Consider the following 108,700-nt stretch of genomic DNA (forward strand, 5'->3'; position numbering starts at 1 on the left):
CAGCTCGCTTTCACCATGGCAACCCAGAAGCTGACAGTAGTTCTGTAGTGTCCTTGTATAAGTCCAGAGAAATGTAAACACGAGCTGCTCACCATAGCAACCCAGCAATGTTTGTAGTCAGCAGAAATTCAACAGAGCAAGTCAGTCTCAGTTATCTCAGCGTTTTGAAGTGACCATCCTCAGGAAAAACATACCCTAGGGGTATATAACACAAGTGTGATTATCAAGATTTCATAAGGACCAACAATTACGAGAACATGAAACTGTTTAAAAAGCAGACAACTCTACCTTGCATTTTGTGTAGTGAATTGAGAAGCACTCAGCTTTTGGGCGCACCTATTTTAAAAATGTTTGAGTCACGTGTCTGTAGGGCAGAACACACAGCAGTCCCTCGTTTTCCATTGAAGTGTGAGTCTATCTTTAAGTTCATTCATTTGACTTCCAATAGGTGGACATTTGACATGTGTATGATGAGGACGGATATGAAATTGTGATTTTCTTTCTCACTGGTATCTCTTTAACCACATCTCTGAGGAAGGTGGCTGCTTGATCGGGCCTGTAAATCAGTGTGTGGAATTGTATGTTCCAGGAGGTAGATCATGGTGTCCAGTGAGGACTCAGCAGTCGATGTTGAAGATTTCTTGCAAACTGTCACCATACACCTATTCCATCTGACATCAGAATTCTCCTGAGTCATTTGGCATTAACACTGCAATAGTAGGTTGGGTGTCCAGCAATGAGGAAAAATGGAGGAAGGAGACAGTATGTTTGTGTGTGTCAAGGCAAATCATTCTTCCACAGTTTAAGCAAAACAAAAGACTTTGTCATGGACTCAAAAGTAGGTTAGAGTACACATCCAGTTTTTACCAATCATGTTAGGCTGGAGACGGTTGAGAACTACCATTTCCTCAACAATTGTATCATTAACTTGCTGTATAGGTCCATCCGTAATCATCATCCAGAGCAGAGCAACAATTCTATTGGTCAGAAAGAGATGACAGCATATTAACATCACTCATTTGTTTTATCTGTCATCACCAGTACCTGGTGCATTGTCATTCTGTGGATTATCATCAGAATTCGATAAACTTTGCTGTAAAAAAAGATTAAATGCAGTGAATATTTCAACACCCACCAGAAATGCAATTTCAGTCTGAAATGCAATTCATCACCATCCTCAAATTAAGGAGAGCACACAATCTCTTTCCCCTCTATAATCTAAGCAGTTGCTGAAGGTGGTTACCAGCATTTTTAATGTTATCATTTTCAATAACACTCCTTACGTTAAATTTTATCAAGAGGCGGTGCAAGTAAACTGCATTCTAATCCATTGCTCTATTGTTTCAGCTTATGAACTAATTTAATTGTCTTCATATAATATTTGACAGGCTCATAATAAATCCAGACTACCTCTATTTCTGTCCAAGGTGATAGCTGACAACAAAGGACCATGACGACAGTTTTTGTGACCTGCTACTTACATCATGCTAGTCTGTCTTAAGACTCAGCTTCGACTGAGAGGTGCACAGATGCAGTAGCTTGTCATCGCACAAGACCACAGAGAAGGTTCCGGGATAAAAGTGAGACACAGCCCAGCGGAGCCATCGTTAGAGTAGTGTGAAATGGAATATTAAGGCTTTAACCCATTGGGGCTTCAGAGAGGACGGGCCTAGCTGAGGTAAGTTACTCTCATATCTCTTTTTTCCTTTAACTTGAGAATAGTGGGTATGATTGCAAGTCCAGTTTTTGGCTGTGGGTGTCAGATATGGGATAGTGGGAACTCTTCCAGCCTCACAGATGGCCACAGCTATGCCAGCTGCATTGAGCTACAGATCGTTAGAGACCGAGGTAGGAAACTGGAATTGTAGCTCGATGAGGGGGTGATCGGTAGGAGTTAAATGAAGGTAGTCATACCGGGACCACTGGAGACAGATATGTGGGTGACTGACAGGAGAGGGAAGGATGTGAGTCAGGTAGTGTGCTGCAAACTTGAGTTATTTTGGGGAGAGGGGAATGATCTACCTGGGGGAAGCAACAGCAGCCGTGCCTCTGGTGCTGAATCTGACCCTGTGGCTCAGAAGGATAGGGAACAGAAGAGGATGACAGAAGCGATAGGGGAATTTGTCGTTAGGGGGATAGATAGGTACTCTGTGGGTGCAAAAGAGAAACATGGATGTTGGTTTGCTTCCCTGGTTTGTTATGTTTTTCAATGTGTCTACAATATCCTGAAATGGGAATCTGAGCAGCCAGAGGTCATGGTACATGTTGATACCAAAGACAAAGGAAGGAAGAGGGAGGAGGTCCTGAAAACAGAATACAGGGAGTGAGGAAGGATGTTGAGAAGTAGGACCTCTAAGGTAGTAATCAAAGGATTGCTGCCTGTGCCATGTGACTGTGAGTATAAGAATAGAATGAGGTAGCAGATAAATGAATGGCTGAAGGATTTGAGCGGGGGGGGGGGGGGAGATGTGATCAGGGATTCCAATTTCTAATCACTGGAACCACTTCTGGGACAGCTGTGACCTGTACAAAAAGCATGGGTTGCACCTGAATCTTAGGGGAGGGGCAATACCTTGTTCGGGATGTTTGCTAATGCTATTAGGTAGGGTTTAAACTAGATCTGCAGGGCATTGGGGAAAAGAAGTGAAGAGGCAGAGAACAAGTAGAGACAACTTGTAGGGAGTTTATGATAAAGGATGTATAGATAATGCAGCAAAGATGCACTCAGCCTGATGGCTTGAGATGTGTCTATTTTAACAAGGGAGATAAACTTAGAGCGAGGATCAATACGTGGAACAATGACATTGTGGCCATTACAGAGACTTAGATGACTCAGGGGCAGGAATGGGTGCTAAGTGTGCCAGGCTTTAGATGTTTCAAAAAGGACATTGAGGCAAAAGAGGTGGGAGTGTGGCATTGCTTATCAGGGATAGTGCCACAGCTGTAGAAAACAAGGACATCATGGAGGGATTATATACTGAGTGTGGTAGAAGTCAGAAACAGGAAGGGCCCAATAACTACTGGGTGTTTTTCATAGAGCCCCCCCCCCCCCCACAATATAACAGGGACATCAAGGAACAGGTATGGAGGCAGATTCTGGATCGGTGCTCTAATAATAGGTTTGTTGTGGTGGGAGATTTTAACTTTCCTAATATTGACTGGCATCTCCTTAGATCCAGGGTTTAGATGGAGTGGAGTTTGTAGGCTATGTTCAGGAAGGTTTCCTGATGCAATGTATAGATAAGCCAACTGGAGGAGAGGCTGTACTTGACTTGGTATTAGGAATTGATCCTGACCAGGTGTCAGATCTCTCAGTGGGCGAATATTTTGGAGGTAGTCATCACAACATTTACCATAGCACAGACAAGAGAAAATCTGCAGATGCTGGAAATCCGAGTAACACACACAAAATGCTGGAGGAACTCAGCAGGTCAGGCTGCATCTATGGAAAAAAATACAGCTGACATTCTGGCCAAACCCCTTTGGCAGGACTGGAGAATAAAATCTGAGGAGTAGATTTAAAAGGTGAGGGAATAAGAGGAAGAAACACCAGGTGATAGGTGCAAGCCAAAGGGGGCAGCATGAAGTAAAGATCTGGGAAGTTGATTGGTGAAAGTGACAGAAGGCAATGGAAGAAAGAAAAAGACGGGGGCACCAGAGAGAGGCGATGGGTGGGCAGAGATAAGATAAGGGAAGGAACAGGGGGCAGGAACCGGCGAGGGAGGAGGTGTGGATAGGGGCATTATTGGAAGTTTGAGAAATCGACGCTCATGCCATCAGTTTGGAGGCTACCCAAACAGAATATAAGGGGTTGTTCCTCCAACCTAAATGTGGCCTTATCATGATAGTGGACAGTCCATGGATGGAAATATCAGAATGGGAATGGGACATAGAATTAAATGGGTGGCCACTGGGAGATCCTGCTTGTTATAGCAGACGGAGCTTAGATGTTTGGCAAAGATTGGGGTAGAGAGAAGTATGATACTATTAGGCAGGAATGGGAACATAAATTGGGAGCAGATGTTCTCTGTGAACTTCACACTGGAATCTGGCAAATGTACAGGGAATATTTGTATGCTGTTTTGCATAGGCATGCTCCATTGAGACAGGAAAAGGACAGTAGAGTAAAAGCAACATGGTGTACAAAGGATGTGGAAAATCTAGTTAAGAAGACAAGAAAAGCTCACGAAAGGTTCAACAAAATAGGTACTGATAGAGTTCTAGAAAGTTACAAGGTTGCCAGGAAGGAGTATAAGAATGAAATTAGGAGAGCTAGAAGGGGCCATGAGGAGGCCTTGGTGAGCAGAATTAAGTAAAAGCCCAATACATTCTACAAGTATGTGAAAACCAAGAGGATGTGAGAATAGGACCAGTCAGTTGTGATAATGGAAATGTGTGCATGGAGTCATAGGAGATACTTAGTGAATATTTTGCTTCAGTATTCAGCAGGGAATGGGACATTGAAAATTGTGGGGATGACTTACAGTGGACTGAAACACTTGAGCATATAAACAATAGGACAATAAAAGCTGGAGCTTTTAAAAAGCATAAAGTGAGAGGTCAATGGGACTAGATGAGATATAACCCAGGCTACTGTGCGATGCGAGGGAAGATGTTGCTGAGCCTGTGGGGATGATCTTTGGGACTATTTGAGAAAATCAATTGGGACAGGAGAAATACCGGTGGATTGGAGGATCCCCTTGTTCAATAAAGAGAGAAGAGATAACCTATGAAATTGTAGACCAGTGAGTCTTTCTTCACTGGTCGCTAACTTGTTGGAGAAGATCAGCAGAGGATTTGGAGAGTCATAATCTGATTAGGGTTATTTCAGCCTGGCTTTTCAAGGGCAGATCATGCCTTACAAGCCCTATTGATACTTCTAGGATGTAACAAAACACACTGATAAAGGTAGAGCTGCGGATATAGTGTATATGGATTTCAGTAAGGCATTGGATACGTTTTCCCATGCGAAATTCATTGAGAAAGTCAGGAGGTGTGGGATCCAAGGAGACCTTGCTTTGTGAATCCAGAACTGGCTTGCCCAAGTAAGGCAAAGAGTAGATGGTTCATCCTCTGCATGGAGGACACTGACCAGTGGTGTTCTGTAGGGATCTGCTCTCGGACCACCCCACCCACCCTACTCTTTGTGAATTTTATAAGCGACCTGAGGGAAGAAGTACATTAGTGGGTTAGTAAGTTTGCTGATCACACAAGGTTAGAGGTGTTGTCGATAGTCTGGAGGCTTGTCAGAGATTACAGCGTGACATCAATAGCACGTAGAACTGGCCTGAGAAGCAGCAGATGGAGTTCAAGCCAGGTAAGTGTGAAGTGGTTCATTTTGGCAGGTCAAATTTGAAGGCAGAATATAGCATTAAAGGTAAGACTCTTGGCAGAGTGGAGGATCAGAGAGATTTTGGGTCCATGTCCATAGGATAGTCAAAGCTGCTGTGCAGGTTTTCAGTGTTGTTAAGATGGTGTATGATGGGTTGGCATTCATCAGCTGTGCGACTGAGTTCAAGAACTGCGAGGTAATGTTACAGCTATATAAGACCTTGGTCAGAAACCACTTCGAGTACTGTGATCAGTTATGGTCACCCCATTACAGGAAGAAAGTGAACACTATAGAAAGAGAGCAGAGGAGATTTACGATGATGTTGTCTGGATTGGAGAGTGTGCGTTATGAGAATACATTAAGTGAGCTTGGCTTTTTCTCCTTGCAGCGACAGAGTATAAGAGCTAACCTAATAGAGGTATTTAATGTGATGAGAGGCATTGAGTGTGTGGATATCCATTGGCTTTTTCCTCCCCGGGTTGAAATGTCTAACAGGAGAGGGCAGAGTTTTAAGGTGCTTGGAAGAGGGGATGTCAGGGATATTACATAGAGAGTGGTGAATGTGTGGAATGCACTGCTGGCAACAGTGGTGGAAGCAGATACAATAGGGTCTTTTACGAGACTCTTAGGTAGGCACGTGGAGCTTAGAAAAACAGAGGGCTTTGTGGTGGGGTAATTCTAGGCAGTTTCTCGAGTAGGTTACATGGTCAGCAAGCATTGTGGGCAGAAGGGCCTGTAAGGTGCTGTAGATTCTATGTTCTATGTCACGCATCTCTGAATGGAAGTACATTCACCATCATACTGCCCATGTTTTTCGAATCTTATTTACAAAGGCTACAGTATTTTACTACTCTAAAGCATCTATGCTAATCCTTCAGTAACTGTTTAACAGTGACTCCTGCTAAAGCAAAAGTCATCCAAGTCTTGAACCATTGGACCTAAACTCATATTGTTGCAAAGTTTTCCCACCTGATTCGGGTACACCAACCAAAACGCTTTTCGAAACATGTTACCATGCTGACGAGTTGGGAACGGACAGCATGTCTATTCCTAGTAGCTGGTGCTGCAGAATTCCAACATGGTTAATGAAGGGTTAGCACAGGGAAAGGAAGTTGTATTGGTATTGCAGTTGATCACATAAAATCACAATATAGAAGGACACTATAGAGATAAGATTAGATTGAAGAAATTGGAACCATTTTCCTTAAGTAAGACAAAGTTAGCTCTGCAAAGTTGATAGGAGACAATTTATTGTATTGTGTCATGACAGTTGAAATTGAATAACCAACGTTGCAACAGCTACTAATGCCAGGACATGACATTTAGAATTTCCTCCTCTTCCATCGACAAGGGTCTGTGTCTCCACAGTATCGTTTTAAATAGTAGATTCCAGATCCCACCATCTGCTGGGTGAGATCTTTATCTCTCCTATAATACTTCTGCCAAAGACTGTCAAGAAAGCAATGGCTTGGTAGTTGAGCAGTAAAACAAAATACAATAGATTGAAATGTTCAGGAACATTCTTTTGCCCACTGGTAATATCAACAAACTGGAAACCAAAGCGATAGGTCATCAATCGTGAAGAATTTGCATGCTCTTTCCTCGCAATGAAGGGTGTAGTAAAGTGTTTATTGTAAAATGTTGCATCAGATGATGCTAAAATCTCAAGGAGGAATGCAGTTTCAGACAGGTAAATATTTTTCATTCATTCTACCTTGGGATTAACAGAAGGAAGGATGGGAGTGGCCATAACCCACAGCACCTCCATTAAATTAGAAAGCTAAACAAACAATCTGGTATGAATGAATGCATTGATATTCAATAAATATATGTGAGGGAGGAGCTGTGGCCAGAAATAAAAAAGCAGAATTATACAGCAGCAAAATTTGTCATACCATAGATCGACATGTCTCACTTTCAACCCACCTGAAGAACATTAGGCTAGTGCGGAGTATCGTGGAATATTCCGTGATCTTTATCCTGTGTACTTAAAGTTAATGTGATATACCTGACAAGTTCCTCCTAATTTGCTTCTTCCCACTTACATGGAGAACTGCTACTCTTGGCATCTTTTGGATGTGTCGGAACCTGAACAATTCACTGCAAGCAGCTCGACCTTTGATCTATCCCGGGCCACCAGACAATGTTGTGAAGTAACACTTTTATTTTGGCCATGACAAGATGACCCTTTTTTTTGGAGGCGCAGCCACAGTCAAATCATCACTGAAGGCCTCAAGCATCATAGAGGGAAAATAAAATTAAGGCAGCAACAAATGGAGCAGCCAATGTGTGAGGGTACCAGTGTTAGATTGGTAATGATTTTAGCATATCAGGCTTTGCCGAGGTACTTAACTAATAACTTTTTTCTTATTTGTTCTTCATACCTTGTTTGTTAGAACATAGAACAGTTAGAATGGTTCTAGGGTCTGTGCTTTGTTCTTTGTGTGACCTGTGATCATTCTGGGAGACCTGCAGCCATTTGCATAACCACATCTGCAGAATGTGTACTGAGCTGCATCTCCTCAGGAAACATGCTAAGGAACTGGAGCTGCAGCTCAGCGAGCTTTGGCACACATGGCAAGCTAAAGAGGCGTATATAGAAGCTACAGCGAGGTGGTCACCCCTAATTACAGGAGGTAGGAAAATGGGTGACTGTCAGAGAAGGAAAGGAAATGGCTAGCCAGTACAGATACATATGGAGCTTTTTCCATTAGTAATGTATAGAAAATAGAAGTAGGAAAAATGAGGAGGTCCTAAAAATGGATTCTATAGCACTCAGTAGTACGCTGTAACGGATGACCTCCAGCACAATAATCTTTGGACTGTTGACTGTGCCACACACTAGTGAGCGCAAGAAAAGGATACTTTAGCAGATGAAAGCGTAGTTGAGATAATGGTGCAGGGTGCAGGGCTTTATTGGTTTGGATCAGTGAGATCTGGGGAATTTATGCCATTGATTAAGGAACAGGTTACAGCTGAACCTGACAGGAACCAGTATCCTTGAAGGCCTGTTTGCTAGATCTGTTGGGGAGAGTTCAAACTAATTTGGCAGGTGGGATACACTACTGTTCTATGACTGAAGATAGAGCAAATCCTTTATAAGCAGAGGCAGTGTGAAGTGAGCCAGTCAGGAAGGACAGGCAGATGATAGGGCAAAACTGCAGTCAGTTGGATGAGTTGCAGTGCAAAAGGGGGACAAAATTGAAAAGTGTGTTGAATGCAAGACTGGATGGGTTATATTTTGAATGTATGCAGTATCTGGAATAAAGTACAGAATCCTCTAGTGCCGTTAGATATTGGGAGGTGTGGTGTTGTGAGCATCACTGAGTCCTGGCTGAAAGAAGTTTCTAGTTGGGAGCCTAACATCCAAGAATACACATTGTATTGAAAGGACTAGCATGTAGTCAGAGGTGTGGCATAGGTCTGTAGGTAAAAAAATTAAAGCAAATCCTTAGAAAGAGGTGACTTTTGATCACACTGTCTGGAATCCTTGTAGGTAGAATTATGATACTGCAAGGGTAAAAATACTCTGATGGAATTAAATACAAGGCTCTGAACAGTAGCCAGGATATGCACTACAAAATACAAAGGGAGAAAGAAAATCCATGTCAAAATGGCTATATTACGATAGTCATGGGGAATTCCAATATGCAGGTAGATTGGTAAAATCAGGTTGGTGATACATTCCAAGAGAGAATTAGTAGTGGAATGCCTGCAAGATGGCTTTTTGGAGTAGCTTGTATTTGTGCTCACTAAGGGATAAGTTATTCTGGTTTGGACTTTGTGTAATGAACAGGGTTTGATTAGAGACAGTAAGTTAAAGGAACAGGTAGGAGGTAGTGATCATAATATGACAGAATCCACTCTGCACTTTGACAGGGAGAACTAAAGTCAGAATTACTGTCAAGTAAAGGGAATTACAGAGGCAAGAAAGATAGACTGGCCAACTTTGATTGAAAGGGGCAACTAAGCAGAGGAAAACCAGTGGATGATGTGTACTTAGATTTTCAGAAGGCCTTTGACAAGATGCAACACAAGGGGCTGCTTAAAAAGGCAAGAGCCCATGTTATGAAAGGAACTATACTAGCATGGAATAGACATTGGTGATTGCCAGTAGACAAAGTAGGAATAAATGGAGTCATTTATGATTGGCTGCTGGGAACTAATGTTATTTTGCAGCATTAATTATTCGGACTGCTTCTTTTTATGATCTCCGTCCATGATTTTGATCATGGAATTGATGGCCTTAGGCCAAGTTTGTGGACAACACGAAGGTAAACGGAGGGCAGTAGTGTTGACAAAGCAGAGAAGATGCAAAGGACTTGGACAGATTAATAGATTAGTCAAAGAAGTGGCAAATGGAACATACTGGTGTGAATCGCATGGCAATGGACTTTGGCAAAAGTGATCAAAGAATAGATTATGTTCTAAACAGGGAGAAAAGTCAACTATCAGAGGTGCAAATGACTTGCAAGTCCCTGTGAAGGATTACCTAATATTTGGAAATTGAGTCAGTTATGAGAAAGACAAGTGCAATGTTAGCATTCATTTTGAGAGGACTAGAATATAAAAACAAAGATGTAATTATGAGTCTTCATAAAATACTGGTGACGCCTCACTGGGTGTTAAGAAAGAATGTGCTGACATTGGAGAGGTTTTGGAGGAGGTTCATGAGAATGATTCTGGGAATTAAAGGCTTGTCATTTGAGGAACAATTGGTACCTGTGTGCCTTTATTCACTGGAATATAGAAGAATGAAGGGGATCTCATCAAAACATATTGAAAGTTGAAACACATGGATAAAGTAGATCTGGAAAAGATGTTAAGTATGGTGGAGCAGTCTAGGAGAAGACAGTAGAGCCTCAGAGGAAAGCAACATCCATGTATAACAGAGAATGGGAGCAATTTCTTTAGCCAGAGGGTGGTGCATGTGTGGGATTCACCTCCACAGGGACTGTAGAGGCCAGATTTTTCAAGTAAGAGGTTGGTAATTTCTTGAATATTCAGGGTTGAAAGGGTTACAGGAAAAGGCAGGAGAATGGGGTTGAGAGGGAAATTGTTCAGCCTTGAAGAAATGGTGAAATATACTCAATGGGCCGAATGGCCGTAATCTGCTTCTATGTCTTATGGCATGGAACTCGGCCAATGCCTTAAATTGTAGAACAACTCTCAATCGCTTTTATGTGTAATTTTACAACAACTCTGAATCCCCACACGTCAATTTTCAGCCTGGCTCTGTTAAAATGGGGGAATTGGAGTTTCTGCGCACATTCCAGCCAATTTTGGGTGGTCATGTAGACCTGAGACAATGAGGGGTCTTCACTAATTTTCATTTGGTTGATCTCTGCCATGGAGTAGAACACACTTCTGTAGATTGAAAATGGGCAGTCGTGATTGATGATCAGAAACAAAAGTAAACACCCTCACATAAGGATACTATTTGATATCTGATATCTGTCAATCTGTGCATAATTTTTCTCTGCAGCAGCAAAGAAATGTGATACAAATCCAATGGGCCGTTCACTTCCATCACTCATAACAAGTGGCATGACGGCACCTATACTATATGGTGAAACGTCACAGTTAAGATTCACTGCATGATGTGGATCATAATGTGCAAGTACAGTGTCTGATGACACCATTTCGAGTCTCTGTTGAAAGCCATCTAACACTGCTTTGTCAGTAGTAATGAGTTCAAAGGGTGGAGCACAGTTGCCAGGTTTGGCAGAAACCTGTTAAAGTAATTGACAGATCCTTAAAGTACCACAGCTGCAAGACGTGCTTTGACCTTGGGACATACAGCACTGCTTGAATTTTCTCAGTGCATTTGCCTAATCCCTGCGCCTTGATGGGGTGACCGTAGTAAATGATGCTTGTTACATTGTGCTCTGAGCCCATGATCTTCAAGTCTTTTTAGCACTGTCATGAGATTCTGGAGAAGCTTCCTGTCATATTTACTGGTAACAACTATATCACCCAGATAACATTGATTTCCTGGAGTCTTGGAGCACCTGGTCTTTTGCTTTATGGGTCAATGCAGATGCTTCTTCAAAAAATAACCCTTTGTGAGTGTTTATAGTGAGAAACACTTTGGACTCTTCTTCCATCTGCACCTTTAGGAAGGCTTCAGTTCTGTCCACTTTGCTGAAGTCTAGAAAGGTTTGCAATGACGTACTCTATTCTGGGTAAAGTGTATTGATCTATTTTCAGTACTGAGTTGATGTGCCTTTAAAATCTTCACAGGTCCTTCTTGGCTATTAGGACCACTGACATTGCCCATGGACCCCAGACAACCTGGGAAAGAATTCCTTCAGCCACCATGTGACCTAGCTCGCTGACACCTTTATCACAGATGGTATAAGGAATCAGACAGGATTTACAAAACTTGTATGAGGCATTTTCATTTAACAGTACTTTGCCATTGTTATGTTCGAGTTTTCCAATGCCAACCTTGAACTCTGCTGTGGCATCATCCAGTACCTTTCTTTCTTCACGTTCAATTTACTCTTTTCCTGTGGATGTGTTGCTGAGATGGTAGAAGGATCTCCAATGATGTTGTACTTGCCTCAGCTAATCACATCCTCACAATTTTACCATAAGGCCATAAGATTTAGGAGCAGAAATAGGCCATTTGGCCCATTGAGTCTGCTCCGCCATTCATTCATGGACTGACCACTTCATCCAGTCATCCCCACTCCCCTGTCTTCATTCCATACCCTTTGATGCCCTGGCTAATTGCCATTCTCTTCTAATTGTCATTGCTCTTCTATCATTGACAGAAATTACACAAAAGAATGAAATGCAATGCAACCCACTTACTTAAATACATAAATCCAGTCTAAAATTCAAATAATAAATTTAGCATTATGTTGGATAATATTGATTCGTGATCGACATTTGCGCAGAGCAAATTTGAAATATATATATATATTTTTTTGGACTTCATTGGCATCGAATGAACCCTGCCAATTCTGAAAAGCATAGCAATCAATAAACTCAAAATGAACACGTATAAACAACATAAAGCCATTCCCTAAAGTGTTCAAAGTCTTGTGCAATAACTTCTTCCATTTCAAGTCATAGCATCACAATCTAAAGTCTGCCCTTAAAACAGTGGCATGAATTCTGGAAGAATTCAGCCAATTCAAGCAGCATCTGTGTCAGGAAATTTTTACAACCTTGGACACTGTCGCGTATCCTGGTTGCTCTTAGTGCTTATGGTTTTCCTTTGTTCTCTAGAGTGTTTATTGAAGATCAGATAACTGTTACTTCAAATCAAAGGCCCCCTTCTGCACTTGGGCCATCCATGAACTTCTATCAGAAAGACCTGACCTTCAAAATGAACTAAACAGAGAGTGATCTTCTGATATCGGCCCTGACTTTAGTTCATCAGGTGGAGGAGAAGTTGAAGTCAATGGAGCTGGGTTGGCAGACTGTCTACCTCAGTGCAGCACCACTCTAAAGGAGGCAAGACCAGTTCAAGCTGGAAGAACAGGTGTCAGCACTTGCAACGACGGTTCAGCAACTCACAAAAGACGGCATAATTAGGTGATGGCTACTATTGATCTCACAGTACCGGCAGCAGCCCCATTCTCCTCAATTGCTGTCTCACCAGCCTCAGCCACTAATGCCCCAATTTCATTGGGTGCTTCTGCACTGAGCATTCTTCCACCAGGCATATACTCTAGTGATCATGGTGGTTACAGGAAGACTTAGGTTCCAAGCATATTGATTTGGCTCAGTGATGATGCACTTAATCGGGCTTACATAGAGAATCTGTTGGATGGATTTACTCAGCTTGTTCAACGACCAATGAGAATAAGGTCATCCTGCAGCCCAGTCTTTGCATCAATTTGTAGCCCAATTCAATAGAGCGTTTGACCTTCCAGCACAGGGGTTAGGAGGCTGCCCAATGACTCCTGCACCTGTGCCAAAGGAGATGGTCAGTAAAAGACTAGACTAGGGAACAAAGTTTCACACCCATGAGGTTGAGACCAAGTAGAACAAGAGATCTCTCATCAGTGCTTTTGAACACAGAGGTCCAGCATGAGATCGCAGATCCTGAAGATCAGGGCAGCCTAGATGAACTGGGTCATGTTAATGTATTTCACCTCCTGCTGAAGTGAAAAGTAAGTAGCAACTTGGTCCAGAAGAAAGTGTTGACATTCCCAAGGTCTTCAGTATGAAAAAGGCCACCACCCTGTCTGCTCAGCAGCCGTACAACACCATTGACCATGGTCCCAGTCCTCCTAGGGGCTGGCTTTATTTCATCTCTCCTCCTGAAATGCTGGTCACAGAAAAGTGCAACAGGGAAATAGAGGCCTTCTGATGTATCAGTCCACCTACCTCAACAATGGGAGGACTTCATTTTGTGAGAAACATGGATGGCAAGCTCTGTCCTTGCATTGAGTATTTGCTCCTCAACAGCATCATGGTGAAGAAGCCTTACCTACTTCCGCTGCAGAGAACAACCATATTGTCAAAAATAAATCTACAAAATGTTTACAACTTGATTTGCATCCAAAAAGTTTACGGGTGGAAATAGCACTCAACATGCCCATTAGCTTCTCTCTGTACCTCATGATGCCTTTTGTTCTGGCTGAAGACCTTGCTGCTTTTCTGACCTTGGTCAAAGTTTATTGCGGGACAGGTTGAATCAGTTTGTTTTCTGAATTTGGGCAATATTCTTATCTATTTCTGCTCTCACCAGGAACGTGTCCAGTATAACCACAATGTTCTTAGACTGTTCCTCGAGAAGCAGCCTTTTGTCAAGCCTGAAAAATGTGAATCCCACGAAGAGCAGGCCTACATCTGTCTCCTAGAGTTCAAATGGCAGCAACAGTACCAATGCCAATTCTTCTCTCCCACCAGCGATTTCACTGAAGGCAAAGCCAGCCCAGAGCCCATCCTTCCCTGAACAGCGAGAGGTGCTCTGGTGATTTGGGTAATTGAAACAGAGGTGAAGGCTGCCCAACATTCGGATCCAGGTCCTGCTGGGTTATCTCCCAATGAGTTGTTTATTCCCTGCCACAGACTGTTGGATTGTGGCCACCCTTCCGTCCGATTGGCACCTGGCAATTCACCAGATGCTGGGATTTATAAATAGATGATTTATATGATGTCTGACTATGACCCAATCTGTTCGTGACTTTGTCTTTTCCTGCTCCTTTTGTGCCCAGATTAAAGCGAGATCTCAGCAGCCTACTGGGGTGCCCAGCTCATTGCCCATGCCACACTGCCTCGGTCCCATATAATGGTGGATTTCATTAGTATTCCTCCATCAGATAGGACCACAACGATTCTGATAGTTATGGACCACTTCTCTGAAGCAGTTGTTTTCATTGCTTTCCCGTAGCTCTTGTCGACTTGTGAGACTGCCAGCTAGACATTTGGTTCAGCACATTTTCAGAATGCATGGCTTTCCTCAGGATACAGTGACTGCTCAAGGGTCACAGTTCATGTCGCATCCTTAGAAGGCTTATTGTTGTCTTTTGAGAGCTACAGCCAGCTTGTCATCAGGATTTTTACCCCAAATTTTATTGCCAGACTGAGAAAGTGAATTGGGAGCTGGAGGTTACCATGCTTGTCCCTTCCAACTCTACAAACTGGAGCTTCAACTAATTTGGGCAGAAATTGTGTCCAGTCTGCTTCCATTGGCATGCTCCCCTTTAAATGCCAAAGAGGATTCCAACCATTACTTTTCACTGACCAAGAGATTGACCTGGGAGTCACTACTATTGAACTGTTGCTCCAATGATTCAAGTGCACTGAGAAATAAGTCAGGCCTATCTGGTGCGCACCCAAAAACAATATGCCTGGTGGGGTGATCGGTTCTGATGACAAGGTAAAAAGTTTGGCTGGTGTCCAGAGGTCCTCCATTAAGAGTAGAGAGCTGCACTTTAGTTCAACACTACGTTGGACCATTTGTAGTGGACAAGGCTATCAACATAGTCATCTATAGTTTGCACAAAGTATCCAAAGTTTGTTTAAAATGAGAGAAAGTCAACATAATTTGAGAGGAACATGTACATTTTAAAAACAAAAGATATGAACAAATGTAAAAAAAATCATTGTATTTCAGTCAGGGGGTGAATCTGTGGAATAGCTAGAGTGAGAATTTGAAAACATGCAGCACACTTAACAAGTTTAAAAATTATGTAAAAATAATTTAATGAATAAATATAAAATACATAATTTGCAATGAATGGGAGTAATGTAAATAAATGATATTTGGAATTATATTTTAGTGTTGAAAGATTATGAATTTTTTGTTTTTTTTGTGAAGATGTATAAGTAAGAGGGGTAGGGGTAAGAAGCTGCAGCTTCAGCCTACATACTTTTGGTCTGTTTTAAAGAATATCTATGATTTTGTTGTTTTATGAAATCATCATTGAGAATGATGTTTTTTGTTATGTTTGTATTGACAAAATAAAATTACATTCATTCATTCATTCATTCACTACTATCGTAGAACATAGAACATAGAATAGTACAGCACATTACAGGCCCTTTGGCCCACAATGTTTTGCCGACCCTCAAACCCTGCCTCCCATATAACCCCCCCATCTTAAATTCCTCCATATACCTGTCTAGCAGTCTCTTAAACTTCACTAGTGTATCTGCCTCCATCACTGACTCAGACAGTGCATTCCACACACCAACCACTCTGAGTGAAAACATTCCTCTAATATCCCCCTTAACTTCCCTCCCCTTACCTTGAAGCCATGTCCTCTTTTGAGCAGTGGTGCCCTGGGGAAGAGTTGCTGGCTGTCCACTCTGCCTATTCCTCTTAATATCTTGTACACCTCTATCATGTCTCCTCTCATCCTCCTTCTCTCCAAAGAGTAAAGCCCTAGCTCCCTTAATCTCTGATCATAATCCATACTCTCTAAACCAGGCAGCATCCTGATAAATCTCCTCTGTACCCTTTCCAATGCTTCCACATCCTTCCTATAGTGAGGTGACCAGAACTGGACACAGTCCTCCAAGTGTGGCCTAACCAGAGTTTTATAGAGCTGCATCATTATATCGCATCTCTTAAACTCTATCCCTCGATTTATGACAGCTAACACCCCATAAGCTTTCTTAACTACCCTATCTACCTGTGAGGCAACTTTCAGGGATCTATGGACATGTACCCCCAGATCCCTCTGCTCCTCCACACTACCAAGTATCCTGCCATTTACTTTGTATTCTGCCTTGGAGTTTGTCCTTCCAAAGTGTACCACCTCACACTTCTCTGGGTGGAACTCCATCTGCCACTTCTCAGCCCACTTCTGCATCCTATAAATGTCTCTCTGCAATCTTCGACAATCCACCACACTATCTACAACATCACCAACCTTTGTGCCATCTGCAAACTTGCCAACCCACCCTTCTACACCCACATCCAGGTTGTTAATAAAAATCACAAGAAGTAGAGGTCCCAGAACAGATCCTTCAGATCCTTGTGGGACACCACTAGTCACAACCCTCCAATCTGAATGTACTCCCTCCTCCACAACCCTCTGCCTTCTGCAGGCAAGCTAATTCTGAATCCACCTGGCCAAAATTCCCTGGATCCCATACCTTCTGACTTTCTGAATATGCCTACCATGTGGAACCTTGTCAAATGCCTTACTAAAATCCATGTAGATCACATCCACTGCACTACCCTCATCTATATGCCTGGTCACCTCCTCAAAGAACTCTGTCAGGCTTGTTAGGCATGATCTGCCCTTCACAAAGCCATGCTGACTGTCCCTGGTCAGACCATGATTCTCTAAATGTCCATAGATCCTATCTCTAAGAATCTTTTCCAACAGCTTTCCCACCACTGACGTAAGGCTAACTGGTCTATAATTACCTGGACTATCCCTACTACCTGTTTTGAACAAGGGGACAACATTCGTCTTCCCCCAATTGTCCAGTACTATTCCCGTGAACAATGAGGACACAAAGATCTTAGCCAGAAGTTCAGCAATCTCTTCCATCACCTCGTGGAGCAGCCTGGGGTATATTCCGTCAGGCCCCGGGTACTTATCCATCCTAATGTATTTTAACAACTCCAACACCTCTTCTCCCTTAATATCAACATTCTCCAGAACATCAACCTCACTCATATTGTCCTCACCATCATCAAGTTCCTTCTCAGTGGTGAATACCAAAGAGAAGTATTCATTGAGGACCTCCCTCAGTTCCACAGCCTCCAGGCATATCTTCCCACTTTAATCTCTAATCAGTCCTACCTTCACCCCTGTCATCCTTTTGTTCTTCACATAATTGAAGAACGCCTTGGTGTTTTATTTTACCTTACTCACCAAGGCCTTCTCATGCCCCCTTCTTGCTCTTCTCAGCCCCTTCTTAAGCTCCTTTCTTGCTACCCTATATTCCTCAATAGACCCATCTGATCCTTGCTTCCTAAACCTCATGTATGCTGCCTTCTTCCACCTGACTAGATTTTCCACTTCACTTGTCATCCATGGTTCCTTCACCCTACCATTCTTTAGCTTCCTCACCGGGAAAAAATTATCCCTATCATCCTGCAAGAGATCCTTAAACATCGACCACATGTCTATAGTACATTTCCCTGCAAAAACATCATCCCAATTCACACCTGCAAGTTCTAGCCTTAGCCTCATAATTTGCCTTTCCCCAATTAAAAATCTTCCTGTCCTCTCTGATTCTATCCTTTTCCATGATAATGCTAAAGGTCAGGGAGCGGTGATCTCTGTCCCCCAGATGCTCACCCACTAACAGATCTGTGACCTGACCCGGTTCATTACCTAATACTAGATCTAGTATGGCATTACCCCTAGTTGGTCTGTCAATGTACTGTGACAGGAATCCATCCTGGACACACTTAACAAACTCACTCTGCCCCATCTAAACCTTTGCAACTAATCAAGTGCCAATCAATATTAGGGAAGTTAAAGTCACCCATGATAACAACCCTGTTATGTTTGCACCTTTCCAAAATCTGCCTCCCAATCTGTACCTTGGTACCTCTGCTGCTACCAGGGGGCCTATAGAATACCCCCAGTAGAGTAACTGCTCCCTTCCTATATGAATCATCATACATGAAGATTCCCTGGAATTCCAGGTTTCCTAGCAGAAGCTGGGGATGATCTTGCCACACCTGCAACAGAAACACCCCTCCCATCCCCTCTCTCCAAACTCCTTCCCACTTGCTGATGGATCTCTACTCTATTTTGTGCATGGCATTCTGGTACCTCTCTGGATAAGTGGCAGGGGACATGGCACAAAGGAACATTCTGGTGTTCTGACTGGACATATCCTTGAGAAATCACTCTTCTGGCACTTCCAATAGGGAAAGGCCTTTGATGCCTTAGGGGCTGTGCCTACAAAGGCAATGAAGGTAGGTATAGAGCTGGCACCCCTATGGACACTGCCACGAAGTCCGGGTGTTCTCGCAGGTGGGCAGCTGATAGAAGACGGCAACTGCATACTTTGCAGCCAATTAGGGCTTCCTGCCAGATGAATTTAACTTGCTTCCATTTGTTCCAATCTTCTCCAGTCTTGATTGAAGCACACCGACGACAATGCTCACAGCAAGGAGTGGTTGATGATAGGGGCAAAATTTCAGTCGATGGGATTAGTTGCAACGTAAAAGATGGATAGAATCTATTAGGCTGAAAAGGGGACTGAAGATATGATATCTGGAGGTCAGTAGTATATGGAACAAGGTTGAAGAACGTGTTGCTCAGTTACAGATAGGTAAGAATGATGTAGTAGGCATCACTGAAACGTGGCTATGAGAAGTTATAGCTGGGATCTTAATATCCAAGGATATACATTATACTGAAAGGACGGCAGAAAATCAGATGGGATGTTGGCGTGGCTCTATTGGTAAAAAATGAAATGAAATTATTAGAAAGAGGAGACAGATGGTCAGGAGGTGTTTAATCTCTGTCAATAGGGCTAAAGAACTGCAGGGGTAAATAGACCCTAATGGGAGTTCTATACAGACCTCTAAATAATAGTAAGGATGTGGTCTACAAGTTACAATGGAGATAGAAAATGCATGCCAAAAGGACAATGTTACAACAGTCGCGGGGGATTTCAATATGCACGTAGGTTGGTAAAATGCGGATGGTGCAAGTGGGGAAATTTCTAGAATGCTTGCAAAATTACTTTACAGAGAAGCTCTTAGCTCAGTCCTCCAGGGGATCAGAAATTCCAGTTAAATTTTGTGCAATGAACTGGAATTAATTAGACAGCTTAAGGCAAAAGTCCCCTTAGGGGAAAGTTTTCATAATATGATTGAATTCACTGTAAAATCTGAGAAGTCAGATCTGACTCTAAAGTCAGAGGCATCATATTGCAATGGAATACACAAAATTAGAGAAGCATGGGAGAGCAGTTGGCCTGAATTGTTAGAAAAGAACATGGGCAGGGATGGCGGCAGAGCAGCAATGGCTGGAATTTCTGGAAGCAATTTGAAAAGCACAGGGTATATACATTCCAAAAAGGAAGAGCTACTCTGAAGGTAAGATGACACAACCGTAGTTAACAGATGATGCCAAAGCCAAAATAAAAGCCAAAGAGTGAGCATATAAGACAACAAAAATGAGTGGGAAGTTAGTGGATTTGAAAGTTTTTATAATTTAACAGAAGACAACTAAAAATTATTAAGAAGATAAAGATGTAATACCAATGTCAGCCAGTCAATGATGTTAAAGAGGATATCAAAAGTTCCTTCAGATATATAAAGTGCAAAAGAGAGGTGGAGCAGATACTGAACCTCTGGAAAACAATGCTGGAGAGGTAGTAATGGGGGACAAGGAAGTGGCAACAAACTGAATAAGTATTATCTATCAGTCATCAATGTGGAAGACAAGAGCAGTGTGGTGGAAGTTTGAGGAGTCAGTTGTCATGAAGTGCATGAAGGTACCATTGTAGAAAGAAAATTCTTGGGAAACTGAAAGGTCTGAAGGTAGATAAGCCACCTGTAAAAGATGGTCCACACCCCAGATTTCTGAAGCAGGTGGCTGAAGCGACTGTAGAGGCATTATTAATGATCTTTTAAGAATCAATAAATTCTGGAATGGTTCTGGAAGACTGGAAATTTGCAAAAGTCACTCTACTCTTCAAGGAGGGAGAGAGACAGAAAAAAAGATATTATAGGTCAGTTAGTCTGACGTCAGTGGTTGGAAAGATGTTAGAATTGATAAGCTTGCAGTTTTGGCGTGCTTGGAGGCACATGATAAAATAAATCACAGATAACATGGTTTCCTCAAGGGATAATCTTCCCTGTAAAATCTTTTTTAATTCATTGAAGAAATAACAAGTATGATAGACAAAGGAGAATTGGTTGATGTTGTGTACTAGGATTCTCAGAAGGCCTTTGACAAGGTGAAACACATGAAACTACTTAACAAGTTACAAGGCATTGTAGGAAAGATACTAGCATGGATTAAGCAGTGGCTGGATGGTAGGGGACAAAGAGTGAGATTAAAGGTAACATTTTACTGGTGAGCTTTCGGTGTCTAGTAGTGTTCCACAGGATTCTATGTTGGGACCAATTCTTTATATATAATATGTAAATGATTTGGATGTTAAAATTGATGGTTCTATTGCAAAGATTTCAGATGAGATGAAGATAGGTGCAGAGGCAGGTAGTCTTAAGGAAATATGGAGGCTACAGGAGGACATATAGATCAGGAGAATGGGCAAAGAAGTGACAAATGAAATGCGGTGTTGAGAAGTGTATTGTCGTGCACTTTGGTAGAAGAAATAAAATGGTTGATAATTTTCTAAATGATGAGAAAATACAAAACCCTGAGGCACAATGGGATTTAGGAGTCCTTGTTTAGAATTACATAAAGTTAATTTGCTGGTTGCGTCTGTGGTGAGGAAGGCAAATGCGATGCTTGCACTTATTTCAAGAGGACTAGAATTTCAAAGCAAGCATGCAATGTTGAGACATTATAAAGCACTGGTGAGGCCTCACTTGGAGTATTGTATGCAGTTTTGGTCCCCTTCTCTTACAAAGGATATGATGAAATTGGAGAGTGTTCAAAGGAGTTTCAGGAAAAACTATTCCAGGATTAAACAGTATGTCATATGAAGAGTGTCTGATGACTCTGGATCTGTATTCACTGGAAGTTAGAAGAATGAGCGGTGACTTCACTGAAGCACATCGAATAGTGAAAGGCCTTGATAAAGAGGATGTGGAAAAGATGTTTCCTATGGTGGGAGTTTCCAAGACCAGAGGACACAGTCTCAATTTAGAGGGGCATCCTTTAGAACAAGGATGAGGAAATTCTTTAGTGAGAGAGTGTCAAATCTGTGGAGGCCAAGTCTTTATATATATTTAATTCAGAGGGTGATCAATTCTTCATTGGTCAAGGCATGAAGGAACATGTGGGGGGAGGGGGTTGGCTGGAGCCAGGAGATTGGGGCTGAGAGGAAAAACGGATCTGCCATGATGAAATGGCGGTGCAGACTCGATGGGCCAAATGGCCTAAGTCTGCTCCTGTTTTATGTTACTACGGCCTATCATCTATTTAGCAACTAGCAATACAACCAACCCTGAAGTGATAAAACTAATGAAACTCATAACATTTGTGAAACTAAGACATATTCTTAATTAAGCAAAATTAACCAGTGGGGAAAAAAATTGCACCCGGCTGTCTCTAACTGGCTGCACCCAAAAACTACAAAAGAAAAGGCATGAATACCTAACCAAATCTTAGCTATTACCATGCCTCCACCCATGTGACTTAGCTGCCACTATAAATATAATAAATGGGCAACACAAAATCCAAAGCAGATACAGTGAGTACCACAATGACAAAAAAAAAAGATTTAAAATACAAATAAGAAGACAAGAGGAGTGTTCTATCTTGCAGTTTAGGCTAATGAAAATTCAAGACAGTTACATATATAGATTAAGAGTACAAGGCTGTCTAGGGAGAGAGTTGATACCATTAGAGATGGGCAGGGCCACCAATGTTTCGATCCGCTAGAGATGAGCGCAATTTTAATGTATTTTTCATCTCAATATTTACTGAAAGGAAATTATGGCTGTTCAGAAAATATCAGGGAACAAGTGTTACAGGATTATACCTCACTGACGTCGTAAATCTACCTTAGAGCTTCAGTTTGTTGGAAGTTAGAAATGAATCTACAGAAGCCCATAAAAATACATATATTTATTACACTATTGGCGACTGGCCAAGATCTAAAACCTGGAAGATTACTGATGTTATTATCTTATTCAAGGAGTGGTGGAAAGACAAGCTATAGAAATACAAAATGGCCACCTAAACTCACTGCTGGGAAAGTTATTGGGGGGAGGGGAAATTCTGAGTGACAAAATTTATCAATACTTGCAGAGCTGCAGTCTGATAAGGAAGATTCAATGTTGCTCTGTGAGAGAGAAGTTGTGTTTGATGTGTTTTTTGACCAGTAGTCAACAGGATTAATGAAGGTATGGCAGTGGAGGTTGCCTCTAGGAACATTTTAAAGGTCTTCATCAAGATCCCACATGACAGGAGCTTTATGTCTCATGGAATCCACGAAAGTCCAATTAGATAGTCAAAATTACTTCGGCTGTAGAAAGGAAAGAGTGGTGGTTTAAAGTTGTTTTCTGGCATGGAGAGAAGTTACTCAAGGCCTGCCACAAAACTTTGTGTTTAAGCCCTTGTGAGACGTCATTTGTATGAGCTATTTGGATGTGAATTAGTCACACTTCGGTAGCAAGCATAAAAATACACTGACATAGGGGGTGTTCTTGATAGTGAAGAAGATTAACACTGAGTTAACACAGAGATTTTTGATCAGTTAAGGAAGTGGGATGAAATGGGCAAATTGATTTCGATTGCAGAAAGTGTGTGGTGATGTACTTAGGATCATCAATCCGGTATGGCTATGAATGGCTGGACACTCTAGGGTGTAAGGGGATGGGGGAACCTGGGAAGACAGTGTTGAAAGTGCCATCACTGAAAGACAAGGTTTCAAAAGGTTGACCATCAATCAGGCATTGAGTATAGAGTTAGGGCGTTATTTGCTGCTGCATGAGTTGTTGTTGAGACTACAAGTGGAGTATTATGCCCAGGAAAGATGTGGTTAAACAGGAAAGAGTGTAGAGGAGTTACAAAGATGCTGTCAGTACTGTACTAGAAAACCTGAGGTTTCGGGAGAGGCTGGCCAGGATATGGCTTCATACCATAAAACATATGAGAATGAGAATGTAATTATGAAAGGCACAGAGAAAGTGAATGGTAACATTCTTTTTTCTCTAAGATACGGGGTCCAAATCTAAATGGCATAGAATTAGGTTCATAAGAGAAAGATTTAATGCAAATTTAAGAAGTGATTTCAGGAAGAATGCAATTAGTACATGGAACGAGCTGCCAGATGAAGTGGTAAATGCAGGTACAAGTATCATTTAAGAAGCATTTAGATAGGTACATGGATGAGTGTAGCTGGTAGCAATGTGGGACGAATGCTGGAAATCAGAACAAGCTAAATGGACAGCTTTGTAGGTTCTATTCCTGCTGCATTTCACCATCACTTTAATTGTTAGAGATGTTACTCACTAGCTTGCAACTTCTCATAACTACTTGCAGTTTTCAGCAACTTTGTAACCCCCTTCCCAACACTGCAAGTTTAGTGAATCATCAGCAACTCGCAACCCCGCTTCCAGAATATCTGTGCAGTATAGAGTATTTCAGTATATTTTTGCAGGTCTCAAGTTTCAGGTCAATATTCAATCAATCATGTTAGAACTATAATGTCCTGAATGTGCGTGAACCTTCAGAAATGGAATGAAAATCAGCACCAATTTAGTTATCACTGTTTCTAATAAAGTGAAAATTATTGTTCTGAGGAAGCAATATATGTAATGCAAAAACATAAAATCATGATAAATTGTAAAAAGGATAATGCAAAAAAACTAATAAAGAGATAGTACTCATGTGGACATGGACTGGTCAGAAGTCTGATGGTGGAATGGGAGAAACTATTTATAAATCATTGAGTCACAAACAAGAGAAAATCTACAGATGCTGGAAATCCAAGCAACACACAAAATGCTGGAGGATATCAGCAGGCAGCATCTATGGAAAAGAGTGCAGTCAACATTTCGGGCTGAGCCCCTTCATCAGGACTGGAAAAAAAGGATGAGGAGTCAGAGTAAGAATGTGGGGGGAGGGCAGGAAGAACCACAAGGAGGTAAGTGAAACTGGGAGTGAGAGGAGGGGTGACAAAGAGCAGGGAGGTTGTTTGGTTAGGGTTGGAGAAGGGGAAATATCCAAGGAGAGGACAGAAGGACATGGAAGAAAGAAAGGGGAAGGAGCACCAGCGGGAGGTGATAGGCAGTTCAGGAGATAATGTGAGAGAGGAATATAGGAATGGGGAAAGGTGGGGGTCACTATGAGAAATCAATGTTCTTTCCATCAGTTTGGTGGCTATCAAGACAGAATAGAAGATGTTGCTCATTCAACATGAGTGTGGCCTCATCACCACAGTAGAGGAAATTATGGACTGACATGTTGTAATGGGAAAGAGAAGTGGAATTAAAATGGTTGGCCACTGGGTGATCCCATTTTTTTCTCTGGCAGATGGAGCCAAGTCGCTTGGTGAAGCAGTCTCCAAATCTGCGTCGGATCTCACCGATATACATCAGACCACACTTTCCCAGACACCTCCCCTTTTACTACCATTCACTACCATTCCAAACCCCAAACAGTCCTTTCAAGTGAGGTGACATTTCACCTGTGAGTCTGTATAAAGTTATCAACTGTATCCGGTGCTCCCTAAATGGTCTCTTGTATATCGGTGAGACCTGACGCACATACAACAGATTAAAACAGGATTTCCCAGTGGCTACCCATTTTATTTCCACTTCCCATTACCATTGTGTCATATCCGTCCATGGCTTCCTCTACTACCGTGGAGGCCACACTCGGGTTGGAAGAGCAACGCCTGAAAATCCGTGTGGGTAGCCTCCACCTGCTGGCATGAACATCGATTTCTTCAACTTCTGCTAATGCTTCCACCCCCACCAATCCCCATTCCTATTTCCGTCTCCCACCACTCACATTGCCTCCCTATCACCTCCCTTTGGTGCTTCTCTCCCTTTTCTTTCCTCCATGGCCTTGTGTCCTCTCCAATCAGATTCCCCCTTCTCTAACACTGTATCTCTTTCACCAATCAGCATTCCTTGTCTTTACTCCTCCCCCACCCCCGGTTTCACATATCACTTTGTGGTTCTTCACCAACATCCTACCCCTTGACTCTGACTCCTCATCTTTTTTTTCTGGTCCAGATGAAGGGTTTTGGCCCAATACATTGACTGTTCCTCCAGCATTTTGTGAATGTTGCATGAGTCGTTGAGTGTCAACTTTCAGTTCTGGTATTTCCTCATTGCTGGTAGTAAAGTGAAGAGCACCTGTTATAGACAGTGAGGGAGATGCCGCCAGCTTCTGTCAACATCTCATGAAAATGTGTTTGATGGTAGAGGTGGCTGCGTCTGTTATAGAGTTCGCTGACTCTATAATGCTGTGCTGTCTCTTCCGATCTTGTGCATGGGGCCACAATACCTTGCTTCTCACTTTTTGACAGATCACTACATCAGCAGTTGCTTTCAGTGCAGTGTCCTTTATTAGCATTAGAAATAGAATGAACAATAAAATTAAGAACAGTGCAATTTGGAAGGACAGATATAATGTCATGAGCTGGGTTAGAAATTTAATTTGGTGGAATTCCTGGGTAGATCAATCAGCATCTGTGGAGAGAGAAACTTCAGATCTATGACCTTTCCTCACTAATGCAGCTGATGCATTTGCAGCAGTTCTCATGGCCTGGTTAAAAGCTGTAATATGTCCGCAGCAGGGAGAAGGGAGGACTGGAAATTTGAATGTCTGTGAAACAGTGAGGCGATGGTTGCTATGCCGATTAGTCCTGGTGGTCATTAGGAGAACAATAATACCAATAAAAGAGCTGTCATTGTCGTGAAATTCACGGCTATAATCAGGTGAAGCTGTCCAATACATGTTGATGGAGAAGGAAAATCATCGAGACAAATTCGCGCATTTGTGAGAAATGGTAGGAATTGCCCCTTTAATGGAAATAGAAATGAATTACATTAATTTGTGCAATTTTAATTAAGCCAAATTGACATTCTGGTCAGAAGGTGGGAATTGTTTCTCAACCTTGCTTTGCAAATCAATGCAACATGACAAATCAGTTTCAGGATTCACTCTGCGGAACACGTAGTGTTTAATGCCCTTCCAAAACAAGTTGCATGGGTTTCAGGTGCAGCTACCGAGGTGTAGCTAACAATTGCCACGACGCTGGGAAGCAGATAGTGATGGCTGAAGGTCAATTCTCCAACTGGAAACTTGTTGTCCCTAATAGTCCGTGTTAGGACATCTGCTGTTCATTAGTTTCGTAAACAGTTAATTTTATACAGAAGGCAAAGTTTGTGGTACAAACGCCTTGAATAAGAATGCTTCAAGTACAGTTATCTCCATTCACATTACACACTCTCAACATCTGTCTTCAGAATGTATTGTTGACAATTCAGTAAGAGGAAGTGTAGTAAAGAATTTCACTTCCCGTTTGTATCTCACATGTTGTTCAAAGACAAGGACCAGTTACAGTTGAAAACATGGAATCTGAAAATATTTATCAAAATGTCAAAGAACTCATTGAATGCCAAAAGATAAGAGCGGGCGGCAAAAGAGAATCTTTGAAGCCAGGTAAATACTATTGTTGCTATTTCAGTGCTACTTCTAAATTACTGAGCAGGAAATCAGTAACTACTTCAGATATAATAAAGGGCGAGAGTATATATGGTCAGGAGAACCTCTCAAAAAGCTGAGCTGATTTTAGTGGTAATAGGGAAATGAATCTTGATTGTGTTACAAAGGCAGTTGATACTAACATAACCTGAAATGGGATGGATATCCCAGAGAAGACTAGCATTCTTCCTTTATGACCAGAGATATGTGGAGAAATTGAAGTAAAACTATTGAAAGCAAAATTGAGAGAAGTGAGAAAATTGAAGGGCCAATGATATGAGATGATAGAATGTCAACTATTTTTGTATCAGCCTTGTCTGAGAGAATTTGGGTAGGACCCATAGCTTACAATATCTGCATTCCCTGCCTGGGGTAGCTTTTGCCACCTTCTACAACATTCTGAATCAGAAGATGAATTGGAGAGTAGCCAATCAAACACTTTGAACAAAATGTAGTGAAGGTAAAGTAATGAATCCACTGATTACTGGGCTGAAAGCTTAACTTGTAGAAAGGTTATAGGAAAGTTGAGATGTTTCAGGAACAGAACTTAATGAGAATTAAACCGATCGGTCCATTGAATGTGCTTCACCATTCGATCATGGTTGAATTATTTTTGTCTAAATGTTCCATTCACCTGCTATCTCCTATAACCTAAGACAATCTTACTTTCAAGAATTATCAATCTCTGTTTTAAATATTCCCAAGGATTGGTCTCCCCAGCTGTCTGTAGTAATTGGACCATCTCTGGTTAAATAAATTTTTCCACCTCTCTGTTCTAAAGGGATCCTTAGATTTTAAGATTCTATCCTCTGGACCTAGACTCTCCCACTATCGAAATCATGCTCTTCTGTAAATATGAATGTCATGCACCCATTCCGTTGCCTGTAGAATTTTATGTCTAACATACAAAAAGGAACAAGTTGTACACTGTGGAGTTAGTTGTTGAACAGTCAACATTTCGGCTCTTCCGACATCTGCTTGAGGAAAGATTTAGATTCCCCATCCTGCTCTCAATGATGACTTTCACTTAGATTTTGCAGAGTGTCGAGCCCGGCCAGTGGAGCCTGACCGAAGAAATCTCTCCCTCAGGGTTATCTGTACGCTCCTGGGTGTCTGCATCTTGCTGTCCATTGTGGTTGTCGTTATTACAGTTATGCTGAGTAAGTTGCGCTGCGATGCAGTAAAATTTGTCATTAGCTTCTCAGTGCAAATTATCACTGAAGTAATACAAACCACTTTGTATATTTACAAAGTGGTTTGTATTACTTCAGTAGTTAGTAAAATGCAGCGCCGTTGTTATGTATCAAATTTGCTTGGTAAAGGGATACCTCGAATTAAGTTCCATGCATCAGTCAGATACTTTTTTTGCAATATTTGCGTATCTTTTTATACTTCCATCTGTGGGATTTTCAGCAGATTAGTGGGACAGGACTAATGTAATTTCATTGCAGTTCCAGTAGTTAAAGGCTCAATGCATCAAAATAATTTGGAAGAACTGGGTTTGTTGAAGCAGAAGTTTGTGAGTATTCATAAATTGCACAATCACCCCTTCTCCCCACCCATGCTACTTTCTGTGGTGTGCAGTTAGAGTCTGTCGAAAACCTAATGTGCTTAAAAATTCCCCGCAACTGGGAGAAGAAATATTGCCTCTAAACAAGGAAGTGGTCTGGCAGGACCCCAGAAGCTGCAGAGCTGGATGCCTCACACAGGAAATGTAGAAAAAGTTCAAAAGCATCGTGAACTCAGGATAGGTGAGTAGTGATACACAGCCACCACATCCTACATCTCTCCTTCTCTCTATATGTCTGTCTGTCTATCTATCTACAGTACTGTGCAGAAGCCCCAGGTACTCTAGAGTTTTTTATACATTTTATTAGAGATTTCTTTTCTCTTCTGCATTGTTGTGTCAGTAGGACAGGGCAAATATTTTATTTCCAAGCATCCTTTTTTCAAAAAAATTAAACGCTGTAGAGAAGTTTTAATATATTTTATTAAAGTAAGTAACATAATGTTTAAGGCTTCAGTTTTCAAATGATGATTTGATTACTTTGTTGTTCTCAGTATCTTGTGCAGTGCATGATTGAACAGAGATAATAAACATGTGCTAATGATGACATGATGCGTTGCATGAAGTAAACTGATTAACCAAAACAGAAACCGGTGTAGAAGGTATCAAACTGGGAGAAGGACAAAAGGTACGGCAGATGTGAAAGTTTAACTTTCAAATAATCAATTCTTACACCATGGCAAAAGTAGCATAGCAACAAGACAAAAGGTGGTCATCCTGCATCAGCAAATTATCTCCCAAGCCTAAATTTCATAGCAGAGAAAATTTCACGATGTGCTATCCAATTCTCTATTGAAGAATCTGACATTGAATCGGAAAGGCCACAGTGACTGGTACACAAGGAAGAAGGTATTCTGATCCTCATATTTGCTTGAGATCTTGTTAGGACAGTGAAGTAGGCCAGTGGCAGATAAGTCAGAATGGAAATGATAGGAGTACACATAGTAACAAAGCTGGGTTGCTTCTGCTGAAGGAATGTCTTCTGCTTCTTAACATAGACATTTAACAAACAGTTTTCCTGAAGAAGGGAGACTACTGTGTAAACACAACATGCTGTAAGCTATATTGGAAGATGACCAATTGAATCGGTGGTCATCCTGGTAGAGCTGTGTGGATTGCTGAATGGTGAGAAGGGAATAGGTGAAAGCATTCATTGCATCTTCTGTAGTTACATTTTTAAAATGGTGCTGGGAAAGGAGGAGTGACTTACTGAGCAATAAGTGTGTCTAGGCAGCCACAAGGCCTACTTCTGCTCCTACATCTTATGGTCTTATACATTTTTGAAAGCACAAAGCTAGTATGTGCCTGTCAGTATAATGAAAGAGGTAACATATAAAGGGAAGTGTAGTTTTCAAAAGATATTGAGGCTCTGGTTAAAAAAAAAGATGCATAGTGGGTATAGGCAAGTAGGAACAAATCAGATGCTTATGGATCATAAGAAATGCATGAGAACATTTAAGAACTAAATCATGAAAGTGGCATGAAGTTGCATTAATGGATGGGATGACATAGAATCCAAAGGGATTCCACAGATATGAAAAGTGCAATAGTATTCCAAGTGACAAAATTGCTCCTCTAGAAGATCAGAATGTAATCTATGTGTGCACCCAGAAGAGATTGGGGGGGGGGGGGGGGAGGTCTTAAATCTTTTTTTACATCTGTATTTAGTCATGAGACTGGCAGTCTATAGAAGTAAACTGGTTTAAACTTCATGAATATTATGTAGATTAGAGGAAGTGGAAGTGTTGTCTGTCTTGGAGGTGTTGCTTGATCTTGCAAATCAGAATGGATAAATGCCCAGTACCTTACAAAATATTCTGACGCACCCTGGGGGAGGCAAATACAGAGATTGTTTGGTCCCTAACAGAGATAGTAAATCATCCTTAGTGCAGGAGGGTGAATGGACCACCAATGTTGTTCAGCTGTTTAGGAAAAGTTCTAAAAATAAACCAGGAGATTTTAGGACAGTGATATCAATAATGGGAAAGTTATGGAAAGGTATTTTGAGGGGTTGGATATAAGGATGTTTGGCTAGAGATAGACTGACTAAGAATAGTCAGAATGGCTTTGTGCATGGTAGGCCATGTCCAAGCCATTTTATAGAGCTTTTCAGGGAGTTTACCAGGAATTTGCTAAATTGAATGTATCTACATGGACTTTAGCAAGGGGTTCAACAAGGTCCAGCTTGGGAGCTTTCAAGAAGGTTCAAGTGCTTGGCATTCTAGATTAGTTAGTAAATTGGTTTAGACTTTAACTTTGTGGAATACACCAGGGACAGGGACTGGTCGTAGATGGTTACCTATCTGAATGGTATCATCAGACTAATTGAGTGCTGCAGGGATCATTGCTGGGTCCATTGTTGGTTGTCATCTATGTCAACGATATGGATAATAAAGTCATTAACTGGATCAGCAAATATGCCGATGATGCCAGGATTGGGGGTGTAGTGAACAGCAAGGAAATGATTGTTGCTTGCAGCACGATCTGTACCAGCGGAAAATTGAATGAAAAATGACAGATGGGATTTAATACAGAGAAGTGTGAGGTGTTGCACTTTTGTTGGTCCAACCAGGGTAAATCTTACACAGTGAATGGCAGGGCATTGAGGACTGTGATAAAACCATGGAATCTGAGAACATAGGACCATAATTCATTGGATGCAGAGTTGCAGGTGGATGGGGTCATAAAGAAAGCTTTTGTCACACTAGTGTGGCTTCCGCCAGTCATGGTCGACCATGGGTACTGCGCCTCTGGTAGTCACTGAAGTGAAGCTAAGGTGGTTTCTCCAGAGCAGAGTTGATATGGAGATCTGTCTGTTGCCCATGTAGTGAGATGCCCCTCTCCATGCAGATGACAGATCCAAAGAAACGATGAAAGTTGAATCAGTTTGGTGCCAGCAGCATTGTAGGAGTTGTTGTGCCAGTGCTGGGTACAGCAATCAGCCGCCCTTGGGACTCCAACTCTAGATTTTCCCTCGGGGTTTACTCCCAAACTCTTTCCCATGAGTGGGTATAACCACAAGGCAGCAGAGGTTTGAAATCGGAGTTTTCCCTTTCCGAGATGAGCTTCCATCCATGGTTAATCAGCCCCATCTGCCCGGCGCAACTGGTTTTAAAGCACCAGTGGTCTGCCTTTGCCCCTTCTCCTGTCAGTGATAACAGCTCTGCCAAGCATAAGAACTATGCCACACGTGAAGGCTAGGAGTTGGACTTGGTTGTCAGAGGCTGTTTGAGACACACACCATGAAGAGCATTTGCTTAGCAGTGGGAGCTCATCCCCACTACCACCCTTCAGCTACGACTACCTTTGGAGCCAGTCACACTGTTTCTTTATAAATAAAAGTATCAAGTACACAAGATGAGATGTTATATTGAAGTTGCATAAAACATGGTTGAGGCCTAAATTGGAGAATTTTGTGCAGTTTTAGACATTTCCCTACAGGAGAGATGAAAATAAATTTGAAAGAATACAGGTATAATTTAAAAGTATGTTGCCGGGTCTGGAGGACCTGAATTATATGGTCAGATTGACTGCACTGGTAACCATAATTCATTGGAATCTAGAAGACTGAGTGGATATTTGATAGATGTATACATAATTATGAGGGCTATAAATAGGATAAATGCTAGCAGGATTTTTTCCACTGAGGTTGGGTAGGGCTGCAACTGGATGTCATGGGTTAAGGGTGGAAGATGAACAACTTACAGGGAGCATGAGGGGAAACCTCTTTACTCAGAGTGTCGTGAGAGAGTAAACGGAGCAACCAGTGCAAGTGGTGCACATGAGCTCGACTTCAATGTTTAAGAGAAGTTTGGATCGGTACCTGGATGGTTGCAGAATGGGAGGTGTGGTCTTCGTGCAAGTTGATGGGATTAGGCAATTTACATGGCTCGGCAGGACTAGAGGAGCTGTTTCTATGACTCTAGGACTATATGCTTTCATTATACAATAAACTTCATACTCTTTCTATAGTTTACCCGGCTAATAAGCCATGAGGTTTGGGCATGATCAAGACAAATGACATTTACATGTTGGAACATCACCGAATCATGGCTGAAAGATGGCTGTAGTTGGGAACTGAATGCGCAAGATTAAACTTTGTATTGGAGGGATAGGAAGGTAGGCAGAGGGGGACGTGCAGTCTGCTGATAAAGAATGACGTCAAATCAGTAGAAAATGTGATACAGGATCAGAAGATATTGAATCCTTGTGGGTTGAGTTAAGAAACTGCCTCCCAACAGTGGCTGGGAGATGGACAACAGGAAATCGAAATGGCATGTCAAAAGGGTAAAGTTATGATAGTCATGGGAAATGTTAACATCAGAATCAGAATCACGTTTATCATCACCGGCATGTGACATGGAGTTTATTAACTTAGCAGCAGCAGTTCAATGCAATACATAATCTAACAGAGAATAATAATAATAATAAATAAACAAATACATCAATTACATATATTGAATCTATTAAAAAACGTGCAAAAACAGAAATACTGTACATTGAAAAAAACTGAGGTAGTGTCTAAAGATTCAAAGTCCATTTAGGAAACAGACGGCAGAGGGGATGAAGCTGTTCCTGAATTGCTTAGTGCCTTCGGGCTTCTGTATTTCCTACATGATTTTAACAGTGAGGAAACGGCATGCCCTGGGTGCTGCAGGTCCTTAATAATGGATGTTGCCTTTCTGAGACACTGCTTGCTAAAGATATCCTGGGTACTTTGTAAACTAGTACTCAAGATGGAGCTGACTATATTTACAACCTTCTGCAGCTTCTTTCGGTCCTGTGCAGTAGCGTCCCCCCCGGCCCCCACCAATACCAGTCAGTGATGTAACCTTGTTAGAATGCTCTCCACAGTGTTTCTTGACATGCGGTATCTCTTCAAACTCCTAATAAGGTATAGCTACTGTCTTGCCTTCTTTATAGCTACATCAATATGTTGGTACAGGTTAGATCCTCTGAGATCTTGACACCCAAGAACCTGAAGATGCTCACTCTCTCGATTTCTGATCCCTCTATGAGGATTGGTATGTGCTCTTTTGTCTTAACCTTCCTGAAGTCCACAATCAGCTCTTTCGTCTTACTGACGTTGAGTGCCAGGTTGTTGCTGCAGCATCACTCCACTAGTTGGCACATCTGACAACTGTACTCTCTCCCGTCATCACCTGAGATTCTACCAGCAATGGTTGTATCATCAGCAAATTTATAGATGGTACTTGAGCTATGCCTAGCCACACAGTCATGGGTATATAGAGAGTAGATCAGTGGGCTAAGCACACACCTCTGAGGTGTTGATTATCAGTGAGGAGGATTTATTATCACAAATCTGCAAAGATTGTGGTCTTCCAGTTAGGAAGTTGAGGATCCAATTGCAGAAGGAGGTACAGAGGCCCAGGTCCTGAAACTTCTCTTTCAAGATTGTAGGAATGATGGTATTAAGTGCTGAGCTATAGTCGATGAACAGCATCCCAACATAGGTACAGGCCAATTGGGAAAATCAAGTTGATAATGGATTTCAAGAGAGTGAGTTTGTTGAATGTCTAAGAGAATGTTTTTTAGAGCAGTTTGTTATTGAGCCAACCAGGAGTTCAGCTATATTGGATTGGGTGTTAGGTAATGAACTGGAGGCAATTAGGGAACCTACAGTAAAAGAACCCTTAGGAACCAATAATCACAATGTGATGGTGTTCAACTTGAAATTTAGGCAGAAAGTGAAGTCTGATGTAGTAGTACTTTAGTCGAGTAAGGGAAAATACATTGGTATGATAGAAAAGTTGGCCAAAGTAAATTGGAAGTACTGTAGCTGCTAGCAGGGATGTCTGCAGAGCAGCAAAGGTGTGCTTTTCTGGGAAAAATGAGGAAGGTGCGGGACATGTGTATTCCAAAAATGAAGAAATACTCAGATGGTAAAATAGTACTACCATGGCTGACAGTGGAAGTCAAAACTAACATAAGAACAAGATGCATTGGCCTTAATCAATTGTGGGATTGAGTTTGAGAGCTGAGAGGTATTGCTACAGCTATATAGGATTCTGGTCAGACCCCACTTGAAGTACTGTGCTCAGTTCTGGTCAGCTGACTACAGGAAGGATGTGGAAACTATAGAAAGGGTACAGAGGAGATTTACAAGAATTTTACCTGGATAGGGGAGCATGCCTTATGAGAATAGTTTGAATGTACTTGGCCTTTTCTCCTTGGAGCAGTGAAGGATGAGAGGTGACCTGACAGATGTGTATAAGATGATGAGAGGCATTGATCATGTGGATAGTCAGAGACTTTTTCACAAGGCCGAAATGGCTAACACAAGAGGGCACAGTATTAAAGCGCTTGGAAGAGAGATGCCAGGGGTAAGTTTTTTACGCAGAGAGTGGTGATTGCATGGGCTGCCAGCACCGGTGGAGGAGATGGATACAATAAGGTCTTTTAAGAGACTCCTGGACAGGTACATGGAGCTTAGGTAAATAGAGGGTGATGGGTAACCCTAGGTAATTTCTAAATTATGTACATGTTTGGCAGAGCATTGTGGGCCAAAGGGCCTGTATTGTGCTGTAGGTTTTCTATGTTTTTATGGTTCTAACAAAAGAGAGGGCATACAACAAATCACAAATTAGTAGGAAGATAAAGGATTGGAAAATTTTAAAAATCGACTAAGAGAATCATCAGAAGGGAAAAGATGATCTTTGAAAACAAGCTAGGAAATAAATTTAAAGTGGATAATAAAAGCTTTCTCAAGTGTGTAAAAATAAAAGAGTGATGAAAGTGGATATAGGACCACTGGAAAATGAGGCAGGAGAAATAATAACTGGGGACAAGGAGATGGCTGCTAAACTAAATGAGTATTTGCATCAGTCTTCACTTTGGAAAACACTAGGATTGTGCAAGATGTTGTACTGTGTGAAGGAAGAGAAGTGGGTGCAGTTATTTTTACAAGGGAGGAGGTGCTCAGAAAGCTAAGAGACTGAAAAGTACATAAGACAACCGGAGTAGATGAACTGCAACCTATGGTTCTGAAAGAGGTAGCTTAAGAGATTGTGTCGGCATTAGAAATGCTCTTTGAAAAATCGTTGGACTCTGGCATGGTGTCAGAGAACTGGAAAATTGCAAATGTCACTCCACTCTTTAAGAATGGAGGAAGGCAGGAGAAGGGAAATTATAGACCAGGTAGCCTGACCTCAGTGGTTGGCAAAATGTTAGAATCAATGTTTAAGGACAAGATGATTGAGTACTTGGTGACATGGGACTAGATATGACAAAGTCAGCATGGTTTCCTTCAGGGAAAATCCTGCCTGATGAACTTGTTGGAATTCTTTGGGGAGGTTACAAGTAGGATTGATAAAGGGGATGCAGTGGATGTTGAATATTTGGACTTTCAGAAGGCCTTTGACAAGATGCCACACTTGAGGCTGCTTACCATTTAAGAGCCCATGGTGTTATAGGGGAGTTGCTAACATGGTTAGAGCATTGGCTGACTAAAAGAAGGCAGCTATTGGGAATAAAAGGATCCTTGTCTGATTGACTGCCAGTGACTAGTAGTGTTCTGCAGGGATTGGTGTTGGGATAACTTTTTATGCTCTATATAGATGATGGGATAGATGGCTTTGTTGCTAAGTTTGCAGATGATACAGAGATTGGTGGAGGAACAGGCAGTGTTGAAGAAACAGGTACAATGCAGAAGGACTTAGATGGATTAGGAGAATGGGTAAGAGAATGGCAAATTAAATATAATGTTGGAAAATTCATAGTCATGCACTTTGGTAGTAGAAATAAATTTGCGGACTGTTTTCTAAACAGGGAGACAATCGAAAAATCTGAGATGCAAAGGGACTTGGGACTGCTTGTGCAGAACACCCTCAAAGTTAACTTGCATGTTGAATCGGTGATGAGGAAGGCAAATGCCATGTTAGCATTCATTTCAACAGGTCTAGAGTACAAGTTCAGGGATGTGATACTGAGGCTTTATAAGGCACTGGTGAAGCCTCAACTTGAATATTGTGTACAGTTTTGGGCTCCTCATCTTAGAAGAGATGTGCTGGTATTGCATAGGGTCCAGAGGAGTATCACAAGGATGATTCCAGGATTGAAATGATTATCATAGGAGGAACGTTTGATTGCTCTGGGTCTGTACTCGCTGGAATTTAGAAGGATAAGGGGGATTCATTGAAACCTTTCGAACGTTGAGAGGTCTAGACAGAGTATATGTGTAATGGATGTTTCCCAACATGGTAGAGTCCAGGACAAAAGGGCACAGCCTCAGGATAGAAGGGCATCCATTCAAAATGGAGATGCAGAGAAATTTCTTTTGCTAGAGGGTGTTTAATTTGTGGTATTTGTTGCCAAGTGCAGGTGTGGAGTCTAGGCTATTGGGCTTATTTAAGGCAGAGATTAATTGGTCCTTAATTAGACATGACATCAAAGGTTATGTGGGAAGGCTGGAAAATGGGGTTCAGGAGGAGAAAAATAAGGATCGGCCATGATTGAATGGCGGAGCAGACTTGATGGGCCAAATGGCTTAATTTGGCTCCTATGTCTTATGGTCTTACATTAGTATATACTGCGGGTGTCTTCAGGATGAGCTTATGGTATCATCTGGGAGAACAGAACTTATTGTCTTTGAATAACATTTGATACACAACAAAGAAATCAGTTCCTAGATTGGATCCAGCATTCACCACTACTTATGAAAATTCTGCCTTGTCACAATGTGAAATATTCCTTCAGCAACTGTGCTCGCATTCTATTCCATGTTGTGTACCGTTAGTGCATTGTGTGTGCCATCATGATGTATGGAATGCAGTAACAGTCATTTAATTTGCTTAGACATGCAGGAGATTGTTTTTTATTATTTTGTGTACTGCAGCTTTAACAGACTGCAAATATGAAAGTGAATCAGTTTGAACTTTTTGATTTATTGTATGTCTGATAAAGAAGAATAATACAGGAGGAAGGTGAGCTGGCGAATCCAAGCTGCTTCTATCAGAAAAGCACCAACCAGCCGAATCCAATTACACGATACCCGCCATACCACTTGTAAAAACATATTAGTGTAATGGTTAAGAGGTTTCAAGTCTCCTGCCACTCCAAAAGTTTCAGATGCTGAGTTCCAGACCTGACCTCGGAATTACAATGTTTACCTAAACCTCCAGTTTTTCATGCTAATACATTAAGCTCACCCATTTGGCTTGTGAAAATTGGTCTGATTTGCACTTCTGATGTTCCTGGTGAATTTATACACTCGAGCAATTCTGCACTCCGTTTTCTCTGCTCCAAACAGCAGATTACATACCTTCAGGTAAATCGTTTTGCAGGACTTGCAATAGTTCTTTGAATCTACTCTTAAATATTTTCATTTCTATTTATCTTGTATGTAATACCAGTGAACTGAGATATATGCAAAGCCATAGCAATGGTCATTCTAATGCTCTCACTCCACGACAACCCTCATACTCTTGTATACTTTAGCTGGCAAATAAGAGCATGAGGATTGGGCGCGATCAAGACCAATGATATTTATATTAGTTTATCCTGCGAGTTTCTTCAGGATCTGCTTATGGATTCATCGGGGTAGGGAAAAAAAAAACTTATTGTCCATGAATAGCCTGTGATACACAATTAAAAAAAAACTGGTTGACCATTGAATTCTTCTATACGATATTTTATTATGCAAACTTTCATGCACTGGATGTGGAGCCTCAGCAACCCCAACAAGCTATGTAAGAGTATATCTATAAAGTTGTGATTTTTTTTCCACAAACATAATTCTCAATCATCAGAGTGTCTCTGCCATGTAGAAGCAGGCTTTCCAATGCATCATGCCTGCACTTTGGCACAATAGCCTTTATAAACAAAAGCACTGAGCATAGGAAATTGGCTGTTAAGTTGAAGTTGTATAAGGTTGAGGCCCAAGTTGGAGCATAGTGTGAAGTTTACATACAAGAAGTAAATAAATTTCAAAGAGAAACGGAGAAAATTAACAAAGATGTTGCTGTGTCTGGAGGACCTGAGTTGTATGTAAAGGTTGAATAGGTTGGGAACGTTTATGATTGTGGAGAGATTTGCTAGAGGTACACAAAATCATGGGATGTACAGTATAGATATGGTAAATGTAAACAGGTTTTTTCCACTGAGGCTGGGTGAGATTACAACCAGATGTCATGCATTAAGGGTGAAAGGTGAAAAGCTTAAATGAAGAATGAAAGGGGAAACTTCTTCACTCAGAGGGTAGTGAGAGTGTAGAATGATCTGCCAGCACAAGTGGTGCATGCAAGCTAGATTTCAACACTTAAGAGAAGTTTGGATAGATAGATGGATGGTAGGTGTAGCAAGGGGTATGGTCTCAATGCAGTTTGATAGATCTAGGCAGATTACATATTCCATATGCCCTGGATGGGCTGAAGGCTCTTTTTCAGCACTGTCCTTTTCTAAAACTCTATGGGATTTATTCTACTTTCTTTACTCCACAGCCTGTGAACTCCTTGTTACTATGTATGACATCATCCCATCACACGCACTGGAAAAAGCACACCGAGCCAATGCTGCACAGTCAACATTATTTCTCTCTATTGCTGTACGTCACAACCTCCACACTTTACCACTTGCTGCCACTTGCACTCGGCACAACATCCCACTTCCCTGCTTTGAGAAAATATTTCCCATCGTTTGATGAAACCCTGCTGGTGTGTTATTTAACCCCTATATCAGAAATCTAACATCAGGCAGCAATCAGCATCATGACGTCACCTTCATTTCGCTTAAGAATATCATCACCAACTTGTTGCCATTCCTTCCTACCGTGTGACCTTGCTATCACAAATCAACCTTGTGAAGGGTCTGTCTCCCGATATTACTCTTAATCCATTCTCATTTTGCACTCTGTGTGCTCTTATTCTTTTGAGATACAAATCCTTTAGGAGTATGCTTCCGATCGACACATGTTGCAAACTTTGCAAACTGCAGGGAAGAGAAAATTGTGTATGCTGTTTAGAGTCTAGTGAACTGAAATTTATTTCTTGCAGTCAACAATTTTCATAAATTAACTCATGTGATTGGGTGGTCAGAGCTATGATAATTCATGGTATAACATAATTTGGTGCAATTAATGTGTGTGATTCATGTAATTTCTAGAATGGATGCTGAAGCCATCTCCCTTCATTGAATAGGACTTCTTGTTCAAAATGCAGAAAGCGTCCATATGGACTGTACATTTGGTGGGCACTGCTATTGCATTCAGTGTTGTCAAATGGAAATAATTTTTGTCTTTAAACTGGGCAAAAGAAAATGAGAGAAGTAAAATCTACTTCCTCTTACCCACATCCTCCTGGGAAAGAAACCGATTTCTAGAAAAAACAGCATAGTCCTGTTTTGTTATTTTAAGTCTTGTTTTCACAGTGCAATGTCACAAGCATCCAAGAGCTGAGCAATGTTAATTTGCTGTGCGCTCTGCATGACATAAATTCCATTTCTAGAATGGATCCAACTTCCACCATTCTTTATGAAAATCCTGCCCCTGCACAATATGAAATATTCCTACAGCAGCTGTGCTCTCATTCTGTCCAGTGTTGTGTACTGTGAGTGCATTGTGTATGCCCTCATGATGTATGGAGTGCAGTAACAGTCAGTTTAATTTGCTTAGAAATGAAGAAAATTGATTATATTATTTTGTGTACTGCAGCTTCAAAACCTTACCAGTGACTCAGCACATTCATGTTGCTTTATTGTATGTCTGAGAAAAAAAAGAATAATGCAGGAGAAGGTCAGCCGGTCAATCCAATCTGATCCCATCAGAGAATCACCAACCAATTGAATCCTAATTACTACATGAACACTGTACCTCTTGCAAAAATAATCAGAATATTTGTTAAGTGGGTTCAATTCCCCTGCCACTCTGAAAGTTTCAGATGGTGAGTAATAGGCCAAACCTCAGCATCACAATGTTTCCCTAATTTCCCACTATATCCCACAAGTTATATTAATCTCACCCACTCGGCATGTGAAAATAGGACCGATGATCTCTTCTGATACTCCTCATGATTTCTTACAGTCGGGCAACTATCCACTCTGTTTACCCTGTTCCATAAAGCAGCTTATATAACATTCAGAGAGATCATTAAAAAGGAATCCACTCTGAACTATTTTCAATTTTAATTACGCTGCACAGAAAATTAGTGAACTGCAACTTAAGCAAACCCAAAGTAATGGACAGCTTAATTATCTCATTCTAGGACAACCTTCATAACCTTGTATACTTTACCCGGTTAACAATGTCATGAGGATTGGGCGTGATTAAGACAAATGATTTTTATATGAGTATATCGTGCATGTGCCTTCAGGATGTGTTTATGGATTCATCAGGGGAAAAAACTACTTATTTCCCTTGAATAGCCATGATACACAATTAAACAATGCTCAACCATTGAGTTCTTCCAGAAGATATTTTATTATGCAAATGTTCATACACTTGATTTATATGTGAAGCCTCAGCAACCCCAACAAGCGATGTGAGAGTATGGATATCAATATGTGAATTTTCTTCTAAAAACACAATTCTAAGCCATCAAAGATTCTTTGCCATACAGAAGCAGGCCTTTCAATGCATCATGCCTATACTTTGGCACAATAGCCTTCATAAATAAAAATATTGAGAACAGAAAATTGGCTGCTAAATTGAAGTTGTATAAGACAAGGTTGACACCTAATTTGGAGCATTGCGTTCAGTTTTAATCACATACCTACAGAAGAGACGTAAAGAAATTTCAACGAGAACAGAGAAAATTGACAAAAATGTTGCCGTGTCTGGAGGACCTGAGTTGTATGGAAAGATTGAATAGTTAGGAATGTCATTTCTTGGAATGTTTATGATTGAGGAGAGATTTCCTAGAGGTACTCAAAATCATGAGATGTATAGATATGATAAATGTAAGCATGCTTTTCCACTGAGGTTGGGTGGGGCTACAAGCAGATGTCATACGTTAAGAGTGAAAGGTGAAAAGTTGAAATTAAGAATGGAAGGGGAAACTACTTCGCTCAGAGGGTTGTGAGAGTGTAGAACGACCTGGTAAGGGAAGTGGTGCATGCAAGCTGGACCTGAACGTTTCAGAGAAGTTTGGACTGGTACATGGCTGGTTGGGGCAGGTAGGCTCTGGTCCCAGAATAGGTCAATTAAGCAGATTTTTTTTTTTGTAATTTATTTATATTTTTATTGAAGTTCATCATCAAACAAACATTTCCATAAGATGTATTTCAGACATTGTACATATATATCATATAATTATATATATCACAAATCTCCACAAAGTATTTACCTGAGGTATACACTTATAGAAAAGAGTGGAAATAAAAAACAAGCAAAAAGGAAAGAACTATGTACAAGTAGGGAGTGATCTTTTTTTTTACAACATATTCATTGATTTGTGAGAATAAAATCAGGTCTTTGAGGCGTTATGTAGTTAAACCATTCTTTCCAGTATGAATCAAATTGTTCCAGCTTTTGATTAACAGATGCTGTTAACTTCTCCATTTTGTAAATGTCCATTGTAATTTCCATCCATGCATTTAAAGTTGGGCTCTCCTGTGATAAGCAATTCCTAGTAAGAGTCTTTTTACCAACCACCAACAGTATATTCATTAAATATTTATCTCTTTTCAACCATTCTTGAGGTATATATCCAAAATATATGGTCTTACTCTCTAAGGGTATTTCACATTTAAAGATGTCTTGTAGGGCATTGTGTATCCCCCTCCAATAGTTTTTGATAACAGGGCAGTCCCAAAAAATATGATAATGATTTGCATTTTGATTTCCACAATTTCTCCAGCAAACAGGGAGGTCACTATCATAAGGGGATTTCTGAGAGGGTGTAATAAAATATCTTATCAAGTTTTTCCATCCAACTCCCTCCATTTCTGTGAACTGGTACACTTGGCACTCCCTAGATGGGCTGAAGAGTCTTTTTCGGTGTTGTACTTTTCTATGACTCTGTGGCATAATTCTGCAGGCAAGAATTTAGCAAATTAAGTTCTCTCATGTGACTAGGCTGTTCTGAGCTATGATCATTCATGGTATAATAGAATTTGGTGCAATTAATCTCGTTTCTAAAATGGACGCAGAAGGCATCGCCCTATATTGGGCAGAACTTCTCGTACATAATGCAGCACACATCTACATGGACTGTGCGCCCACAATTCATTTGGTGGGCACTGCAATTGCATTCAGTGTTATAAACCAGAAATAAGTCTTGTTTTTAAACTGGGTGAAACAGAATTGGAGAAGTAATATCTACTACCTCTTACTCACTTTCTCCAGGGAAAGAACAGATTTCTACAAAAGAGCACAGAGATATTTTAAGTTTTAAGTTAGAAGCATGTGCAAGCTGACCAAAGTTAATTTCCATTGCGCTCTGCATTACATAAATACCCTTTCTAGAATGGACCCAACATCCACCACTCTTTATGAAAATACTTCCTTCTCACAGTCTGGATTATTCCTGCAGCAACTCTGCTCTCATTCTATTCAATATTGTATACTGTGAGTGCACTGAGTGTGCCCTCGTGATGGGTGGGGTGCACTAAAAGTCAGTTTAATTTGTTTAGAAATGCAGGTAACTGTTTTTATTATTTTGTGTACTGCAGCTTCACATATAAAAGTAAATCAACATGAACACGTTGATTTATTGCATGTCTGAGAAAGAAGAATAATGCGGGAGGAGGATAGCTGGCCAATCCGGGTGACTCCCATTTGAAAAGTGCCAACCTATCGAATCCTAATTACAAGATACACGCCATACCACTTGTAAAAATTATCAAAGTGTTGGTTAAGTGGGTTCAATTCCCCTGCCACTCCAAAAGTTTCAGATTTTGTGTTCTTGGCATCACAATGTTATCCTAATCTCCCATTTTATCCCACAAATTACATTAAACTCACCCACCTGCTTGTGAATATGGGCCCAATTTACTCTTCTGATACTGCTTGTGAATTTATACATTCAGGCAACTTTCCACTCTGATTTCCCTGCTCCATATAACAGCATATATAACCTTCAGAGAGATCATTCTGCAGGACTTGGAATATTCACGTGAATCCACTCTCAAATATTTTCATTTCTATCTATCTTTCGTGCAAAATTAGTCTGCTGAGTGGACAGCTTAGTGCTGTTTTTCTAGAAGAGCCTTCATACTGTTGTATACTTTACCCGGCTAATAAGGCCGTCAGGTTTGGGCATGATCAAGGCAATTGATGTTTATATTAGTATAACCTGTTGAGTGTCTTCAGGATGTGCTTATGGATTAATTAGGGGGAGAAAACCCTTATTATCCTCAAATAGCCAGTCATACACAATTTTTTAAATAATCTGGTTGACTGTTGAGTTCTTCACAAGATATTTTACTAATGCAAATTTACATGCAGTGGATGTATATGTGGAGCCTCTGCACAACGAATTATGTACAGTATGTGTATTAAGATGTGATTCTTTTTCTAAACTCATAATTTTAAATCTTCAGGGAGTCCTTGCATCGCAGGGGCAGAGCTTTCACCATATCATACCTATACTTCTGGCACATTAGCCTTCATAAATAAATATATTCAGTACAGAAGATTGACTGCTCAGTTGAAATTGTATGAGACAAGGCTGAGGCCTAATTTGCAGTACTGTGTGCAGTTCTGGTCACCCACTACAGAGAGATGTAAATAAACTGGAAAGAGAACAGGGAAAGTTAATAAAGATGTTACTGCATCTGAAGGACTTGAGTCTTATGGAAAGATTGAATCAGTTAGGAAACATCTTTCTTGGAAAATAGAAAATTGAAGAGAGATTTACTAGAGGTACACAAAATCAGAAGAGGTTAATATAAGTAATTGCCATGGTTCACATTTTTACTTTTATGTAGGTATTTCATTTAGCGGTTCTGAAAGAGAACTTTGTTCAGCTTCCAGCCTGTTTGGCTTGTTGCTGAAGATAAGGGATCATGAAGAATGTGTGCCATCCAATCAGGTTAGTCTTGGGGTTTTCGTTCAGCATGAGATAAAGAAAGAAGATGCTGGGGAGAACCGGTCATAGGGTACGACCCGGTAGGAGACCCATTTGTTTGAGATGGATTGCAGGTGACGTTTGGAAGGTGATGTGTGTTTTCACATAGAATGAGGGCCCAGCGCGTGAGTGACAGAGAACTTCAAGATGAGCTCCAGCTTGTGGGCATTTGTCTTTTCAATTAAACTGGACCATTTTCTTTTTGCTATTCTTTACTTTGCTTGGCTGACATTCATTTTCCGATTCTAATCTCTGCTGTTCAGCCTTAACATTTTGTCGTAATTCTATCAAATCCTTCATTAAACAACCAACTGCTACTGTTTTTTGTAATTGTTTAAACTTTCTGCCTGACAGTTTTGCTTGGTTCAATTTTCTGCAGGGCATCACCAGCGGTTTTCCCATCATGACCAGGTTGACTAACAAACTCTCATATTGTGGCCACTTCCCCAACATGTATTTCAAAACAATCCAAGTCCTGTAGACTTCCGGAATTTCCTGAATTCTTCATCCTGAGTTATTAACCACGAGCTACTCAGCCCCAGATTTCTGTGTACCTCACCCACATGGTCTGACTTGAGTATCTTGCTGAACAAAGAGATTTACTCTCGAGCCCAGCCAGGGGTGCCAATTCTGTTACAAGAATCACCCCTTGTAATAATGATCAGTGAGGCACAGATGATCTCTATTTACCAACAGGTGACTTTTATTGTTTCAACTAAGAAGCACATGGGTTCACAAACTATCTACATCTATGCACCCTACTAGAATTCCTGACATTCTATGAACAGTCAATGAAGAGAAAACATATAGACTCTGGGAAAGGAGTCTATGCTGGCCAAGCGTTCCTTGTGGACCCAATCACCATGCATTTGTGGGGACCTTCTTATCTGTGATGGTTGGTCTCTGGTTGCTGGGGAGTTATCATCCCTAAATTGCCTGCTTCAGCTTTTGAAGTGATTAGTACATAATTTGCATATGGTAAGCATGTCAACTGAGCTTTTCCAAAGACTGCACCAGGACTTCATAAAAATAGCTGGACCATTGTAGAATCTCTAGGGGAATCTGGCCCATATATAATGCTGCCTACACAAGGTAAAGGCTGATCTGTCATGGGACTCAAGTGCTAAGGGGGGCCTCCAAATTCAATTAACAATATCCAGGACTGGAAAAACTTTATGTTCTGAAGACAGGCCATTCAGGATTATTGCATGGCTCGCTAATATGGAAGCACAAAGGGAAACTTCTTCACTCAGATGCTCATAAGACCATAAGACATGGAAGGAGAATTAGGCCATTTAGCCAATCCAGTTTGCTCTGTCATTCCATCATTGCTGACACTGGATTCCACACAGCCTCATACACCAGACTTCTTGCCATTTCCTTTGTTGCCCTGACCGATCAGGAAATGACCAACTTCCACCTTAAATATAGGCACAGACTAGGCCTCCACTGTAGTCCGTGGCAGAGCATTCTACAGACATACTACTCTCTAGATAAAAAACTTCTCTGTACCTCTGCTCTAAAGGATCACCCCTCAATTTTGAGGCTGTGCCCTCTAGTTCTGAATACCCCTACAAAAGGAAACATCCTCTTAATATCTACCTTGTCTAGTCCTTTCAACATTCGGTAGGTTTTAATGAGATCACCACGCATTATTTTAAATTCCAGTGAGTACAGGCCCAAACGATCCTCATATGTTAGTTGTTTAATTCCCGAAATCATCCTCGTGAACCTCCTCTGGAATCTCTCCAATGATAGCGCATCCTTTCTGAGATATGGGGCCCAAAACTGTTGAAAATACACCAAATACACCTGTCACGTCTTATAAGGGTTCCGCATTATATCCTTGCTTTTATATTCTATTTTCCTTGAAATAAATACCAGCATTGTATCTGCTACCTTTACCACAGACATATCCTGTAAATTAACCTTCTGGGAGTCTTGCTCAAGGACTCCTATGTCTGCCTGCACCTCTGATTTTTGAACCTTCTTCCCATTTAGATAGTAGTCCACACTATTCTTCCTTTTACCAAATGCATTATCATATATTTCCCAACAATGTATTCCATCTGCCAGTTTTTGCCCATTCTTCCAATAGAAGAATTGGTTGCCAGTGACCAGTGGTGTTCTGCAGGGGTCAGAGTTAGGACCACTTCTTTATATACTGTATGTAAATGATTTAGATAATGAATCAGATGGTGTTGTTGACGAGTTTGCAGATGATATAAAGATTGGTGGAGGGGGAGGTAGTGTTGAGGAAACAGGTAGGATGCAGCAAGAATTGGGTAGATTAGGAGAATGGGCAAGTAAGTGGCTAATGAAATATAAAGTTGAAAAGTGCATGGTCATGCACATTGGTAGTAGAAATGAATGTGCGCACTATTTTCTAAATGGGAAAAAAACCTAAAAATCTGAGATGCAAAGGGGGGTGGTGTCCTTGTGTAGAACACCCTAAAGGTTGACTTGCAAGTTGATGTTGAGGAAGGCAAATACATTGTTATCATTCATTTCTAGAGGTCTATAATACAAGAGCATGGATGTGATGCTGAAGCTTTATAAGGCACTGGTGAGGCCTCACCTTGAGTATTGTGAGCAGTTTGGGACTTTTCATCCTAGAAGAGATGTGCTGATATTGGAGAGGGTCCAGAGCCGGTTCACAAGGATAATTCCAAGAATGAAAGGGTTATCATACAAGGAATGTTTGATGGCTCTGGGCCTGTACTTGCTGGAATTTAGAAGGATGAAGGGGGATCTCATTGAAATCTTTCAAATTTTGAAAGATCTAGACAGTAGATGTTCAAAGGATGCTTCTCATGTTGGGAGAGTCGAGGACAAGAAGACACAGCCTTGTGATAGAGGGGTGTTCTATCAAAATGGAGATGCGGACAAATTTCCTTAGCCAGAGGGTGGTGAATTTGTGGAATTTGTTGCCATGTGTAGCTGTTGACGCCAAGTTGTTGGATGTATTTAAGTCAAATATTGGTAGGTTTCTGATTGGTCATGGTATCCAAGGCTACGGGGAGAAAGCCAAGGAAATAGGGTTGAGGATAAGAGAAAAAAACGTTCAGCCATGATTGAGTGGTGGAGCAGACTCAATGAGCCAAATAGCCGAATTCTGTTACTATGTCTTGCCTCTTATAGTCTTGTGGTCTTGTATATAATCTTCAGGGAGATCATTTTGCATGACTTGCAATAGTCATGTGGATCCACTCTGAACCACGAGAATAAATGGATAATTGACTGCTGTGTTCGCAGTCTGAGTGAACATGTGAATTTCTGGCATTTAATGCTGCTTGTCTTTTCAGTAGGTCAGAAGATGACTGTAATGGCGTTGTCAGCTTTGAGTCTCCAGTTTGTATTCTCTCATTGGAAGTGTAATGGTTGGTGTAAAATTCAGGCTCTATATATCAAGCTCACTCACTGCTCGGTTTTTCTGGTGGTTATCGAGATGTTCACCAGGAATTGATCAAGGTATATTTCACAGTATACATCACTACCGTCCTGTGTGATATCAGTCAACAAATATTGAATACTACTCATTGGTTTTGTGATATCAAATATCAAATGGTGCAGCTGGAAAATTTAGACCATGTTCTACACACTCCCTCAGTTACTAGCACATTACCAAACCAGCCAACATTGTGACATCACTTCCATGTTCTGTGAGAATATTGTCACCAATTTCAACTTATTCCCATTACCATGTGTCTTTACTACCCTACACCAGTCTTGTGAAGTATCTGAACCCTAATATTAGTCTGATTCTCTCAAACTTTCCGCAGTATAGGTGTTCTAATTTTTTTGTGACATGAAGCACACAGGAATAAGTCCTTTAAGTGTCAACAAATGTTGTGAATTCCAAGGATCAAATACGCTGATGCAGTGTTTAGGGGTGAGCAATTTTGGTTTTCTGTTTTTGCAGGTTACATTTTTGTGAGGTCAGGTGACTCATTCAATTGGAATAATAGAAGTTATGGCAGCTCTTTGGATCATATGGAGGCAATTAATTTGAGGTCATTAACTATATTCCTAAAATGGGTCCAAGAGTTACTAAGCAGAGAAAACTGTTCATCATGTAGAAAACTGCTAGAGGGACTGTGTGCCATGTTTCATTTGATAGGTACAACAATTGCATTCACTGTGTAGTTATTGAATGGTATAAGCAGGAAATGATTCTTGTCTTTCTTATGGGACATAGTTAGACAAGTACAATCTACTTCATCTTATTGACTTCCAACTGAAACAAAGCAGAACTAAATACTGCTAGCAAAGGGCAATGAAATATTTGAGGCATTGACTTCCCATTGTGGATATACTCAGATATTTTGTCTATAGATTTCTTAGATGGAAGCGTTTGCCCTACAAGATGGCCAAAATTAATTTGCGTTCTGTATCAATTACCTTTCTAGAGCGGTCCCAGAATACAACAGCCTTAACAGATAAGACAGTGTTTTCACTTTGCAATACATTTGTACAGAGAGGGTGCTCCGATATTGCATTCAGTCAATGCTGTGAGTGCATTGAGTCACTAAGGGCTTATGATACACGGAGTAAATTTTTTTATCCAGTGAAAACTGACTTAAGTTGTTTAAGCATGAATTTTTTATAGGTTCAGTGCACTCCAGCTTTGAGACAATATTTGACTATGAATATAAAATGAATTAACATAAGGATTGTGATCTATTGCACATCAGAAAAAGAGGACAAAAGCAGGTGTAGGTCAGTGGGCAATTTAGTCTGTGCTCATTGGAAAAGTGCCAACCAATCAAATCCCAATTTACAGATTCACACCATCGTTCCTGATACAAATATCAGGCCATTGGTTAAGTGTTTGCAATATTCCTGCCACTGCAAACATATCAAGTAGTGTGCTGCAGACTGGACCTGTGAATTTCATGTTTTCTAAACCTTCTGCCTCTCCAAGGATTAACATGCACCACTGCATTGACTTCCTGGAAGTTCAGTATGGGCCCTATACCGTTACCACTGTGTCTCAAACTTCACTACGGCCACCTATCTCGCTTTTCAAATCAGGGCAATATCTAGAACCTACATGAGACTCAAAGTCAGCTAATCAAACTAAAATTAAATCATAACGAGCCTGGAGTTTACCCTCACCACTATTCTTGAATTGAGAGAATTCCCCCAGGAAACTGATGACTGCTGACTTCATTTCATTTGTGGTCTGGGTCACTGAAATGGAAAGAAGCTTTAAATGTGACACGTTTTTAGAATTTGGGTACAAAAAATATGTTCTGGTAGAACTGTATGCTAAATTCAGAGATTGCTCCTTCTTATGTCCTCCAATGATTCTCGAGATTCTTGCCCTGAAACCATCCAGAATTAATTGCTCAGCATGTATTACTCAGCTGTGTATAAGACAACTTCCCAGCTATGTGGCTTCACTCCCCAGTTATATATTACTTTGAGATATCAAATATTAAATTAAGCACCCTTAGTGGTAGTTAGAAAAACAATTGTAGCTTGATTAGTGGACATTGGGTTTAACTTAGTTTCTAGATTTTGGACTGATTTGCAAAGGGGATAGGTGACAATTTGTGTTAGAGAGATGGACAGAGTGACGAGTGGGAGACAGAGGCAGCGGTACAGGAGCCTTACTGAAATGTCAGGTCATTATGCAGTGATAGGAAGAAGATGAACCATAAAATAAATTGAATGAGATAACTGTAAACTGGAGCTCCACAATCTGAGCTGTTTCTCTTCTTTCAGCTACACGAGATTCAGAAAGGACCCAAATCTCAATCACCACACTCCAGGCTGAGATCTCAAGGCTGACAGGGAGTAAGTACATTTTTATCAGATACTTCCAGTTTCAATTATTAATTTGGGAGATGCAGTGAATGATGAATTTGTAAGGCTGGCAGAAGTTCGGTGATGATTGCTCAGCAGGCTCAACTGCCGATGCTTCTGCGCTCTTGCCTCTGCTCATTGTCCCATACACTGGCCCCATCGAGTTCCAACATTCTCCCCTGTCCCTTTTCCACCCTCTTCCTCCTTTCTTGTGGCATTCTTCTTTTCATTGCTGATTCTGTCTCGTATATCTCTCCATACTTGGGGAACTCCTTTGTCAAACCCTTTTGCCTCCAGCCTTCATTCTATCAGCCATCTTCTATTTCTCCATCAGGACTTTTTACTCCTGTATTTCCCGTACTACTACCACACCTCATTTACATTCTGCACACACTTTTTTACCGCCCTCCCTCCTCGTCCCCTACTGCTCTCACTGTGCGACCTCAGAGACTTTCTCAACCTTGTCATCTGTCTTATCACTCCTTTTCCGATCACTGCCCCTCCACTCCTTTGAGGGTTGGTTAACATTCCATTCAACATTGAATGCCCCAGGATTGATATCAATATCTCCTCTGTCTCTCCATCTCTTCGTCTCTCTCCTATTTATCCTTCCCCTCTTCGTCATTAGTTTTTATTTCATCAGTGCTCACTGCTTCTTGACCATAAGCGTTTAATTCTTCAGATAGTACCTTTCAATTCCATGTCTTCCATCACCTATAAAGACCACAGAGAGAAGACCTTAGGAAGAACACCATCTGTAAGTTACCTTCCAGGCCAGACATCATCCTAATTTGAAAGTGTATCATTGTTTAAAAGCTGTCGGGGTAGGAATCAGTTTTTTTTATGAATTCCAGATTAGATTCATGGTGAACTGCGTAATATCCCAAGGTTTGCCTTCTCCCAAAAGAGGAAGTGTCCCTTCTCACTGTGAAATGGGGACAGGTTTAGTAGGGAAAGAGATACCCTGTGGTCCTCAGAGATCATGACACCCAGGAACTTGAAAGCTCTAAAAACCTGTGCCAACCAAGTGGGAGGAGCATTCAAGGACCTTTTCAACCTCTCACTGCTATGGACAGAAGTTCCCACTTGCTTCAAAAAAGGCAACAACTATACCAGTGCCAAAGAAGAATAACGTGAGCTGCGTTTATGACTATTGCTGGTAACACTCACATCTACAGTGATGAAATGCTTTGAAAGGTTGGTCAAGACTAGACTGAATGCCTGCCTTAGCAAGGTCCTGGACCCATTGCAGTTTGCCTATAGCCACAATAGGTCAATGGCAGATGTAATTTCAATGGCTGTTTAGAAGGCTTTAGATCACCTGGACAACACAAATACCTATGTCACAATGTTGTTCATCAACTACAGCACAGCATTTAATACCATCATTCCCACAATCCTGCTTGAGAAGTTACAGAACCTGGCCCTTGGTACCTCCCTCTGCAATTGGACCCTTGACTTCCTAACTGGAGGAGCACAACCTGTGCGGATTGGTAATAATATCTCCACCTAGCTGATGATGAACACTAGTGCACCTCAGGGGTGTGTGCTTAGTTCACTGCTCAACTCTCTCTATACCCATGACTGTATGGCTAGGCATAGCTGAAATACCATATATAAATTTGCTGACAATACCACCATTGTTGGCAGAATCTCAGGTGGTGACGAGAGGGTGTACGGTAGTGAAATATGACAATTAGTGGAGTGGAGCAGCAGCAACAACCTGGCACTCAACGTCAGTAAGACAAAAGAGCTGATTGTGGACTTCAGGGAGGGTAAGACGAAGGAACACACATCAATCCTCATTGAGGGCTTGGAAGTGGGGGGAGTGAGCTGTTTCAACTTCCTGGGTGTCAAGATCTCTGAGGACCTAACCTGGTCCCAACATATCGATGCACTGATAAAGAAGGCTAGACTGTGACTACATTAGGAGTTTGAAGAGATTTGGTATGCCAACAAATACACTCAAAAACTTCAATAAGTGTACCATGGAAAGCATTCTGACAGGCTGCAACACTGTTTGGTATGGGGGAGCTGCTGCACATGATGGAAAGAAGCCGCAGAGGGTTGTGAATTTAGTCGGCTCCATCTTGGGTACTAGCCTATAATGTATGCAGGATATCTTCAAAGAGCAGTATCTCAGAAAGGCGGCGTCCATTATTCAGGTCCTCCAGCACCCAGGGCATGCCCTTTTCTTACTGTTACCATGAGGTAGGAGGTACAGAAGCCTGAAGGCACACACTCAGCAATTCAGGAACAGCTTCTTCCACTCTGCCATCTGATCCCTAAATGGGCATTGAACCCATGAACACTACCTCACTTTTTAAATATATATTGTTACTGTTTTTGCATGATTTTTCATCCATTCAGTATATACATACTGTAATTGATTTACTTATCTATTATTATTATTTTATTTTTTCTTCTATATTATATATTTCATTGAACCGCTGCTGCTAAGTTAACAAATTTGACGACACATTCTGCTGATAATAAACCTGATTCTGTTTCTGAATTTTTTTGTATTCTCTGTGTCTTTCTGTATTGTCGTCGTATTATTAATTATACTTATTGTATCTGATTGTGCTTGGGGCTTTTTTGATATGTTATAGTCAGATCGTCTAAGTTTACATTTAAGTTGAAACTGTCCTTTAATACTTCCAATTAATTCTCCTGAAGACCTTCTGGTGTGCAATTAAGTATCCTGGGACCTTTATCTCTTTTCAGAGTGGTTACTTGTGAACTTGTAGGAGACCGGGGTTTAATTAGGTGGACGCGCATTTGTTCATGCCCTGGAATGTATTTAAAAGGGCAGTGCTAAACCCTTGGCTTTCATTCTCGTTGGTCCTGATCCTTGTCTAGAAAAGTTCTAGATGAGTTGTTGCAAGTTATCCAAGAGTTTGTAAGTTCTACTGTTTGGTTTGCCTCTTTAGTTCATTAAATACCTAGTTTTTCTTAACTCTTTAGAGTCACTCTGTGATACTTTATTTTGGGTTTGGAGATGTAGCTTGACACTTCCTGTCTTTTTTCATTGCAGGACAGCTGAATATGACTGTGCTATGAATATTTAGACATTGACTCTGTCATATTGATCCTAGTTTCATTGCTGTGCAAAGAAATCTCAAGAGATTCTTTCAAACTTTTTTATGTGCAGTAAGGGAAATGCATATTTCACCAAATATTTATTTTTGTTTTACTTTAATTCTGAATGTAACTTTAATGGGTTGGCTGTCTATCCCCCTGACTGACTGCATATCTGAAGTACGTAGATGTGCTTTACACATGTTTCAGCTTTACCATTATTTTTGATCACATTGATGAAGATTATCTTCATTCTTCAAGTCATTCTAGACTGAAAACATTTCCATTGGGAAATAAAACCACACGATCTAATGCGATACTCACATTTAGTTGCAGACAACTATGAGGCGGCCCTTGGCTCCATCTTTGAACTTCGTGATGAGATTTTACAGCTGAATATGAGTAAGTTTAATAATTATCAGACAAGATATCATGCACTATTTGTAAACAGGAAACTACATGAATGTTGATACAGTGCAGAGTGGTGTAGATTGCTAAAGTTGCTTCAGATAATCCTACTTATGCCCCATAGACCAAAGTCCAGCCCAACAGGATGAATTGCAATGTGAAAGGCAGACAGGATTGAAAAGGGTCAATAGAGAACTGAAGGTGCAATATTTGAATGAGTGTAGTATACAGACTGTGGTTGTTGAACTTATAACACAGTCACAGATTGGCAGGTATGATATTGTAGGCATCACTGAATCATGGCTGAAAGGGCATTATAACTGGGAGCTTAATATCTAAGGACATATTGTGTCTGAAGGACAGGCAGGAAGGCATTGTTCTGTTGGTAAAAAAATGAAATCAAATCATTAGAAAGAGGTGATGTATGACTGGAAGGTGTTGAATCATTGTGTATAGATCTAAGGAACTGCAAGGGTAAAAAAGACTCTGATGGGAATTGTATACAGACTCTGAAACAGTTGTAAAGTTGTTGTCTACAAATTACTCTGTGAGTTAAACAGCGCATGCCGAAAGAGCAATGTATTAAAGGAAGTTTTAAAAATGCAGGTAGGCTGGGAAAATCAGGTTGGTGCTTGATTCCAGGAGGGGGCATTTCTTGTGCCTATGAGATGGCTTTTTATAGGAGCTCGTAGTTGAGGCCACAAGGGAATCAATTATTCTTGATTGGGTGTTATGCAAAAACATGAATTGATTAAAGAGCTTAAGGCCAAAGAACCCTTAGGGGAAAGTGATCATTTATGATCAAATTCACTCAGGAATTTGAGAAGGAGAATCTAAAGTCAGATATATCAGTATTGTGGTGGAGTAAAGGGAATTACAGAGACATGGTAGGGGAGTTGGCCAGAACGTGTAAGGAACACTGGTAATAATGATGGCAGAGCAGCAATGGTTGGAACTACAAGAAGCAAGTCAGAAAGGACAGGATATATACATTGCAAAGCGGAAGAAGTCATCTAAAGGCAAAATGACACAACCGAGGCTAAAACAGAAGTCAAAACCAATATAAAAGCCAATGAATGGGCACAAAATAGTACAAAAATTAGTGGGAAGTTAGGATTCGGAAGCTTTTAAAAACCAACAGAAAGCAACTAAAATAATTAAGAAGCACGGTAAAGATGGAACATGAAAATAAGCTAGCCAGTAATATTAAAGAGGATACCAAATGTTTCTTTAGATACATAAAGTGTAAAAGGGTGGAGAGCGTGGATATTGGACCACTGGAAAATGATGTTGGAGAGTTAGTACTGGGGAAAAAGGAAATGATGGGAGAACTGAAAGCACTTTGCATCTATTTTGACTGTGGAAGACACTAGCAGTAAGATAGAAGTTCCAGGTGTTAGGAGTCATGAAGTGTGTAAATTATCATTACTATAGAGAAGCTTCTCAGGAAACTGAAAGGTGTGAAGGTATATGAGATACCTGGACCAGCTGCTGTACACTCCAGGGATCTGAACAAGGTGGCTAACAAAATTGTGGAGGCATTAGTAATGATCATTCAAGAATCAATAGATTCTGGAATTCTTCCAAAAGACTGGAAAATTGCAAATGTCACTCCACTCTTCACGGAGGGAGAGAAGCAGAAGAAAGGAAACCGTAAGCCAGTTAGACTGATCTCGGTGTTTGGAAAGATAGTGGAGTTAATTATTAAGGATGAAGTCACAGGGTACTTGGATGCACATGATGAAATTGGCTGCAGTCATCATGGTTTCCTCAAAGGAATATTTTTCCTGAACAATCTGTTGGAATTCTTTGAAGAAATAAAAGCAAGATAGTCAAAAGGAGAATCGGTTCGTGTTGTGTACTGTGTTTTCAGAAGGCCTTCGACAAGGTTCCACCTGTGAGGCTCTTTAACAGCTAGAACCGATGGTATTACAGGAAAGATTCTACCATGATTAAAGCAGTGGATGATTTTTAGGAAGCAAGGAGTGGGAATGAAGTGAACCTTTTCTGGTCAGCTGCCGATGACTGGTGGTATTCCACAGGGTTAGAACCTATTCTTTTTATGTTATCTGTCAATGATTTTGCATGATGGAATTGATGGCTTTGTTGCAAAGTTTGCAGATGAAATGAAGATAAGTGGAGGGGCAGTTAGTTTGGAGAAAGTAGAGAGGCTACAGAAGGACACAGATTAGGAGAATGGGTAAAGAAATGGCAGATGGAATATAGTGCTCGGAAGTGTAGGTCATGGTAGAAGAAATAAAAGAGTTGACTATTTTCTAAATGTCGAGAAAATGCAAAAAAATTGAGGTGCAAAGGGACTTGGGAGTCTTTCTGTGTGACTGTTTAGTATAGACTATCTTTTGCACCTTGACGCTTGGGGATTGCTGTTTTGTTTAGCTGTACAAATCCATTTGGCTGAAGGGCAACAAATTTGAACTTGAACTTTTTCAATGCTGGGTAGCTGAACAACACTCTGATGTGAATGCATTGTACATTGGCTGTCTCCGTTTAATCACAGTTTCATTGTTGTGAACGGAAAATTCCTGAGGTTATTAAAGCTTACAATAAAGGAAATTGGTATCTGGCCAAGTATTTTGTTTATGACTCACTTTAATTCAGAATGAAACAATGTAATGGGCCTAACCGACTGATTCAATATCTGACTGAGCTGTGTTCAATGCCCGTTTCAACCTTTAGATTGTTTTCAATTATCATCGTCCTTTAAGCCATTGCAGACTCAAGGCAGGATGATCTAGGTGTGAAATAAATCCCCATGATCTGATGTGCTGCCCTCTTTCAGCTGCTGAAAACTCTGAGAAGACCCTCCACTCCATTGCCAAAATTCAGGATGAGATTTCACAGCTGAGAAACAGTAAGTATAATAATTATCAGAATTATTATGTCATATTTTAAACATGAAATTGTAGATTGTGAAAGCTGTTTCGCCTATTCCTATGCATGTCCTAAATTCCAATGTCCAGCTGAATCCTGCTCATTTGCTTATTTTCCAACTACTTATCTCACCCTATGCCCCCAACAGTAAGTACATCACATCACTCCAGAAATACACTGGGTTGAACCTGAAGCAAGAGAGAGCTGAAAATCATAAATGAAAGCAGAAATTGTTAAAAATAGAGACATGTTGACCATTTTTGGTGGAAATAGAAGGAAATGTTGTTGAAGGCCATTCATTAGTATTGCAAAAGAGAAAGGGGCACATACATTTCACTCTAAGTTGCAGAGAAATAGGAGGAGTGATCTTCAGGTTCAAGGGTCTGTCTGCAATAGAGTGAATTCTACCATAGTTAGGGTTTTATGTCATTAATACGTTTGCACGTATGTTAACCTACCTGTTAATGACAGAAAGCGGGTAGTCGTAATAGAAACATAGAAACATAGAAAACCTACAGAACAATCAGGCTTTTTGGTCCACAATGCTCTACATGTGCGTACTTTTAAAACTACCTAGGTTACCCATAGCCCCCTATTTTTCTAAGCTCCATGTACCTATCCAGGAGTGTCTTAAAATACCCTGTCGTATTCGCCTCCATCACCATCACCGGTATCACATTCCACGCACTAACCACGATCTGCGTAAAAAAACAATTATCCCTGACATCTCCTCTGTACCTTCTTTCAAGGACCTTACAACTGTTCCCTCTCATGCTAGCCATTTCAGCCCTGGGGAAAAAAGCCTCTGACTATTCACATGGTCAATGCCTCTCATCATCTTATAATGTAGGCATATAATTTAAAATGCTGTGAAATGTAGAGCTGGTGGATATTTTCAAATATTAAAAAGTCCTAAATAAATTTATTATCGAAGTATGTATAGCGTAGACAATCTTGAAATTCATCTCCGTAAAGACAGCCAGCAAACGAAGTAACCCAGTAGAACCCATTGAAAAGGACCGTACAGAAAATAATTGTGTAAACAATTAAAGAAAGCCGATATTATTCATAATTGAAATGCACGAAAGTGAGCTCCCAGCCTGAAGTCTGCCATCACTGCAACCGATCCAAGAGCACGTTACTTACTGGCCACAGCCTCAGTACAGCACAGATTAAGAACTATTGTGACCAGAGAGCTGCAGCCACCATTCCCTCTCCTCCTGCCCCAAAACCGACCGACACCCCGAACTCTTCAATCTTTCTAGGTACCTAAATCAGCAAAACTGCGGAATGTTCCTTGCTGCCAGAGCCGGTCTTTGCCTCGGTGCCTGACCTTTCTAACTAGCCGGACGCTTAAATTATTCAAATGAGGATTGTTCCTCGCTCTCGAGCCAAGATCCTTCCACGTTGTATTGCCTCCAAGTCCACGCGAGCAATGGTAATACATTCGTTCGTTGCCTGATTATGGGTCTCTGCCCCGCCACTTCGATTTGGCCGGTGGATGCCATATTCTTCAATTCACACCACAAAAATACCAAGTACAGGCTGTTCAAAAGCTCGACTCAAAATGGAAAGTTACTGGCTATTGATTACAGTGATTGTTTTGGAGAAAACTGTGATTAATAACGTATTTAGTAATTTTGTTTGCTGTCAGCATGTTACCTCTGTACTTAACCTCTGCCATCTTAACCCAGAAGACAAGTTACTAAGCCTGTAACATGGAGACAGAAAGCTTGAGTTAATTTCACAGAGGGATGATATGCCTATAATTAACAGAAACAGAAAGCACTTTTGCTGCAAGCCTTTGTAAAATATGCAATTGAATCTGAAAGGTTACATTTTCCCATACCAGGTACGGTCCTGTTACCTTGTTAACATTTCTATGTTTCTGATCTTTCTGGAGGTGCGAGACAGGTGAGTCAGAATGGGTGGAATATCACGAATCTCGCTAGCCATAAGACATAAGAGCAGAGTTAGGTCATCAGGCCCATCGAGTCTCCTCCACCATAAAAGCATGGCTGATCCATTTTATCTCCTCCTCAACCCCAGTTCCCAGCCTTCTCCCTGTAACCTTTGATGCCATGTCCAATCAAGAACTTTGATTCACGTCAGTCCTGACAAAGGGTCTCGCCGGAAATGTTGACTGCTCCTTTCAATGGATGCTGCCCGACCTGCTGAATTCATCTAACTTGTTTGTAAGGGTTTCATCATGCTGCCTGAAAACCCCTCAAATTACTTATTTCTCTTAACCTTTATTTGTCCCACTCCACTCCTGGTGTGGCAACCCTCAATATTTCTTTGTGAAAATATCTATTTAATCTCCCTTTCATTGCATAAAGCAGCCTTTCCAACCTTCAAAGATGATATTTGTAAATCCAAGCAACAGCCTCTGAATTGTCTGCCATCCCTTTCAATTATTAGTATTGTGCATATGATGCAGTGCACAAAGTTTTCTGGGCAAACACTAATTTTCTAATCCGGGGAATATGTCTCACTAGCAATATGCCTGTTATTACCAACGTCATCCCACCTAATAAAGACTGAAGAAATGCTTTGGGATAGCAGACCAATTTCCCTCTATGACTATGTTATTAAGTGTGGGTGAACATTTATTTTCTGTTTCAGACACAGAGATGTCACTTGCTGGTCTCAAGAATGAGCTTTCTCAGTGGAAGAGTAATGGTGAGTGTAAAATACAATATGCTGAATTGCTGTACATACAGACGATTCATATTCTGTCTTTGTCCTCCAGAGACTCACCTTCATTTCCAGCTCAAACTGATTTCTAGAGTGAAGGACATTGACTCCTTCTGTTGATAATGGAATAAAAGAGAGATAATTCAAAAGTGTCAGTGTCATGACAATATTTCACCTCACTGAAATCCATTCACTCATCCTATCAACATAGCTGCTGTCCTGCCCCAGTCTTATTCCAGATGTTACTCGATCTCTTTGTGTGACAATGTTACCCCTAATTCAGTGCCACTCCTATCACATGTGTGAACCTGCTGATACTCACCAGCGTTGTGAAGTTGTGCCATCCATTATCAGACCCAGTATCTACACACACACACACACACACACACACACACACACACACACACACACACACACACACACACACACACACACACACACACCCTTCATTGCTTTTGTGGGACGTGGTCATCATCTGGTGAAGGAAACATGAATGGGATCGTCTAGTTTTAGAGCTGGCAATTGGTTTAGTAGCTGATTGAAATACAGACTGCACTAAACACAGTAGATCAGTGGTTTGTGAGATTTGGAGGTTTAGCGCTTTTGGTGGAGAGCGACTCGGGTTTACTGGTACACATGGAATTAGTGTGCAGTTCTGTTGCAGTGGGGAGGGTAAGAACTAGTCAGGATCTTGGCCGGGAGATGCCACTTTGCTGATGGACAAAATCCAAAATTTGCATAATGTGGATGTGGGAGTGGAGATTCATATTTCTCTGTGGTGCACGCTTGAGAGAGGGGCATGGCGAAAGTGAATGTTTGTTGCCGACACAGACATAGTTTACTCAGGATAATTCAGTGTAATTCAGGATAATCGGGCACTGGACTCATCATGTCCATGCCTGTCGCAATACTCTTCCAATCTTGATCCCAGTTTATCTCAAACTTATCTGGGCGATGAAATTCTCACACATGCACATTGTCTTTTCCATTCCTTCAAGCAGCGATGTCCATGTTTCAAACACCCATCTTTATTTCATTTCTCTTCACTCCCATTTAGCAATTATTTTAAGCCACAGATTTTTGTTTCAATTACTCTATTGATGACTATATTATCTATATCTAGACACTATCTATACTGTTGCAAATTGATATGGCTCACATTAGTCATCCCTGAATCTCTCTTCCTCTACAGTTGAATAATCTGATCTATTCAATCATGACAGATACATTAATTTGTCCTCTCAATGTTAACACCGCACACCTGTGTTCATTAAGGTTTATTTTCCAAGCTACGTATGAGCCTAAAAACATTGACAGACTCTCCTAGCATCCTCATTCCTCATGTCGTTTGATGATTTACTGATTAGCTTTCATTACATTATCATCAAAATCAATTGCATAAATGGTAAAGCACAACAGACTCAACTCCATCCCCCCTTCACCATTCTCCATTCTTCTGTCCCTCTCTCATCTTTTCCTTTACCTGCCCATCACCCGCTGTGGTGCCCCTCCTCCTTCCGGATTCCCATGGTCATCTATTCTCTCCTATCAGCTTCCCCGTCTTCCTGCCCTTTATCTTTTTCACAAAACAACTTGCCAGTGTTTTACTTCACGCTTTTCCCTCTGCTAGTTTCGCCTATCACCAGTCACCTTGTACACATTTCTCCCTTCCCCGTACTTTTTGATGTGACTTCACGAATGTTTTTTTCCAGTGTTGATGAAGAGTCTAAGCTTCAAACATTGACTGTTTACTGCTTTCCAGAGATGCTGCCTGACCTGCCGAGTTCCTCCAGCATTTTGTGTGTGTTGCCAGGGAAACTGGTATCTGGCCAAATATTGGTTATGCCTCGCTTTCATTGAGAACAAAACAGTGTAATGTGCCTGACTGTCTTTCTCGCTGAATAGATAACAAGGTAGTCAAAGAGAATCGGTTGATGTTTAGTACTGGATTTTCAGAAGGCCTTCGACAAGGTTCCACCTATGAGGCTCTTTAACAAGCTAGAGTCCATGGTATTACAGGAAAGTTTCTACCATGGTTCAAGCAGTGGATGATTGTCAGGATGCAAGAGTGGGAATGAAGTGAACCTTTTCTGGTCAGCTGCTGATGACTAGTGGTATTCCACAGGGTTAGAACCTATTCTTTTTACATTATATGTCAATGATTTTGCATGATGGAATTGATGGCTTGGTTGCAAAGTTTGCCAATGAAATGAAAATAAATGGAGGGGCAGTTAGTTTGGAGAAAGTAGTGAGGCTACAGAAGGATACAGATTAGGAGAATGGGTAAAGAAATGGCAGATGGAATATAGTGTTTAGAAGAGTATGGTTATGAACTTCAGTTAAAGAAATAAAAGGGTTGACTATTTTCTAAATGACGAGAAATTGCAAAATATTTGATGTGAAAAGGGACTTGGGAGTCTTTCTGCAGAATTCCCTAAAGGTTAATTTGTACTTTGAGTCTGTGGTTGGGAAGGCAAATAAAATGTTAACATTCATTTTGAGAGGACTAGAATATAAAGGACAATCTTGAAATACAGACAGTCACTGTTTAGTACTGTTTAGCTCAGTAGAACCCATTGAAAAAGACCTTACAGGAAATAATTGTGCAAACAATAAAAGATGTCACATTGAAACTTTCTGAAACAGTGCTGAGGCCAGAATTGGAGTATTGTGAGCAGCTTTGAACCCCTTATCATAAAGGATGTGCTGAAAGTGGAGAGGGTTGAAAGGAGGTTTATGAAAATGAATCAGAACTCAATGACTTGTCATATGTAGAACACACAATGTGCAGAGAGAGAAAATACAAATCATGTAAATATTCTGTGAATATTATTTTGTTAGTGTGTGCTGGATGGTAACTAGATGTGCTCTGTGTTAATGTTCAGTATAGACTATCTTTTGCACCTTGGCGCTTGGGGATTGAAGTTTTGTTCAGCTGTACAAAAATCTATTTGGCTGAAGGGCAACAAATTTGAACCTGAACTTAATGAATGACTCTTCTTGTGCTTTTTCAATGCAGTGTAGCTGAGCAGCACTCTGATGTGAATGCATTTTACATTGGCTGTCTCTGTTTAATCACAGCTTCATTGTTGTGAAAGGAAAATTCCTGACGTTTTTAAAACTTTTATGTACAACAAAGGAAATTGGTATCTGGCCAAGTATTTTGTTTATGGCTCACTTCAATTCAGAATGAATCAATGTAATGGATCTGACTGTCTCACTCGCTGATTGTTTCAATATCTGACTGAGATGTGCAAACACACGTTTCAAATTTAGATTCTTTTCAATTATCATCGTTCTTTAAGCTGTTGTAGACTGAAGACACGATGATCTAGGTGTGAAATTAAAACTCACGATCTGATCTGCTGCCCTCCTTCAGCTACTATAAACTCTGAGAAGACCCTCCACTCCATTGGCAAAATTCATGATAAGATTTCACAGCTGAGAAACAGTAAGTTCAATAATCATCAGAATTATTATGCTGTATTTTATACATGAAATTGTAGATTGTGAAAGCTGCTTCGCCTATACCTATGCATGTCCCAAATTCCAATGGCCAGCTGAATCCTGCTCATTTGCTTATTTTCCAGCTACTTATCTCACCCTATGCCCCCAACAGTAGGTACATCACCACTCCAGAAATACACTGGGTTGAACCTGAAGAATGATAGAGCTGAAAATCATAAACAAAAGCAAAAATTGTTAAAAATAGAGACATGTCAAATATTTTTGTGGAAGTAGAAGGAAATGTTGTTGAAGACCATTCATTAGTATTGCAAAAGAGAAAGGGCACTAACATTTCATTCTAAGTTGCAGGGAAACAGGAGGAGTGATCTTCAGGTTCAAGGGTCTGTCTGCAATAGAGTGAATTCTACCATAGCTATGGTTATGTGTCATTAATATGTTTGCACTTATGTTAACCTATTTGTTAATGACAGAAAGTGGGTAGTCATAATGGAAACATAGAAACATAGAAAACCTACAGAACAATACAGGCCCTTCAGCCCATAATGCTGTGCTGAACATGTACGTACTTTAAAAATTGCCTAGGGCTATCCATAGCCCTCTATTTTTCTAAGTTCCATGTACCTATCAAGGAGTCTCTTAAAATATGCTGCTGTATCCGCCCTCATCACCATTGCTGGTAGCCCATTCCACACACACCACTATGTGTGCAAATAAATAAATAAATAGATAGATAGATAGATAGATAGATAGATAGATAGATAGATAACTAGATAAATAGATAAATAGATAAATAAATAAATAAACAAAAAGAAAAATTTCCTGACATCTCCTCAGTACCTAATTCCAAGCAGCGTAAAACTGTGCCTTCTTGTGCTAGCCATTTCAGCCCTGGGAAAAAAAGTCTCTGACTATCCACACGGTCAATGCCTCTCATCTTCTTAAAATGTAGGCATAGAATTTAAAATGTTGTGAAATGTAGAGCTAGTGGATACTTTCAAAGATTAAAAAGTCCTAAATACATTTATTAACAAAGTATGTAGGGCGTAGACCATCTTGAAATTCATCTCCATACAGACAGTCACCAAACAAAGAAACCCAGTAGAACCCATTGAAAAAGACCGTACAGGAAATAATTGTGCAAACAATAAAAGAAAGCCAATGTCATTCATAATTTAAATGAACGAAAGTGAGCACACAGCCTAAAGTCTGCCAGCTCTGCAACCGATGCAAGAGCATGTTACTTACTGGCCACAGCCTCAGTTCAGCACAGATTAATAACTCTTTCAAGCAGAGAGCTGCACTCCACCGTTCCCTCTCCTTCTGCCCCAAAACCGACCAACAATCCGAACTTTTCAATCTGTCTAGGTAATTAAATCAGCAAAACTGCGGAATGTTCCTTGCTGCCTGATTCCTTTACCTCTGTGCCTGACCTTTCAAACTAGCACGATGCTTAAATCGTTCAAACATAGGATTGTTCCTCGCACTCGGGCCTTGATCCTGCCACGTCGTATCACCTCCAAGTCCTCTCGAGCAAAGGCAATACATTGGTCCGTTGCCTGATTATGGGTCTGTGCCCCACTGCCTTGATTCGACTGGCGGACGCTATGATCTTCAATTCACACCACAAAAATACCAAGTCATACAGGCTGTTCAAAAACTCAGCTCAAAACAGGATGTTACTGGCTATTGATTGCAGTAATTACTTTGGAGATAAGTGTGACTAATAACATATTTAGTAGTTTTGTTTACTGTCAGCATATTATTGCTTTACTGCATCACCGCTATCTTAGCCTGGAAGGTAAGTTACTAAGCTTGTAAATTGGAGATGGAATGAGTGAGTTAATTTCACCGAGGGATGATGTACTGATAATTAAGGTAAACAGAAAGCACGTTAGCTGCAAGCCTTTGTAAAACATGCAATTGAATCTGAAAGGTTCCATTTTCCCATACAAGGTACGGTCCTGCTACCTTGTTAACGTTTCTATGTTTCTGATCTTTCTGGAGGTGCAAAACAGGTGAGTCAGAATGTGTGGAATATGACAAATCTCGCTAGCCATAAGACATAAGAGCGGAATTAGGCCATCTGGCCCATTGAGTCTGCTCTGCAATTCAAGCATGACTGATCCATTTTATCTCCTCCTCAAACCCAGTTCCTGGCCTTATCCCTATAATCTTTGATGCCATGTCCAATCAAGAACCTATCAATCAGTGCCTTAAACACTCCGAAAGACCTGGCCTGCACAGCTGCATGTGGCAATAAACTCCACAAATTCACCACCCTTTGGCTAAAGAAAATGCACTCCACCTCTGTTTTGAAAGGGCACTCCTCTATCCTGAGGCTGTGCTCTCTTGTCCTAGACTCTCCCATCATGGGAAACATCCTTTCCACATCAACCCTGAACAGGCCTTTCAACATTTAGAAGATTTCAATGAGATTCCCTCAAATCCTTCTGAATTCCAATGACTACAGACACAGAGCCATCAAACATTCCTCATGTGATAACCCTTTCATTCCTGGAACCTCCTCTGGACTCTCTCCAATGCCAGCACATCAATTGTAAGATGAGGGCCAAAAACTGTCCTCAGTACTCATGGTGAGGCCTCACCAGTGCCTTATAAAGACTCAGCAGCACCTCCTTGCTCTTGTATTCCAGAACTCTTGAACTGAATGCTAACATAGTATTTGCCTTCCTCACCACCTGCTCAACCTGCAAGTAAACTTCAGGCTGTTCAGCACAAGGCCTCCCAAGTCCCTTTGCATCTCAGATTCCTGGGTATTTTCCTCATTTAGAAAATAGTCTTCACATTTATTTCTACCACCAAGGTGGCTAACCGTGCATTTTCCAACATTGTATTTCATTCGCCACTTTCTTGCCCATTCTCTGAATCTAAGTCCTTCTAATTCCCACCTGTTTCCTCAATACTACCTGCCACTCCACTAATCTTCATATCATCTGCAAAGTTTGCAACAAAGCTATCTATTCCATCATCGGAATAATTTATATACAGCATAAAAAGAGGAGGTCCCCATACCGAAACTGTGAAACACCACTGGTCACTGACAGCCTAACAGAAAAGGATCATTTCAGTCCTACTCACTGCTTCCTACAGATCAGGCAATGCTTTAGCCATGGTAACCATGTTAGTAACTGTTCTATAATACCATGGGCTCCTAACTTGGTAAGCAGCCTCACGTGTGGCACCTTGTCAAAGGCCTTTGGAAAGTCTAATTACACAACATCCACTGCATCCTGTTTATCTAACCTACTTGTAATCTCTTCAAAGTATTCCAAACCCATTTGTCAGGTAAGATTTTCCCTGATGGAAACCATACTAACTTTGTACTATCTTGCACTATGTCACCAAGTAATCCATCACCTTATCATTTAGAATTGACTCTGACATCTTCCCAACTACTGAGGTCAGACTAACAGGTCTATAATTTCCTCTTTTGCTACCTTCGTCCTTTGTTAAAGAGTGGAGTGACATTTGCAACTTTCCAATCCTCCAGAATTTCCCTTGCTCTTTTTGAGCACTAGGGTGCAGTTCAACTGGTCCAGGTGATTTATGTACCTTTAGGTCTTTCAACATTTTGAGCACTTTCTCTCTTGTAACAGTAATGACACCCACTTCTTTTCCTACACACACTAGAACATCAGGCATGATGATAGTGTCTTCCACACTGAAGAATGACACAAGTACTCATTTAATTTATCAGTTCCACATTATTATTTCTCCTGCCTCATTTTCTGGTGGTCCTATATCCACTCTCATTTCTCTTGTAATGTTCTGTAGGTTTTCTATGTTACTTTGTTTCTATTCCTCTGGAATGATAAATCCTCATAATCAAAGCTTGAAGTTGTTAGAAAAGCGCTTTTAATGACAGCTTCTGAGTTTCAATTTCTGCTTTAAATCACCTACATTGGGTCAGAATTTTCTTTGCATCGGTAGAGATTCTACATCTTTATTCTGAAACATCTGAAGTGATCATTCACTCTTTCTGTATAAATGGATACCGCATGCTGAGCTATAGCATTAGAGTGAAGGATGTTTTCTAACTGTTGAAGAACCAGACAAAACGTATGGAATGAGCATTCCTCAAATCATCCTTGAAGTATAGCAGTGCCTTAAGAAAGAGCCACAGCAATCCTATTAGCAGGATGGAGAAGGATATTTTAGCTTATCCCAGTGATACTAAGTTGCACTACTGTTGAATATTGCAATACAAAAAGAGGCACAGGCCCATTCTATCAATGACGATCGAAAAATTTCCAACATTCCAAAACTAAATCAGCAATATCATGCCATGCCTCTTGAAACATGTGCCAGAGGGGTGTTAAAATAAGTTGAGCGTTTATGGCTTTTTTTTTATCAGTTTAGGATGTAGTTTCAGCACCAGACTGCACCATGGACAACCAGGGTTTCATCATGCTGCCTGAAAGCCCCTCAAATTACTTATTTCTCTTAATCTTTGTTTGTCCTACTCCACTCCTCCTGGTGTGCTAACCCTCAATATTTCCTCATGAAAATATCTACTTAATTTTCCTTTCATTGCATAAAGCAGCCTTTCCAACCTTCAAAGATAATATTTGTAAATCCAAGCAATAGCCTTTAAATTATCTGCCATCCCTTTCAATTATTAATATTTTGCATATGATGCAGTGAATAAAGTTTTCTAGGCAAACACTAATTTTCTAACTCATGGAATATGTCTCACTAGCAATACGCCTGTTATTACAAGCGTCATCCACCTAATAAAGACTGAAAAAATGCTTTGGGATAGCAGACCAATTTCCCTCTATGACTATGTTACTAAGTGCGGGTGAACTTTTATTTACCATTTCAGACACACAGATGTCACTGACTGGTCTCAAGAATGAGCTTTCTCAGTGGAAGAGTAATGGTGAGTGTAAAATACAATATGTTGAATTGCTGTACAGACAGATGATTCATATTCTGTCTTTGTCCTCCACAGTCTCACCTTCATTTTCGGCTCAAACTGATTTCTTGGCTGAAGGACACTGGCTCCTTCTGTGGATAATGGAATAAAAGAGAGATAATTTGGAAGTGTCAGTGTCACGACAATATTTCACCTCACTGAAATCCATTCACTCATCCTATCAACATAGCTGCTGTCCTGCCCCAGCCTTATTCCAGATGTTACTCAATCTCTTTGTGTGACAATGTTACCCATAATTCAGTGCCACTCCTATTACACGTGTGAACCTGCTGATACTCACCAGCGTTGTGAAGTTGTGCCATCCACTATCAGACCCAGTATCTACACACACACACACACACACACACGCGCACACACACACACACACACACACACACACACACACACACACACACGTACACACACGCCCCCCCCCCCATTGCTTTTGTGGGACATGGTCATCATCTGATGAAGGAAACGTGAGTGGGATCATCTAGTTTTAGAGCTGGCAGTTGGTTTAGTAGCTGATTGAGATACAGACTGCATTAAACACAGTAGACCGATGGTTTGTGAGATTTGAAAGTTTAACGCTTTTGGTGGAGAGTGACTCGGGGTTACTGGTACACATGGAGTTAGTGTGCAGTTCTGTTGCAGTGGGGAGGTTAAGATCTAGTCGAGATCTTGGCTGGGAGATGCCACTTTGCTGATGGACCAAATCCAAAATTTGCATAATGTCGATGTGTGAGTGGAGATTCACATTTTTCTGTAGTGCACACTTGAGAGAGGGGCATGGAGAAAGTGATTGTTGCCCACACTGACATAGTTTACTCAGGATAATTGGGCACTGGACTCATCATGTCTATGCTTGTCGCAAAACTCTTCTAATCTTTATCCCAGTTTATCTCATACTTATCTGATCGATGAAATGGTCACACATGCACATTGTCTTTTCCATTCCTTCAAGCAGCGATGTCCACGTTTCAAACACCCATCTTTATTTCATTTCTCTTCACTCCCACTTAGCAATTATTTCAAAGCAACTGATTTTGGTTTCAATTATCTATTCATGACTATATTATCTATATCTTGACTATATCTATACCGTTACAACTTGATATGTCCCACATTAGTCATCCCTAAATCTCTCCTCCTCTACAGTTGAATAATCTGATCTATTCAATCATGACAGATACATTAATTTGTCCTCCCAAAGTTACCCCACACCTGTGTTCATTAAGGTTTATTTCCCCAGCTACTTATGAGCCTAAAAACATTGACAGACTCTCCTAGCATCCTCATTCCTCATGTCGTCTGATGATTTATTGATTAATTTTTATTACATTATCATCCAAATCAATTAGATAAATGGTAAAGTAAGGTAAGGGAATGTAAGGTAAGGGAAACAAGTTGGGTAGTTTTGGAAACTTTGATGATTAAAGAAGAGGATGTACTGGCACTTTTAAAGAATATAAAAGTGGATAAACATCTGGATCCTGTCTGGATATTCCCTAGGTTCTAGAGGGAAGTTGGTGTAGAAATAGCAGGGGCTCTGACAGAAATATTTCAAATGTCATTAGAAACGGGGATGGAATCAGAGGATTGGTGTATTGCTCATGTGGTTCCATTGTTTAAAAAGTTTTCTGAGAATGAACCTAGCAATTATCGGCCTGTAAGTTGGATGTTGGGGGTTTGTAAGTTAATGAAAAGTATTCTCAGAGATGCTATATATAATTATCTGGATAGACAGGGTCTGATTAGGAACACTCAACATGGATTTGTGTGTGGAAGGTCATGTTTGACAAAACTTATTGAATTTTTTGAAGAGGTTACTAGGAAGGTTGATGAGGGTAAAGCAGTGGATGTTGTCTGTATGGACTTCAGTAAGGCCTTTGACAAGGTTCCACACGGAAGGTTAGTTAGGAAGGTTTAATCATTAGGCATTAACATTGAAGTAGTAAAATGGATTCAACAGTGGCTGGATGGGAGATGCCAGAGTGTAGTGGTGGATAACTGTTTGTCAGGTTGGAGGCCGTTGGCTAGTGGTGTGCCTCAGGGATCTGCACTGGGTCCAATGTTGTTTGTCACATACATTAATGATCTGGATGATGTGGTGGTAAATTGGATTAGTAAGTATGCAGATGATACTAAGATAGATGGCATTGTTGATAATGAAGTAGGTTTTCAAAGCTTGCAGAGAGACTTAGGCCAGTTAGAAGAGTGGGCTGAACGATGGCTGACGGAGTTTAATGCTGATAAGTGTGAGGTGCTACAATTTGGTAGGACTAATCAAAATAGGACATACATGGTAAATGGTAGGGCATTGAAGAATGCAGTAGAACAGAGTGATCTAGGAATAATAGTGCATAGTTCCCTGAAGGTGGAATCTCATGTGGATAGGGTGGTGAAGAAAGCTTTTGGTATGCTGGCTTTTATAAATTAGAACATTGAGTATAGGAACTGGGATGTAATGTTAAAATTGTACAAGGCATTTGTGAGGCCATATTTGGAATATTGTATACAGTTCAGGTCACCGCATTATAGGAAGATGTCAACAAAATAGAGTACAGAGGAGATTTACTAGAGTGTTGCCTGGGTTTCAGCACCTAAGTTACAGAGAAAGGTTGAAAAAGTTAGGTCTTTATTCTATGGAGCGTAGAAGGTTGAAGGGGAACTTGATAGAAGTATTTAAAATTATGAGGGGGATAGATAGCATTGAATTGGATAGGCTTTTTTTCATTGAGAGTAGGGGAGATTCAAACAAGAGGACATGAGAGTTAAGTGGCAAAAGTTTGGGGGTAACACGAGGGGGAACTTCTTTACTCAGAGAATGGTAGCTGTGTGGAACGAGCTTCCAGTAGAAGTGGTAGAGGCAGGTTCAATTTTGTCACTTAAAAAAATTGGATAGGTGTACGGACAAGAAAGGAATGGAGTGTTATGGGCTGAGTGCAGGTAGGTGGGACGGTGAGAATAAGCGTTTGGCATGGACTAGAGGGGCCAAGATGGCCTGTTTCCGTGCAGTAATTGATATATGGTTATATGGTTATAAAGCACAACTGACCCAACTCATCCCTTCTGCACATGATTAATCACAGGCCTATAGGAAGAACACTGGCTTCTAATTTTAAGCCAATGTTGTATCCAATCGTCGGTTTCAGCCTTTATGCCAATGAACTCCTGAACTTGCAAAAATCTATCTAGAATTAGCCACTGCCATGTTTCATCAATGATCCTGGTAAGTACTTCAAACAGCTCTGTAGTATTGGCTATTCATGGCACACCATACAAGATATCACATTGGCACACTTTAGCCAGGCTCTTTTTATGCATCCTTATATATCCTTCCCCATTGAATAGCTTCCAATAATTTTCCCACTATTGCTGTGAGAATCACTGGCATGTATACTTGTTTTTGAACAATGGTACAGCATTAGCGGTACCGCTGCTCTCTGACAAAAGACCATAAGACTTTGGAGCAGAATTAGGCTTTTTAATCCATAGAGTGTGCTCTGCCATTCCCTTTTCAAACTCGTTCTTCTGCCTTGATGCGATAACCTCTGATGGTGCCGGTTAATCAAAAATCCATCAATGGCTTTAAAATACTCAGTGGCTTGACTTCCATAGCTAGCCTTGGTAACATCTTGCACAAATTTACCACCCACTGGGTAAAGTAATTCCTCTTTATCACTGCTCTAAATCTACCCTCTGCTCTGCGGTTGTGTCTTCTGGTTCTAGATTCACCCGCTACAGGAAACACCCTTTCCACATAAAAGTAGAAGTTGATAGATTCTAGTCCTTCAATACTCGACAGGTTTCATTGAGATCTAAATTCCAACAAGTACTGGCCCTGAGCCATCATGTGCTTCTTTTATGTTAACCCTTTTATTTCTATAATCATTTTGTGAATCATCTCTGGGCCCTCTCCAATGTCAGCACCTCTTTTCTTGGATAAAGGGCCCAAAACAGCTCCCATTACTCTAAACCAGGTATTATCAATGCCTTTTTCATCTGTTCAGCTCTATTCCACTATTCTCAACATAAAAATATTAACATTGCATTTGCCGTCTTTACAACTGACTCAGACAGCAAATCATCCTTTAGGGAATCCTGCACAAGGACTCCCAAGACTTTTGCTCATTTGATGTTTCTCAGTTTTCTTCCTGTTTCTAAAATAGTCCACACTTATATTCCTTCTACCAAAGTGCATTACTATATATATTTCCTACCATATATTGCATATACACTTTCCAAATCTCCCAATCTGTCTAAGTCTTAGGCCCTACCTGCACCTCCACCTATCATTGCATTGCCTGAAAATTAGCCACAAAGCCACCAACTCTATTATGCAAATAATTGACATATAACATGAAAAGAAGCAGTCCCAACACTGAACCATGGAGAACAGCAGAAAGGTGCTGGTTAAAACTGGGTTTAAATCAATCATCTGGAGTTTTTTTTGTTGCAGCTGTGCAAATTATTGGAAATACCTAGGAATATGTGTATACTATGTGTAGATCCATGACCCAAGATCAAGAACCACATTTTTCTCTTTAGCTCTCTTAAGAGAAATTGCTCCTGATGCTAGGGTCATATTGCACATGAAAGGCTTCGATGTTGAGAGGGTCAGGATCACTTCTGAATGCACATTACTGACAACCTCTCCTGTTCCATCAACATCTCTTCTTCAGCTAGGCATGCACACTAGTGGCTTCACCCCTTGAAGAGTCAGAGACAAATGAGGCTCCCCTCGCCCCATTCTCACCACATTCTGCAAGATCACAATTTGACAAAGTCCTGCCCAACTTCACCACCACATGGTATATGAATTGTAATGCTTCAGACAGCAATACCTTGCGTTGTATAGTGAGAGCTGCTGAAAACATCATCAGGACCTCTTGCCTCACGTTCAAGACATGTATGAGATGCACTTCATACTCCGTGTCTCTAGCATTATCAAAATACACATTCCATCCATTCCATAATTGTTCTGACCTGCTTTCAGTACCACAGCATAAGGTACAGAATTGTCAGATAGGGTAACAGCTTGTTTCTTCAGTCTGTGTCTGCCAAACAACACATATGTTTATCCCATCTAAATGCTGAGCCATCTCCCCCAGCCCCCATGCACTCCCATTCACAGACCCAAGTTTTTTTACCTTTTATTGCTGTTATTACCTATATTTATACTACAGCTTGTTATATAATATTGCCAGTACTATGTCACATAACTATGCAACTCACACTTTATATTAACTTGTTAATCTTCAGGTGATATCCCTCAGGGACTTCAGCTTATGCTATTTTGTTACTATGAGTAACTGGACCGTATGTCCTATATTTTGCATCTTGGCCCAGGAAGAATGATGATTCCTTCAGCAGTATACATGAGTGTAGTGAATGACAATGAATTTCAATTTCAACTTGAGCAATATCTTTGCCTGTCATTGTTCATGACTGGCCAGCTGAATAGCATTGTGTATGAATGTATTTTACACTGTTTCTGTTAGTTTATTCTGAGTTTCATTGTCATGAAAGGAAATCTCCTGAGGCTCTTTCAAGCTCTGATGTGCATATTGGGAACATGTCCCTACTTTACATTGACTACTGCATTAGTCCTGCATCCTGAAGCCACAATAAGCTCATTGAATTCATCAACTCTGCCTCCAACTTCCACTCTGCCCTGAAATTTATTTGGGACATTTATGTTATCTCCTCCCCCTTTCTCAATCTCTCTGTCTCTATCCCTGGAGAAAGTCTATCCACTGATATCTTTTATAAACCCACTGATTCTCACAATAACCTGAACTATACCTCTTCTTACACTGTCACTTGTAACTTCTCCTGTCTCTGCCGAATCTTCTCTTGGGATGGGGCATTTCATCAATGAACTAATGAGATGACATCCTTCTTCAAAGAATAGGGCTTTCTTTCATCCGTCATATTTGTCGTATCGCTTCCAATTCTCCAACATTCGTCTCAACCCATCCTCCCACCTTCAACCAGGGAGAGGTTTCCCTGTGTCCTCACCTAACACCACATTAACCTCTGCATCTAGCACATAATTCTCCGTATCTTCCAAAATCTCCTACGTTACCCCACCACCAAGGACAGCCTCCATCCACCCCCCACTTTCCACTGTCTGCTAGGATCGCTCCCTACCTGGCTCCATTGTCCACTCGACCCTCCCCACATATCTCCCTCCTGGTATTTATTCTTACAAGCAGATCAAGTGCCACTCCTGCCTCTACCCCTTCTCCCCCACTACCATTCAGGGCACGAAATAGTACTCTTAGGTGTGACTACTCTTCAGTTGTGAATCTGTTGAAGTCATCTACTCTATCCGATGCTCCCGCTGTGATCTCATGTACTTCAGTAGAGCTTGATGTAGATTGGGAGACCGTTTTCCCAAGAACCAATGCTCTGTCTAGCAGAAAAAGTGGGATTTCCCGATGGCCACCCATTTTAAATCTACTTCCAGTTTCCACTGTGACATGTCAATCCATAGCATCCTCTACTGCCCTGATGAAGCCACACACAGGTTGGAGGAACAACACCTTTTATTCCTTCTGGAATATAACTGATGGCATGAACATTGATTTCTCAAACTTCAGGTAATTGCATCTCCCTTCACCATTCCCCATTCTTTTTTCCCTCTCTCATCCTTTCCCTTACCCGCCCATCACCCGCTCTGGTGCCCCTCCTCCTTTCGTTTTCCCATGGTCATCTACACTCTCCTATCAGCTTGCCCCTCCTGCTGCCTTTTATCTCTTTCACCAATCAACTTCCCAATGTTTTACCTGACCCTTTTCCCTCTCCTAGTTTCACCTATCACCTGCTACCTTGTATACATTTCTCCCTTTCCCCCTACTTTTTTATGTGACTTCATATCTTTTTTTGCAGTGTTGATGAAGGGTCTGAGCCCCAAACATCGACTGTTTACTGCTTTCCAGAGATGCTGCCTGACCTGCCGAGTTCCCTCATCATTTTGTGTGTGTTGCCAGGGAAACCGGTATCTGGCCAAATATTGGTTATGCCTCAATTTCATTGAGAACAAAACTGTGTAATGAGCCTGACTGTCTTTCTCGCTGACTGATTCAACACCAGACGTAACTGTGCGCAACGCACGTTTTCACCTTTTACTTTATTTTCAATGATATTGATGACGATTGTCATCATGTTTTAAGACATAGACTGGAGCTAGATGGGACCAAAAACACTAGGATCTGATGTGTTGTCTCCATTCAATTGCAGTAAACTTCAGGAAACCCGACAGCTCCGTTGTTGAACTTCGGGACGATATTTTGCAACTGAATAGCGGTAAGTTAATAATTATTAGCTAGAGATACATGTCCAGTTTTACATCATGAAACTACATCAATCTTGCTCCAGTGCAGAGCGGCATTGTTTGAGAAAATTGCTTTAACAACCCCTACGTACACCGCAAAGACCATACTTTAACCTTCGTTTGCTCCAAAGTCTCCTGTTCGACTGTATTCGCCTTTCTTAACGACGCTCATGCTTCATCCATCCTGTTTCGACACTTTCCGACAACCAGCACCTCCAATGCCCATTTAAAAAAAATCACTTGCGTTTCAAACTCCTTTGCCCAAGCCACTCCGCTGGAGCAGCAACACTACCCAGACACTGATACAACAGCATCCAAGTCCAATGACACCCGTTATTCAAGACTGGCACATGTCATGAAATTTATTTTTTCTACGGCAGAACTATGCTGCAATACATGTTAATAAAAATATTAATTACAGCAAAAATCTCATATATATAAATATATTAAATGAGTGAGTATTGCTGTTGAAGTGTTCGTGCATTCACTGTCTGTTCAGAAGTACAAGCCGAGAGCACAAGACTATTCCTGAAACACTGAGGGTGTGTCATCATGCTCTTCTTCCTCCTCGATGATAACAAGGAGTAGAGGATATGTCCTGGGTGATGGGGGTCCTTAATGATGGATGCCTCCTTTTTGAGGCGTCATACATTCAGGGATTTACCCTTTACACTCTGCATCCAAGTATCCCCGAAGTATGTCCATTCAAAACAGGACACTGCCTCTCACATTTACAGCACTTCAATTTCTTCACAGATCTTTGGCGATGTCCCACAGAATGGATTCGGTTCAGGGAAAGCTGTTATCAATTTTCTTCAAGTGCACGAAGCTGGACGGAGGCCCAGAGACACTGTGCATCGGTCGATGCCCATCTTGTTGTCATTAACAATGCAGAAGAGCAGGTGGGAGATCTTTTTGAACGGTCAAGCTGACTAGTGGATTCAGATTGCTCCTGCCTAGTGATGGCGCTGCGACACAGAAGCAGAGAGAAGCCATTCATAACTCAGTGCTGGGCTGCTGTTAGCCATGTTTTGGATACATCTTTGTTTAAGACCAATGACAGCTCTATTTCAGTTTATTTCTACATTTTTATTTGAACGTGTTACTATTCATTTCATGTTATAACCTCTGAAAAATCCAGTTCATTGGTATTCCAAGCCAGGTTCTTCCCTCAGTTTCCCTTGACATTAAACGGTGTGGTAAGTCAGCATGCTCAGTCAGAAAAGTGGCTGGGAGCAGACACGCACTATTTTAACCTCGATGGGATTATAATCTTTCACTAGGTATACCAAAAAAGGGGAACACCGCAGCCAATGTGCTTTCTGAAAGTCCGACTCACCTTCAATATCCACTTCAAGAATAAGGGGCATGTTTTTATATGTTCTTCATGTGACTATGGATTTTTTTCTGGGTAAGATTCCTTCTGATCTATCCTTACCATTCACGGTGAGATCTTCCAAGAGAAGAATTGCTTAACTCCCACAACTGATGGATTTTCTTTTTATCGACAATGTGTTGCAGCAATTCATTGCCCCAGGCTATTCAGTCCTTATGTTTTGGACCTGTGTAGATTCCAGTGCCTGCTTCTGACTAGCCGTTGATAAATTTACCCTTCCAGTCTCAAACGATTGCCCATTGTCTAAACAAACCCCTTTGTTAATCCAACATTAACGTCAATTTGCTGAGATGTTCCGACAGACCAAAGGACAATTTAAATGGAACTAAACTACCAATTTGCATATCTTTATCAAATTGTAGTACTTAAGGAACATCTGAGGTAACAAGGTATATTGACAAATTCTACACAGACAGTTGGAAGTTCAAGATCGTGCCCGAACCCGTGTCTCTGGCTCTGTGAGGGAATGGCTCCACCTCGCTTTCTCCAGCCTAAGGATGTACAAAGTGTTTTCTGGTCATTGTGAACTTCGGAGGCCCAGGTGCAGAAGTAGCATGGCTAAATAATGAGATTTATTTGTAAGGAGAGCGGACCAATAAACAGCAACCAGGCAGCAGAGCTATAATTTGGTCCCACTGTTGGAATCATTGAATTATTCTGGAACTGAAGTCCATGGAGCCCATGGTGGCCCTCTTCCTGTGCCGTCTTCTCAAAACTTTCTCCCCCGAAGCACTGGAAATGATCAGCGCTCCAACCTGTATCAATTTTACCTACTTTCCTTAAGCTCCTTTCCCGCGCGGAGTTACATCTGTGATTAGTTTCGCAGGAACACTCTTTCAATTCTGACAATTACTAGTCCTTGCATTGCGCGAAGTGATTGAAGATGTTGGGCATTTCTAGCATGTCACGACTGTGCCAAGCATTTGAGCTCCTGACCTGGTTGTGCCCGAGTCAAAGTTATTCCAAGAAATGTGCTGCACTGCCACCTACTGTACAAACTTGGAAATTGCTCGATGTAAATCACGCACAATAATATAGAAAATATTGCCATCAACTCCCAGCTAACTGATTTATTTGTAGTCATCAAGTACACGAAAAGTCCAAAGCAATGTTCTTAAGCAACACTTACTAATCAATAAAGAGTTCGCTATTAGTTATTTTGGGTTTCATCAGTGTGTTGCAACCATCACTAATCAAACCCTAAAATTTCGTAATTTGATGTGAAAGAGGCTTTCGTAATATCAAGGCAATATTTGGTGGATTTGCCGCCATCCCGTGTGCTGGACAAAGTCCCTATGTGTACGGAGCCTTATGGCAAAGTTTGATTTTGCGGGAAATTAGTCATCTCAGCATCAGGTCATTGTGGCAGAATTCCAAAAGGTAGAGACTAGCACTGTACCACCTTCAGGTATTTCCTCATTAACCTTCTTCCAAGCTGAGATCAGGAGTGGTGATGTTTACCATCGATTTTGGAAAAAATCAAAAGCTTTTTTAAGCCCTTGGCAAATAATTCAATTCGGATCTGCATGCAGCAATCATCCGGCATGTGTGATAAGTGGCCAACTTATGAAAACAAATGACCTTACTATCAATGAATATCCCTTCAACAATCAACATCCTGGGAGTCATCTCCAACTAGAAAATCGTGCACAAGCCATATTTGTATCATGGATGTAATGTGTCTGTCTGAATGCCTCAACGACTTGTTCTTCTAAGCCATCATACAAAAACACAAAACAGGTTTGTGATAGAATAGTCTTTATTATATAGCAGCTCCAAGACATATAATACATTCGACACCAGTGCATAAAGCAGATCTCTTAATCAACTGCTTACCGGTTACACAGAAACATTCATTCATTGATACGGCTTCAAAAAAACATCTCTAATTTCTACATTCCTGGTTAAACTGTAGGGAGAAAACCAGCAGATGTAGCCAACACAAAAGCCTTCAAAAATGCCCCTAATTGCTCCAAGCAATGACTTCGAATACAACTTCCTAGAACTTCCTGAATTTACAATAGAGGAACTCAAAGGACAGCCAGCCAAACAGCTTGTGTGAAAAAGAAAATTCAGTTAAAGTTTCAGGACAAACTCTTGCACAGTGCTGAGAAAAAAGTAGAGGTTATCAGATGCCAAAGCAAACTGGTGGAAGGGTTTGAGATGTAAGACAAGTGACCTGATGAAGTCCGTTTAAGGCAAATGTGGTGTCTCAGCACTGCTACGAAAGGCTAGGTAAATGATGCCTTCTGCTCATGTCATTGCCGCTGAAATTTTGAGCTGCTGAAGCTGCCAGCTACGCACCCATGGAGAATATATATTCTATATATATATATTTATAAAAGACGATCCAGTGTCATTCTCACGCACTTTCATTGGGCCATGTTTATTAGTATATCAACTACGGAGTTGGTCAATACTGTTAAATTAATTATTGGTACTACATACAATGAGGTATGTCCGTTTCCATGGCAGGACTTTTTGAGAAGGACCCTTCAAAATCGTTGCTGGATTGGCCTCAGTGATGCTGAGTCTGAGGGTGATTGGATCTGGGTGGACGGAACGGATTATTCTTCCTCTTTAACGTGAGTTTCTTTCCAGTTTGTCCCACCTCTCTGGCGTTGAATGATAAACGGAAAATAAAATAGCTCAGTACTTCATGTTCCGGGAGTTATTTACAACATAATGATATGATAACTAGATTTTCTAATTTCAGTTAGTCGTTGCCCCCTGTAGTAAACTTTTATGCTGCTGGCGATTCACCAGGTGTTCTCCCATATTTGGTCTCTTTTCCATATCTTCTCTAGCCCGTCTTCCCTCCTTTACATCACCCACCTTCTTATTCTACCCACCTACAAACCACAAAGGAACCCTTTGGATTCCTTTCCCAAGATGCCTTCCACTTGACTCTCTTAATGGGACTTTTTAACGTCATACTTACTTATCACATTTGAGCACTTTTAGTCCAAACGCTCTCACTTATATACTATACAACCTCTGTGCTTATGTTCAGCAGTTCATTCTCCTCTCTTGCAGCTTGATCCATTATTTGCTTGAGATCATCCCAAGTTTCAATCACTCCAAAGTTCACAACTCTCCCTCATCCACCTGGTTCTTTTTGCCCATTATCCCACGAGGTCTACTTGTCGTTTACAGATCCATGTCTCACCTCACAACCCCTACTCTTTAAAGGTCTCGCTCCTCCCTCCACTATCATTCCAGATACAGGGCCTGGACCCTGATTGTTGACAATTCATTTTGCTTCATAGATGCATCCTGAAATCCTGAGTTTTGCAGCATTTTGATTTCCCATCAGATTGCAGCATCTGTAATTCCTTTTTCTTCCAGAGTTTAGCAGCACCTGGATGGATTTTGAGCTTAAACTTCAGACGTAGCTTAGTGAATAGCATTGGAGTTTTAATTTGAAGTTTTTGGCCTTGTGAAGCTCATACCTATGGATATGATGTCATTGTCCTCACCGTTGAAATTTAAAGCAATAGTCTCAGTTGACGATTTATACAGACTGCCATTCCGTTTCTGTATTTTATATGCTCTCAGATTATGTCTCCCTTCTTCCAGACGTGAATGTGCAGAAAACTTATCCATTTGGTAGTTAAAAAAAGATTGAAGGCTAGAACAAAGATTTGGAGCTACCCAGAGGGAAGCGTGGATGTGTTGCCCCTGAGAATATTGTAAAGGTTGCATTGCTGGTGTAATCCAGCGAGTGTTGACTTGTATTGGACATCGACTGTACGCAGGGTCCGAAAGAATCAATGGTGGCTATATGGTATGAACACGGCTTTAATGCTTGAAATTTGCAGAAAGTTGTGTATCTATCACAGAATCAGTTGCAGAAGGACAACAAGACTATTGACCTACTGACATTGGAGGCATAAGGCAAAAAAAAAAACAGCAGTTGGAAACAGCATTGTCGAATATGAAACAGTTTCACACAGAAAACGAGCCTCAGTATCAGGCAGTGAACGTTGCCGTAGTTGGAATAATCTGTACCATCGACCTACGTTGTTGTTGTGAGCCGCTTTAGCATGAAAACTTTGAATGTAAGAGGTAGGAAAGATAGGGAGGGTCATGTGGGTAGAACAAGATTAAGTCCTGACATGAGAATCATAGAAGCTAATTCGCCTCATAAAAAGCTTTGAATATAACTGAGGATTCTGTTAACCGAGGTTGAGGCTCCTTTTTTCAGCAGTGGTGATTTGGAGATTCGAACTGTGAGAACTTAGCTCACTCAGGTTCGCCGGTTGAGTACAAAATGTATCGATTAGCGACAGTTTTCTGTTTTTGAGCAGCGGCCATTCAGGATCAGGATTGATCGGCAAGAACAAAATAAAATAAAGCTGGGAAAGCGGACCAGCGATTGTTACAGTGGCCAGTGTTAGAGTGGGGATTTCAAGACTTTAGTTCTTTGAGACTTCAACGAGATGAGGCTTTAGTGAGAAAAAGCGAAAATATGTTTGTAGAATTTTCCTCATGTTTGTTTATTGTTTTTCTTTCTTTATATTTGCTCAGTTAGAACAATGGGGATACCAGGAAAGGTGGTTGAATGCTCCGGTGCAGGATGTGGGAAAGGCTCCCTGATGATTACAGCAGCGTGAAATGCATCCGGCTTCAGTTTCTAGCACTCCATATTAAGGAGATGGCGCTGTTTGTGGATGAACTCTGGATCATTTGGGAGGCTGTGGGGATGATGGACAGGACAGAATGAGAGGTAGTTTCCATCAAGCTGAATGACACAGGCAACCAGGCAATGGGCTAGAAGGAGAAAGGGTTGGAAATAGCCAATGCAGAGTACAGCTGGTGTCATCCCCCTCAATAACTCTTTGGAGACTGATGAGGAGGATGGCCGAGCAGAGGAAAGTCACAGTGGTCAGGGGTCTGGAACTGAATGGACGGGGAACTGTGGTGGTAAGGGATTCGTTAGTTAGGTGAACAGAAAAGAGGTAGTGTGGACAAGAACGAGATTCCCTGATGGTATATTACCTCCCCAGTGAAAGTGTCCGGGATAACATGGATGCAGTCCTCAGCACCTCGGGAGGTAATACAGTGCAGTGTATTAGATTCTAAATTACAGTGCAGGGTCTCCAGACAGTGCTTTATGATGCCATAGATCCGATCAGGGACATCACTGAGCTGAGCACCTGTGAGGCAATCTACTATGCGGGTGTCTCTATCACGTCCACAGAATCTTGTCTCTATTCCTCTAATAATGGAATCTCCCATTACTACTGCAGTCTTTTTCATGTCCTCTTCCGAGCCACAGCACCAGATTCAGCGCCACAAAATCTGGTAGCCATGGCTCCCCTGATAGGTCGTCGCCCTCAAGAATATACAAAATGGCACACTAAATATTCAGAAGAATGGCCACAAGGGTACTATACAGTTGCTGCTCAATTCCTTTCCTTCATCTGATATTCAACCGGTTACCTGCCTCCTGCAGCCTAGGGGTGACTACATCCTTATAGATCACATCTATAATTTATTCATTCTCCAGTATGAGCAGAAGATTATCGAGCTGTAGCTCCAGTACCTTAAGGTTCTGTGAGGAGCTGTAGCTCGAGGAGCCTGGTGCAGAAGTGGTTATCTGGGAGTATGGACATCTCCGAAAATTCCTACATCTCACACGCAGGAGCAAACATTGCCTTGCACTGACTGTGACATAACCGACGATGAATCAAAAATAAAGAGGAAGCTTGGCACTAACTTACTTCACGGAAACCTGATAAGCCAAGCACTCTAACGCTGGCCCACTTTCTGTCTTTCTAATGAAGCCTGTTCACTGAATGGATGTAGTTCTGTTTGAAAACTGCCGTGAAGGGCTGCTATTTTTAAACTTTAGCCATGGATTGGACATTGGCTTTGTGGGAGAATAGTAGGAACCGATTGCATTTTTGACTGAAGGTCTGTGACTCATAGAATGCCGCAGGTACCAGTGCAGGGTCCATTGTTGTTTGTTTTCTACATTAACGATCTGGATGATAATGTGGTTAAATGTGTCAGCACGTTTGCAGATGAAAGCAAGATTGGGGGTGTAGTGGACATCAAGGAAGACTATCAGAGCTTGCAGCAGAATCTGAATCTGCTGAAAAATGGGCTGAAAAATGCGATATTGAGTTAATGCAGCTGAGAGGAAGTATTGTGCTTCAGTAGGACCAGCCAGGGTAGGCCCTGCACAGTGAACGTTCGGGCACTGAGGAGGGTTGTAGAACAAAGTCATCTGTCAATACAGGTCCGTAATTTATTGAAACTGGTGTTACAGGCAGATAGGGTTGGAATGAAAGCTTTTGTCACATTGGTCTTCATAAATCAATGTATTGAATGCAGCAGATGGAATGTTGAAGTTGTATAAGACATTGGTGAGGTCTGATTTGGAGTATTGAGTGCAATCTTGGTTACCTACCTGTAGGAAAGATGTAAGTAAGTTTGAAAAAGTACAGAGAATGTTTACAATAATGTTTCCAGGACAGGGGGACCTGATTGATGAGGAAAGCTGAATAGGCTAGGACTTCATTCCATGGAACGTAAAAGACTGAGGGGAGATGTTATACAGGTATATAAAACTATGAGGCATATAGATAGGTAAGTACAAGCAGGGTTTTTCTACTGATGTTCAGTGGGACAACAATTAATGGTTATTTTCAACTAGTGGTCATAGACAACAACTAGTGGTCATTTCAGGTGAAGGTTGATATACTTAAGCGGAAAATGAGGCAACTTCTTCAAACAGAGCATCATGAGAGGGTGGAAAGAACTTCTAGAGCAGGTGGTGTATGCGAGCAAAGTTTAAATCTTTAAGGGAAGTTTGAATAGGTATCTGGATGTGATGGGTATATAGGTCTATTTTACCAGTACAGGTAGATGGATCTGCATGGATCTGCATGATACGTGAAGGGCCTCTTTTTGTAGTACTCTATGACTCTATTACAGGTGTGCTGGTTTCGCAGCAAGATAACAGTTGTTGAGGTCAGTTGCCCGACCCACTCTTCAGCTCAAAAAATGAAGATTGCTGGTGAAGTAGCAGCCAGTGGTAATGTGCAGTCAGGAGTCGAAGTTGACAAATCAATTATCAAGTCACTTAGTCAAGGCATATGCTGCTTTGATGCAGGAGGGAGAGTCAGTCCTGAAGATGGATGCAGTGGTTTGGAGGGGTTTGATGTTCAAATATTTACTGAAATATAAACTGGGAAATGTTAGTATTATAAGTGACTGATGTGAATATATGCACAGGTCACTGAAAGCCAAATGCATGTGTATTATTAAGAAAGGAAAGGGCACGCTTGTTTTTATTCTGAGGGTGTTTGAATAAAGCAGACAGTATTTTATTTTACATTCGCTGGAGTATTGTGAACAGTTTTGTCCTAATAAACACAATATGAATATATTTACCACAGAATCAGACAATGAGGGCTCAAAAGACCTGATCCAGAGTAGCGCGTTTGCTGAATGAGGCGAGAGTGAATATTGTTCTCAGAATTTAGAAGAATGAAAGATGGACAGAAAGAAATAGCTTCAAAACCAATGTATTAGCTTATGCAGTGCCCAACACATCCATTTGTAACTAATGATTAATAATGTGTTTGCTAAACAGATTTTGATCCTGTGCAATTTCTAACAAGGATGTCTGTGCTAAAGTTATGATTACAGCAGTCATTGCCATCTCCAACCGGAAGCAGCAAATGTCAGATGCTGGGTCAATCCTTTGTATGTGAAATTAACAAATACATCAGAGCAACGGGGGGGGGGGGGGAACAGGAAAGTCTAAGAGACTGAGTCTATATTCCTAAGGTAATGATGAAAATAAATGCTTCAGATCTGTCATTGCATGGGCAAAAATTTGGTGGCCTCTGCTGACCAGATGATCAGTACCAGTCACAGCTTCTGTGAAACAGAAGCAGACTCTGCCTTCATGGAGCAAGATCTGCATTACACTCAGGTATGAACTAATGATGCAAGTAGCAATTGTATCATGTTAATACTGCAATAACCATCTGTACTGGAATATCAATATGGCTAATTTCCTTTCACTGAAATAAAGTCCAAAACTCCAACCAAACAATTTTATGGGAACACTTCAGCATAAAATTGTCATATTTAGAGTATTTTCACCTCCAAATTCAGAAGCTGGGTGAAAGGTAGGCAGCATATGCAGGTCTTCTTGCTGCACCATAGCCTAGAGCATGAATATGGAACTAAATACGAGATGGAATTAGGTGTCCCATTAATAATACTACTTTCCTTGCTCTTTTATTTAGAAACTGGGCTGAAGGGGAACCAAATAATGAAGGTTACACCGAGGACTGTGTGGAGATATTTGTGACTGGAGAATGGAATGATTTGCCATGTAATGTCTTTCGGTATTGGCTGTGTGAGAAATCTTCACTGAATCTGCCTTCAATATAGCAGTTGGTACCAAGAGATCAATGACCAACTTTGTCGATATTGAATATGATATACAGATGTCATGTTGTATATGGACATATTTTAGTCTATCCGAAGAACGGTGATATTTCAAAAAAAAGTATTTCAGTCACTCATTCATTTCCTTTACTGATGAGACTTCTTTTTGAAATTCCACATGTGTTGCTTTTTCCACTCCAGCTATAATGAATTTAGATCATTACTACAATTATAAATGTATTTTTCACCTTTTGCTTACCACTTGGAAACGGTCGCCAGGCTTTAAACTATCCAGTAATTGGAGCTAATTCAGCTTCCTCATTGAACCCTTTCGGCTTGAAATTGAGCTTTACAGGAAAGTGGCTACGTTTCGACTGGAGGGAGAATGCATCCCTGACCAATTGAACAGGAAACTGGCAACTAAGCTTAATGAAAAGAAAACTGACATAATGCATTTTGGGACAAGCGACAATGCAAAAAAAAATTGCAATTAACTAGAAACATTGTTTTCTTTTATTATCAGTGACATATGATGTGATTCTTATTTCTGTTTTCAGCCAGAAGTCAGTACAAGACATAGAAGTCTATAAGTTACAAAATTAATTTCTTCAGTAATATACTAATGAGGTAAAATTCAAAGTTTCAAATGTTCAAAGGTCCATTTATTATTTAAGCATGCCAATACTGTATATAAAACTCTGAAATTTGTCATGTTTTCATAACCGTTCAGACATCTGATGGTAGAGGGCAAGAACCTGTTACTGAATCATTAGGTATAGTTCTTCAGTTTCCTGTAACTCCTGCTAGATTATAATAATGACAAGAGGACGTGTCCTGATTGTGAAGGCCATTAATAATGAATGTGACCATCTTGATTGAGGCATCTGTGGATTTGATTGTACCGTGATACAACTGGCTAAATTTGTATTCCTCGACGTCTTCTGGTGGTCCTGTTTATTGTAGGCTCCATACGAGTCAGAATGCTCTTTCTCTTACATCTGCAGGAATTTGTAAATCTTTGGTCATATAACAGATTTCCTCAAACTTTGCGACTTTTGAAAGAAGAATATGTTCATGGATCCCCAATCTCAGCAAGTGCAGTTAAAACGTGGTTAAAATAATCAGACTGGTTGTGTCTATCTATTAGCCAAGAATAACAATCAATGCAAGGAGTACTGGAAGTAACAATAACTAGCTGCTTCTCCGATTGAACATTGTTTGCGAATCTGATCCGGGGCATAAAATGTGTGATTGGATTGGATAGATTTAGGGGAAGTGAAAACGATCTAGTCAGGACTGAAATTGTAGTTACATGGATCATTTTTAATGTTTGGGATAGTTTTTAAACAGTTTTTAATCCTGTACACCGTATGTGAAAAGTAGTCTGAACTTGGAGTGTGTGAGTCCGAGTGCCGGACAGTCCATCTTATTTTTGCGCTCCAGTCTCATCCCCGTTGTGCCTCCGCTATTCGCTGATTTTTTGTCAGCAAAAAATGACAAAATTCTGTCGATGTGAAATTTAAATGAAACATATCCTACAGATCAGTAGCTTTAATGCATTGATGTGTATATGCTGTTATACAATATTGTTGCCCAACACTGGAAGACTGATAATTAGGCACCTTTAAAATTTCTGAAACAGAACAGCTTCTACTGAAGGATAATAACATCCCCAATGTCTTCTTCACCCCACTCATAGCCCACTTCTTCACTTCACGTTCTCCCGCTTTTGTTCGACAATTTGGAATATGGGCAGTTTAGTGATTTAATTGCAGTGTTTTTCCCTCCCTGTGGACTTGAAGTTCATAATCTACTGAAACTTTTTTTTCTGCTGACAAGATTTTTAATGAAGGATAAATGATAATTCCACTGTCTGAATCTCGGGTCTCGGTGTGTTCCTTTTGATTTGTCATTGATGTCAGGAGAATACAGTAAAACGTTTGCGGTATCTATTGTCTGTTTGTAGCGTACTTCTAATAACTGTTTGTGCTGAATCCAGCCACCCTGCATTGAACCGTGCCGCAGCCAGCCGCTCATTTCTATAGCCAGTATTCAGTTTGAAACACAAAACTATGTTTAACAAGGAGCTTCATGCTCCTGTAGAATAACGTTGCTCCATTGTTTCACACAATTTGTCTGACAGAGGAGTTATACAAGTGACTGTAAAGACTCATTTCTTTATTAAAACGACAATTTAGTGACACAATAGTCCAAGGGAATCCCCAAGTCTTCTCCCTTTGTCACAAGCACAATATATTCGGCAGTCAGGCAGCGTCTATAGAAAGGAATAAATTTCCGATATTTTACCCCGAGATCTTACATCAGGACTAGAAATAAAGGGGGAAGAAGCCAAAATAATATGGTGGTGGAGAGGAAGGCGTACAAACTAGACAGATGATAGGTGGGGGGGGGGGGGGGGTTGGGAGAATAGGTGGTTAGGGAAGAGTAGTGATGAGAAGCCTGGATGAGATAGATGGAAAATACAAAAGGGCTTAAGAAGGAACCTGATAGGAGAGTTGTACATAGAGGGAAAAGAAAGGGAAAGAAGAGGGGCACTAGAGTCAGGTTGGAAGCTGCTAAGATGAAATATAAGGTGTTGCTCCTCCAACCTTAGTGTGAGTTCATCCTTTCACTAGAGGAGGCCATAAACCGATGTGCAACAATGGGAATGGGCCGTGGTATAAAATAGTTGAACACAGGGAAAATCTGCTTCTTGCGAATGAAGAAAAGCTGCCTTCCTTTTCATTTTGGATGAAGAATCTCAGCCCGAATCATCTTCTCCATAAATGCTGCCTGCCCTGCTGATTTCTTCCAGCATTTTGAGTGTGTGTCGTTCCCCTTCTTTAGATATCTATTGCAATTTGTGCCTTAAATCCGTCAGCACAAAGTTAATTTTCAATCTCTCCCCACAGGGTGTACGTCTCTGCTTGCCGAGCATTTTTTTTTGGGTTGGTTGGGGAAGGTGTGGTATTCTGCTCTTTCTGATCATTCTCTTCTACTTTATTTGAGAAGATTCAATTTAGGTCCTCAGTTGGACCATGCATGGAGACCCATGTGTATAATTTGAACTCCAACCATTCAGATATATGAACTGACTTGGAAATAGTCAAGATTAGACTCATAACATCAATTTCTACTCTGAAAGGGTCATGTGTGGAGCTGAAGAAAGACAAACCTCATGACTAAGGTTTGGAAAAACAAGATGTGAATTCACTGCGACAAACAAGATGTTGTTGGGATTTCAATGGAAGTTGCTGTGAGGCTTTCTCCATCGGAGAAAATCACCCTACCTGAGACCTCTCTGGGTGATATGATGCCCTCGCCAGTTCGGTCTGAATCTTTCGATTGCCAGATGTGCATTCAGCTACAGTGACTGATTCTGGATTCCCCTTCAATTTAGCACAAACATCTATCCCTTATCTATTTAAGGTTGGCATGCATCTACAAATTCTTCAGTGGATGAAAATAAAATTTCGTCTGATACCGCTGAATGCGTTACCAAGAAATCCTGTTCTACCGATAGCTATCAGATCTGATCGTAAAAGTTACCACGTGACCACTACTTTAATTGTTGATACGAAGCAGCTGTGGAACAAAATAATGGGGCCAGAAGTGCTCCTGTCTGATTGTGAATGCCATGGATGTGAGAGGAGGGTGAAATTTATATTTCTAGCTGTAAGTTGATAATAAGCAACAAACACCCGGCATTTTCAGCATCTGAAGACTTACTCTTGTTTATGCACATTGATTTTGCCTGGGGAAATGATTAGAAAATCTTATAATGTAAATTGCCTCTAAATTGCTGTGTGGGAATATTTTTAAATTAAATGTCAAGACTTTGACGGGCACAGTTGATGACCAGTAGCAACAGAAATATGAAAAATCACAATATTTCATACGCCGACATACTGTATCCATCACTCTACTGGCTCAATCAACCCAAATGAATACAGGTCAGTCAACATAGGAATTGAAAGGTATAGTACATGCGCTGGACATTCAGCCAACTATATATGTGCCGACCATCATACTAATTCAAATTGCACATCGGCCTGCACGGAGTATTTTTACTGAGTGTTTCTCCCTTTTCCATGTGCTTCTGTAAATGCCTGTTACACTTCACTATCATATTAGTTTTCACCAGCTTCCTGTGCATAACTTTCCCGATAACTACCTCTCTGTGTTGTAAAAGTGCCTCCTAAACATACTATGGCTTTAACGGGTCTCCTCTTTTACTGGGCGCTTGGGTCATGATGCGTAGAAATATTTTGGAGGGCGACAGTAGAGGCAGCAACCTGTACTGCTCCAATCTTCTTCCTACTGGGGTAGGTGCAGGCCCTGCATGAGTGTGGACAGTGTACTGTTTAATAAGAGAGGAGTGAAGATAGTAGATGGCCTGATGAGTAGAAGGCTGAAGGCATTTCTCCCTGCATCATTCAGTTACCCAGTTCTCTATTCAAATGGACAGATTGATCAGCTGTCCTGTTCGACATGCTCTGCGATTTTGCATCGAACCCCTGTGCTTAACATTCGCTTGAAAGCGGTGGTGAGACAGTTGTCGTTTCACCAGTCTCAACGGCAAGTGTGCAAAACTTTGCTACATGGTCTCTTGCTGACCATCTCCCTTGGCTGAGGTGCAGGAGTCGTTGAACAGCTATTAGATCCCGTACTGGGAGAACAAACACTTTTTAAAGTCGACTGCAAATTGCCAGAATCAGTGGGCTGCAGAGGAACCTTGTTGCTGTAGGTCTTTGAACAGGATGAGAAGGGGTAGGGGTGGGGGGGGGGGAGGTTTCGACTGAAAGATTCACCAGTTAAGCCAGTTTATGGGCATCATTACTGAACCGACTTAATTGAGCTTGGAAAGTCATCTCACAAAGCAATAAATTTTCTGCAGCCGTCAGGGTCACCGGACTAGCTAAACATCAGAGGAACGCTCGGTTCAGGTGCAGAAGCAACCAAAGGAATCGGGAATTAGAGATTGAGGCCGATGATACAGCAATAGCTGACGATGTAGGAGGTGCTGGTGCTGGAACTGGGACTACTGTGTGGAGAGCTATAGAATAGTGTCTGTGTGACTGATATTGATTCTGATATTTGCTGTGCGTTGCTGAAACATCGTTTCAATTGCTGACTGTGTTGCTTTTGAGTTTGGACTATGCTTGCTACTCTGTGAGTAGTCCTTGCTCTGTGAGAGATATCTTTGTCAATCCCTTCTCACTGGTTTTAATTTCTCCACCTCCTGAACAACGAAATTCAAGGCTAATTACACCTGTGTCTTTCCTCTGGATCTATTTAGATGGTAACGTTTTGGTGACATTCTTTCAGATGGAAAAAAAAAACAGAGATGAATGAACAGTTCTCTGAATTTCAACAAACACTCTATAGATCAAAAGAAAATAACAAATGTCAGGCCAACAAGCCACTACCTAAAACCTCTGAAACTAACTAGAAAATTATTTCCATCACTGATTTAAAGCAGAAGCTTAGAACTAAATTAATACAACACGAGTGAATCTGCAGATGCTGGAAATAAATAAAAACACAAAATGCTGGCAGAACTCAGCAGGGCAGACGGCATCGATGGGAGTGACGACGTTTTGGGCCGAAACCCTTCATCAGGAGACCAGCGAGACCTTCACTCCTGATGAAACGTCATCACTACCTCCTCCCATAGATGCCGTCTGGCCTGCCGAGTTCTGCCAGCATTTTGTGTTTTTAACTAAATTAATACTGTTATTTAAACAGCGCCTGTCTAAAACCCTCAGCTTTCTTTTCCCTCAATGAGAACTAAGTTAAGCAGGGGGCGTTGACGTCGCTGTGCGGCCGTTAAGATTTCATAAGTCTGAAACAAAATGAAGGGAGTTACCGCAAATACAATTACAAAGAAACCGTATTTGGTTAGAATGAGAACATTCTTACTGCGATATTGTCGCCCTCTTTCAGCAGACTGTCTGCGAGAGCTCCCATGCTCCGCGGCAGTGTGCGTGGTTATGGCATAGAATGCATAACTAGTAAGTTTGTGCATGAAACCTAAAAAGGTGGCATCGAAGACAGAGAAGAATGTTATTTAAATATCCGATCATAATTGACCCAAAGGTTGGTAAATGGCTTTCAATTTGGATAAGGACGAGGTGTTGCAGCTTGGGAAGTCAAACCACGATAGGATTAATACAGTGAATGGTTGGGACCCACGGTGTATTTTGCAGAAGTGCAGGTGCATGACTCCATATGGGACTGTGAATGGTAGACAATGGAGATAAGGCAATGCTTGGCGTACTGGCTTTCATCAATCCTGGCACGGAGGATAGGAGCTGGGACTTTAAATGGCATTCGTATAAGACTGGTGAGAAGGCATTTTGAATATTCTACAGACTTTCAGCTGCCCTGTTAAAGTGAAGATGACACTGAGCTGGAAATAATGTAAAATAAAATCGAGAACATGTAAAGGACATAGTTGGTCCAGGAACATTATCGATACTTAAGAGATACTTGGACATTTACGTGGAAAGGAAAGGGTCTGGGAGAAAAGCTGGAGAATACGAAAAGCTTGAATCGGCATTTGATTATCTATATGAACTCATAAGACCATAAGTCAAAGGAGCAGAATTTGGCCCATCGAGTCTGCACCGGCATACAATCATAGCTGATCCTTATTCTCTCCTCCTCAATCCCACTTCCCAGCCTTCTCCCCAGTAATATTTGATGCCATGCCAATCAAGAGCCGATCTATCTCTGCATTAAATATACCCAGCGGCTTGGCTTCCACAGCTGCCTGTGACAATCAATTCAACAAATTCACCACCCTCTGGCTAAAGAAATTTCTCTGCATCTCTGTTTGAAATGGACGGCCCGTTAACCTAAGGATTTGCCCTCCTGTTCTAGACTCCATGGGAAACATCCTTTCCACGTCTACTCTATCTAGGCCTTTCAACTTTCGAAAGGTTTCAAAGAGACCCACTTCATCTTTCCAAATTTTAGCGAGTACAGACCAGAACTATCAAACGTTCCTTGTAGGATAACCATTTCATTCCTGGAAACGTTCTGCCCAACTTTCTCTGAACCCTCTCCAATGTCAGTACATCTTTTCTTAAATGAGAAATCCCAAATGGTTCACAATACTCCAGCTGAAGCCTCATCAGTGCCTCATAAAGCCTCTGCATAACATCCCTGTTCCTGCATTCTAGATCTCTTGAAATGAATGTGAACATTGCATTTGCCTTCCTCTCCATCAGTTCTACCTGCAAGTTAACCTTAAGGATGTTCTATTCATGGACTCCAAAGTCCCTTTGTATCTCAGATTCTTTGATTTTCTCTGCTTTCCGAAAATATTCTGTACATTTATTCCGACGACCAAAGTGAATGATCATGCATTTCCCAGCATTATTTCCTTTGACACTCTCTTGCCCATTCTTCTAATCTGGTTAAGTCCTCCTGCTGCCTACCTGTTTCCACAACACTACCTGCTCCTCCGGCAGTCTTAGTATCATCTGCAAATTTGGCAACAAAGCCATCCATTCCATTATTTAAATGATTAATATACAGCATAAAAAGAAGCCGTTTTATTCCCACTCGTTGCCGCCTACCAATCAGTCAATGCTCTAACCATGGCAGTAATGTCCTTGTAATGGCATGTGCTCTTCACTTGGTAAGTAGCCTCATGTGTGACATCTTGTCAAAGGCCTTCTGAAAGTCCAAATATACAACATGTACTGCATCCCCTTTATATATCCTATGTGTAATTTCCTTAAATAATTACATCACGTTTGTTAGGCAAGATTTTCCCTCATTGAAACCATGCCAACTTTATCTATCTTGTCCTGTATCACCAAGTATCCTATAAGACCGTCCTAATCAATTGACTGCAACATCTTCCCAAACACCGAAGCCAGGCTAACTGATTCATAATTTCCTTTTTGCTGCCTTCCTCCTTTCTTAATGAGTGGAGTGACACCTGCAATTTTCCGTCCTCTGGCGCCATGTCAGATCCAAAGACTTTTGAAAGATCACTAATGTCTTCATATACCCTATCACCACCTCTTTCATCTCGCCCGTGTGACTTATTTACCCCTAGGTATTTGAACTTTTTGAGATTTTTATTCCTTATATACTTCACACCATTTTTTAAACGCTTTTCATTGAATAGAGAAACCCATCTCACTGGATGGGTATTCTTTCCATTGTTATGTCAACTCATATGTATTCCTTATAATCGGAAGTATAAATGTCATCTAATTATTTGTGCAAATTGCTACTTACCCTGTGGGTATCTTGTGACTATCTCATGACCATGATATAATTGAGTATCTGGTGAGCATGATGTAATGGTCTTGGGATGGTGGGGTGATGTAATTTCCCACCGGTGTGAGATCAGATGATGTAATTTTCCCGCCAGTGAGAGTTCATGTGATGGCCTGTTTCAACAGGTATAAAATGGGAAAGCTTTGCTGTGACGCAGGTCAGTTCGTAGTTTAATTCGGCAGTTACTCCGTTATGCTGCGTATTCGTCTCATGCCACAGTTTTAGTTTTACAGTGGAGTTTTACTTTCTATCTTAAGTTTCAAAGGTTATTGCCGACAGTTTCACACATAGCTGCCAGTTTAGTCCAGTCGGAGAGTGAAAAATTTATCGAAGTATGGCAAACCCAAAGGATCGAGTAAAGTTGGTATTGTCAGCGGTAATACAGGATTAACCTTATTGTAACCTCGTTCAAGGAAGTAGTAACCAGCATCTGGGATAGCCCCTGTCTTGTGAAAGCAGAAAGGGTTGGACGCAGTGTTACTTGCCAAGGAGAAGGTCAGTGCCTTTAAGCCGTTTTTATTTCCATCGTCGTAAATCCTTTGGGCAAGGGATATTTCCGCTGGAATCAACAGTAACGTCACGTCGTCGAGGAATTCGTTACTTCAGGAAAGTCTTTCCTAATTGACTGTATAAATCATTTTGGACTTTCGTATTTACCACTTTTAAGAACTGTGTTCGCATTTATCGCTTTAACACTTGTTCGAGTTGTTGTATAGCAGTTAACTTCTGGTTAAGTTGGTCATTTGTTTACTTTTCATTTTTATTGAGCAGTGTTTAATACATGTTTTATTTGTTTATAAAACCCCGTCTCAATTCTATATTCATTGTTGCCGGATTGTAACAAAATCATGTTACATTTATTTACTACATTGAAATTCGTCCGATTCCGTGGATTACATAATAGTATTCCATTGATTACACACTTTAAGCAAGTATGTAATCACATTCCATTAATTGTGTAATTGCACACCACAGATTGTGGACTTGATTGAATTGTCTAATGCCATTATATCAACTGTGTATTTCTTTCAATGAACTGAGAAATTGGATTCAAGTCCTTCGCTACCTGTGTATGTTTTCGCTAAACGTGTAATCCCATTCGATCTATTGTGTTCTCTACCGTACCAAACGTGAGGTACCATTCAAATAATGAACGTGTACACTCAGCTCTCAACTCAATACACGGAATACTGTCGATTGGGCACTATTTTCCACTGACTGCTTATTCTAATTCAATGGAAATTGGAATTGCTTTCCATTATCCTTTCCATATATTATGTAAATCATTCATTTAATTATGTGCTCGATACTATTACGTCAGTAATTCTAATCTTGCAGGAGTGTACTCCATTCGGCTTGCACAGCCGTAAGGAGATATTTCATTCCAATGAGTGCGAATTGCATCTGCTATGAACCCCAGTTTCAACAGGAGTTGATGTATTGGAAATCTGTGTGTTATGTACCCCAGTATCAATTCTTGGAATAGTACATGAGGTACTGGAAATCTGTGTGTCTCTTGTAGTGTCACGCGATGATCTTGCGCAGATTGCTCCAGACACACACTTTGAGAGAGATCCTCTGTGGGAAAGACCCACTTTGGTGGAGAGTCAACACGAGGAAGTCTGCAGATGCTGGAAATTCAAACAACAACAACAACACACACAAAATGCTGGTGGAACACAGCAGGCCAGGTAGCATCTATAGGGAGAAGCGCTGTCGACGTTTCGGGCCGACGTTTCGGAGGTGACAGACATTTCGTAATCCAAACGTGGATCTTTGGCACCCACTTTGGTGACACCTGCAAAGTCTCGGGCGTGTGGTGACCAGTCCTAGAAAAGGGACTTCTTGTGTCAGTTACGTGGAGAAATTCTCACTTTTTGAGGACTCTTCGAAACAGACCGTATCGTGAGCTCGCATCCTCCGTAAAAGTACGGTGGCCGCTTTGTGAGATCAGTGCTCGAGTAGTAAAGTGTTTCTGCCGAATCGACTTCAGAAAGGTACGGTGGCCGGTTTGGCGTAACTCTGCGAGACTCGCTTCTTCTCTGTATTTTGAATCTCTGTCTTTAGATCGTCACTTCGAAATTATACGTCTCTGCTATCAATTCCCCTGTGAATCCCTTGAAACTTTCTGAACTGGCATTCTGAGACTCTGCTCCAGTAAGACTCTGTTAAGAATTGTTCCTAAGTTTAACCGTTTGGGAGCTATAGACGCATAGCTTTGTTAACATCGTTATAAGTTAGTCGTTTGTTTAATTTTCAGTGTTTCTGAGTAAGTGTTTAATGAACTTATTTGTTTTGCAATAATTTCCTGACTCCGTTCCACATCCATTATTGGTTGCTCCACGTAACACATCTTATGCTGCATTCAGTTAAAAGTTTGATATTATTTCAGAAATTGCGCAAATATTTTCCATTTAATTTCTCCTCCGGACCATTAATTTGGTATCCTTCCCACTTTAGTATGTGGACTCATTCCATGGAATGAATGACCAACGCAGCTAAACGTGATATACAAATCATAATTTGTGAGATCATTCTTTAGGTATTACCTGTTTAACCATTGAGCATCGATTTTCTTTCACGCAAGGTGAACCCCATTGCTCTGGATGTGTATGATGCAGTTATGTGGAGCCTAGCATACAAATGTTCCATTAAGCTTACAAACCGATTTCGATGGTGATGCAATCCAGTCTACGAAGTGGGTGGTTCACTTTAATGACGACGTATATTCAAACCTTTGAGTGTGCATTCCCATTCAAACAAATACGTACAGTATGTCATGCAATCTGGCCAGCCCAGTCCCTCCTGTGACGAAACGCCGAGACAAGGATGTTAAGGACCAAAAGCTGAAGTATCCGAGACTACACTCGAGACACAAAGTTGTGATTGTGTCGAGAACAGGGTACTTGTCCAGATGCTGGACGAGACATCCAAAACACAACCACAGAGTGAACTAAATATGAAATGTCGATTGTGCATCGAGAATTCCTCTTCTTTTGGGCTAATCACGTCCCGCACCTATCACGCAGCTGCCAAACTGCCACTTGCTGTAATGGAGTATGACAGAAGCCATGGCAGGGATCAGATCCTGCATCCCCAAATTGTTTTAATTAAAACTTTCACTAGGGCCCGACACGTCTCTTTCTCCGGTGATACAATATTCTGCGAACTAACCAACAGTTCTACCCAATAGTTATCTAAACAGCTCCGTATGTCCTATCTAATATCCGTTGCACATCTTAATTACTTGTTCTACTATCTCGGGACCAGAGAAAAATCACGCCACCCATTCCCGTGCTTACCACCAAGTGCCAAAGTGGAGTGTAAACCTATATGTCCTATCCTTAACCACATATCTCCCCTCCTGTCCCTTCCCAAAAGGCGCCTTCCTTGAACCTACGCAAACAAGCTGTTATACGACATCCCTGTCCCACCCCTATGGCGCAGTTACTGTCATTTTCCTATCTCAGCTAACGTGCTACAACATTTGGCTTCATAATTTCCTATATTGATTATGATATTTACCTCTGACTTAGTGAGTCTCTGCTTTACGATACCATCTGGGCTTTCATGACCACAAACACCTACATGTGCAGGTACCCAACAGAACTGTACTAATATTCCCGCACTCTGCTGAACAGATAAATTATAATACACTTCCATCAAAAGATCAGGTCTCCTTGAAAGCGTTGATTTCGAACTGTGCAGTAGCTAGGCAGAATAGAAACATAGAAAGCCTACAGCACAATACTGGTCCTTCGGCCCAGAAAGCTCTGCCAAACATGTCCTTACCTTAGAATGTACCGAGGGTTACCCGTAGCCCTCTATTTTTCTAAGTTCCATGTACTTATCCAGGAGTGTCTTAAACGACCCTATCGTATCGGCCTCCACCACTGACACCGGCAGCCCATTCCACGCACTCGCCACTCTCTGCGTAAAAAAAAACTTACCCCTGACCTCTCCTCTGTACTTCCAAGCACCTTAAAACTGCGTCCTCTCGTTTTTGCCAGAAAACCAGCGCACAGCAATCATGAATCTATTTGACTGCGTTTGCTCAACCCATTGCAGAGTAATGACTTCTGCTGTATAGATTAAATTCCTATCTGTCTGTCTTTTCATCACATCAATATTAAACCAGCCCATACGTATCCTAGAGCCCATACAGCTCGAGCACTATATCAGAGTTCAGGTGTTCTTTAAATATCCAAATCCTTGTGTCAATGTGTGGCCGCCAATTAGCGGAACGACATTGAACTGTCCAGACCCCAAAGAAACGGTGTGTCTAAACCACGGAAGCTGGCCGGCTCGCGTGAATACCGCACCAGGATAGCCTCACCGACAGCCAAATCCCGACGAAGCTGGACACTTGGGTGACATTGACGGTAATCATGGATAAAAGATTGCTCCAGGATATGCCTCTCTGGAGCCCAGAACAGTTCCTCGGTCGAACCCCGTTCCAGTCAACGAGGAAATGCCGAACACCCCGTTGGAGTATCAGAAGTTTACTTACAGTGACAAGTAGTTCCCCATCAACAACTCTGGGTGGTGGCACGGCTGATGGTGATGGGGCTAAAGAACTGGTACTCACAGGTTTCAACTTGGAGAAATGGAAGTGGGACTAATCATAAGGATCTTGGGGAGGTGTAATCTCTAGGGTTCAGTTTCTTATGAACCTTGAAGGATGCAATCGAATTGGGCGCCAGTTTTCTTGACTCCGCCTAATGAGGCGAATCTTGAATTGACAACAAGAATTCTTGCCAAGATGGAAAGCCTTCTCTTATCCTAGAGCCTAATCCCAGCTGCACAACGAATATTGGTAGCGCCTTGTTGCCATCGAACGATGAAACGATGAAGGTCTGGTGTTATCAAGTCTCTGGAATCACATATCGACTCCGATTTGGATTCTGTTTCGACAAAGGTCTCTAGTGAACGTATAAAGGAGACTCGGAGGCCAGGTGAATTACCGCCGACAGCTGACGAGCATCAGGAGTCGTCCTAGGAGGGATGTTCGAAGCATCCAGCTTCGTCGGGATTTGGCTGTCGGTGAGGCTATCCTGGTGCGGTATTCACGCGACCCGGCCAGCTTCCGTGGTTTAGACACACCGTTTCTTTGGGGTCTGGACAGTTCAATGTCGTTCCGCTAATTGGCGGCCACACTTTGACACAATGATTTGGATATTTAAAGAAGACCTGAACTCTGATAGAGTACTCTAGGCTTTAGGATAAAGCCTATGTCTTCCCTTATCGTTGGACATCAGTTCGGCTTTACGGGTAGAGGCCAACAAATCTCCTTCGCCCAAGTCGATGTCTTCTTCATGGTTCACCCGGTCGTTCTGATCATTGGATTGCGGGCGAAACCCAGAGGAATAGTTCGCGGTTTCCCTGGTCAGAGTATAGAACGCTTTCCAAAAACTCGAAGGGAATTGTGAACCACAATGTGACTCAATATCCACCGGTAATCCATGGATCCTGAAGACCCGATGAAGGAGAATCTCAACCAGCTCAGTAGCTGACGGTAGTTTGTCAAACGCTATCAATTTACTGGCTTTCGTGAAGCGATCCATAATTACCATGATGACGGTGATTTCCTTAGGAGGCGGGGGACCTTTGAATGAAGGCATTAAAAAGTCCATGGACGCTTGGGTCTTCACTTTGCTGAAGATCTTTCACAAATCCATATAGACCAAGGGAATTCACAACGGCACATGCGTTACAACTATCCACGAACATCCCTTCTAGGACGACTCCTGATGCTCGTCAGCTGTCGGCGGTAATTGTCCTGGCCTCCGAGTCTCATTTATACGTTCAGTGGAGACCTTTGTCGAAACAGAATCCAAATCGGAGTCCTTATGTGATTCCAGAGACCTGATAACACCAGACATCCATCGTTTCATCGTCGATGGCAACGAGGCGCTACCAATATTTGCTGCACAGCTGGGATTAGGCTCCGAGTTTTAGAGCCTTATTCAGAAGGTAGTCTTCAACTGTTACCATGACTGCCAGGGCTCCAGAAACGTCAGACAACTCCTTGGCGGGCTTCTTAGCTGTTTCTCAGCTAAAGAACGTTTCTCTCCCGTTCCAGCACACTGCCGATTGGAAAGAGTCGACACTCGTACGGTCTTGTTGACTGCCGCCAGCCCGTCCGCTTTTGAAGTCAGTACTGGGTTTCCGAAAGGCATTGGGCAACCCCGAACAAAAAGTTACCTTCTCGTTGGATGTTGGTTAGGTTGCACGGGGATAAGTGTAAGTGAGCAGTATCTATGATATTGAAGCAAATGTCCTCCGTATGTCCCCCATGTTCCCAGCAGACATCGATATTTGCAATACTGATGTCTGCTGTAGGACCGGCCCGGACTCAAGACGTCGTCTTTCCTGACCGGGCGCTGTTAAGCTTTCGCTCAATTCCTGCAGGGACATGTTGAGCCGCCGAGATGTACCTAAGTCCAGGAAATCATCAGCTGCCCCAGAATCCGCAAAGGTTTTCACCTTTCGCCGGTTGTTTACCCTGGAGGTCTCCGTCTTCAGGTTCACAGTGGAATCATAGAACATAGAAAATCTACAGCACAATGCAGGCCCTTCGGTCCACAAAGCTGTACCGAACATGTCCTTACCTGAGAAATCATCCATAGCCCTCTATTTTATTGAAATCCATATATCTGTCCAGGAGTCTCTTAAAAGACCATATCACATCTGCCCCCACCACCGTCAGCGGCAGCCCATTCCACGCACTCATCGCTCTCTGCGAGAAAAAAAAACCTGAAATCTCCTCTGTACCTATATCCAAGCACCGTAAAACTGCACCCTCTGGTGCCAACCCCGGGAAAATCTTCAGACTATCCGCACGATTGATGCACCACATCATTTCATACGCCTCTATCAAGGAAACCTCTCATCCTCCGTCTCTCCAAGGTAAAAAAAGGCCGAGTTAACTGAACCTATTCTCATAAGGCATGCTCCCCAATCCAGGCAATATCCTTGCAAATTTCCTCTGCACCTTTTCTATGGTTTCCACATGCTTCCTTTAATGCTCCGATCAGGACTGAGCACAGTACTCCAAGTGGGGTCTATATAGCTGCAACATTACCTCTCGGCTCTTAAATTCAATCCCACGATTCATGAAGGCCAATGCACCGCATGCTTTCTTAACCGCAGAGTCAAACTGCGCAGCAGCGTTGAGTGTCCTATGGACACAGGCACAAAGGTCCCTCTGATCCTCCACACTGCCAAGCGTCTTACCATCAATATTATATTCTTCCGTCATATTTGACCTACCAAAATGAACCACCTGATACCTATCTGGGTCGAACTCCATCTTCCACTTCTCAGCCCATTTTTGCATTCTATCAATGTCCTGATGTAACCTTTGACAGCCCTTCACATTATCCATAACACTTCCAACCTTTGCGTCATCAGCAAATATACTAATCTATCCCTTCATTTTCATCCAGGTCATTTATAAAAATCATGAAGAGTAGGGGTCCCAGAACAGATCCCTGAGGCACACCACTGGTGACCGACCTCCAGGCGGAATATGATCCATCTACAACCATTCTTTGTCTTCTGTGGGCAAGCCAGTTCTGCATCCACAAAGCAATGTCCCCTTGGATCCCATGCCTCCTTACTGTCTCAATAAGCCTTGCATGTGGTACCTTGTCAAATGCCTTGTTGAAACCCAAATACACTACATCTGCTGCTTTTCCTTCATCAATGTGTTCAGTCACATCCTCAAAAAAATTCCATCAGTTTCGGAAGGCACGACCTGCCTTTCACAAAGCCATGTTGACTATTCCTAATCATATTATGACCCTCCAAATGTTCGGAAATCCTGCATCTCATGATCTCCTCCATCAGCTTACTAACCACTGAAGTAAGACTCGCTTGTTTATAATTTTCTGGGCTATCTCTTTCCCTTTCTTGAATAATGGAAAGAGATAGCCCAGAAAATTATAAACAACATCTGTAACCCTCCAATCCTTGGGAACCTCTCCCGTCCCCATTGATGATGCAAATATCATCGCCAGAGGCGCAGCTGCCTCTTCCCTCGCCTCCGACCGCAGCCTGGGGCACTTCTCGTCCGGTCCCGGTGACTTATCCAACTTGATGCTTTCCAAAAGCTCCTGCACATCCTCTTTCTTAATATCTACATGCTCAGGCTTTCCAGACCGCTGTACGTCGTCCCTAAAATCGCCAAGATCCTTTTCGGTAGTGAATCCTGTAGCAAAGTATGCATTAAGAACCTTTGCTTCTCCTCTGGTTCCATACACACTTTTCCACTGTCACAATTGATTGGTTCTATTCTCTCGTAACTTATCCTCTTGCTGGGACAATCTGGCAACAAACAGGTGAAAACACAAGACTGAAATACACTGAGCAATAAACAGAGAGGCTGATGATAGATAGAGCACAATGAGACACAGGTGGCTGCAATACAGGTAATAATGAGAAGCAGATGAGAGATGGAGTACGCAGTAATACAGGGGCCAGAGTAGAGCAGGAGCAGGCAGAGGAGCACATGTCAATACAAAACCACTGACTGAGAAATGGAGGAAAACACAAAAAAGACAAAGTTCAGCTGGACATACTGATACTGCATCTATCATCAGAGACCCCGCCACCAAGGTCATGCTGCGGCCAAGAGGTAGGAGTTCCTGGAATGTCAGGGCTCGCACCATTAGCTTTAATAACAGTTACTACCCCTCAGCCATCAGGCTCTTGATAAAAAGTAAATAACTACATTTTACATGCTCCATCTTTGAAATGATCAATCATCTCACGATTATCTCAATTTCTCAGATTTTCATTATTCATTGCCATTTATTTATATTTGCATTTGCGCATTGTGTTTTCTTCCGCACTCTGACTGACCTTTAATTGATCCTGTTATAACGACTGTTTAATAGATTTGCTGATCATACCCACAAGACAACGAATCTCAGTGCTAATGTCATTCTCAAGGGCGAGCTTAAGCAGCAAGAAGTTTTGGTACAAATTGGCAACAATGACATAGGTACATAAGGTGAGGAGGTCCTGAAGGGAGATTTTAATGAGCTAGGTAGAAAGGTGAGTCCAAGGACCACTATAGTAGTAATATCTGGATTGCTGCCTCTGCGACGTGCTAGAGAGAGTAGGAATAGGATGAATGCGTGCTGAGGAACTTGTCCAGTAGGCATATGTTCAGAATTATGGATCATATGGAAAGGAGTACCTTTGACGTTTCGACCGACACCCTTCATCAGGACTAACAAAAAAAGATAAGGAGTCAGAGTAAGAAAGTGTCGGGGGGGGGGGGTGGGTGGGAGGAAATACCACAAAGTGATAGATGAAACCGGCAGGAGGAGAAAGGGTGACAAAGGCGAGGAAAGTTGATTGATTAAAGGGATACAGGGCAGGAGAAGGGGGATTTGATAGGAGAAGAAAAAGGCCCTGGAAGACAGCAACGGGGAGCAGCATCAGAGGAAGCTGATAGGCAGGTAAGAGATAAGGTGAGAGAGGGAAATAGAAATGGTGACGTGTGGGAATTAGTATGTGAAAACTGACAAATCGATGTTCATGCAATCAGTTCGGAGGTTTCCCAGACGGAAGATAAGTTATTACTCCTCCAATCGGAGTGTGACCTCATCACTACAGTGGTGGAGGTTATGGACTGACGTCGTAATGGGAATAGGAAATGGATTTAAAATGGGTGGGCACTGGAAGATCCCATTTATTTTTCAGCAACGAAGCGTAGGCACTCTGTAAAGCGAAACGAGTGCTACACCTTGCCCGAGACCACCTCCCTTACTACTATCTGGACTCCAAACAGTCCTTCCAGATTAGGGGAAGTTTCACCTTAGAATCCGCTGGGGTCATATACTATGTTTACTGCTCCTCGTGTTTCCTCCTGTGTATTGGTGAGACCCGACGTAGAGTAGGAGACACCGACGCTATGCACGTCAGGAAAAAAAAAGGATCTCACAGTGGCCGCCCATTTTAATTCCATTTCCCAGTACCATTACGACTTGTCAGTCCATGGCCGCCTCTGCAGTCGCGATGCGTCCACACTCAGGTTGGAGTGCCAACAACGTATCTTCCATCTGAGTAGTCTCCACCTGATGGCATGTCCATTTCTCGAACTTCCGGTAATGCTACCCCGCCGGCACCATTCCTTATTCCCATTTGCAAATATCACCATATCTCCTTACCTGCCTATCACCTCCTTTTCTTCCGCCTTTCTTTCTTCTATAGCGTTCTGTTCATTCCCATCAGTTTCTCCTTCACCAGTCCACTTCCCCCACCCTCGGTCTCACATATTGCTTTGTGGTTGTTACCTCCGTCAACCACTTACTCTGACTCCTCATCCTTCTTTTTCTCTAGTCCAAATGAACGGTCTCGTCCCAAAATGCCAACTATAGTCTTTTCCATAGACGTTGCCTGGCCTACTAAGCTCCACCAGCATTTGAGTGTGTTTTGTAAATCATTGTGTGTGGTGCTTCGGCTCGTGAATTTCCTTATTTCTGGTAGTGAGGTGAAGAGGACCTGTCCTGGCCCGAGACAGAGATTCCTCCAACTTTTGTTGCATCTCGTGAAGATCTTTTTTATGGTGGGCGGGTTGTGCCCATAATTTTCGTCGGCTGTTTGAACGGAGCACAACTGCGCAAGCGCATGAAAGTCGGCCCATGAGGCAGCGGGAGAATTTATAAAAGCAAACAGATTAACGGAGCGGGCGAGGTAGCAGTAGTGGAAGACAGAGTATGAAGGCTTTGGCTCGAGAGGCTTCAGAGGCTGAGGACGAGCATGCTCCCAGTGAGATAAAGCTGGTTACGCTCATTTGATAACTCTAATTAACTTAAGAGTAGGTAATGGAGGCAGCAGTTAGGGTAGTCGAGTGCTCCGTTTGCAGTATTTGGGAAGTCAGGGCGAACACAATTCTCCCTGATGAGTACACCTGTAAAAGGTGCATCCAGCTGCAGCTCCTGACAAACAGAGTTAGGGAACTGGAGCTGGACGAACTTCGGATAATTCGTGAGGCAGAGGCAGAAGTAAAAAGGAGGTACAGTCACACCTAAAAGTCAGGAGGTAGGTATCTAGGTGACTGTCAGGAGAGGGAAAGGGAATAGGCAGAATCAGCAGAGCACCCCGCGCCCGTTCCCATCAATAATAAGTATACCGTTTTGGATACTGTTGGTGGGGACGACCTACTACGAACAAGCTGCAGTGGTTGCGTCTCTGGCACCGAGACTGGACCTCAGCTCAGAAGGGAAGGAGGGAAAAGAGGAGAGCAGTAGTCATAGGGGACTCGATAGTTAGGGGCACAGATAAGAGGTTCTGTGGAGCAGATCGAGAATCCTGAATGGTCTGTTGCCTCCCTGGTGCCAGGGTCCGCGATAGCTTGGATCGAGTTTTTAGTATTCTCAAGAGGGAGGGTGAGCAGCCAGATGTCGTGGTCCATGTAGGGACCAATAACTTGGATAGGAAGAAGGAGAGGTCCTGCAAAGAGAATTTAGGGAGTTATGCACAAAGTTGAACGACAGGTCCTCCAGGGTTGCAGTCTCAGGATTGCTACACATGCCACGTGCTAGTGAGGCTGGAAATAGGAAGATAATGCAGATAAATGCGTGGCTAAGGAGTAGGTGCAGTGGGGAGGGCTTCATGTTTCTGGACAATTGGGCCTTGTTCCAGGGAAGGTGGGACCAGATCCGACGGGACGGGTTGCACCTGAACTGGAGGGGGACTAACATTTTTGCGGGAAGGTTTACTAGTGCTGCTCCGTGGGTTTAAACTAGATTTTCAGAGGGAGGGGAACCAGAGTGTTAGAGCTGATAGTGAGGTGGAGGAGGATATAGGTCATGCGAGAGCTGCATGGAGCAAAGCTAGATCAAGCATATAAAGAGGCTTTGAGGAAAGAGAAACAGAATAAAGGGTGTAAAGGTCGTAAGGTAGAAGGGCTAAAGTGCGTGTACTTAAATGCAAGAAACATCAGGAACAAAGGTGATGAACTGAGAGCTTGGATACAGACTTGGAATTATGATGTAGTGGCAATTATAGAGACTTGGCTGGCACCAGGTCAGGAATGGATTCTCAATATTCCTGGACTTTAGTGGTTTAAAAGGGATAGATGGGGGGAAGGGGAGGAGGAGTGGCATTACTGGTCAGGGATACTATTACACCTACAGAAAGGGTGGGTAATATAGTAGGATCCTCTTCTGAGTCAGTATCGGTAGAAGTCAGGAACAGTAAAGGAGCAGTTACTCTATTGGGAGTATTCTATAGGCCCCCTGGTAGCAGCAGAGATACCGAGGAGCAGATTTGGAGGCAGATTTTGGAAAGGTGCAAAAAATAACAGGGTTGTTATCATGAGTGACTTTAACTTCCCTAATATTGATTGGCACTTGATTAGTTCCAAGGGTTTAGATGGGGCAGAGTTTGTTAAATGTGTTCAGGATGGATTCCTGTCACAGTATGTTGACAGGCCGACTAGGGGGAATACCATACTAGATCTAGTATTCGGTAACAAACCGGGACAGGTCACAGATCTCTCAGTGGGTGAGCATCTGGGGGACAACGATCACCACTCTCTGGCCTTTAACATTATCATGGAAAAGGATAGAATCAGAGAGGACAGGAACATGTTTAATTGGGGAAGGGCAAATTATGAGACTATAAGGCTAGAACTTGCGGGTGTCAGTTGGGATGATGTTTTACAGGGAAATGCACTATGGACATGTGGTCGATGTTTAGGGATCTCTTGCAGGATGTTAGGGATGAATTTGTCCCGGTGAGGAAGATAAAGAATGGTAGGGGGAAGGAACCTTGGGTGACATGTGAAGTGGAAAATCTAGTCAGGTGAAAGAAGGCAGCAGACGTGAGGTTTAGGAAGAAAGGATCAGATGAGTCTACTGAGGAATATAGGGTAGCAAGAAAGTAGCTTATGAAGGGTCTCAGGAGAGCAAGAAGGAGGCATTAGAATGCCTTGGCAAGTAAGGTAAAGGAATACCCTAAGGCATTCTTCAATTATGTGAAGAGCAAAAAGTTGACAGGAGTGAAGATAGAACCGATTAGAGATGAAGGTGGGAAGGTGTGCCTGGACGCTGTGGAATTGAGCGAGTTTCTCAATAAATACTTCTCTTCGGTATTCATCAATGAAAGGGAACTTAATGACGGTGAAGACAACATCAGTGAGGTTGATGTTTTGGAGCATGTTGATATTAAGGGAGAAGAGGTATTGGATTTGTTAAAATACAATAGGATCGATAAGTCCCCGAGGCCTGATGGAATATTCCCCAGGCTGCTCCACGAGGCGAGGGAAGAGATTGATGAGCCTCTGGCTAGGATCTCTATGTCCTCGTTGTCCACGGGAATGGTGCTGGAGGATTGGAAGGAGGTGAATGTTGTCCCTTTGTTCAAAAAAGCTAGTAGGGATAGGCCAGGTAATTATAGAGCCTTATGTCTGTGATGGGAAACTGTTGGAAAAGATTCTTAGCGATAGAATCTGTGGGCATTTAGAGAATCATGATCTGATCAGGGACAGTCAGCATGGCTTTGTGAAGGGCAGATTATGTCTAATAATCCTGATAGAGTTTTTTGAGGAGGTGACCAGGCATATAGATAAGTATAGTGCAGTGGATGTGCTCTACATGGATCTCAGTAAGGTGTTTGCAGATGACACAAATATTGGTGGTGTGGACAATGTTGAGGATTGTCGAAGATTGCAGAGAGACATTGACAGGATGCAGAAGTGGGCTGAGAAGTGGCAGATGGAGTTCAACCTGGAGAAGTGTGAGGTGGTACTCCTTGGAAGGACAAACTCCAAGGCAGAGTACAAATTAAATAGCAGGATACTTGGGAGTGTGAGGAGCAGAGGGATCTGGGGGTACATGTTCACAGATGCTTAAAAGTTGCCTTGCAGGTAGATAGGGTAGTTAAGGAAGTTTATGGAGTTTTTGCTTTCATAAGTCGAGGGATAGAGATTCAGAGTCACGGGGTAATGATGCAACATTTTAAAACTTTGGTTAGTCCACACTTGTACTGTGTCCAGTTCTGGTCGTCTCACTATAGGAAGGATGTGGAAACATTGGAAAGGGTACAGAGGAGATGTACCAGGATGCTGCTTGGTTTAGACGCAGGGGTCGGCAACGTTTACCACTGAAAGAGCCAATATGGACCCATTTCCCACAGAAAAGAAAACACTGGGAGCCACAAAACCCGTTTGACATTTAAAATGAAATAACACTGCATACAACGGTTTTTTTTGCCTTTATGCTATGTATAAACAAACTATAATGTGTTGCATTTATGAAATTGATGAACTCCTGCAGAGAAAACGAAATTACATTTCTGCATGCAACAAAAACATTTTGAACTCCGAAAAAAAGACGTTGGGTTGAAGGTTACTCCATAGTTAGCCTACCTTGGATCGAAGAATTAAAAGAAAGTGCGCACTGGCGGGTGTCAGGCATTGGCAGTGGTGATGTATATTACTAGCGATAAAAAACACGTTGTAGCGGTGTAGCGCTACACGCAGCGCTAAAATAAAGACACTGCAGTCAAAGGTAACTTTATTCGAACTAAACAGCCTTGATTTAAAGCCTCCCTCAACCCGTCCCCGTGGGCGCCGATGCTCCAAAAGACACGTACTCACAAACCCCCGTAGGCTATCTCCCTTAGCCGGAATGGTGGCTAATTGTGAGCCGGTTCGGATGTGCCAGGAAATGGGTCGCCACAACGTTTTTAGATTGTACAAGATCACCATAATCTTCAAATTTCGAATTACATTTCAAAAACTAACAAACTACGGGTAGCCGCAGCACAGAGATCAAAGAGCCACATGCGGCTCCGGAGCCGCGGGTTGCCGACCCTTGGTTTAGAGGGTATGCATTATCATCAGAGACTAAGGGAGCTAGTGCTTTACTCTCCAGAGAGAAGGAGGACGGGAGGAGATATGATAGAGGTATACAAGATATTAAGAGGAATAGATAGAGTGAACAGCCAGTGCCTCTTCCCCAGGGCACTACTGCTCAATACATGAGGACATGGCTTTAAGGTAAGGGGAGGAAAGTTCAAGGGAAGAATTAGAGGAAGGTTTTTTACTCAGGGAGTGGTTGTGCGTGGAATGCACTGCCTGAGTCAGTGGTGGAGGCTGATACACTAGTAAAATTTAAGAGACTATGGGACAGGTATATGCAGGAATTTAAGGTGGAGGGTTATATGGGAGGCAGGCTTTAAGGGTCGGCACAACATTGTGGGCCGAAGGGCCTGTACTGTGCTGAATTGTTCTATGTAATAGAGTTCACCGACTCTACAA

The 108,700-nt window shown here is 41.6% G+C and overlaps 1 protein-coding gene across 1 annotated transcript; it reads left to right on the plus strand.

Moving 5' to 3' along the window:
• Positions 1 to 26,936: 26,936 nt before the first annotated feature.
• LOC132405865 (C-type lectin domain family 10 member A-like) lies at positions 26,937 to 87,008 on the plus strand. The gene is made up of 12 exons (XM_059990856.1): positions 26,937 to 27,042; positions 28,116 to 28,244; positions 50,401 to 50,472; positions 53,893 to 53,964; positions 56,771 to 56,842; positions 59,488 to 59,544; positions 62,939 to 63,010; positions 67,874 to 67,930; positions 75,215 to 75,280; positions 76,065 to 76,210; positions 79,180 to 79,289; positions 84,975 to 87,008. The coding sequence occupies exons 1-12, from the start codon at positions 26,952 to 26,954 to the stop codon at positions 85,120 to 85,122; spliced, it is 1,092 nt and encodes a 363-aa protein (XP_059846839.1). The 5' UTR covers positions 26,937 to 26,951; the 3' UTR covers positions 85,123 to 87,008.
• The last annotated feature ends 21,692 nt before the right edge of the window (positions 87,009 to 108,700 follow it).

The sequence above is a fragment of the Hypanus sabinus genome, chromosome 16 (assembly GCF_030144855.1).
Source record: "Hypanus sabinus isolate sHypSab1 chromosome 16, sHypSab1.hap1, whole genome shotgun sequence".
NCBI lineage: Eukaryota > Metazoa > Chordata > Chondrichthyes > Myliobatiformes > Dasyatidae > Hypanus > Hypanus sabinus.

Bases quoted from the DNA above. Each gene is read 5' to 3' on its own strand.
- LOC132405865 (XM_059990856.1), top strand. From the start codon at position 26,952: ATGGAATCTGAAAATATTTATCAAAATGTCAAAGAACTCATTGAATGC. The intron at 63,011-67,873 runs GTAAGTTCAATA...TTACCATTTCAG, and splicing joins GATTTCACAGCTGAGAAACA to ACACACAGATGTCACTGACT. The intron at 79,290-84,974 runs GTGAGTTTCTTT...TCTTTTATTTAG, and splicing joins GATTATTCTTCCTCTTTAAC to AAACTGGGCTGAAGGGGAAC.